We start from the raw sequence: 144,179 nt of genomic DNA, 5'->3' as shown, positions 1-144,179 counted from the left end.
CCCAGGAGGGGCAGGCCGCTAGCCTTTATCATCATCTTCAGATGTATGCTACAGAGTCTGAATATACAATCAGTGGAACGGTAGAAGAAATGGATACTTACACAAAAGCTTAGAATGGAGACGAGATTTAAAACCCAAGAAAAAATATAAAGAAAGTAGCTAAACTAGGAATAGATTGTGATTTTCCTTCATTGGTCTTAGAAAAAAAGGAAAAAAGTATCTTAAGCACAGTTCTTCAGAATTAGATAGCCATTTTACCAAAAAAGAAAAAAGATTTCAAGTACTCTGACTCTCCTAAGATAGGCTCACACAGCAGTTTATACACCAACATTTTTGTAGCAGTGAAAATTAGAATGGCTGGAGTGAATGGTGATGATGAAATAGTTTCAAACAGTCCTTATCTGGTGTAAAAGAAGAAATACCAGGAACTCAAACACCTACACATTCAGGGAAACAAAAGATGAATAAAAAGTCATTGCTATGTGTTGATATGTACACTGAGTATATTATTTCTTCTGAAAATTGAATGGTTTTGATATTAGGACTGATTTTTTACATTTAACTAGGTAAAATGAAATGTGACCATTGGCAAGATCTTTGGAATACAAATATATTATTAGCTTGAGTAAATAATGGAAGCAATAAATAATTTTAGCTTACCCACTCTTGATGAAACGCACAGTTGCATTCCCGCTCATGGTAGCTAAGTTTGAACTGCCTCTTTGTCCAGTTGGTTTCCTCTGGTTTCCTTTGCAGATATTATAGCTACCTTTAGTCACTCTACCTCTGTAGAAAAGTCATATTGTCAACTGTAGGCTTAAGTAAAAAGCTGCAGTCTCTGTTGTCATCACCAGTCCTGCTTGACATCCATATGTCATATGTTAGAGCTAATAAGCAGCACACATTTAATCAGTAAAGATATTTAAGAGTTAAACAACACATGACTAATTTGGAAAGCTAAATTAACTATCGAGTGAGAAGAGTTTTCAGATATTAATACAGATGTATTTATGTGTGTACAGATTCATTTATAGGTCTATGACTCATTTCTTTCCAGTAATATCAAATTAATTTTGGATGGCCTAGCATGGATCAATAACTTACATTTTCTAACAGTTACATCAGTGCGGAATTACATTCCAAGATCTAAACACTGTCCAACAATAAACTCTTTCTACAATTTATTTGAATGCAACTGAGACTTAGAAATCTTGAAATAAAATAGTAGGATTTTGTCTTCTCAACTAAAAAATATAGCATCAAAAATATAATACTTAGGAAGAGATTTAACAACAAGATACATAATATATCTACTGAAAACTATGAAGCATTGCTGAGGGAAATAAAGATTTAAATGACTGGAGAAAAATATTCACATTCATGGACCATAAACCAATAGTCCAGATGTTTATTGTCCTGAAGTTGATCTATAGACCCAATGTATTGCATTGTATAATTTTGTGAGCAGATTCTAAAATTCATATGGAAATGAAAAGGATCTAGAATAGCAAAATCTGTCTTGAAAGAGATGAACACAATTGCAAGATGTAAGCTTTCTGATTTAAAATACTTACAGCTACAGTAATCAAGACAGAGTGGGTTTGGCAAGATGATAAACCAATATATCAATGAGTCAGAATAGATAGTCTAGACATAGGCCCACATATATATGGTGAATTGATTTTCAAAACAATGTCAAATCTACTAAATGGGGAAAGAAAATCTCAAAAGTAGTTTTGCAACAAGTAAGTGAGTATACAGAAAAACAATTAAGATCAAGCTCTGCCTCATACCATTCAAAAAATTCATTTAATGTGAATTAAATAGGTCTAAACTTTACAGAAAAAAACTGTAAATGTTCTCAGAGAAAACATCACAGACAATCTTCATGACCTTGGGGTAGGCAAATATTTCTTAGGGACACAAAAAGAATGAGCTACACAAGAAAAAAATGTATAAATGAGACTTCATCCAAATTTAATACTTCTATTTTTCAATAATTACTAGGAACATAACAAAAAGACAAGTCATGTTCTAGTAGGAAATAGCTATCTATTAATATCTATCGCTTTCTCTATCAATTATCTATCATCTATTTCTCTGACAAGAGACTTATAGCCAGAATTTATAAAGAATCCCCACAACTCAAAAATGAAAAGTCAAATATAGAAATAGAATATAGAGTCTATACCCAATATAGAGGCTTGTGCTTTGTAAATAATTGCCACAACGGGCCCGCTGTTTTATGAGAGATGAAATGCTAGGCAGGCAAGGAGCCAGGTGAAAAACTAGAAGGCTAGTGTAGCTCTTTGAATGTCTGAAGTTATAGGTATTTTTCCTCAATTATTTTTAAAGTGTGAGTGATGTCCCCAAGGATGTTAGGAGCATTACAGAGCAAATAGTTAGAAAACGAACCACACTTCCTTCAAACAAATTTCCAAATTAGCCAGGAATGAAACAGTAGAAAGATCTCTGAGTGGAAAGCAGAGACACCCTCTTGTTCCAGTACCAGCAGTGCTACTGCTGTACATTGGAGCAAAATAGAGTTCACTAGGCCTCAGTTTCCTTTTGTAAAACATAGAACCTGAACAAAAGAACACCTCCTATTCTTTTCAAATCAAAACTATTATTTATCCATACATTTATTCATGGCATGTATTGACAATTTATTGGTATCTACCATCTATATTTGCTAAGCACCTTTGATAAAGAGATGTAAAAATAATCAATATACTTAATTGAACTCAGTACAGCTGAAGAGACACATATAAACAGCTAGAGATATTTTAAAACTGCTAAGAATTCAGATCCAAGTATTGCCCAAGCAAGAGTGCTAAGTACTTGGCATATTCCGGGTTAGCAAATAGTCTCATATGGAAGCACTGCGGTGTGTGCCAATCCATAGAGTGGTGGAGGGTGAATGGAAGGAACGAGTGGCCTGGAAGTCTGTGTGCTATGCCAAAGAGCTTAGACTTTATTCTCTAAATGAGAATTATCAAAATTGCTTTTCTTCTTCTTTTTAAAAGTTGTTTTAGAAAGATTGCCTAGAAATAGAATGGATTGATTATAAATCATTTGGTATTTTCTTGACCAATTCATTCTTTAACATATTTTCTCAATTTTCCATAATGAATCTACCTCATTTTGAGATACTTGGTTTCTACCCTGGAAATATTTTTTTCTGTTCTTTTAAATCTACACAGTGTCACTCAAACAACATTGACACATCGTTAGAAATACCAAGTTTTTCCAGGCAGTTTGACTAAAGCACATTAGAAGAGTTTACTTGTCTAACTAAAAGAAAAAATAAATATGGTTTCCCTGCTGAAAATAGCTACCACTCTCATTTCCTTCCTCTTTTGCAATGCAGAAGAGTATGGAATTCAAGTAAGATAGAAATAAATTTATAATAATAATGTTTTGAAAAGGCATAAACATATGGTTGGCTCTGTGATGATTTTCACACAACTAAACCTCTTCTTCTATTCCCATTTATGTTGGCAAAGTCACAGTAAGTTAAACTGGCAGAAAATTCAGCAGCGTAACATTTTGGAACACCAGCATAATAAATATGAGTTGGCTGAGTGTTTGAGCGGTCCAATTAAATCTATTCTGTTTTGATTATAGCTGAACCACTTGAGCTATATTTCACAACATATGGTATATTTACATATACAGTCAGCCCTCTGTATCCAAAGATTCTGCATCCATGGATTCAACCAACCACTGATTGAAAATATTAAAAAAATAAAACTGTATTGAACATACATGGACTTTTTTTTCTTGCCATTATTTTCTTAACAATATAGTGTAACTACTATTTACATAGCATTTATACGGCATTACCTATTATAAGTATATAGAGATGATTTAAAGTATACAAGATGATGTTCATAGATTATATGCAAATACTATACATTTTATATAAACAATTCAAGCATCCTTAGATTTTAGTACCCATGGGGGTGTCTTGGAACCAGTCTTCCACGGATACAGAGGGACTCCATTTATGGGCTGTCTTTGTATTTTAAGAGAATGCTGCAGATAAACACTTATTTAGGCATGTATTTTGAAATATCTTATAGGCATATATTTTCACTGTTCACATCACACAACCTTACAAAGTAGCCAAATACAGAAATAAAGATGCAGTCTAGATACCAATCAGGATTTGGTCAGAAAACCAGCTACCACCCTGGGTATTTTAAGCAGGAAAGGGTGTAACACAGAAAAGCAGTCTTAGACAATTACTGCAAGGTCAGGAAAGCTGAAAAGCGTACCAAAAAATAAGAAAGTAGGAGGATCCTAATAAGCTTCCACCAATGATTTATGCTGCCTACAGCCTTGCAAGAGGATACCTGAAAGCCACAGGCGGAACCCCCCGTCAGCCATCTGCAGATGCCCAGCTGCTCCTGGAGAATAATGGCCTCTCTATATCTTCCACTTCCAAGCCTCACACAAATGCCTTTCACTGGCAGAATTTAAACCAGATTCCCTACTGGCTAGTAAATCTGTTTAATGTAGCTTCCAAACTGTCAAGCCCCATGTAACAAGACAGAGTTTAAAAGAGCAGGGATCATATTACATATCAAGACACAATATCTAGTTTAGCTCTCCATACTCATATATTTAAATTTCCAAACAATAATAATATTATACTTTTAACTAACATGTGAGAACTATCCCTTAGTCTAATAAAGTTGTGCTCAATCTCTCCTTCAAAAGGCAAGACACAATAATCCTAATGCCACTGTATTCATTTCTGGATATTCATTCTTTTTCTGTCTTGGTCACAATCCGTACCCAATGTCCTACAATTTTGCAGACAGAGACATACGTTTAATGACTAACAATACTCCTTATATAAAGTAGTAGAAAAAGAACTTGCTAAGATAAATACATTATATATATATATATATATATATATATATATAAAATATGAAGAAAGAATATAAGCATAGTTACTAAAGTCCTTCCTTCTGTAACTGATCATAAAGTTTACTTCTATTACCCATTTCATATTTATTTTATCCTTAGTCAGCATGTCAGGTGGATGTACACTATTGCCTGGCAGAGAAATCCAAAGCTTCATTTCTGAGTGTTCCAAGCCATTATTAGTCTTGCCTCTATTGGGTAACTGTGAGTTTCATTAACAGTGTTAGAAATCATATGAGGCACACCCAGACGATCCTCCAGCATTTTTGGTATACTTCTCTTTCCCTGATGGCATTAGCCCTATTTCCTCTTGATAAGTAGGATTAGCTACCCCAGTCAGTACAGTAACCCTCTTCTTTGTTATTTCAATGGCATTGGAAGTTTAAGGTGGCCAGGTTGCAATCTGATCTTCACATTCAATGTGCCCTCTGGTAGAATCTTTTCTTTCTTAGGAACCAAGATCTCAGAGTCTGTAGAGACCAACGCTAGGGAAGAGGAAGCATAATTTTGAGGGTCATTTTTTAAGTGAAAATATTGAGAAGAGTTATGCCCACTTCCACTCCTTGTTTCTCGGAGCTGTGATTTCCTATTATAGGAGAAAGAGCACTATATCATATTCATAAGCATAGGTATTTGGTTTAGCTTCTGCAAGGTATTGTCTCCAAGCCAAAATAAAACTGTCTTCAATAGGCTATTCCATTTTCCTGTCAGCCTAGCTTCTATTATTGTGGAATTAATTCCTTATTCATGGGTAATGAATTCATTATCATCATGATTGTGAATAAAGTATCATTAATTCTACAGATAAGGGTCCAGGTAGAAGCACTGACAGAAGGGAAGGTTAATCCATATCAAGAGGAAACATCTATTCCAGTGAGGAGAAACAACTGTCTCCTCCATTATAAAAAGTTCCAACACAATCAACCTAGTATCAGATGTTGGTTAGTTCTTCTGGAAAATAGCACCATGTTAGGGGTTCATAGTGTTGGCTTCTGCTGGTGGTGTGTCGAACACTCAGCAGTGATCACAGCCAAATCATCTTTGATTGGATGAAGCCTATGCTTTTGATCCCAGTGATAACCTCAATCCTATTACCATGACTATTTAGTTCCTGGGGCTGTAAAGCAAGCACTGAGGTGGCTACGAAAAGATGATTGACATTTGTAGTGAGTGACCTTTGATTAGCATTCCCAAGGAAAATAAACATTTTCATAATCTCTTTGCATTCTGAGAGCTCCATTCTTATACCTTCTTGTCATCTATCCTCTAGAATAATTTCTTCCAAAATTGACCATCTGGCCAAACTGTTAGACACTGCCCATAAATTAGTATAGAAATTTATCTCTGGTCATTCTCCTGTTATGCACAATGAAAAACAAGATGCTGGGAGTTCTTTCCCCTAAAAGTATTTCTCCTTCCTCCTGGTGTGCAGGGCATGTGCTGAGAGAGCTGTGAAGCTGTAACCATTCAAATGTGAAGAGTGCCAGCGAATCCTGTGGAACCAACTTAAAGCAAGAGCAATCATTTTTCTCCCTCATTCAATGGTCAGAGGAAACTCTCTGTGAAGACAGAGTGTGTTTAGTGAGAATGGCAGTCCATTAGGAATAGGTTTCATGAGAGTGTGAGTCATCTGTACACTAAATTTACTTAAGCCTTTGGAACCTACTTAAGTCTGATCTTGTAGGTAGACTTCTACTTGAAGAAAACTGCTTCTATACTGGCCCATCACTATGACTTGATATATCAGATACACCTTTTATGGTCATGTTTTCATGTAATGTCCCATGATCAGGTGATTAATTCTTAGCAGGGCCCAGTACAGTATCAGGAGTTGTTTCTGAAAAGGAAAAAGTTATGTGCAGAAGAGGGCACAGCTTTGCTTTAAAGTCTTCAGAGTGCATCTCTCATGGGAACTTGTCAGTGACTCCGTATAGCATTCCCGTATGCACCATAGACAATTCAAGCTCCATTTAGATTTGTGGTCATAAGATGCAGTTGACAGAGAGGCCTGGGCAAGCTGGCAGCCTTAAGAAAAAATGATTTCATATTGTATTTTAAACTGTGTAAAGTAAAAAACAAAGTCATTCATGAAAAAAGAAAAAAAAAGAAAGAAATGCTTAGTATATGGGTCAGAGCGGCACACTTAAATATAGTATAGGTTGTCTTTAAAATTCAAAGAAGCTTCCAAGTATTTCATTTCTTTCTTAGGACTTGGGAGTAAAAGGTGAATAAAATTGTCTTTCACATTAAAATGTGATGTCTCAAAGTTCTGAGGCCATAATGCCACTAGAAAGTTCAGGGAGGCTTTTAATAGAATGATTGCCCTGTATCTTTCCTCAGTAAGGCATCCAGAGTATTTTCTACATCTGCTTATCAGGTATTATCTGCATGATGTTATCAACCCAGTGACAACCTTAACATTTTGTGAGTCAGTGAAGCAGTCAAGGTTTTGTGGATTAGATTATGAAAGATACCAGAAAATTAACACAGCTCTGAGATAAATCAGTTAATCTGTTTTGCTCTTCCTATAGAGTGAAAGAAAATTGCCTTTAATTTTCTTTATTAATTAGTATATATGAGAAGCCATTCTCTGGGTCAGTAGTTGAATACCAGGTGCCAGAAGTTACTGCAATTAGAGTGAATATCTGCTAAAGTTTACAATGATCCACTCACTCTCCAAGATCTATCAGTCTTTTCCCTAGGTCAATTGGATAAACTAAATGAGGATGGAATAGTACTCATTTCCCTGGTATTTTTCAATGCTTTTATGGTGATATTAATTTCTGCAATTCTTCCAGGAATGTGTTATTAACTTTTGTTTACTTTCTGGTAGTGGTTGTAGGACTTTCTCTTGTCACTTTCTTGCATAGTATCCCCGACTCTGTGTGGAAATTCTGCTAGTTGCTAACTTTGTCTAAATGAAGTATGCATTCAGAAACAGAGAATATAACCACTATGGTTTTGCAGATCCACTGCAATAGATATGGATTTGCAAAACCATATCTATGCAAGAGACAGACTTGGACCAAAACCCCATTGATTTCTGTAAGTCTTCTCTCTGACTGGTGGGAGAGCATTGCCTTTCGATTTTCATTTCAGCTCAAGGCAACTGTCCAAAAAAATCAGCAAGGGTCCTAATAAGTCAGTTCCTCCAGTTGAAGTCACAGTCATGTGAAAAAGCCAATTGTCTTGTTGGGAAGGTGAGAGTACAGATTTACTATAAATGTGCATGTCAGTCCCTCAAGGTTTCTCTCAAGGAAACATAGCCTTCCTTCAATCAAAGCATTCTTTTTTTAGTTTAATTAAGTCCCATCTATTTATATTTGTTTTTGTTGCATTTGCTTTTAGGTTCTTGGTTATGAAGTCTTTACCTAAGCCAATGTCTAAAAGGGTTTTTCCAATGTTATCTTCTAGAATTTTCATGGTTTCAGGTCATATATTTAAGTCTTTGATCTATCTTGAGTTGATTTTTGTGTAAGGTGGGAGAAGAGGAACCACTTTCATTCTACCTGTGGCTTGCCTATTATCCTAGCACCATTTGTTGAACAGGGTGTCCTTCTCCCATTTTATGTTTTCATTTGCTTTGTCAAAGATCAGTTGGCTATAAGCATTTGGCTTTATTTCTGGATTCTCTATTCTGTTCCATTGTTCTAATGTGCCTATTTTTATACCAGTAACATGCTGTTTTGGTGACTATGGACTTACAGTATAGTTTGAAGTTGGGTAATGTGATGCCTTCAGATTTGTTCTTTTTGTTTAGTCTTGCTTTGAATATGTGGACTCTTTTTTTGGTTCCATATGAATTTTAGGATTTTTTTCTAGTTCTGTGAAGAATAATGGTGGTATTTTGATGGAAGTTGTATTGAGTTTGTAGATTGCTTTTGACAGTATGGTCATTTTCACAATATTGATTCTACCCATCCATAAGCATGGGATGTAATTTGTCTGTGTTGTCTATGACTTGTTTCAGCAGTGTTTTGTAGTTTTCCTTGTAGAGATCTTTCACCTCCTTAGTTAGGTATATTCCTATTTTATTTTATTTTATTTTATTTTATTTTATTGCAGCTATTATAAAAGGGGTTGAGTTCTTGATTTGATTCTCAGCTTGGTCGCTGGTGTATAGCAGAGCTACAGATTTGTATAAATTAATTTTGTATCCTGAAACTTTGCTGAATTCATCTACCAGCTCTAGGAGCTTTTTGGATAAGTCTTTAGGGTTTTCTAAGTACACAATCATATCATCAGCAAACAGTGACAGTTTGACTTATTCTTTACCAATTTGAATGTCCTTGATTTCTCTCTCTTGTCTGATTGCTCTGGCTAGGACTTCCAGTACTATGTTGAATAGAAGTGGTGAGAGTGGGAATTCTTGTCTTGTCCCAGCTCTCAGGGGGAATGTTTTCAATTTTACCCTGTTCAGTATATTGTCTGCGGGTTTGTTGTAGATGGCTTTTATTACCTTAAGGTATGTCCCTTCTATGCCATTTATGCTGAGGATTTAAATCATAAAGAGACACTGGATTTTGTCAAATCCTTTTTCTGAATTTATTGAGAAGATCATGTGATTTTTGCTTTTAATTCTGTTTATATGGTGTATCACATTTATTGATTTGTGAATGTTAAACCATCCCTGCATCTCTGGTATGAAACCCACTTGATCATGGTGGATGATCTTTTTGATAAGCTGTTGGCTTCAGTTACCTAGTCTTTTGTTGAGGATTTTTGCAGCTATATTAATCAGGGATATTTTTCTGTAGTTTTCTTTTTTGTTATGTTCCTTCCTGGTTTTGGTATTAGGATGATACTGGCTTCACAGTATGATTTAGGGAGGATTCTCTCTTTCTCTATCCTGTGGAATAGTGTCAATAGGATTGGTGCCAATCCTTCTTTGAGTGTCTGATAGAATTCAGCAGTGAATCCATCTGGTCCTGTACTTTTTTTTGTTGGCAATTTTTAAATTACCATTTCAATCTCGCTGCTTGTGGGTGGGAACGTGGGTGAGGGTAGAAGACTTTGCATTGGGTACAGGGTACACCACTTGAGTGATGGGTGCACCAACAGATGGGTGAGTTCAGAGTTTTTATATCTTCCTGGTTTAATTTAGGAATGTTGTATATTTTCAGGAATTTATCCTCCTTTAGGTCTCCTGGTTCATGCTTGTAAAGGTGTTCATAGTAGTCTTGAATAATTTTTTATTTCTGTGGTAGCAGTAGTAATAGCTCCCCTTTTGTTTCTGATTGAACTTGTTTGGACCTTCTCTCTCTTTTTCTTGGTTAATCTTGCTAATGGTCAAAAAACATAACCAGCAGAGTTAATAGACAACCCACAGAGTGGGAGAAAATCTTCACAGTCTATACATCCAATGAAGGACTAGTATCCAGAATCTACAAAAAACTCAAACACATCAGCAAGAAACAAAAAACAAACAATCCCATTGAAAAGTGGGCTAAGAACATGAATAGACAATTCTCAAAAGAAGATATACAAATGGCCAACAAGCATATGGAAAAAATGTTCAACATCACTAATTGTCAGGGAAATGCAAATCAATCAACAAGTGGATAAAGAAAATGTGTTATGTATATACCACGGGATACAACTCAGCCACAAAAAGGAATGAATTAATGGCATTCACAGCAACCTGGGTGGAAATGGAGACTATTATTCTAAGTAAAGTAACTCAGGAATGGAAAACCAAACATTGCTTGTTCTCCCTCATAATTAGGAGCTAAGTTATGAGGACGCAAAGGCATAAGAATGATACAATGAACTCTGGGGACTTGGGGGAATGGGTAGAATGTGGGTGAGGGATAAAAGACTTTGCACTGGGTACAGGACATACCACTTGAGTGATGGATGCACCAAAATCTCAGAAATCATCACAGAAGAACTTATGTAACCAAGCACCACCTGTTTCTGAAAAACCTGTTGAAATAAAAAATAATTTTTTTAAAAAAGCACTCTTGCTTCTTCCATTGTTTCATGTCTGGGAATTAAGTGGAAGGTGAGATATCCCTATCCATTGTGTTGAATTAAAATCTAGACATTTTTGGATTATATATTTTAAGTAATACTTGATCAAGCTTCCCACCTTTTTCAACTTTAAAGGCACCATCATCAATTAACCACTGCTCCAAATATCTTCCAATGAAACCATCTGGTTACCACTCCAACTCTGCTGCCCATTTCTATAACCATGCCCACTTGTTCCTGGTGTTTAAGTGGTGTCAGTGGCTTCTATATTCTGGGATGTCCTTATTCCTTTTTAAAGTATAGGAACTCAATTCCTTGAAGTATCTCCCACCATCATCCCTGACCTATAGACAGCAGTCACTACAACACCTATAAGGATGCTTTTGTTCCCCTCATCAGTATATTTTCTCAAAGTCTTTGAAAAGGGGTAGGCTCTAGATTCCTGTGATCTTCCACAGACACATGGTAAGAGAAATAATGAATTGATTGCACATAATCAATGTATTCCAATATACCTATTTCTTTTAGCCTTTGGATTCCTTCCTCTCTGTTGTGCTAAGGAAATTCTTATATCTCAGCTTCATTTATTCAAGGAAATCCCTGAGTCCACGTTTCAATTAGCCAACCAATAAAATTGTAAGAGTTTCTCTCAGATGTTTCAGCCACAGATTAAATCCAGAAGCTCTAGTGTTAGCAGGGATATCAACACATTTAACCTATTTCAATGTTAGTGTCTTATACGTTGGTCTTTGTTGCTTAGAATCTGTTCCTCACACACATTCCCTGAGTTCTCCTTAATATAAATGAGCAAAAAATGCACAGATCTTTGGTATGTATGCTATCTCCTATTGGGTCTGAATTTGGGCTAATTATGGGCAAGCAGCCAGGAGAGATATTGGGAGTGGGATAGAAGGAGAATCAGTATCTCTATGCAAGAGATGGTCTCAGGGTAAGTCACTGGAGAATCGTTAGGCAAGGTTGAGGGGAATGATGGAGGAATTGGCTCAGCAGTGGCTGCTTCTTCTGGAAAGGAAGGCTCAATGAAAGGAGGGGATCAAAATACTCAGTCACTGGGATACATCCAAAAGTTACCATTCCAGTTCTCCAGATCCCAGTCTTGTCTAATCCTTAATTTTCACATAAGAGACCTGATGAAAAAGAAATCAATTAGTGTTTAAATTCTACAACCTATAGGATCAAACCTGGAGTCTGGGTTTTGGATCCCTTGGCTGTGTAAGTACTAAGAGATATATTTTTAGGATCATTATAGAGCTCTCTGCTTCTCTGAACCATAAACTTGCCATTATCTGACTCAAAGCTCTCTATTGCAATATGAAGCTGTCAAATAATTCCAAAGTCTGTATAATAATCATTTCCCCTATAACATTGTATTGGAATAGCCACTTGGCCTTCCAGCGTCTTTCTTTTCAGTAGTCACACAGTTGCAAGAGTGTTATTTTAAGCAAAAGCTTTGTCTCTGCATGCTGTGAACTACCAATAGCTCATATTTTATTGGTCATGAGATCATTTACTGCCTTCAAATCTAACACAGTCAGATAACCAATTTAAGCTTACCATCTAGGAGGTTCTGTATCTATATCCAATTTTGGCATCAAATTCTGTATCTGAGAGGTTCAGTAAGGAAACTAGAAACCACCATTGCTATTTCTGGGCATCAGAAGCTTCCACAGCTTCTAACCGGAAAGGTCAGAGAAGTGAAAATCACAGAAGCCTCCTACTAGCAGTAGGATCTCAGAAGTGCTGGAATCCTAGAAAACCATCACTGAATGAGCTCATATTTTTATAGCACTGCATAGATAGTTCTAAGAGGTCATCAAAAAGCCACTGGCAACATATATAGCCATTTGCCACTGTAGAATAGAAACTTCTATTTTGCCTCTCAAATTTCACTAAGAACCTCTCATTGGAAGAATCTAAATGGGACTCTAATGGCAGGGAAGTCTGGTGCTTTCAGTCCATGCAATATGGAGAAGTGCTTGCAAGAAAGGAATGGTGCTGAGTTCCAGCATAGAGTGTTTGACCCAATGACAGTGGGGAGAAAATAAAATATCAAGAACTGGGCTTTTCGGAATGTCTCAAATCAAATGAACTAACCATAATTAAATGTAAATTGGATTTTATCAATTCTAGCTGGGTGAATTGGGGGAAGATTCTTCATCTCTTTAAATCATTTCCTCTTCTATAATTTGAGTTAATTATAATGCACTTTCTTAATTTTGTTAAGAAGGCTTAATATGCATATAATGAGTCTGAAACAAAAGTAAGCAATCATTATGGAATGATGTTATAAACTAATATTTGTCTTGTCTATATGAATGTGTTACTTATAAATGCATTTCTCTGCATATTATTCTTTGTATATTAATGAAAAGACAATTTTAGAGTTAGGAATAATTTTAAGTGATTTCAGCATAAAAGCTAATCTAGAAACAAGGAAACTCTAGGTACAGTGAGATTAAATATCACATATATTACCATGTAGCTAAGCTCAGGCCATCTCCCTTACGTTACCTTATTTTATTTACAAGTAAAGATTCATGATCATATCAGCATTGTATTTTGTGCCTAGTTTGTATCTATGCTGACTAAAGTGAAATCACTAATTTTGAATGCTTTACCTTGGAAAAAATGATACCATATGGATCATGAAAATATGATTTATGCTAGTTTTACAGCCAGAAATTAAATAGACATTAACTTTGATAATATTAATTCAAGTTATAATATTTATTCCAATTCAAATCTCCTAAAAGATTCATTCTAATGGGCAAATCACTAAGTATCCTCAGGCTGTGTTATTAAAATCAAAATTGATAGGTAAAATTTTAAAATTTTTTGCCTTTGTAAGAAGGCTTTATCTGATGTTAAATGGTTTGTTTTATTGGGAAACTCCCCATTTTATTACCCATCTGATCATCTAGTTAGTTATCATTGAGTTGTAAGCAGATCTACATGTTTTATAGCTTTGTTATTCTTTCTGTGTTTAAAGTTTTTTTAAAAAAATTATAGTAGTAGTCTAGAATTTAAAAGGGCAAACAAGTGCATGTAGCTAATTGCATAATAAACTTTTAGAGTCAGCTATGCAATTATTCCATTTTCCTATTTCAAGCTTATTATCTCTATTACATGCTCCAAAAGTTGATTAGAGTAACCACTTTTCAGTGTAATGATATTTTTTAGAGGCAACAAAGTACAAAAGATATTTATAGTTTCCTGAAGGTGACAGGTTTGAGTGAAGGAGATGTTACTGATTCATGTATAAATTGCCCTTATTATTCTATTTCACATGGGTTCTTGTTGAGATATGTGTGTGTGTGTGTGTGTGTGTGTGTGTATGTAAGTTTGAAATGCAAGATCAAACTGTACAAATAAAAAGATATAACTTTATAATTGATTGTCCCAGGATCTACTATAATGTCTAAAATGTATGTCGTCAATAACTTGTAAAAAAGTGCAATGCTAATGACTGACACACAAAACTCTTTAAGATAAAAGTCATCCCTAAATGATCAGAATCTCTGTCCTTACACAAAAAATATGGATAATTAACCATATGGATGTGTCCTAACATAAGGAAAGGGTCCTGTAGGATTGGTAATGATTATTTTTAGATTCTAAGGTAAGAGTGTTTTGTTTCTCCAATTAGACCATACACTTAGCAGTTTTAGATACTTTTTTTTAACTCCTTGGTATAGCCTAAAATCAGACTTATACTTGAGACAAAGTAGAGACCACTGGGATAAAATACATTGTGTTTATGTCCAGCCCCTTGTTTCTATGAGTTGAAAACTAATAAAAGAGTCATCTTCCAAGTTGAGAAATGGGATAATTCTTACTAAAAGGCCTTCTGAAGAGGTATCTCAAAGTCGGGAGTGGCAATTCTATCCCATCACCTCAGTAATGACAGAAATCTAGGACTTGTATTTGTACAGGTAATCCACCTCAATTGCCACAATAGACAAGTTTAAGGAACTTAATACATGAAAGGTTTAGTTCCTGCCTACATAAAGTCTAATACAGGACCACAGGCCGCCCTCTTTCATCCTGTCCCTATGCCATTTCGATCCTTCTAAGTCACAGTGGCAAGGCAGGAAACAGCTGGATAATCTTGAGGAGTGTATTCATGAGCCAGGCTTAGATGTGACTTCCATTACTTCTGCCTGTATTCCAATGGTCAGAACTAAATCTGACTGAAAGGGAGACTGAGAAACTGAGGGAACACTGAGCTATTCTGTGACCTCTGAAAAAAACACAGCAGATGTTAATAATCAATTTCCCAATTCCTCGTGTCTATGAATGAATATTGTTACTCGTGTGACCTTCCTTCCTTCCCTCCTTCCTTCCTACCTACCTTCTTCCTTCCTTCCTTCTTTCCTTTCCTTCCTTCCTTCCTTCTCTTCTTTCCTTCCTTCCTTTCTCTCTCTCTCTTTCCTTCCTTTTTCTTTCTTTCTCTTTCTTTCTTTCTTTCTTTCTTTTTCTTTCTTTCTTTCCTTCTCTTTCTTCTTTCTTCTCTCTCTCTCTCTCTCTCTCCCTCCTCCTCTGGTATAAGATACTATAAAGATATTTTAACTTTGAATTCTCCCTTGGGAACTTTCATATCCACTAAGCCCTTTTCTCCCACTCACGGGAGGTAGTTGGGTGGAATTCCTGTGGTATCTCACAAACCTCAATTGGCTACTATGTGGAATTATGAAGAGTTTTCAATTAATCTACATACTTGACACTGCTGTCACCCAAAATGTCCTTGTGCCATCATATTCCTAGCATAGCAATAATGCCACTAGCTCACCACTGCTGCTGGCATGACTTATTTAGCTTCTTTTCTCTGTAGCTACTAAAAGGCTGCCATTTCTTCAAGGCATCTCTGGGTCAGGGCATGAAACTGAGCTACAGGAAACTACTTTTTCTATTGGCAGTGGTGCAAGAACATGTCTGACCTTGGCTGTAGGCCATTTTGATGGCTGTTTACTTTCAGATCCCAAACTGGGCAAGGATACATTCATTCCTCTTTCTCTTTCTTCTCTATGATGTGAGAGGTATGACATTCCCTCTCTCTCAGCCTTCTAAGCCAAACCTCTCTGCTGTCTTCCCAGCCTCGTAAGTCAATTCAACTACTCTAGAGAACTCAGTTTTTCTCATGTTCACTTACTGTCAACTACTTCTTAAAGATTTGATGGCAAACTTATCTCAAGTTTTGTGGGTTTTTCCTAGGAAGTTGTTATAATGGCTGTAAAAATTAAGTGCTTACTAAATTTATAGCATAACTTAGTATTTTATTTTATATTTTCTTAAAAGTGTTAATTTCTGTAATATTAGGAGGAGGCTTTCCATAAAAGAAACTCTTGATAATGCTTAAAATGTTATCCATTTCCTTTATCTTAGCATTTTTAGCTGTATGCAGGCTAATTACCAGGTGAGAGTATAATAAAAGGAGTGTAATTTGGGGACATTTGTTTTACAAAAACTTCACATGAAGGACAACATGGAGTTCTTAGTTTATCTCCATAATCTTGGAATTGGTCAATTACTTTCACTAGACGGCAAAATCCTTAAGGATAAGAACTATATCTTCTTTATCTCCATATGATGCAAGAGAACTTAAAGAACGCTTCATGCAAGTAATGAAAACTAGATAAAAATCATAGAAGTAATTAGAAAAATAATTTCCCAACTGTTGGCTATCTTCATTCCTTTTGCATTCAAAAGGAGACCTAGTAGCATTAAATGTGACAGAGAACAAGTGTTTCTGACATTGAAAGTAGAGGTCTTGTCTGTATTATTTACTTAATGATAATGAATGAGTATTATTATTAATAATAATAGTTATTACACAAGTGACTGACATATGGTAAACTCTTAACAGTTTGATAAACAAATAAAAGACAAAGATTTGTTATTGAATAAAAGTGTGAATGAAAACCATTTTCTTCAGGTAAAAGCTAGACGTATTCCCCTTGAGAACTGTAACAAGACAAGGATGCTTACTCTCACCACTCCTATTCAATATAGTACCGGAAGTCCTAACCAGAGCAGTCAGGCAAGACAAAGAAATAAAAGGCATCCGAATAGGAAAAGAAGAAGTCACACTATCTCTCTTCACTAACAATGTGATTCTATATCTAGAAAACTGTAAAGACTCCTCTTAAAGGCTCCTGGAACTGATAAACGACTTCTGTAAAGTTTCAGGATACAAAATCAATGTACAAAAATGAGTAACCTTTCCATAATAACGTTCAAGTTGAAAACCAAGTCAAGAACACAATGCCATTTACAATAGACACACACACAAGTAAAATGCCTAGGAATACATCTAACCAAGGACGTGCAAGCTGTCTACAAGAAGAACTACAAAACACTGCTGAAAGAGATCATAGATGATCCAGACAAATGGAAAACCATTCCATGATCATAGATAGGAAGAATCAATGTTGTTAAAATGGCCACATTGCCCAAAGCAATCTACAGATTCAATGCTATTTTAATGAAATGAATAATATCATTTTTCACAGAATTAGTAAAAAGCTTTACTAAAATTTATATGGAACCAAAAAAGGAAACTGAACAGCCAAAGCAATCCTAAGCAAAAAGAACAAAGCTGGAGGCATCACATTACGTGACTTCAAACTACACTATATGGTGACAGTAACCAAAACAATATGGTACTGGTACAAGCAGATAATAGAACAATGGAACAAAATAGATTGCAAATAAATTCTGCAAATAAAGCCATACATCTACATCCATCTGATCTTTGATAAAGTCGACAAAAATCAGCAACGGAGAAAGGACTCCCCTATTTAATAAATGGTGCTGGAAAAGCTGACTAGACATATTGCAGAAGAATAAAACTTGCCTCCTACTTTTAATCATATACAAAAATTAACTCAACATGGGTTAAAAATTTAAATGTAAGACCTCAAATTATAAGACTACTAGAAGAAAACCTAGGATACACCATTCAGAACATTGGCCTTGGGAAAGAATTTATGGCTGAATCCTCACAAGTAATTGCAATAGAAAGAAAAACTGAAAAGTGAGACCTAATTAAACTAAAGATCTTCTGCATAGCTAAAGAAACTATCAACAGCATAAACAGACTGCTTCCTACAGAATGGGAGAAAATATTTGCAAACTATGCATCTGACAACGGTCTAATATCCAGAACCTACAAGGAACGTGAACAATTCAACAAGCAAAAAACAAACAACCCCATTAAAAAGTGGGCCAAAGGCATGAACAGACACCTCTAAAAAGAAAACATACAAACAGCTAAGAAACATGAAAAAATGCTCAATATCACTAATCATCAGAGAAATGCAAATCAAAACCACAATGAGATACTGTCTCATTCAATTCAGAATGACTATTACTAAAAGGTGAAAAAACAACAGATGTTGGTGGGGCGGCAGAGAAATGGGAACACTTACACACTGTTGATCAGAATGTAAATTAGTCCAGCCAGTGTGGAAAGCAGTTTGGAGATTTCTCAACAAACTTAGAACACAACTACTATTTCACCCAGCAATCCCATTACTGGGTATATATCCAAAGGAATATATATCATTCTACCAAAAAGACACATTCTCTCACATGTTCATCACAGCACTATTCACAGTAGTAAAGACATGGAATAAACCTAGGTGCTCATCAATGACAGATTGGATAAAGAAAATATGGTCCATATACCCCATGGAATATCATGCAGCCATAAAAATAATAAAATTGGCTGGACGTGGTGGCTCATGCCTGTAATCCCAGCACTTCGGGAAGCCAAGGTGGGTGGATCATGAGGTCAAGAGATTGAGACTATCCCGGCCAACATCCTGGCCAATAGAGTTGGTGAAATCCCAACTCTACTAAAAACACAAAAATTAGCTGGGCATGGTGGTGCACACCTGTAGTCCCAGCTACTCAGGAGGCTGAGGCAGGAGAATTGCTTGAACCCAGGAGGCGGAGGTTGCAGTGAGCCGAGTTTGCGCCACTGCACTCCAGCCTAGCGACAGAGCAAGACTCCATCCCAAAATAATAATAATAACAATAATAACAGTGAAGTTATGTCCTTTGCAGCAACACGAATGTGACTGGAGGTCGTTATCTTAAGTGCATTAATGCAGGAACAGAAAATCAAATACCACATATTCTCTCTTATAAGTGGGAGCTAAACATTGGGAACTTACGGGCATAAAGATGGCAACAATAGATATCAATAGGGTACTACTAAAGTAGAGATGCAGGAGTGAGGCAAGGACTGAAACTATCAGGTACTCTGCTCAGTACCTGGATAACAGGATCAATCATACCCCAGACTTCAGCATCAAGCACTATACCCATGTAACAAACCTGCACACATACCCCTTGAATCAAAAATAAAAGCTGAAATTATAAAAAATAAAAATAAAGTTATTTTGTTTTAGTAGAGGATGTACTAATATTGCATCGTTTGCATTTCTTTGACTTGTGCTTTACATTGTATTCCTGATCAATATTTATTTAAAAGAAGAAAAATGATGTGCAAGTTTAAAGATTGTATAATTACTCTAAATATATTTTTAGGAAACATCACCATTGATATATGATGTTTCTTTCTGCTTCGTTTTTGATTTATATTAAAGGAGAAACTACTTCTGAATTTGTTTGTTTATTTTAGACCTAAAGACACCAGGATGTAAAGCAAAGGTCTTGAGCTTAGTCATCCATTAACAAGAGTAAGAAATCACCCAGTCCTCCTTGCTAGAGTGATAGGGAAAGTTTCCAGGAATCTAATTTAGCAGTCTTTCACAAAGCAGATCTTTCACTTTCAAATCTAGTGTGCCAAATCAAATATCACACACTGTTTTAATCCATTTACATGTGCAAAAAACTAGAGCACAAAAATTTCTGTAACTCAGGCTCTGTTTCCAGGTTTTCAGACTCATTTTGTAACTCTGTCCTGGCAATTCCATACACAAATCATTTGGTCACCTGTTCTGTCTAGCTCAGGAGCTCCCGCTGGGCCCTGCATTTTCAGCAGCCTCTAATTGGCATAGGCCTGGTAGAGCCCAGCACCCAGCCAGAGCATCACGTGGCATAGAAACTCAATAAATGGATTTTACTGGATTGAATTAAGCTGTTATGATTAGATCATTAATAATTCAAAGTAAATTATATTTTCATTCTTTTTCCTTTTGCCCACACATTACACAAGAAAGAATCAAGGAAGGTCTTTTTATTCTATCCAGACAAATATATATGTGCAAGGATCATATTTTTTTGAAAAAAAAATAGTGAAAGGGGAATTAGTTCCTCTTTCATTATTCAGAGTTTTTAAAAAGTATAATGTTTCATATTATAATGAATAACAGAATTGATCCCAAGTGGGATTAAAATGGTTTAGATTTCAAGGAGACAAAATAGTTCTCAAGTTATTTTTCTTCTAGCTCTGTCAATCAACTGAAGTCTAATTTATCCCTCCGTGGTTAATTTTTAAAAGCAGGATGATAAGGAAGTGTAGATCCAGGAGTTATCTTAAACTTCTCCCTCTCCCTAACCCTGTTATCTAATCAGTCCCCAAGTCCTGTAAATCCTACTCCTTAATATCTCTTAAGCCCTTTCCACTGCCACTACCTTATTTCAGAACCTTATCACATCTCAGTTGCTTTCCAACTCTTCTCCCTGAATCCAGTTTCATTTCTGTACAATTCAGCCTCAACTGTGTTTCCAGAATGATTTTTCTACAATCAGAATCAATCACATTAGCCTTCTGGTTAAAATTTTCCAATATGTCCAGTGAAACTGTACAATACATCACCTCGAGAGATGTTATATCAGATGAGATTCCAAGCCTGTAGAATGCCATAAACTGAATAGGGGAGCTGGTTAAAGCTTTCTGGGCAAGAAATGAAAGCCCAAAGCCAGAATAAGTATCCCTGCAAAGACGAACTGCTGGCCCTTCCCACATGGAAAGTACCCAGTGTGGTTGACTTGCTATCAAGTAACTGGTTGTTCACTTGAAAAACAGGGCCATCAGGTCTTACCATTGTTCTTTGTTGCTGATAGGTTGGAGGGCCAGTGGCAGTAGGAGGTAGATCAGCCCTGGTAATTGGGAATCCAGGCTGTTAGGCCCATGTATAGCCTCCATCGCTGACCTCATGGCACCTCTATTAATTTTTCTCACATTAGTTCTGGTATGGCTGTTGACAAGGATTGGCAAACATCAACCAACCTAGTCATTTTGCCTTCCTGGGTTGTTCAGACACTCTCATGGAGGATGTTCTCTGATGGACCATAATGGGTGTGGTAAACTCTTTTTTGGTGTGTCCGCTCACTCCCGTGTATCCACTACTTGCCTTTACTCCAGACCTCCTGATCTCATATTCTAAGCCTTCTGCTTTCAGGAAGAAAGCAAGCATTTTTTTCTTACCTTCTGGCTATCTAAACCAAGATTTAGTTCTTCCAAAAACAGTTTTATGATTATCTCCCCACAAAGTTGACATTCATTCTCCACCTTTTGGCTGCCATAGGATCTGTACTTCCCTAAGTGATAACATCTACTGCCCTTTACTATAGTAGTAGGTTTCCTTGATTTATCCATTTCTCTGAGTGGGGATGTACCAACACACACACATACACACACGTGTGCACACACAAACACACAACCTCAGCGCACGCATGCGCACACACACACCCTCACATACCTCCTAACATGGTGCTAGAAGGGATGTCCAATAATGTTTGTAGATTGATTATATTTTGCACTATCAAAGCTTCATTAATTATTTATGGGACATACTTGTGAGTTACTTTAGGTTTTCTGCAAGAATTTAATGAGGTGACCCTGAAATATAATGTACTTTGCTTCACAAGATTTTTAATATCAAATATTTTGATAATTCAACTGAAGAAGTAGAGAGAAATTACCTCACAGGTATTTCTTAACTTGAACAGAGTTGGAAGTCAATGCATATTTGTTAATTGCTTGTTCATAGAGAAACATATTTTCATTTATATAGAATTCTACCTAATCCTAATTTGACTATTCATACTTTACTAAATGATAATACAGTAATCATTACTAATATATCCATTGTATTAAAGCCATAGGAAATAACTGTCAAAAATTTTAAGAATTAGATTTAAAAGACTCAATCTCATTGATGTCATGAGTTCCAATTCTGTCATGATTATTCTGATTCTTTATAATGTTTTAATTGACACTTCATGTATTTGTAATTGAACTCATTAGACAATGTGTTAATCAGTCCTGGCTGCCATAACAAAATACAATAGACTGGTAGGCTTAAAACAACAAACATGTGTTTCTCATAGTTCTGGAGGCTGGAAGTCCATGATCAAGATGCTGGAGGACTCTGTGTCTGGTGAGGACCCCTTTTCTGGTTCATAGATACCATCTTCTCACCGCATTCTCACATGGTGGAAAGAAGGTGAGAAAGCTCTCTGGGGTCCCGTTTATATGAGCACTGATTCCATTCATGAGGGCTCCACCTTCAGGACCTAATTACTTCCCAAAGGCCCCACCTACAAAGGCCATGACATTGGAGGTTTGGATTTCAACATATGAATTTTGGGTGACACAAACATTCAATCTATTGTAACAATCTAAAGAAAAGTTTTTATTTTCCCGGGTGACTCAATGCTCAGTGATAAAAAACATTATAGTTTATATCACTATGTTTATAATATATTATTATGATATTTCCCAAACAGTAAATCAATGTACAAATAGGGTTTCTGTGTGTCTGTGGAATTTTTAGATGATAAGCAGTACCATCTATGAATGAAAGAATAAAATTAATTTGAGTAGAGTTTTAGTATTAATATCCCACTCACCCTTTGAAGCTCACTTAAACACCAGCTTCTCCACAAAACTTTCCTGAACTCCCCATAATCTCTTCCTTCTCTAAACCAAAGGTCTCTATAATGGGCTATCTGCCCCCTCCCTGGGGGTACTTTACACACCCAAAGGTGGTGTTAAGGGAATTATTTTTCAGATTCACCTTAAAATTCTTGGGAATGCTCTAAGGATGCATCCCCCATGGGGGTACAGTTTCACCTTTTTTTGTTTTGTTTTGTTTTGTTTTGTTTTGTTTTGTTTTGTTTTGAGACGTAGTTTCACTCTTGTTACCCAGGCTGGATTGCAATGGCGCGATCTTGGCTCACCACAACATCCCCCTCCTGGGCTCAAGCGATTCTCCTGCCTCAGCCTCCTGAGTAGCTGGGATTACAGGCATGCACCACCACACCAGGCTAATTTTGTATTTTTGGTAGAGACGGGGTTTCTCCATGTTGGTCAGGCTGATATCAAACTCCTGACCTCAGGTGATCAGCCTGCCTCGGCCTACCAAAGTGCTGAGATTACAGGCGTGAGCCACCACGCCTGGCGGGTTTACCTGTTTTACTTCCCACTTCGTGATTTACTGTCTCTCACTTTACTAAAGCAGGTACACACCTTAATAAGGAGCTCTGTGCAGATGGTAAAATCCTGGGGTGCCCTAAACAAAGGATTCATTCAAAACAGTGGCGTAGGAGTTCTTTGAGTGGTAGATGGGTTTCCAAGTTAGAAGGAATTCAAGAATTGACAGGCAAGACAATAATAAAAATACTCTATTTACTCATGACAACCGTTTTTCATACTTTGCATCTATCTGATTTGTAAAAAAGAGTAGAGCTGATGCTACATTTTGTCTCATTTTTTTATCCATGGATCCATTAACTAATTTTTAAAAAGCATTTTCACCTAACTCATCAAAAGATGCATTTCCAGCAAAATTTTACTTCTCAAGTTTTAAAGTTGTTTCGCAAAATTTGTAATATATTTATGTTATGTTGTTAAATTGTAAACTGAAATTGAAAATAAAATTGAAACTCTTAATGGTTTCAGTGATAATCTGGAAGATATTCTATTAACTTTGGGTACAGCCACAAGAAATAAAAGCATTCTAGATTTTATATTTATATCTATAATTTTGTTGCAGAGTAGCAGGACAGGGTGACCAAATTCCGAACATAAAATATATTATACTAGAAGGAAATTCTGTGAGAAAGTAAAATGATAATGCAAGTTGAAGAAAGAAAAAACATAAAGACTTTAAGGTTTTCCAAGAATAATTTGTTCATATTTTGTTGAAATGGATGATGTGGGTATCAAATCAATAGATAGTTTAAATTCTTTTAGATACACTTAAAAGAGTGAAATATTTGTTTCTATTTAAAATGTCAATATTTATAATGCATTGGAAATAATATCTTTCGCTAGTAATCATTTGACTGAATTTTTTAGCTTTCATTGTAAACTATATGTCAGGGGTAAAGTGTTTTACAAAGTTATTTGGGGGATATTGAAATAAAAATATTTCCCCAAAAACCTGTTGATATAACGACTAAAAAATAAAAGAGAAGAAAATTAGAAAGGTGAAAGAGCTGCTTCATTCAAGTTTCCTAACAATAACTGGCAATGAGCAGATAGAAAAATGGAGAGCAAGACAGATAAATCCAAAAAGCACTACTTTTAAGGGGCTACTTGGAACAGAAATGTTTTTAAAAAGAAAGAAAACGGTTTAAAATTCCTGCTCTAACATTCTATGACATATATTGCTGACACGTACTCTGGATTTCAAATGTCTTGAATTGTCCTGGAAGGCAGGATAGCTTTGCGTCTCCACTGGGGAGCCCTGGTCCGGGAGTTGGCTGGCGGTGGAGTAGTGCAGGGATCTGTGTTTTTAGGGGAATCCAAATGCAGGCTGTGGGTCGAGAGAGCTGCCCGAATAAGCCTCCCTTGGTGCTGCATCCTCGCTGGGCCTGTGTGTCTTCCTCTTCTCCTTACGTCTGGTGTCTCCTCCAACTTCCAGGTATACCCTGGGATTTTCATTGCCTGCTCCTCTCTGCTTCCTAGTATTTAAGTCCTTTCAATATCTTTTTCATCCCTCATCCTCTACTGGGTGAATTCATAACATCCCTACCATCATTCTTACTCAGAGGACATCACTAGTCAATGACAAAAACCTTCCCCATACACTCAGGCACAGCCTTAGAATCTATTTTGTCATGTGTTCCGTTCAGCCACTGTCTAATGATAATGATGGAAGTTACCCCTTGAGTTGAAGCTCGTTTGCCTTTCCAGGTTGCACCTTGTGCCTATTCCCCACCCTATAACCCCAGAATTGCTCCATTTCTATATTATTCTATTTCTCTATCTGATTTGGTCGTACTTATGAGTATTCATTGCAAGCATTGTAATAAGCTATTTCCAGCTGGACATATGGCCCTCATTAAGCTTAGAATATTTGGATCTTCTCTTATTTTTAGTGAAGTTTTCTGTTCTGCAAGTTGAAGTATATGATCACTACAGTAATATAGGATAAAATATTTTAATCTTCTGAATCACTATGTCCTTCAAAAGAATGCAACTTTTCAAGCCTAACTACAGGACAAATGGCATTTGCCTCTGAACTGCTAAAGAGACTCAAAAGACAAAAAGCAGGAGAACAACATGGGACAATAGAAACAATTATTTTTCTATTTTATTTAAAATACCTCATGCCTTAAAGATATAAAGTATATAATGTATATTACTTTTTTAATTGGCAGTAAGGCAGATACATATTAATGGAAAAACAATATTAGAGACTTCATTTTAGAGAAGAAAATTTTCAATATTTTGGAGAATAAACAGTCACTGAAACTAAAGGACCATTTAGCAAAGATGTTTAGGTGACTTACTTCAGTGATAAGAATGATACAAAAAACAGACATTTTTCCTCTTTTGAGACAGTCTTGCTCTGTCACCCAGGCTGGAGTGCAGTGGCATGATCTTGGCTCAATGCAGCCTCTACCTCCTGGGTTCAAGAGATTCTCCTGTCTCAGCCTCCTGAGTAGCTGGGATTACAGGCACACGCCACCACACCTGGCTAATTTTTGTATTTTTTTAAAATAGAGACAGAGTTTCACCATGTTGACCAAGCTGCGCTCAAATTCCTGACCTTGGGTGACCCGCCTATTTCGGCTTCCCAAGGTACTGGGATCACAGGCACGTTTTTGTACTTCTAAGCATTGGAGAATACTCAAAATGTTCCTCAAATGCAGTTATAATTCTGTATAAAATTTTGTGGATACCAAAAAAAATTCTTAGAAAACTCTTTGAGTGTGGTACAAAGGCAGATGTCATTTTAAATTATCAATGGTTAGTAACATAATCATGTCAGAATTAAAGTTCTTTTTCTGAATGTGTAATGGCAACAATTGTCTTTATTAAGGGTATAGAGAGACTGAATACCAGAGCTTGTTATTATTAAAATTCTACCTTGATTTGGACACTTGAAAAAAATATGATAAAATGTTTTCTATTGTTTTTTTCCATTTGAATCTTAATAGTTGAATATAGAGAAATTTCATTTAGTGCAGCAATGCTGTGAGAGCTGAAGTGTGATTCCTGGAACTATTGAAGCCTAAACCTGCTGAGTATCTGCTATGGGGCGACTTCCTGAACATTTTTTATAATTGGTCATGGCAGTGATGATTCCCATCTAAAAATGTTGTGAGGATTAAATTAGATGATGCACACAAAGAGCCCAGTGCATTCCAAAATTATCATGACACATGAAACATCAAAACTAAAAACTTGCAGTGCACCAAAATAGAGACTTAGTTAAATAGATTGGCTACTTCTCAAAGATGGGATATTATGCTGACATCAAATGTTATACTGAAGATGAATATTTAATAATCTATGAAAATATTCACAGTATTGTTTTATGAGAAAAAAACAGGTTTTTACTTCAGATTATTTTATAATTGAATTTATAGGCATGATACTCCACAACTTTGTAATGGGCTAGGGGTTTTTGGAAAAGAAGAAAGCTAAAATTTCTGAATTGAGTAATGGGTTCATTGGAGGTACTGTTTTGCTGAGAAAGGAAAGAAAAGAAGAGCAAGTTTCTAAGGAAAGCATTAAGTTGTGTTACAGAACCAGTAACCCTTCCTTCAGTTCTTCAAAGTAAGTCATGGAGGAGACACAGCTACGATGTTTTCCTTGAAAGCAAGCCTTCAAGGCTGAAGCCACTACCACCTTTCAGCTACGGAAGCTGGGGAGAGCTCAGGCAGCCCAGACACAGCTGGCTGGGTCCCTGCGACATGTGCTTGTTCAAGCCCCAGCTCTGTCACTTATCTTCCTGACCTTGGACTGCTTCATTAGCTAATCTGCACCTCATTGTCCTCATCTGGAGGATGCAGGTGATAGTAACAGCACCTACTCAGAGACCTGCCATTGCAATGCACTTAGACCAGTGATTCACAACCGGACTGATTATCCCTCTGGTGTAATCATTTGGCAATGTCTGGATACATTTTTGGTCATCGCAACGGGGGCAGGGATGCTACTGGAATTGAGGGAGTGGAGGCCAAGGATGCTACTAGACATCCTACAGTGCACAGGAAAGCCTCCCCTCACCCACTAATGTCAATGGTTGGGAAATCCTGCGTAGAACCTGTCATAGACTAAGCTCAAAGAAAGTTAACTACTATTATGTTATCAGCTTGTGTACCTCTGGATATTCGTTTCCTTGCTGACATTAACACAATTCTTTTCTGAGCACTCTGAAACAGTATCCATTTTTGGTTAGCAAATAATTTCACTCTTCTTCCCACACATAAAGTACGCTCACCATCGCCCTCTAGAGAGAAAACACAAAATCCCACCATGTCACGGTGTGCAGCTATGGTTCAGGATCTATGGGTAGGGCTGTGTTCTACTCATCAGTCCTACCCAGATGTGGCACTAATCTGGTTCCTGAGGACTAAAGAGACAAATCATCTGCTTCCCCTCACCATAAGCCCCAAGGCAGGAACCCCGGTGTTTCTTAAGGTGTGAGGAAGGACTTGCTTTACTTGGCTGTTAGTTTTTTTTCCCACTCTAATCCATCATGGACTAATATTTTTAAATAATTAACAAAAATGGAAAACTGGAAAAAATAAAATAAAGCAATATACAAAATACAAGTCTGATCTTTGATTATTAAATTCAATAGTCACAAAATTACGTTTCCATAGGCATAATGATAACAAACCTAGCACAAACAAACCAAAAAACTTACAAAATTGCTTATTGAGAATGTATTTTGGGAAGATTAATATAGAGAATTACTATGACACTCGTTATGAGTAAAACAGCGGTTCCTGAATAAAACACCTTTATGCTTGAATAAACATTGTGCATGTCAATAAAGTTTTCCACGTGAAAAATAAACTTGTCTCTGGTTTGTTCATTTACATAATCTAGACTGGATTGGTGACAGCCTTTCTCAAGGGCTAATGTGTATCTAAACTGTTCTTATGTTTTGTGCTAATGATTCTCAATCATAGGGACATTGCAGTCACAGAGGTATCTTTATGTAAGCAGGAGAAGAAATCATAAAGTATTTTCAGCAAGCTCAAAATACTCATTTTTAACTTTTATGTAAAGTGAAATAAGTAACATATTCTCAAAATTCAACTTCAATTCTTCATCAGTAGTCAGTTTCAATAATTCATCTGGTAAAGATACAGTAAAATTTAAATTATTTTTAGTAAAAGAAAGGGATTTTCTATTACATATCATCATGCGCCATATAACAATTTTTTGGTCAACTACAGACAAGGTATACAATGGTACCATAACATTATAATAGAGCTGGCCGGGCGCAGTGGCTCACGCCTGTAATCCCAGCACTTTGGGAGGCCGAGGCAGGCAGATCACAAGGTCGGGAGATGGAGACCATCCTGGCTAACATGGTGAAACCCCGTCTCTACTAAAAATACAAAAAATTAGCCGGGCCTGGTGGTGGGTGCCTGTAGTCCCGGCTACTCAGGAGGCTGAGGCAGGAGAATGGTGTGAACCCGGGAGGCAGAGCTTGCAATGAGCGGAGATTGCGCCACTGCTCTCCAGCCTGGGTGACAGAATGAGACTCCCTCTCAAAAAAAAAAAATTATAATAGAGCTGCCGTATACAGGTATACCATTTTTTATCTTTTATACCTTATTTTGTCTGTACTTTTATATTTAAATATGTTTAGATATGCAGATACTTACCATTGTGTTATAGTTGCCTACAATATTCAATACAGTAACACGCTCTATAGGTGTGGAGCCTGGGAGCAATAAGCCACACATTGTAGTCTGGGTGGGTAGTAGGCTATGCCATCTACATTTGTGTAAGTACACTCCTTGATGTCCACACAATGACAAAATCACCTATATTAACATATGCCTATTGTTAAATGATGTGTGACTGTATTTTCTTTTGATAGAAAGCAAAACTCAAAATGTTCCATCACTCATGCTACTTTCAACACATGGCCTTCAAAGTCACTGAGAACAGAGAAAAAGAGAGGGATTGTGTGTGGAAGGATCATGGGCTAGATCTGCAATGCTGCATATCAATGACCCACATTTTGGGGTGAGAAGGAACTACGCAGGTCCACCTGGCTAAGCACTATTAGAAACTCAAGTGTTCAGGCCCACTGTTATGTGCAGTCTATGATAGAGAAAGATCTAGATTCCCTGGGGTTGCCTCCAGGGACCACGAAACCAAATCAAAATGAGAAGTCAGGGAAGGCTTCCTGAAGGAATTGGTTGCTGATTGTTATGAACTAACATTCATGTCCCCCCCATCTCCAAATTCATATACCCTAACCCTCAATGAATGGTAATTAGGAGGTAGAGTCTTCGGGAGGTGATTAGGTTTGCAGGAGGTCATGAGGGTGGAGCCCCATGGTGGGTAGGATTAGTGTCCTTGTAAGAAGAGGAAGAGCCATATGATCTCTGTCTCTACCCTGTGAGGACACAGCAAGAAGGTGGCCATCTGCAAGCTGGGAAGAGAGCTCTCACCACTAACTTAATCTGCTAGCTCCTCAGTCTTGGACTTCTAGCCTCCAGAACCATGAAGAATAAATACCTATCGTGTAAGCCATTTGGTGTACGGTATTTTGTTACAGCAGCCTGAGCTGACTAAGACACTGATCAGGTAAAGGAAATGGGGTGGGGGAGGAGGGGCAATGTGGGGTGTTGCGTGTAAATTATCCCCAGTGACCCTGAGCAAGTGATGTAATCTCCGAAATTCTGTTTCCGTAACCACTCGTGTCCTCTGAGAACCAAATGAGAAAATGTATTCGATAATTCTCAGGAAGTAGAAGGCATAAAAAGGCTTGGATTATTAAGAGGATGATGTGACCTGTATTATTCCACTTACAATCCACATTTTGACACTCGTACCACAAAGCAAACTGTATTTTTTTTCCCTGCAGAATAAAGGTGACTGGCAGCTGCAAAACTGAAAAACCAGTTTTAGAATAAAACCAACTTTTATTTTAAAGTTCAGTACATTACCCTTGCAAAATAGTCACACATTTAGGTCAGATGTTATTAAGCCAGTGTCCTAATTGGGGGAGCCTAAATCTGCAGAAAGAATTAAAGCTCTTGCCTTTTATCTAAGATGTTTCTCTAACTTTGCAGGTGCAAATCTTTAAGCTGCCTCTGGTAAGCAGCCCAGTGTTTATTGGGTTATTTGGCAGTTTTTCCTCAAGGAGGTAAGAGCTACACATTAACTATATCAAGATAAATTCTGCACCTGTCAACCCTTTTGAAACTTAGTGAGCAATTTCAATAAGTCTAAACTTTATTTGACATTTGTTGCTTTTTCATTTCATTTGAAGTTTCTATTGGCTTTCTCTTCTAACACTATTTCCAACTCTAGAAACCACTTTCTGTTAAGTGAATTTGTAAGAAGAATGATAAAACGCTGCAAGACTGATTTAAACTAGATATAGAGAACCTCATAAATGTTTGAAATAAAAGGTTATTTTGCTCAAATTTTAGAGTTTTCTGGAAGTGATAAAATTTTGGTCACTACGTTAAAATTATGTTTACCACAAAGTGAATAACAAGTTGCAAATTTCCTAAACAACTGACTTCTCAATACTGCATAGACTCAATATTAGGTTTTTTAGTTAAAAGAGAAAGATGTATTTATCTACATATAGATGGTGGAAACGTTTTATGTTTACGATTTAGGCTTAACTTGTTATTCCCAGTAAGTCATTCACTTTAGACTTGAATCCCCCCCCCCCCCCCCCCCCCCCCCCAAAAAAAAAAAAAAAAAAACTGTATTCGATTGAATTTAGACATTAGGTACTTACCACATTCTGATTATGTTTCAGATGTGTTGATGAACCTACATATCAAATATAGCTTTCAAGGAGATAAGTCTGAAAGACAATGTTCATGTTGTTTTATTTCCCATTATAAACATAAGAATCTTAATTCTAAGAGATAGAGTCTGCATAGACCAGGAATATTTATAATAATGATGCCAGTTAGGTTGCCTAAACCTAGCTTTGAGCTTGTAAAACCAGGGCCAGCTTTTCTTGAGTCCCCTGCTTGGTGCAGCAGCTCCCCTTCTGCGAGCGGCAGTGCAGATGCCTACCCATCTGAGTGAAAGAAGCAGACTGTGAGGAAATACCAGCAATCAGCAATGCTTCGTGAACATTTTGAAGTGTCAGCATGCCTTGAAACCGTATTTTTACTAAACTGGTTGTAGTTTCCACAGAAGATGAATGATGCCAGATAGGCTAACTAAACCTAGAACTTCATTTGAAGTTCATTGAAGAACTTCATTCTCTCAGGCAGGTAGGCATCCGCACCACTGCCCACAGAAGGGGAGCTGCAGCACCAAGCAGGGGACTCAAGAAAAGCTGGCCTTGATTTTACGAGCTCAAAGCTCAGAGAAAAGGCACAAACAATAGACTTGGGAGAATGTCTATTAAGGAACAGCATATCTGCTGTATGCTCCTCCTTTACTACAATTAGGAAAAATTCTTCCTAGTCCTTGGGGATAGGAGAGAACCAGAAAGATGGCCATGAGATGCTAGAGGATCTCCAGGGAGGAACATAGACTCTGCCGTGTCCCTCCTTGTCCTACTCATCCACAGCAGAGAAGATCACATGGTCTTTTCCAGAGGGCTCTGAGGAGGTGGCAAGACCCCGCAGTAATAATGCTACAAGCACATGTAAGTAGATGGGGCCCTAGGCAAAGTCAGTGTGGCCATGGCCCTGGGTTGAGCATGATCAATGGAAAAATTCCCAAGGGGCCCTGGAGATAGCTGCAGAGGCTGTCTGATGGGGTAGCATGCTAAGGAATGGCCCTGGAATCATAGAAGAACTGAGATGGGGAACCTTGTGTTAAGCCTGGGGAGTGAGGCCAGCAGTAACCTTGGATGGCCCTCCAATGACCAGAAAGGATGACAAAACAGGACAGCCAGATGGGTGGAAAACCAGTTTCTTCCCCCTAGCCTAGTGAAGAGCACAATACAGTCTCCTGAGCATGTAGACATAGATTTGGAGAAAACGAGGTAGAGGTGGAGACATAAACTTGAGCTGTCTGAGATTAAATTTCTACTGCCTGATGGCACAGAGGCTCCAAACAGAATTACATTCTTTTAAAAAATAGAAGTTATAGAGCACTTGCGTTTGCGATTTGAGATTCCTATGTACCTACTTAAGAATACATTTTAAATGACGTGATATCAGTCCACAGTCCCTCCTCATGAGGGAGCATAGAATAGCTTTCACTGGGGCTAAAGATGTGATGTTGGTTGAGTCTGGACCCTGTTCAAGGTGTCCTGGGCTGTTCCCATCAAACATGAGATGGTATGAGATGGCCATCTCCAGCTTTGAGCCTGTGTGATGAAATCTTTGTAAACATATCCCAATATATGCACTCAAAGTCCATCATTTATGGACTGAACCTTTACCAATTGATTTCAACGGAAGGCTTTGCTTTCATCCAAAATTCTCTGCAAACTCCTGGCACTGGCTGTGTTTCCTCATTGCATTTCTCTCTGATCTCAGGGCTCTGTGTCTGCCAGCTGCTTCATTCAGTCTCTTTGTGAGAAGCGGTGCTCACTTGCTCTGACAGCTGTGTTCTCTCTGTAGGATCATCAGTCTGCTGCAGGCTGTGGTGATAGGATAGATTTTTAAACTCTTTTGGCAGAAGAAGTCATTTCCTGCTTGGAGAGAAAGATAAAAGTGAACCCCACATTGTGCAGAAACATGGACACCATGACACTTCCCGCACAGCACTTCAGCCACCCCCAACTCCCACAGTGACTCAGAACCTAACTGCCTCAGCCCTTCTTGACCTGGACCGTGTGAGTTACATCCTCCTCTAAGCCGATGTCACATCCACTCACATCTGGACTTAAAGACTAGGTCCAGATACTTGGATACTCAGCTTCATGGCCTTGAAAGTTCAGATTAGTTACTGCATTTCCCACCGTTATCTGCAGAGATTTTAATACAGGATATCATCAGTAATTGAAATGTGTGCACCATACATTAAAAAAAAAACCTGCCCTAAAATCGCAAGTGAAAATCATTCCCTCCAGCTGTATTATAGAAAAAGGTGGTAAGTTACAGTCACTGATTATTGGAATGCAAAGATCATGCAGGTCTTGATTCCTTTCTGTGGCTTGACTTTAAGTCATGACAAGTTATAGAGACATTTCAGAATTTGTTACTTGTCTCCACAGGTAGAAAAGAGCCATGGGAGATTCTTTGGCATATTTTGAATAATCCAGGGAAACAGCTTGTAGCTATGGAAAGAGTCCTAGGGAGAAATAAGGCTACCTAAGCCTCCTATAGTCACTCATGTAGACCTTTCCTTCTTTCCTGTACGCCCACTGTCCTTGGGCGTTTGGGAGTTATTACTAGATATTTTCACTTTTTTTGGTGACTTTATCCCATTCCTCTCTCTCCCCATTGCTCCAAGTTGCCACAATGCCTGGTATATTGGAAGAGTTCAGTAGGCACTTAGAAATACAATTGAACTGGAGATGGAGCTCTTGGTAGAGCCTGTGTCTCTCTAGACACGAGTGATGCAACCTTGACCAGTGGATGTGATGCATCTCTCTGATGGTGAGAACATCGCCTGCTCTTGAACAGCAGACCCTCCACCTGTCAGGTAGCTCACCAGGCTCTGACCCTCATTCTTTAGTGGGACCCCGTGACGATTTAGGAGGGCCAGGAAGACAGATTCATGCTCCATATAGAAGATCATGGAAGAGCACAAACAGCTGGTTTCCACTGAAGGCAGTTCCTCCATTTAGAATCAGTTCATTTCTGAAGCTCCCAGCTTTGGTCAGACTCTAAGATGGGCTGGAAGGATGTCAGCAAAGTCAGAGGCAGAAGAAACCAGGAAGGCAGGTGCTAGAACCATAAACCTAAAGGAAATGTAGCCACATAGAGGAAGTAACTCCTACCAAGCCTGTCTCAGAGCACTTGAGGTTAAACAAAATCTTTGCTAGTCCTCCACTGTAGCTTTGGCTCACTTCAGAGCTTTTGTCTTGTGGTGTGTGAACCAGGCATAGCTGGAACCGAAGCATAGGAAAGATACTGGGTGCAGCTATGGTTATTCTCCTTCTCCCGTGGGGGGTTTGGCCTCTACTAAAGTGGAACCATTTGTTCTTTGCTTAAGTTCTGTTAAAAAGTCCCAAGTTATTAACCTACTGTGGTCAGCCCACCTGGGGCACCCAGGATGGTCATGGCCATCCCTGCTATGACCTCATGGATGTTATCTGTGTTTGTAGTTTCTACATGTTGTTTATAATGAGTTTGGCTTTTTAAACATTAATTTTAATTTTTAAGAAAGATTGCATCAAAATGTTGTTTCTGTTGATTACAGGGTTTTTTGGCACTCTCATATTTTGTACCTATATTAGCTTCTAAGGGCTGCCATGACAAGTTATCACAAACAACTAGGTGGGTTAAAATATTAGAAATTTATTCTCTCATGGTTCTGGGGGGCCGGACATTTGAAATTGTGGTGCTGGCAGGGCCACACTCCCTCTGAAGCCTCCAGGAGAGGATATTTCCTTGCTTCCTGCAGTTTTTGGTGGCTCTTGGTGTTCATTGGCTTGTGGTGGCATCAGGCCAATCTCTGCCTTCATTTTAATCAAATGGCCATCCTCCCTGCATCTCTGTGTGTCAGCCTGCCCTCTGCCTTCCTCTGGTAGGACACCTGACATTGGATTTAGGGCCCAGTCTTAATCCAGGATGATGTCATCTGGAGATGCTTAATTCCATTTGCAAAGACTTCGACCAAATAAGGTTACATTCTCAGGTTCCAGGGGTTAGGACTTGGACGGGCTTCTTGGGGACCACCATTCAACCCACTACAGCACAAAGACCAGCAACCTCACTCTCCTCACCTTAGTCTTAGCCATGCCCCAGGGATGTGTGTCCCTTGTGGATTCTGTCTCATGACTAGAGAGCCACAGCTGGTCCTTGTAGGTAGTGTGGAATGAGTGGATGGGACAATAGAAAACAGTGAACAACACACACAAAAACAATAGGGACTTTCTGTAGCCCTTTCCACCCCTACAGAGAGAGTATGGCAAGGAGGGAAGGGTGATGGTTTTCTACACTGAAGTTTCCCTTCAAGGTTTTCAAAGTAAGTTGTGCAAAAGTTACCAAAGTTCTGTCATTACATAACGCACCTTTGGGTTTTGTTTGACATAATTTTATCTGTCCCTTGACTTGTTTTCTTTCAATATCTGCCTTCTTTATACACATACACACACACACACACACACACACACACACACACACACCCCCAACTATTGATTTTTTTAAACCACAGCTGCATGGCTATTATAAACTGAAATTCTTAAAGCATGATCTTCTTCCTATGATCGTGGGAAAGAGCAAACTACTTTAAAAACACACACATGCACAGCTTCTTGAAGCCATATGGAGATTTTATTCATGCAAATAGAGGCTTGGTTTTCTCCTAGTTTCCCACAAGGCACTCGGCAGCATTGGGAAGATCTTCGCCCCTCAATGGGACCTATCAGGATGGTCTGCTGCTCGCCTTGGCTTTGAGGTATGTTCTCCCTGATTTCTAGCACAATGGCAGCAAGGTGCTATACAATGTGAATAAGGACTACAATCAGTTCTGTTGAGAACCTGCATTTTTTAACTTAAAATAAAACATCAGATGAATCTGGATGTAAATTCCCACAATATTAGACAAACTGTGTTATCTCAAAAAAAGAGATACAATTTCAGAATGAAGTCGTATATAAATACAGAAATACTATTTCGAATAAATCTGTAGGTGAATTTCCATGACATTAAACAAGTTACGTTATCTCAAAAAAAGTGTACAGATTCATGTGTTTGGGTAAACCTCTCATATTTAGTATGTTTAAAAATTGGCATCGTGTGAGAAAATTGTTTGCAGATTGCTAGACAGAGTGAGTAATCTGACACCATATGGAGACTATTTATGAACCACAGCAACTTCCACACTGTTGATCATGTGTAATATAAACAATGTAACCAAAGTGAATTATTACTTTTCCATTATTTTCTTTTTCTATTACATTTAATGTTTAATTTGAGAGAAACCGTTTTTGAGATATTCTTTTATACACATCTTACTATTCATTAGCTAAGGAGAAATTGTGTTTGCCATTTTTTTACTTTAACACAAAACATGCTTTCCTCTTCCTAAGTATCGACTGATATTTCATAGAGAAGAGGATTAACTATCAGAACATTAAATGAATATGACTTTAACTCATGTAATGTAAGTCTTAGAGAATTCATTCTGAGGGAAGAAGATGTTCAATAGAGACTGTGTAGGAATGGGTTCAGAGATGGACAAGAGTCAGAGAATATGAGGATCCTGTTTTGGCATGCAGATGCTTCTACCAAGCCACACACTCACAAGTTGTCTGAATCGGGGGAGAAAGTATCGAAGAAAACTGAAAGAGCCTTTAGGGTACAACATGGCAAGTGCTAGGTTTTGAGCCTCTTAAATAGGTTTTGAATCTATCCTCTCTTCTTCAGTTTCAATGCCACATTAAAGCCTGAATTTAATTGTTTGAATAGCATATTAGCTGCTCCCTGCTCTGTGTGAACCCCCTCAAACTCAGCTTTCACACACCACCAGAATTATCTTTCCAAAAGGCAAATCTGATCGTGCCATGCCACTGATCAACATTTTCAATAGCTCCCTACAGAATAAAATCCTAAATCCATAGCATGATCCACAGAGTCATTTATGCGCTAACTCAGCCTACATTTCCAGTCTGTGTCCGACTCCTGTGGGCAAATCGAATCATCAAAAATTTGGCAGTAAAGAGTAGAGACATAATAGTTTGGAAGTGGCGATGAGAAGTGAGAAGAAACAGCCTTCTTCCCAACCCTGAGGCACCTGGAGTGCAGGAGAATGAGCAACATTTACATAAATGCTTCAGGAGAGTTGCAGGGGAGAGGAGAGGGCAGTCCAGTAGGACCAGGACCTCAACCAAATCTGGAAGGTTTTTTTTTCTCAGCATTTTGTTTTCAGAGAAGGGGTTACTCTAAGTAATTCAATCTACCATTATTAAAAATATAATTCTATCTTTCTTTTTTCTTTTTTTTTAAATTTAACTCTTATTTGAAGTTCAGGGGTACATGTGCAGGTTTGTTATTTAGGTAAACTTGTGTCATGGGGGTTTGCTCTACAGATTATTTCATCCCCCATGTATTAAGCCTAGTACCCATTAGTTATTTTTCCTAATCCTCTCCCTCCTCCTACCCCCCACCCTCCAATAGGCCCCACAGTCTGTTGTTCCCCTCTTTGTGTCCATGTACTGTCATTATTTAACTCCCCCTTATAAGTGAGAACATGCTGTGTTTGATTTTCTGCTCCTGCATAAGTTTGTTAAGGATAATGGCATCCAGCTCTATCCATGTTCCTGCAAAGGACATGATCTTGTTTTTTTTTGTTTGTTTGTTTGTTTGTTTTCTGGCTGCATTGTATTCCATGGCAGATAAGTACACATTTTCTTTATCTAGTCTATCATTGATGGGCATTTGGGCTGATTCCATGTCTTTACTATTGTGAATAGTACTGCAATGAACATACATATGCATGTGTCTTTATAAGAAAATGATTTATATTCCTTTGGGTATATACCCATTAATGGAATTGCTGGGTCAAATGGTATCTCTGTTTTTAGGTCTTTGAGGAATCATCACACTGTCTTCCACATGGATGAGCTAATTTACCCTCCCACCAACAGTGTATAGGTGTTCGTTTTTCTCCACAGCCTCACCAGCATCTATTATGTTTTGACTTTTTAGTAATAACCATTCTGATTGGTTTGAGATGGTATCTCATTGTGGTTTTGCAAATCTGGAGTTTTTAATAACACATACTTAACCCTTCAGAGATTTATCTCAAACTTTATTGCCATGCAAACTTTTTTTTTTTTTTTTTTGCTTTTTTTACAGATATATTTGAAAAATATAACAGATGTTAAACTCCTCTCCCCATGGGGGAAAAATTTACAGGAGCTGATTGATTAAGCTCCTGTGAATTGCAGAGACTGGTATAAGACTTAAGAACTCAAAGATGAGTTCAGACATAGCCCCTACACTTAAGGAGTTCACGGGACCTTTACAAGCTTTGGAGTTTTCAATGAGAAATTCACTTACTGCCGGAAATCATAGCTCAATATCTCCTGTCAGTTTCATATAACCGAAATCCTGGACAAGAGGAGAGAGAGGTTGGATATGATGAAAAGAAACATGTTCTGAGAGAAAGTATAATGAATGAGGTTTGGAAAGCAGAGGGCAGGCAAGGCTGGGTTTCCGGAATATGGATGAATGACAGAATGGAGCAGGCAATTAGTGGAGATCTCAGTATGCAGGCACAGGCAGGCAGCATGCACTGTCACTTTTACCTCTCTGAATCCTTCTCCACATCAATTTCCACTTAGAGTAAGAGACAGTTTTTAGCATTTAATTGGCCCTACATCTCTGAAACCCTTACAGTAAGACTATTAGTCCCTTGAACTGTTATAAGAAAGTATCATAAACTGAATAACTTACAAAAAAAACAGAAATGTATTTCTCATAGTTCTAGAGGCTTTAAAATCTGGATGCCACCATGGTTAGGTTCTGGCAAGGGGTCTCTTGCAGGTTGCAGGATGCCAACTTCTCCCTGTGTTCTCACATGGTAGAAAGAGCAAGGGAGGTCTCTGGGGTCACTTATTTAAGGTCATTAACCCCATTCATGAGGGCTTTCCATCGTGATCTAATCACCTTCTGAAAATGCCACCTCCTAATGCCATCATCTTGGAAGTTTAGATTCCAACATACGAATGTTGGGGGAACACAAGCATTCAAACCATAGCTTGATGCTCACTGTATCTGCCCTGAGTCTGCATGAGATAAAAGACTACTTAAAAACTATCACTGGGGGCTTCTGGTTCTCCATGCATGTTCTTAAGCAGATATTTTTCGTATATGTAGTGCAATAAGAAGAAGCCAGGTGTGATAGTCAGTTGTCAATGAATGCCCTGTAACAATCCACCCCCACAAACTCAATGGCTTATAACAGAGCATTTACTTTTGTCAACTACAGGTCTGAGGACTGGCTGAAGTGACCTTGGTTTGGGTTGAAGTTGAGCTGTGTTTGGCCTTAGCTTAGGCTCGCGTCTGTCCCAATTGTCTTATCCTGAGAACCAGGCTGAAGAATCAGTAGCTAGCAGGGACAAGCTCTTCTTTTATTTATTTATTTATTTATTTATTTATTTATTTATTTATTTGCGATGGAGTCTCACTCTGTTGCTCAGGCTGGAGTGCAGTGGTGCAATCTGGGCTCACCACAAGCTCTGCCTCCTGGGTTCATGCCATTCTCCTGCCTCAGCGTCCCGAGTAGCTGGGACTACAGGCGTCCACCACTACGCGCAGCTAATTTTTGTATTTTTAGTAGAGGCGGGGTTTCACCGTGTTAGCCAGGATGGTCTTGATCTCCTGACCTCGTGATCTGCCCACCTCGGCCTCCTAAAGTGCTGGAATTACAGGCGTGAGCCACTGCACCCAGCCCTGGGACAAGCTCTTCTCATAGTAATCTTGGGGGTGCAGATGTGAGTTATACTGCACAATTTATTTAATACCTATCTTAGTCTATTTCCTGTCGCTATGACAAAATAGAACGGACTGGGTAATTTTTAAAGGAAAGGTCATTTATTTTGGTTCATAGTCCTGGAGGCTGGGAAGTCCAAGAGCATGACATCTGCATCTACTTGGCTTCTGGTGAGGGCCTTCTTACTGCTTCATAATGTGGCAGAAGGCATCACATGGTGAGAGGGAACAAGCATGTATATCAGCTCAGCTCTCCCTTCTTCTTCTTCTTATAAAGCTAGTCCCATCATGGAGATCCCATCCTTGTGACTAATTCTAATTACCTAATTATCTAATTGTAATTACCTCCTAAAGGCCCCACCTCCAGTCAACACATGATTTTAGAAATTAAGTTTTCAACACATAAAATTTGAGGACACATTCAAACTATAGAAATATCTCTGTTTACCTCTCATTTGCTCAGTTTCCATTGGCCAAAGCAAGACATGTGGCCAAGTCCAAAGTCAGTGGGGATGGGAAATATGCTTCATCCCAGTGGGAGTTAGTGAAAGGATATGGAACAATGCCATTCTGTCATACCAAGTGTGACTGCAAACTTTGCAATTACTACAGCTGCCATAGTGCCTCAATGCCACAGCCACTTGATCTTCCAATGTCCCACCCCACATGTATATTTCACTCTGTGCTACCACAGGTAATAATTTGAATTATTACCATGGAACTGCGTGCCATGGATTACTGGTGTCCTATTTCCCCCCAAAACAAGGTTATTCGAGTCCTCACCCGATATTATGAGCAACTCAATCTCAGAAACACATTTTGAGGACTGTTTTCTGAAGCTACTCCTGGCACCAACATCAGTCAGACAAAGAAAATAATGCTTTACATGGTATCTATTTATAATATTCTATGAATGACCAAACAGAATATCCATATTTTATACATCCTAGCTAAAGGAGACAATTAATTTCTTTTAAAGAAATGCACTCAAACTCTCTATGAATTCTGCTGCTCAAAAATACATAAAAATACTTGGCATCGTTCCCCTTTCAGGATCTTTATAGCAAATATTGAATATCTTCAGAATTGTCAAGAGTTTAAAGACACAGGCTCATACAAACTCTATACAAACTCTGCAGATTTAGTGCTGTGTATAAAGCATGTCCACAGAAAACTGAAATGGAATGTAATATAAAAGCAAAGTAATAATCGAGAAAACTAGTCTATTAATGTCAGTCATAGTGGTCAGTCACAAATCTCCCAGCAAATATTATCACTATGTCATCTTTATGAAAAGAAACAATAGAAGATGCAGGGACTTTCCTGGTGAGACTAAAGATTTAGAATAGAGATATGAATGCTGGGCGCAGTGGCTCATGCCTGTAATTCCAGCACTTTGGGAGGCCGAGGTGGGCGGATCACGAGGTCAGGAGATCAAGACCATCCTGGCTAACACAGTGAAACCTCATCTCTAAAAAATTAGCTGGGCGCGGTCATGGGCACCTGTAGTTGCAGCTACTCAGGAGCCTGAGGCAGGAGAATGGTGTGAACCCAGGAGGCAGAGCTTGTAGTGAGCCAAGATCGCACCACTGCACTCCAGCCTGGGTGGCAGAGCGAGACTCCATCAAAAACACTAATGGAGATTCTAATTCCTCCTGGTATTAGAATAAAAAGAATAAACTCTAGATTTTAAAAAATCCTTTGGATTTTCAACAAGTTAGTTTATTTTATATCACATCTTGGATTTAAAAATATATATTGGTGCAAAATACAAGTGTCTCACATCTACAAACCGCAAGCATGAAAGTCCCTGAAAAGGATTTTTATATCAAATAACTACTAATCACGAGTATTTGTTTCTTACCCAAAGAAGTGTACTGGGAGTGACAACTGAGATGATTTGCTAATGAAATCATGAAATTGTATTAAGCACACACCTGTGTTCACCGTTAACCCGCCATCTGCTCATTCTTACAGACTGGACATTTTAAAAGTCTTAAACATCCATACATGCAAATGAAAGATGTTATGTTTTTGTCTGTATGGTGATAAACTCAGTGTTTATACCCGATGATGAAATACCTCTCCTTAAGGAAAAGAATTTAGGAGGATTTGTAGCATGATTCTGGTGCTAGCCAGTGCTAACCAGCAAGGAGAACCATTTCTGCCTGATACAACTACACTCCCTATATGGCTGGAAGGGTATGCAGACTCCTCAATGGTCCTGATCTGACCTAACTCTACCTCAGAAGCATTTGTATAACCTAGAGACTACAGAGCTAGAGTGAGAAAGGAGTGGGATGACGCCACACTCAGGCATGGTGGATATAAAGATATTATCTGGCAAGGGAATAGGACTACAGACCATTGCTGGGATGATCAAGTGTGATTATTGTGATTAATGTGATCAAATGTGATATTGGCACATTTGCAACTTCCTCAACATCTTCTCCCAACAAATATTTCCCAGTAAGGATTAGTAATGAAATCCTTACAAAGGGAAGGATTGCATGGCAGGTATGCTTGCAGTTCAGAACTTTATTTTCCACACATCAACTTAATTTCCATTTTGGACCTCCCTTAGCAGGATAGCAGAAACAAATTTATCTTCTTTCAGGTTAGTCCTGGGATGATCCTAAGTCCTGGTTTGCCTGGGACAGTCCTGGCTTACCCTAGCATAATTATATGGATTAGTCCATTTTCATACTGCTATTAAGAAATACCCAAGACTGGGTAATTTATAAAGAAAAAGAGGTTTAATGGACTCACAGTTCCACATGACTGGGGAGGCCTCACAATCATGGCGGAAGGTGAAGGAGGAGCAAAGGCACGTCTTACCTGGTGGCAGGCGAGAGAGCATGTGCGGGGAACTACCCTTTATGAAACCACCAGATCTCCTGAGACTTATTAACCATGGCGAGAACAGCACAGGAAAAACCCGCCCCCATTATTCGATTAACTCCCACCAGGTCCCTCCCATGACACATGGGGATTACGGAAGCTAAAATTCAAGATGAGATTTGGGTGGGAACACAGCCAAACCATATCATTATAAGTACTCTCAAATGTGTCCTGGTGTCCACATTTGGTCACCCTAGTGAATCACTTCCCCAGTCCTCATGCCATCTCAAAGTTCCAAGAGGTTGACATATTTTCGGAGGAAGGGAGAAGGGTCTAATTATTAAGTCACTCAGGTGTTTTCTGAAATATCCATAATTTTGGCTTGTGTGGGCAATCAGGCCTGGGGACTGGGACTTTGGGTCCTATACTTGGGTAGTGGCATCTTTCCAAGTTTGTTTATGTCCTGATGCAGAGAGGCTGTGTGGGATCTACTGCTTCCCTGATACAATGCCAAGAAATTAAACCCTAGTCCACGTGGGAGGCAGTCTGGTATCCATGCTCTCCTTGACTGTGGAAAGGATCTGCTGATACTTCTAATAGACATGATATAGCAAAAGTGATGGGCTGTCACTTCTGACATTGGGTTATGGAAAATGCTGGCTTCCACCTTGTTCTCCCTCTCTTGCTCTCTTGCTTGCTCACTGATGGAAACCAGCAGCTATGTTGTGAGCTGACCTAGGGAAAGACCCACATGGCAAGAAAGGAACCCTCAATCCAACAGCTCAGCGGAGCTGAACCCTTCTAGTGACCACACGAATGAGCTTGGCGGCAGATCATCCCCCAGCCAAGATGCGAAATGACTGCAGCCATGACCAACATCTTGATAGAGGCTTTGTAAGAGGCCCTGAACAAAGGATCCAGTTAAAGCAAATTTAGATCCTGACCCACTAAAACTGTGATATCATAAACCTTTGTTGGTTTGAGCTGCTAAGTCTTGGGGTAATTTTTGACACAGCAATACATAACTAATGCAGCTCTTTCTGCTCTGGGGCCTTGCATATCTGTCTTGGGTCTTACTGATATAAAAAATTAGAGAGAAAAACCCTTCTTGAAATAACAGTGGCTTTTATTTTTTGTATCTGATGCTGTCATATCTGGGGTCCTGCTAGCCCTGCTCCTCCCAGGGTTAGCCAATGCCTACAGACAGTAAGCAACTTGCCCATAGGTATGCTTTGTGAAATACAAATAAACCAATAAGGAGCCCATACCCCAACCACCTTTTTTATTGGACTGGCCTCTTATACTCTGGGCCACTATCCACTGGTCCTAGTCACCCCAGAGCCAAGTGCCGGACCACCAGGGACAGTCCTTATGCCCCAGAGCCTGCTAAAATTATTCAGACCAGCCATCCTAAATCAGTTGACTCTGCTTAGCCTGTTTCTTCATTAGAAACCATGATAAAACCTCTTGCCCCATTTCCCCCCATCTCTCTGCCCCCAATCAACCCTGCCCTGTTTGGGCCCCCTACTTCCCTTTGGGAAAAACTATGAATAACGAACTGTCTTTTCAACAAAAATCATCTCCTGATCTGTTGCCAGTATTAGACCTCAAATTTTCTATTAATTCACTATATTTTAAAAGTCTCCCCTTTTCTTCTTTCTTCCAATCAGGAACATCTTTTGTAGTTTTGTAAGTTCAGAGGGAAGCTTCATTTTCCCTCCTGCTTCTGGTCAAATATTTTGTCTTAACCACTAAATGTCAGAGATCAGAGGTCTTTCCTGCTCTTGGTCCTGTCTGTGAGCCTTCTTTAATGTAAAAGGGGAAAAAGGAAATATTGGGTAGAAAATGCAGACGTAAACACCACAAGATATTCTGCCATAGCTGTGCATCTGCCTTCAAGAATGAATGTGAAGCTTCTCCAAAGACAGTCGTGAAAAAGAGGACCCCAGAAAATAACTGAACAGGAAATAGACACAGAATGAATCTTTACGAAGCAGGCTGGGCCTGAAGACGACCTTAAGCATTTACATGGCAAAGAGGACCATCAGAAGTTCAGTAAACTGATCAAAAATGCACAAACAATGGGGATTCTACATGTAGACTTTATTTTTTAAAGAACTGGTTTCTTCTGTGCTCCAACACTAGGAATAAGCCTGTGACTAAAATAAGTTCTGCCAAATAATGTTGACTTTTGAATACCAAAAAGTTTTGAAAAAATGCCCTTGGATATAAAATTAGAAGAAAGAAAACACACAAAGGCCCATTCTAAGTGCGCATGTATTTTTCCGTTTCCTCCCACCCCCTGCAGTAAACTTATATTGAGTAGTTCATTTAATAGAAGACTTCTTGAAAACCACAGACCATGTGGTAAGGTTTGTTTTACATGGGTCACTAATGTGGAAGGCTTTGATACCTTGTGTTGAAAGTCGAGCAGTCAATTAATTCCATGAGTGTGAACTTGGCATAGTATCCAATTTACCCTTAGGGGAAAACTGCCAGGATCCAAACACTGGTTTCTAAATAAAATAAAATACTCAGCTCTCTGACTTGAAGCAAAAGCATGTTGCTTTAATTCATGAAGCATGAACTGAAAATTCTGTCTTTTCTCTGTTCTCTTGTTTTCCTTAAAGGAATCCTGGGCATAACTTGACTGCAGAAGGATAGGAATTCTGCTTCCTCATTCTCTGTAGAAAAATGCATGCTCATTTTGCTCGCATTCTGTATTAGTCAGTATATTATGGGTTATGCTTCAGTAACAAACAATTCCAAAATCTTAGTGGCTTGAAGCAGAAATTTATTTCTCCCTCACACTGTATAAATGACAGAGGTTGGTAGTCATTTTTGATTCTGTATAATGGCTTGTGATCCGTGCTGATGGAACAGCCACATTTCAAATGTTGCTTATGTCCATGCCAGAAAGGAAAAAAGTAAATAAACATTCTGGAGGATCCAAAACCTGCAAATAAATGCTTGAGTTCTCACCCCATTGGCCAGTACTAGTATTATGGCCCCACTAAAGCATAACAGGGCCCCAAATTCAATCTGTATAAGCTCAGAAGGAGAGGATAACTGGATTTAGGGGAGTTGTCCCAGCAACTACCACCGGGACATTTCAGAAAACCAGCTTGAAGCACACAAATAGACACCAGGCTCTGCTGCCTTGCTCGTTGTCATGCTAGACCCCTGTTGACTTCGGTAGGGATGGTACCACATTCTAGAGGCTGAAGAAGAGACCTGGAGCCAGCAAAGAAGACATAGGGTTCATTGAGGAGACTTACATACAGGGCAGTTCAGTGGCAGCAGGCTGGACAGGAGAACCACAACCACTTGTAAAAAGCATGTGATTTATACAGCATTTTCACTTAGCATCCTCCCCCTAGCAACCTCCACCTGGCCACTTTCATTTAACCCAAAACAACAGGCCTAGACCCCTGTACAGCCTGCATTTCACAAGATGAGCTAGAGATTCAGATGTTCCTCACAGATAAGGAATGAAACGCTGGGTTGGCCACTCCCGGATTCCTTAGCTGGGAACTCTGAGCACACATTCTTCTTAGACCACAGGGCCACTCTCAGAGTATGCTTCAGTTAAGTTATTGCTGTCAGGTGTGTCTGCTTCATGCCTATGGAGAATTCTACTACTCTGCAAATGCTCCAGGCACTTTTTTTTTTATCTCCATCAATTAATCCTTATTTCCTCTTTTGCTTGTTTTAGAATCCTCTTTTTAAGCACTAAACAAGTGGTCCTTACACATGGGTGCACATTATAATCACCTGGGGAAGTTTTAAAACATAGTAACCCTCAGACCCCACCCAAAACCAATTAAATCAGAATCATTTGGGTATGGGAGCAGCACCCAGTCATCAGCACTTTTTACATCTTCCCAGGTGAATCAAATGTGTGACAGAGTTGAAAAGCACTATTTTAATGCCTTAAATTAATAACCTGATTATGGCCTTCATTTCACTATTAACCCTTTGGGGGAGGCCTCAAGGGGAAGACACCAAGTCCCTAGACTCAGGCCTCACATGATTGAGCGAGAGGAACTCTGCTGTCAGACCCTACAATGCACTCTTCAGTGGAGGAGGATCACACATTCCAAACATACTCCATCAGGTGACGGCCCTTGCTTTTCTTCCCACTACGATACCAAACTGCCAGAAAATGTCATTTCTAGAGGGGAAAGAAGGAATAGAGTCAATTACTTGACTTTAGAAACAGAGAGTCATCCTATTCCAGTTCATTATTGTTACATAAGAAGCATCTCTGTAATTTAAAAGCTGAAAATATCAATTACTTATTTTCATGACAAATATGGAGACAACAGTGCCCTATGCAGCATTATCCAGGTGGCTCACCTGGCGCTGAATGACTTCACGTAAATAGCTCACTCACCTGGCTGGCAAGTTGGTGCTGTGAGTTCCTCTCCATATGGGCCTCTCCATGGGGCACCCTTACACCTCCTTACAATACAATGCCTGAGCTCCAAAAGAGAGAATTCCAAGGGAGAGACTCTCAAGAGAATCAGACTGAAGATGTATTTTTTATGACCTAGAAATCACATACTGTCGCTTTTGCTGTCAATCGCAAGTCTGCCCATATACAAGTGGAGGGAACAGAGATACCATCTCTCAATGGGAGGAGTTTCCAAAACACGTAAGCAGAGCAAATGGATGGGAAATAGTATTGTGGCCATTTATCAAAATGCATTCTGTCACATATTAAAAGTTATCCTTTAAATGAGAGGTAAAATTCTACTGTGATTTACAACATTAGCTCTAGGATAAAACTTACAGGTTCTCCTTACTGGATGCAGAAACTTGGCTGAGTTTCTTACCCTTTGCTCTCAACCCTGCCCATGGCTTAATTTTCAGTTGTAAAATGGATATTCTTATTAGCTAATAAGAACAGTACCCAGCTCACATACAATGTGATCATAGAGCTTTCTTTCCCTGCATTCACTATATACCTATTATCCTGACAACCATACACATTAGCATTTGCCCTGTGTGTGTATGTGTGTTTATAGATATGTATGTATATATAGATGATGTATGTATATAGATATATAGTGTATATATGTGTGTATATATATGTGTATATATACACAAAGATGTGTATATTTGTATACGTATGTGTATATATACACATATGCATATATATGCACACACACATATATGTATATATATAAAATACATTTTAATTAAAATATAAAAACTTAGGGCAAATGCTAATGTGTATGAGTGTCAGGATAATAGGTATATAGTGAATGCAGGGAAAGAAAGATCTATGATAACAATGTATGTGAGCTGGGTACTATTCTTATTAGCTAATAGGAATATCCATTTTACAACTGAAAATTAAGCCATGGGCAGGGTTGAGAGCAAAGGGTAAGAAACTCAACCAAGTTTCTGCATCCAGGATGTGCTAAGTAGACATTGATTTCATACTTTCAACTTCTTCTATGGTCTTTTCTAGTATTATATATGAGATTCACATATGTAATGGATAGAGTATATACTGTAATATGTCTTTAAATCTATGAAATGACCACTGATATCCCATCTTTTTTGCTAATCTTCTCCTATAACCAATACATTTCTTTCAAATACAGAATATAGAATAGAATAATGGCCTCCCAAAGATGTGCATGTCCTAATTCCCAGAACTGGGGAATAGGTCACAATATATAGCAAAGAGGAATTAGGGTTGCAGATATAATTAAGGTTGCTAATCAGCTGAACTTGAAATACAGCCCTTAAAATACGGGCCTCTCCATGGGGCAGCCTTGCATTTCCTCACAATACAATGGCTGTATCATCCGCTAGGGTAATTTGGGCAGGCCAAGTGTAATAACAAATTACTGGGAGGGCTTAGTGTAATCAGTCATAATGACTGAACTAACCACTATTGGCTTTGAAAATGGAAAGAGCCGTTAGCCAAAGAATATGGGCAGCCTCTAGAAGCTGGAAAACACAAGGAAATGAATTCTTAAGAGCCTGTGTTGGGCATCTCACCTCCAGAACTCTAAGATAATAGATTTTTGTTTTTTTAAGCCACTAAGTTTGTGGTAATTTGTTACAATAGCAATAAAAAACTAGTACAGTCATTTATGCTTTTTAAAGCAGGTTTATTGAGATATAATTAATATGTAAAAAACTGCATATATTTAATGTGTACTGTTTGATGAGTTTGGACTGCCCACCTAAATAACAAACAGAGATAGATTCTTCAAGATAATGAGCTTACTCAGAAGTGCACAGGGGATTTGCAAATCCGGGACATGTGGGTTATGGGAACCATAGACATATCCAAAGAAATTGAGGGAAGGAAAAACTTCAGCAAAAGTTTCTGTTATGGGCTTATGTGTACAAGAGTCTTCCAGAGAGGCTTTGTACTAATTCTTATCATAGGCATATGTGTGTGAGGGCCCTCCCTTCTTAAACTCCTGCTTTCACTTATTTTTTTGTTAGGATTTGATGCAAGTGACACCATTTCCATCCTGAAAACTTACACAGGTCATATATACATACCTGTATCATCACCACAATCAAGGTAGTAGACATATTCAACCCAACACCCTCCAATGCTTCCTTGCCTCTCTTTGTTTATGTTTTTGCATGTGTGTGTCGGGGGGGTGGAGTGGGATAAGAATTTTATTTATTTATTTATTTATTTTTGAGACAGAGTCTCACTCTGTCACCCAGGCTGGAGTGCAGTGGCGTGATCTCGGCTCACTGCAAGCTCCACCTCCCAGGTTCACACCATTCTCCCATCTCAGCCTCCTGAGTAGCTGGGACTATAGGCACCCACCACCACACCCAGCTAATCTTTTGTATTTTAGTAGAGACGGGTTTCACCATGTTAGCCAAGATGTTATTGATCTCCTGACCTGATGAACTGCCTGGCTCAGCCTCCCAGAGTGCTGGGATTACAGGCGTGAGCCACTGTGTCCAGCTTGTGTGTGGTAAGAATTTGAAATGTGAGCTCTACCATCCTGATAAAGTTTGAAGTGCACAATACTGTATTGTAAACTATAGGCACGATGTTCTACAGCAGATCTTTAGAACTTATTCTAGAACTTGTGTAACTATAACTTCATACTCTTCAAATGAGCAACAACTTCTCATTTTCCCCACCTACCTGCCCCTGGCAACCACTATGGTATTCTCTGTTTCTATAAGTTTTATTATCATAGATACCTCATATTAAGTGGACTTGTACAGGATTTGTCCTTCTGTGACTAGCTTATTTCACTCAGCATAATGTTCCATAGGTTCATCTATATTGTTGCATATAGCAGGATTTCTTTCTTAAGGTTGAATAATATTTCACTGTATTTATGTATCACATTTTCTTTATCCATTGGGTTTTATCCAACATTATTATCCATTTGGGTTTTCTTTTTGGCTATTGATTTGTAGAAGTTATTTCTATATTTTAGAAATTAATCCCATGTCAGATATATGATTTGCAAATGTTTTTCTCTCATTCCATAGGTTGTATTTGCATTTTGCTTATTTTTTTTCTGTGCAAGCTTTTTGGCTTGATATAATCTCATTTGCTTATTTTTACTTTTGTTGCCTATGTTTTGGTGCCATATTAAAAAAATCATTGTCAAGACCAATGTCAAGATAAGAAGATATATATCTTCCAATATATAAACATAGAATGCCTTTCCATTATTTGTGTCTCTCTTAATTGCTTGTGTTAATGTTTTATAGTATTTACTGTACAAGTCCAACTTCCTTGGTTATGTTTACTCCACAGTACTTAATTCTTTTTGATGCTATTCTAAATGGAATCGTTTTCTCACTTATTTTTCTAGATGCTATTCTAAATGGAATTGTTTTCTTAATTTTTTTTTCTAAACGGAATTGTTTTCTTAATATTTTCTAGTGGTTTATTATTAGTGTATAGAAACTTATTTTTGTGTGTTCATTTTGTGGCCTATGATTTTACTGAATTTATTAGTTCTAAAACTTTTTGGTGGAGTCTTTAAGGTTTCCTACAAATAGGATCATGTTATCTGCAAACAGATAATTTTATTTCTTCCTTTCTGATTTAGATGCCTTTTATTTCATTTTCTTTTCTAAATGCTCTGGTTAGAACTTCCAGTACTATGTTGACTAGAAGTGGCATGAGTGAATATCCTTGTCTTGCTTCTCATCTTACAAGAAAAGCTTTCAGCTTTTTACCAGTTATTATATATTAGCTTTAAGCTTAATATATATTGCCTTTATTATATTGAGATAAATTGCTTCTATACCTATTTTCTTGAGCATTTTTATCCAAAAAGTGTATTAAATTTTGTTAAATATTTTTTCTGGATCTATTGAGATAATCAAGTGATTTTTATCCCTTATTCTGTTAATGTGGTATATCACATTTCTTAATTTGTGTATATTAAACCATCCTTACATTACAGTGATAAATCCCCCATTATTGTGGTATGTGATCCTTGTGTGTGTTGTTGAATTTGGTTTGCTAGAATTTTCTTGAAAACGTTTGCACTTATGTTTATCAAGAGTGTTGGCCTGTAACTTTCTTTTCCTGCTGTGTCTGTCTGGCTTTGGTGTCAAGGTAATGCTGGTCTCATAAAATCAGTTTGAAAGAGTTCCTTCCCTTCAACTTTTTAGAAGATATGTGTTAATTCTGCTTTAAATGTTTGGTTGAATTTATAAATGAAACCATCTGTTCCAGGGCTTTTCTTTGTTGGAAAATTATTGATTATCAACTCAATATCTTTACTCATTGTTGATCTGTTTGGATTTTCTATTTCCTTATGATTCAGTGTTGGTAGGTTGTATATTCCTAGGTACTTATCATTTTCATTGAGATTATCAAATTTGTTGCATATATAATTGTTTATACAAGTCTTATATGACCTTTTCATTTCTGCAGCATCAATTATAATGTCTTCTCTTTCATTTCTGATTTTATTTAATTGAGTTGTCTCCTTTTTTATCAGCCTAGCTAAAGGTGTGTCAATTTTATCTTTTAAAAAAATCTCCTGGTTTTGTTGATTTTTTTCTATTTTTCTGGTCTTTTTTTATTTATTATTGCTCTAATCTTTGTTATTTTCTTCCTTTTACTAATGTTAGATTTATTTTATTATTCTTCCTGTTTTTCTTTTTCCAGTTCCTTGAGGTAAAAGTTAAATTGTTTATTTCATATTGTTATTTTTTCTTAAAGAAGTTATTTATTACTATAAACCACCTTAAAACTACTTTTGCTGCATCCCATAAGTTTTAGTACCATTTGTTTTTAGTTTTATTTGTCTCAAGATATTTTCTGATTTCACTTTTTATCCCTTTTTGACCTATTTCATAAGTATGTTGACCCATTTCATAAGCATGTTGTGTAAATTCCATATATTTGTAAATTTTCTAATTTTCCTTCTGTTATTGATTTCTAGTTTGACATTACGGTTAGAAAAGATGCTTAGTTTATTTTAATCTTCTTAAATTTGTTAAGAGTTATTTTGTGGTCTATCATGTGATCTGTCCTGGAAAAATTCCTGTGTGCACCTGAGAAGAATATATAGTGTGCTGCTGATGGAATGTTTTGTATATGTCTGTAAGATCCGTTTGGCCTATAGTGTTATTCAAGTCTCCCACTTCCTAATTGATTTTCTGTTGGGATGTTCTATTTGTTATTAAAGTGTTATATTGAAGTTTTCTACTATTCTTATATTGCTATCAATTTCTCTCTTCGGTTCTGTCAATATTTACTTTATCTATAGGTACTCTAATGTTGGGTACATATATTTTTACAAATGTTATATTTTCCTGGTGAATTGATGTTATCATTATATTATGTCTTTTTTGTCTCTATGATGGTTTGACTCAATGTTTCTTTAGTCTGATATAAGTACAGCTACCCTGCTTTCTTTTGGTTACCATTTTCATGGAATATCTTTTTCTAACTCTTCATTTTCAGCCTTTGTGTGTCCTTACATATAAAGAGAGTCTCTTATAAATAGCCTATAGTTGGGTCCTGTTTATTATTCATTCAGCCATTCTATGTTTTTGATTGAGAAGTTTAATCCATTTAAAGTGGTTGATATAAAAAGGCTTACTATTGCCATTTTATTCATTGTTTCCTCTATATATTGTAATTATTTTCCTCTCTTGTTATCTTCCTTTGTGTTTTATTGATTTATTGTAATGCTGTTGACTTTTTTTCTTATTCTGATGTGTATATTTGTATGTATATTTTTGATTACTCAAAAGCTTACATAAAACATCTTATTATTATAATAGTGTATTTTAAGCTGATTAGTAATTATAATTTCTTCTTATTTTTAAATTTAGTGACCATATACTGTTAATTGGAATTAGTGTGGTACATACATAATTCATAATTGCATCTAAATAAGCTATGATATTTTATCACTCAAAATGGAAGCTGCAGCTGCCAAAAGGTATAAATATTTTACATATTACAGTTAGAATGACTAAACTACTATGATATTTCCTCTGTGCTCAAAAACTTCAATTCTTTTTTTCTTCCTAATTTCAAACTCCTCTGTCGCCTGGACCAACATTCTGCCTCTCAATTCCCTGGTTTTTAACCTTCCGACTTAGGATGCATCACAATCACCTGCCATGTTTGTAAAAAATGTCCATTCCTGGGCCCTACCCCTGAACTGCTGAATTACGCTTCTAATTCGGTAAGTCTGAGCTGGAACACAGGAATTTGCATTTTGGTAGGCTCTCTGGATGATCCTGATACAGTTTTATTATTCAAGGACAAGGCATCACAGTTTGAGGAATACAACTTTAGTTTCCCATCTTCTCCCCATTTCACGTGGCTACTACAGTGATTCTTTCAAAATCCAAGTGACATTTCACTGCTGTTGGATTGAGTCCAAAGTTTTTTTTTTTTCTTTTTATTATTATTATTATTATTATACTTTAAGTTCTAGGGTACATGTGCATAACGTGCAGGTTTGTTACATATGTATACTTGTGCCATGTTGCTGTGCTGCACCCATCAACTCGTCAGCACCCATCAACTCATCATTTACATCAGGTATAACTCCCAATGCAATCCCTCCCCCCTCCTCCCTCCCCCCTCCCCATGATAGGCCCCAGTGTGTGATGTTCCCCTTCCCGAGTCCAAGTGATCTCATTGTTCAGTTCCCACCTATGAGTAAGAACATGCGGTGTTTGGTTTTCTGTTCTTATGATAGTTTGCTAAGAATGATGGTTTCCAGCTGCATCTATGTCCCTACAAAGGACACAAACTCATCCTTTTTTATGGCTGCATAGTATTCCATGGTGTATATGTGCCACATTTTCTTAATCCAGTCTGTCACTGATGGACATTTGGGTTGATTCCAAGTCTTTGCATGCACACGTATGTTTATTGCGGCACTATTCACAATAGCAGAGTCCAAAGTTTTTAGTGGTGCATAGAAGAATCTTCAATGAAGGGGCCAATGACTGGCTCCCTCCCCTCTACCCTGCACCCCTGTATTCAGGATGCATCTGCCAAGGATGCATCTGCCAAGGATGTGTGGCATGGTGGCATGAGCTGCTTTGATCTCTGCTGTGCATGCATACGGCCTGCAGAATCCACCATAGGGCAGAGCTTAGCAAGCCTTTAAAGCTCTCTTACATCCGAGAAATATCTGCTAACTCTCTGCCTGTTCTTCTGAATACTGCTTGCCCCACATGGGTTCACAATCTCATGCAAACAGAGCTGCTGGTCCTTCCTGTTCACTTACCACCAAGTTGCCCATTTAACTGGTAATGCTCCAAATTAAATGAACCTCTTTGCCAGTAAGTGGACTCTTAGGGCCCTGAACCAGGAAGGGTGCCGTCACAAGGCACTGAATCTGTCAGTGCCTCATCCTTGATCTTCTCAGCCTCCAGAAATAAATTTCTGTTGTTTATAACCCTCCTAGCCTATTACAGCAGCCAGAAAGGATGAAGACACCCTTTCTGCAGGAACGGTTAAGCTGGAGGGTTTTATATGAATGCCCTGCCTGCCCTGGTTGAGCTACTACACTGACAGAGTTGGGAGGCTAGAAATAGCCCCTGGGAATAGAGTCACCGGTTCATTCGGTTCTTAACCAAGATCCAGTAGTTCTCATGAATAAGCCCTTCTCAGCAAGTTGCATGCTTTTGATCAGATTCTAGAGTGCTGCGAAATGGTTGTGTTTGACCATTTTGTCCACTGTTAGAGTTGCTTTTGGGGGAAAGGATTTGAATTTCCCTAGTAGAACCACTCCCATAGCAGATCTTAAAGTCCCATGAACTCTTCAGAACAGCTTTTATGGGTGTGCACGCATGCACACACACATGCGCACATTTGCACACGCATACACACACCCTGTATTCCCTTGGGCATGGCTATATAATACTATTAATCACCAGTGAAGCATGTGTTTGAAATTAATGTTTCCCCAGTAGTGGGGAGGACCACACAGAAATATTCACCCTCTTCTCATCCTTGTGACCGCCACAATTCATTTGCATGGTGACTGTTCAAGACAAGAAGCATTGTCTATCCTTTCAGTACAAAATTCAAAGATCCCTCGCCCCTTCACCTCATTATAATTAGCAGCACATTCCAAATGCCTGAGCTAAAGAGTGCCTCCAGCTCACATGAGTTTAAGGGTACTAAAATTGTACCGGCTCAAAGTGTAACAGACCCTCTGCAATACTGCTAGAGCTTCCAGGGTGCTTTGAAATATTTTCCCTTCAAAAAAATTCACGAGCTCACACTGAAAACATTCTGAGAAAGTTTCAACAAAATAAGGATAAAGGATTGTTTAAATATAAAACACTCAAATCTTTTTCATGTATTGTCTAAGCTGATCTGATTAGCTCATGAGAATAACTCCAAGCTCTTGCCAGAACATAACAGGTTTTCTACATAGGTCTAGTTGGAAAGAGAAAGAAAAACTATATACAGCTGTTCCAAGGCTGGGAAATGCTGTGCAGATCTGACAGCAGCTGTTTGCATGCCAAATAGTTCCAGCAATTTCTAATTAAATCCAGCTCAGGAGAAATTTTATGATCTGTATCACATGATTTCTGTCTGTATCTGGGATGCTTTTTCTCCCCCTATTTAAAAGCCCCTCCAGTGAAGTCTGCCTATTTTCTTAATCTTAAAGGGCTAACTAATCTAGAGGCAAAAATATTGTTTTATTCGCTGACATTAGCACATGCACAGGAGTCCACTGCCGAAGTTCTGCAGGCAGGGGATCTTCAACCTCTTAACTCTAAACACTGAGCAATTGTGGATGAGTGGGGTGAGAGTTGCTCCCTTCTAATAGCTCCTCCACGATGTCTCTATTCAAAAAGTGAATGGCATGCACATTTGTGCTTTTCCAGCTTTGGTTCAAGACTCCTAACTAATAATCCTAAATTAACCATAAGAATAGGCTGGTATAACATTTTGCCAAACACATTCATGTATATTAACTTATTTACAATTTAAAGCAATCACGTGAAGGAAACTGGCCGGATATTATTATCCCCATTTTACAAATCAGAACACTGATTTTCTCAAACACTAAGTTATTCCTGATAAATATTAAGGTCACATAATAGTAGTTGTCAGGTAAGAACTTGGCAGCAGACTTTTCAGTCCCAAGGCCATTGCTGATTCCACATGGCCCACTCCCTCCCTCACCTCATCAGCTGGACAGACATATCCATCGGTTCCTACATTCAAACGGTGTCATTTAAATGTAGGAACCAATGGAACCAGTGTCCTCAAGAGTGTCTATTTATTCCGCAGGAAAATTACCCATATATTTGAATACCTCTGTGACTCAAATTACATTTTTCTATCACTCAACAGAAATGTAATGTAGCTTAGTTCTATGTGGGGCTGATACGGATTGATATGGAGGCACGAGACAGATCTGAGAAAGCACTAGTAGTAAATACTAAGTAGCCATAAATACTTAAAATTAAGTATTCTTGCCTGAATTGCACAAGATTCTTGTTTCTCTGGGACAGAAGTCCCAGAACTCAGCCTATAATGTACATTTTTAAAAGCCCTGAGGCCAATGGACTAAAAGAATCTAAGCCACACTAAAATAAAAATCTGTCTGTGAATAAGATTTTCATTAAGGTAAACAAAATAACAACCCATCACCCTTTGACATGTTTATTCAGACTATTAATGCTTGTTTCCATGTGATACCACATTCCTAGACTATTGGTAAGTGTATGAGGGGCCTGTGGACACTTTTGCCCCATTATTAATGAGATCAACCAATATAAAAATATTTAATGGGACAAAATTTAATGAAAGTACTTGACTGCCAGCTTATTTGATTGTTTTCTGAGTTTATTACTCAGGATAATTAATGCTAGTTGTTGCAACAGATGAACCCACAAACCAGTGACATAATACCAAAAAAAAGTCCAGTTTTTATTCTCACAAAATGTAATGAAGTTTGGGCAGCTCTGGGTGGGTAATTCAGGGATTCAAACTGCTCCCATGGGATGTTTTAAAGCACCAAATATGGAAGTAGCAAACATCACTTACATGCACATGACAGTGGCCAGTTTCATTGCCCCAACTACACAGCAAGAGATTTAGGAGAATGTGGTCTTCCTATATTCCCAGGAAAAGGAAGCAGTATGGGATACACAGAGCATTCTATGCAACAGGGCTTTCTCTGTAACCACATCATTCCAGAAGCACCAAATACTCTATTTTGGACAAATATCATAACCTAAGGAGAGGAACTTTGTAACCTTGTCAACAGGAAGGGTCACAAACCTTAGAAGGGCTTCTCTGTTAAAGAGTTACTCTCGAAGCCTTAGACTCCTGCTTATGAAGACTGGGAAGAGACAAGGCCAGGCACGGTGGCTCATGCCTGTAATCTCAGTACTTTGGGAGGCGGGTGGATCACTTGAGGTCGGGGGTTTGAGACCAGCCTGATCAACATGGGGAAACCCGACCTCTACTAAAAATACAAAATTAGCCTGTTGTGGTGGCACATGCCTGTAATCCCAGCTACTTGGGAGGCTGAGGCAGGAGAATCACTTGAACCTGGGAGGCAGAGGTTGCGGTGAACCAAGATGGTGCCTTTGCACTCCAGCCTAGGCAACGATGAGGCTGGGTAGGCTTAGCTATCCAGACCTGTCATTTTATTTAATAATCCAATAAAGATTTTCTGCCAAAGATCTTTATATATGTATATACTTAATTATTGTTGAACTGACCAGGGGAAGCTTTTTCTGGATAGTTTGAATAAGCATCTTGGAATCTTAATTGTCCATGGAATTTGGGATTTTCACAAAGGACTACTCATGTTCAACAACGTCCAAAGGCATTGAATGAGCCAAATAACTCTCTCCCTTATAGCACTATTTATTCTTTTTGTGTAAAATAGTGACAGTGGATGTACTCCTGTTCTTATGTCACAAGCAGTTGTTCATTTTTAACAGTTTTTCTCAGAACTGACGAAGAAAAGATATCAATGTGATACTGCCTGATTATACTTATCCCTTGGTCCATGTAGATGCTGTTTCTTATCTATGTAGTCGTCATAGACATTAGAATCATGATCTTCCTGAATTCAATTTTTTTCAAGGCTTAGGAAACCAAGCTGTCTAGGTCAGTTCCAGAGCCTATGCAGTCAAAATGTTTTGTTTTCTAAATTTCTTCTTGCAGAGAGGACACATCCATATCCTGCCCTCTGTTATCCCCATTTCCATGACAAAAAAGTGAGACCTAAAATAATTTTACCAACCTTCCAGAATACATCGAAGAGTGAAGTATGAATAAAATATGGAATGCTAATTCCAGTCATACATATTAATCTGTTTTGCAGCTTAGCTGCTCAACTTTTACAATGTGGATGTCTCAGGCTCTTTAGAAATATAGTATGCCTTTGGATTTTAAAACAAATTAAATAAGACCTGTCAGTTCTCAACAGCTCTTATCATATGTTTACTATACATATTTCTTTCCCCAACGGTGGAACAATGTATGTAAACCTAATAGAAACTGGATTTCAGTTTCTTATAAAGCACAGTCCATATCATGTTGACATAGACAATATCAAATTTTCTCTCATCTCGAAAACATTTCAGATTCTATGGCATATAAGCATGTCAAGAGACAATTTTCTGCCAATACCAGAGAGCTGAATGTTTCATGTTCAAAGTAGAATTTATTGTATCTGAAGACAATGCAGTGTAGCCTTGGGAATTTTGAATGTATTACAGACAAAATGAAAATGGTCAATAACGTGGATAACTGTATCTATTTCTCCACTTTCCAAGGTGCATAGTGTCCTTTTTGGCTTAGAAAATTATACATTAGAAACCAAAGAACATTGTTAGGTCATTTAACTACTTTGCGCACATTTCGTATACTTTAAAGTTCACTGTATATTATTTAAAAATAAAGAAAAACCTTACAAGTATCAGAAAGAAAGTGACGTCCAAATTTCTTTTAGTTTTATTTCTTTTTCATGATACATTCAATTTGATTTAGAATATATTAAGAATTAGCACAACTATATAAGTATAGGGCAGGGCAACATTTTGTAAGCCTTTTGTATGGAACACTTAATACCACTAGAAATAGATCCCATGGTCAGAAATATTGAGTGTGCTTGGATAAATAAAACTGAAAAGATTTATTTTATTGAAGGATTTTTCAGACCTCCTAATAAACTAATATATATCAAGGCTCAAATGTCTAGTCCCAAAATGCTGTATTTCCTAAACTTACTTGGCCACCATAAACTTTTTTTTGGCAGACTTCTTTAACATGTTGACTCACACTAGTGTTCTATAGAAGAGAGACTGAAAAAGTTGCAATGGGGACTAAAAAATTCTCTTGAATTTCCTAGAAAATACATCCTTACTGTATCCGCACAGTGCTGAAGGACTTTAGCAGATAAGTGGAAAAAATCAGAACAAATTAGTTCAATGTGGAAGAGCTGTGTAGACATACCAAAAATTTATTGAGTTACTACAATGAAGTACCAACGCTATGTATTTAAAATAAAAACCTAATAAAGAAAATAATCTAATTGAGGCAAAATTCAAACTTTAAAAAGTAAAGTAACAAAATAGTTATATGCAAACTAAAATACGTATCTCACACATAACTCCCATTTCTTCCTTTTAAAAATGATTAGGGATCCCTCTGTGTAGTCTAGACTTTGAGCTAGTCACCAAGGGCACAGCAGTGAGTGCACACCTGCAGTTTCCTCTTGCACAAAGCTTTTGAAGGTCCCTGGTAGTGCCATCCAGCCATTATTTATATCTTTGCTCCTGGCAATATATGTCATCAGTCTTACTTTAGGTTTACCACAATTATACTTACCTACAGGAAGATAAATGAATACTTCTCTTATTCCACATTCTACAATAAGAGAAAGCAACATTTTTTACTAAAGAATTATACACATAATTCAGCATGTAATGATTAAGTATTTTCTTCTGAAACCTTTTAAAAATACACATGTGGTACTCTCTAAGCAATTATTGCAGTTAGAGCCAAAAATGACATTTTTTATCTTAAGTTTCTGTTGAGTTTACAAAACAACTTTTTGCAAGTTTCCTTTAGACATTTACCATCCAAGAAACCACGAAGCTACTATGCTTAGGAAATGTCACAATATCCCCCCACACCATAAAGGAACTGCATTACTATACTATCTCCAGGCAGAGTCATACATTTTCCAAACAAAACATGAGCTAATCTAGAAGTTTTTTTTTTTTTTTCAATATGTAAACTTCCATTTTTTCCATGCTTGCCAGGTTAGAGATGGAGCCAAGGAGACTATAATATTAGTGGAATGCAACTTACTCTTGTAATATAGGAAAATGCCATCCTTTCCAACAGGTTTAAGGTCAGGAAAAGGTGGGAAAGGGGATGAAATTGGATTGAAAGCTCCTCTGGAGCAGAGGAGAAGTGAAGAATCCCAGTGGTAATGGAGGAAGATGCTTGGATGTGTTTGGAGTGGTCAGGGGAGGAGCACATGCAAGAATGGCTGAGCATACACGTGTCAGTGCAAGGTGGGGATTAAAATATGAAAGCTGTTATTGGCTTTCTTATTATTTTTATTGATGTCTTCCTTCACAGCAACCATTAAACCCACCTTTAAAGCAACAATGAGTGAGATAGTTCATAGTCTCCTGATCTCTGACAGTGTGCCCCCTCTGTGTATTTGCCTTACTAGTTCAGAGACCTATGCTTTCTTGACCAAGGTGACAGGATGTCTGCTTCCTGCTTCATGGTCTCTATCTTCTCCAACACTGCATTCTCTCTTCTCTTGGTAGAAGTTACAAGCTAGTGGTCCATGGGCCAAGTCTAGCATGCAGGTGGGTTTTGTTGGGCTTGGCTTTTTGTTCCCTTTAAATGAGAACCCAAATAAAACCAGGATATTTCACATAAAATCCAAGCTTTTGGCTTCTTTTGAAAAACTGGAATGTCTCACAACTTTGGCCTCAATATTCTTACAAGGTACAACCAGCTAGGACTGAGGAGCCTCAGTGCTCTAATTCTACCCAAGCCCTACCACTCACATAATGTCTGCAGATGCACTCAGGCAGGCCAACTCCATTCATAGAAGCCATCTGCTTGACCCCATTAGGCAATAACCACCCATCTCCAGGAAAACTGAAACTCAACACACAGAGATGACCTCATCAAGATAATTTCTCCATCCCTGCTAACTTAGGTCCTCTTCAAAGCTCACCCAGCAGTAAATGCTCCAGTCCTCATGTCTTCAACAGTCTCCTGAACCTCAACCCAAGTATTTTTTCTTTCCTGTTTCTTCACCATTTTCCTTTTTCACGGATTCTCTCTTATCCACATAGAAAACAGTTTTTACGATCTTAGAGGAAAAACAATGCTCTTTCTTTGACACTTCATCTCCCTCAGGCTATCTACCTTCTCTTTCAGCACCAATATTCCTGAAAGAATAATTGTGTCTTGCTCTTTGCAATTCTTTACCCTCCATCCAGCTTCAAACCACTGGCCCCAGAAGACATTAGAAACTACTTTCATTAAAGGCAAAAAACGGCCTTCTATCCCTCAACCCAACAGACAATTTTTATTCCTCACTATATCAGCCTTGCTGCAATATCTGGCACAGATGACTACTGACTTCTATTTTGAAATTATTTTATTTCCTAGCTTCCAAGGCAGGACTGTCTCCCTGTTTTTATTCTCATCTTTAAACTCCAATTTTATTGGAGATCGAAAATATCTTTAAATATTTTAATATAAAATACTACATGTTTTCTAGACTTAAACATCATTTCTCTAATTCTTTCCACACGCCTTTGAGTCAGACCTAATAACAATATGCTCATTTTTTAAAAGATAAAATATCCTTAAAGAGGTTGAATAAGTTTTACAAGGTAATCATTCAGAAGAGGCAGAGTTGGGACTCACATCTTGGTCTTTCCTGAAACAACACCCAGCTGTTAAATACCACTCTGTCCTGCCTCCCCTTTCTCAAGCTTGTTGGTGACTTCTAGGTAGACCTCAGTACTTTCCTCTTCTCATCTTACATGTTTCCCTGTGCAATATCAACAATGCCCATTGGTTCATCAATTGCCTCTATGTTGATGTTCTTAACCCAATGAACTTCCATTCTAGGTGTTCCTTTTAAGAACCAAATTAATGTACTACCCCTCATGTTCTTTATTTACCTTTATCTTAACATTTACATGGTTTCATTTAGCTTGCAGGAGTATATGGCTATTGTCCAGTAGAACAATAAAATCCTTGAGGAAACTCTATTCTATCATCTTACATCATCTCTGCCCAGCCTAGTGCTTGACCCATAGATATTTAATGAATATTGAATGAGTGAATTACAGGATATCTAATGGCTGTCTGTACATCGCTACTTAGATCCTCCAAAGCCCCATCTCCTACCTTGTCTATATCTCAAACTCAGGTTGCTTCAAACTTTACTCTCAATCATTTAAGCCACCCTGACTCTGTCCTCTAAATTCCTTATCTCAGAGAATAATAATATCCAGTCAAAAATCTGAGTCTCAATCATTAATATACTTTTGCAAACACAAGGTTACAAAGTAGGTGTTGAGAAGGCTTACAAGAAAGATAATAATTGTCAGGGGTGGAAAATTGAGCACATAAGGAAAATTGCTAATTAACCCAATATTTTGAAAGCCTATGGAAGAATAAGGTGAGACTTAATTAAAAGTGGAAGATAAGCTCTATTAGAGCACAGGCCTTCTTTGCTTTGTTTTTGCCTCTATTGCTTGCACCTAGAACAACTCCATAAATGTAGAGGATATTCCATAAATGTTAATTAAATGAAACAATTACTAAAGGAACGGCAAATAACCATATAGAATATAGTTTTCGTACGACTAAGAAAAAAATCATCGTCCTAACACATAAAATATTTTAGGCTAGTTATACAGGAAGGCATTTACGACAGTGAGCAATTACACATATTGACCATGAGAAAACTGCAAAAGGGTCAGAGAGAAAGGGAGATTAATCACAAAGGAATTTAACAGGCAGTAGATTGCTCAACACTAACAATGGAAGATTGACCGTGGTGAATTGATATCTCTAAAATGCTGTGGGAAAATAGCCATTAACTTAACTATCATTCAAGAATGAAGACCAAAAAACAGATCTTTTCAAACAAGAAACAAAAACAAGAGAATATGCCATAACATACAATGCACTTTTTAAAAAGTGCATTATAAACAAATGAAATGATTCCAACAGGGAGGGTGGAGATCCACTAAAGAGGAGGAGCAAAGAAAATGGTCAACACATGGTTATATCTAAACAAATACTATTTCAAACAATAATAATACTTGTTCTTAGAGCTCTATTGAAATAGTGCACTAGCTAGCAATAACACTTAAGAGGGACTGGTTAGTTTTAAGCTATTCTAAGGTCCTTACGTTATGTGAAAAGAGAATAAAGATAATGATTAGGCTGTGTTAATCAATTACTAATGTTAACAATTTAAGGGTAGCCACTAACATGATAGAAATACAATGTGTAAACTCCAGGAAAATAAAGAGAAAATTTGAATTTAAAAATACTAATCAATTGAAATGGCAGGAGAAGGGAAAAACAAATTCCAGGTTTATATGTTATAACAGACAAGGAATTAAAATACAGGCAAGTTGGAGTCAAGGCATGGGGAACAGATATACCAGGCAAAACCAATCAAAATAAACCTAGTGTGGCTATTTAGTAACAGACAAATAGGCTTTATGCCCTAAAGCATTCTTAGTGATAAAGATTTACCATGAAGATATATATATATATATATTCTTTTTATCTGTGTGTACATGTATGTACATATCTGAGATACTATTATGGTCACTTAATGGCATAAGATCCCCATATGCACATCAAAAATTGAGACTCACAGAGAAAAAATAAGATTCACAAACAAAAAATAACACCAACCCAGTGGAAAAAGAGAGGTTACAAACAAACAGTTCAAATAAAAGAGCAGCAAAGAGGCACACAGTTATTTAGCATCTACCAAATTGATAATTCCATGTAAAAGCCCAATTTCATAATCGATTTAAAAATATAAATTTAGCCATAATGTTTCCCACCCTTCAGTCTTCATCTTTACTAATAAATTAAATATATGCCTTATTTTAAAATGCAATGTATATTTACTTTTATAATTTCTGTTTTTAATATAGAAACTACAGATTTTATATTCTCTTCCTGTTTAGCAATTTTGATTTTGTTATGGTACTTTCCTTTCGTTTTTAACTGTACCTTATGTACCTTGTCTTCTTGGTTTCTAATATTCTGACTTCTTGATACCTGGCATGAGTTATTTTCCTGATGCTAGGCAGTATTTTGTTAATGTTAGAGTCAGGTTACCTGCCTTAGACATAATGGGTATTTCCTGTAGATTGTGCTATTTAAAAAAAAAAAAAATTATAGTTAAAAAAAGAGAAAACATTTTGAATGTTTATTGACCTTAAATATTTGATAAAATATACACATTTTTGAGAAAATATAACTTATCAAAGCCGAATCAACAAAAACAAAACTCTTAGTATCTTTGTAACCTTTAAGTAAATCAAATCAATAGAAATATAGCTTTCAAAATACCACCAGGTCCAGAAGCAAGCAAGTTCTATCAAATATTCCAAAAAGAAATTATTTCAGTCAGTCTTATAAAAACTCTCCCAGAGAACAGAAAATTAGAGAATGCTTCTCAATTTATTTAATGAAATCTGTATTACTTTGATTCCAAAACAAGATAGAAAAGTCTTATCTACAGAATTTTGTAGCTAAACTACAAAATTACAGACTAAAAGTCAAAATCATTAACAAAATACTGGAAGCTGTATCCAACCATGTAATACAAATAAATCTCGTTACTTGATAGCCCAGATAATCCAGGGGGTAGACAGTGAGGGTTTTCAGTGGTGCTTGGGCTATGTGGAGTGGAGAGGCCAAGTGAGTAGAGCTCAGACATTCCAAAGTCCCTTCTGTGTGTTTTCTCTCAGACCACCTTCATGATGGGTTTCCTCCCTCTCACTTTAAAGTTGAGAAAACCGAGACCCAGCCTTGGGAAATGATCTTCCCAAATTAGAGAACTAGTATATAGTAGAGCTGGGATTCAAATTTCAGCCTTCTGATTCCATGTTTGGTTGCTTCCTTTACACAGCCACATACTAGTAAAGGTTGAATAGCCAGTTCCTCTAGGAAAAGTGCCCTCACTTGTAGCATTTGCTGATTTCTGTAGTATGAATGCTCTCATAGCTGACTTCAGGTTACCATATGATGTCACTGAACACAGAGTTGAGAAGAGATGCACAGAGTTGGCTCCAGGAGCCAGGGCACACTGGCTCCGGCACAGCACTGCCTGTCAGACTTAGTCCTGGTGCCTTTACAGTCTTTATTGATTCATTCTTGCTTGTTCACTGGAGATGGCTGACTTGCTTCTTTAGCAAGTAATAACCCACAGGCATCATTTATTTCATAGATACTTATCAATTATCTATAATATGTCAGTCAGTCATTTTTTTAGAACTAAGAGCAGTAAAAACAAAAACAAAAGCAAAATCTTGCCCTTGGGGGCGCATACCTTGTATTGTAGAGAGAAACAGAAACTAAAATAAAAAGTAAATTACATAATATATCAGAAGGAGATAATTGCTATGGAGAAAATCAAGTGAGAAAGTGGGATAAGAGTGACTGAATACAGTGCTTCGATTTTAACAAGCAGGGAAAGTCTTATTGGGAAGGTAATAAAGAACCCAGGCATGTGGGTATCTGATGAGGGGCCTTCTAGGCAGAAAGTGGAGCAGATGCAAAGACCTTGGGCATTATTGTACCCTGATGTATTCAGTGACAGCAAGGAAGACAAGCATGGCCAGTGAAGATTGAGTGCTGCCAAGAATAAATAGGAGATGAAGTCACAGAGGCAATGGACACATGTGTCACCTTGGGCTCTGAGGCAATTGAAGGTCTTCAGATTTTATTTGGAATTTCCATGTAAATTCTTCTTTATCAATTTTTTGCTTATATACCACATGTCATTTCAATATACAGTTTATTCCTTCCTTCCTTTGGGGAAAAGTTTTCTGTAAACTTATTTCTGTTCCATTAGTACAGTTCCCTAATTAAAGGAAACCAATTATTCCTATGTTGTATCATTTCTGCCTTCCATCTTTTTCATCGACTCTATGATTATTCCTTGTCTCTTTTTTTTCTGAATCCAGAGTAATTATCTCAAGGATTTTCTCTTTGCCATTATTACATTCCTTTCCCTTTATGGTTAACTTGGTAACTCTGTAATGTTTTGTCTGGTTCTCAATATTATCTCTTTATTTCACTTTCCATGTTAACATTATTCTCCCTTTTTAAAAAAAATTCATAGGCCTGTTTTATTGAATGAATCTTATTCAATTTTTTCTTTTGACACTAGTGGGAAATCTGCTTCTTTTTCTTGGTCTGTGTTTTCTTTCAAACTGAGTCCATTTTGTTATGCCTGCTGCATCTTTTTTTCCTTCCCTTCATCCTTCCTTCCTTTCTCCCCTTTTTCCCATTTAAAACATTTTGCTTTAATACATTTGCATATCTGTCATGACTTTTTTTTCACCTTGCTTATGCAAAATATGCAGAACTTATGAGCTCTAATATGGTATAAGTGAATTATCTTCCATTTCCTTCTCTTCTTATATGGGATTGATTTGTCTTTTCCTACTCAAGCTATAATTTGAGGTCTAGGAGCTGCTGTCTGTTTACTTTTTTGAAGTTTCAGTGTACAAATTGGTGAGTGTAAGGGCCTAGTTGGTTGACTCATCAAAAGGGACATGAACTCTGATTTCCTTTCCAAAATTCCATTAAAAATCCTGCACAGGGACTCATTCCACCCACCATGGATGTAGACTCCTTCCATTCTCCCAGTTCAGCAAGAGACCAGAAAACTGCAAACCCTCACTGTCCTCTCTGCCTTTGCTCTGGTCTTATAGTGACATGTAGGTGTTTCATACTTGAATATTTTTCTAATTTCCCAATATTTCCTACTCATTTCATTGACTCACATCTCTCCACATTAAAGAATAGTGATACATATTCATAAGATTTTATTAATTATCATTCTTTCATTGGTATTGCTTCTGGCTGATGATCTCACTATTGCTTAAACCCACGTAGAAACATTTTGAGATTTTTCCTTGGCTTCACCTTTAGAAATATTTGTCATAAAATTCAGTATTTTTCCTGGTTTGATTGCTACTAGTAAATTTTTGGCTGCTTTTTTTTTGGTTAACTTTTTAAATTTTATTTTGTTAAATATTGGAAAAATGTGTGTGACCCTGAATTACTTGCTGCCTTTAACCAGATATTTATTACCTTTTACTGAAAGTATTTAGACAAGAAATTATAATATTATTCTATATAATAACTGCTGTATGTATCACCAGGTAACCAGTGATTATTAGAGATGGTGGCTGCACAATTACTTTTATTACCAGTATAGAAGAATTTGAGAGATAAGTAATAAAGGCATTACCCCAAGTGCCTTGCATTCATAAGATAAATACATTCTGGGACTCTAATGTACAGTATGATGACTATACTTAATAATGCTATAGTGTATATTTGACATTTGTAAGAGACTAGATCTTCTGTTCTCACTACAAAATAAAAAAGGTTATTATGTGACATGATTGATGTGTTCATTAACTTGATTGTGGTAAATATTTCATAATGTATATGCATATAAAATCATCATGTTGTACACCCTAAATATGTACATTTTTGTCAATTATACCTCAATAAAGCTGCTTAAAAAAAAAAAAAGGAATAGTATTTGCCCACAGATCTTTCTTTTTTCTTCATGTTTGAGAAGAATCTGTTGTGCTCAGGACTGGGAATGTGGATATACTGGGCCCTATAATTGACAAAAGGGATAGATAACTGCTCAGCAACAGCTCCCCTTTCTCCTCCCCCTCAATCACAGTATTTCAAAACAGTCCAAAGGACATTTCTCATTACACTGACCCTCCTCATTTCCAAGTAGTGTAATAATACAGCAGATATTGCCTATCTATCTAAGCTAGCTGACGGCCTCTAAGGCTCATGGTCTAGTGTATTGGTCTGCTCAACTTCTCAGCAATTTCTCTTAACAGCTTATGAGAAAGGACAAAGAAAATAAGAGTGTGTAACTAGGCTGCACCATGGAAAAGGAACTGTTTATTGAATTCAACTTATTAAATAAATTTTCTCAATATTACTACAAAACTTTGAGGGCTTTTCCATGGGGTGTGGAGTGAATCTCCATTTGTCAGCCTTCCTGGTTTTAATAAGTGGTCTCTAGGTGTCTGGTTCTGAGCACATTCATCTTGAATATGAGTCAATTAAACTTACATTGTTTGGTGATTGGTGAATATCTATTTAGTACTCTTGGCATTATTAGGCATCTTTCTGAAATGAGAGTTGCAAAATGGGCAATTTCCTAATCGGAAACATACTGCAATAACTCCAGTTCTCCTATCATTTCAGGTCATACGCTAAATGACAGGGCTGAGACCTCTCCACAGCACATCTGATATTGGGATCGATGAAGATCAGATGTGCAAATCACAATGGGCTCCGGAAAGCCCTAGACTGTGTCATTCAAGGTAGGAGGATTTGCTTCTCTGGTAAGCTGTGGAAATATCCTCTGTGGATTAAGACCTTTCGTTTCTCTTAAAGGATGAATGGATATTATATGTCCCAAGGATTCAATAAAACCTTTATAGCCTTAGTATAGCAGAGTGTCCGTCAGCCAATTCTGTGATTTTACTGTGTTTGTCTTTAGCAAAAATCCATGTGAAACCTCAAATGTTCCTTTTACAAGTTCTTTTGTTACACACACATGTTTTTGGTTAAATTAGTGGTGGTTCAATCTGGAAAAGATAGCTGTAATTAGAGTCTTATTTTTGAAGTTTAAAAGGGGTGGGGGGAAGCACATATTCTATCAACTTTTCCTCACAGAAAAACTTACTCTATCTTCAAAAGCTGTGACCCAACACAGCAGTTTTTAGGATCCTCCAGAAGGAAAATTTTCACTTACTGCCATATTGTCAGAAAAACAGGAGGCTTCTAAAAGTTTTAAAGGGTTTTCTTTCTCTCCTCAAAACTCAAGTACGTGCTTGTTAAATAATAATTCATGTAATTTGTAAAGTGTGTTAGCTTTCAAAACCCACATGTTACTAAATCTGATCCTCAAACCAGTAGTTTCACTTATGTAGGACAGGTATTATTATCATCATCATCATCATCATTTTTTTAAATAAAGAGAGAGGAGTAGAAAACACATGTGCCCTGCCTTTTGTTGAACTAAAAGAGATAAGGTGAAAACCTCCTAATGTAGAAAACTAATTCCTATTTCTTTTTCTTGTGGATCCAACCATCAAAAGATATAATATGACAATGTCTCAACAGGCAGATGGCAGAAATATCACAACTTTAGCATTCCCTGAAATACTACCGGACTACAGAATCACACAGTCTACATAAAGAATCAGGCTACTTTACAGGCTGTGCCACATTCTTAGCAACTGAGAAGGAAGATGCTAGAAAAGGGGAACGCAGGGATGAATTCTTTTTCTACTTTAAACAAGTCTTGCCACAGCTTTTTCTCCAGTTCCCAACATAACCATTCTGCCACTACTTCCCTAATACCATAGCTTGCCTAAGATGGATGAAGCAGAAAATGGGTATCTTATGTCTTAAGGAAACGAAAAGAGTATTATTCTCTCTGTTCTCTATGTCTCTGTTTTCTATGTCTTTATCTGTAGCAGGCTCTTTCATGCCCTTTACATTTAATTCTTCAGTGGCAAAATAATACATAATAAAAAACTAAATATACCCATAACATTTTATTCTATGATCACATTTATAAAACTTAAACACATTTGAAAACATTGAAACTACTTTTTAAAAACATATGCAAGGTTGGCATCTGTTTGTCATTTTTATAAAACATTAAACCAAATTTTTTTTTTTTTTTTTTTTTGAGACAGACTCTCACTCTGTCACCCAGGCTGGAGTGCAGTGGCCGGATCTCAGCTCACTGCAAGCTCTGCCTCCCGGGTTTATGCCATTCTCCTGCCTCAGCCTCCCAAGTAGCTGGGACTACAGGTGCCTACCACCTCACCTGGCTAGTTTTTTGTATTTTTTAGTAGAGAGGGTGTTTCACCAGGTTAGCCAGGATGGTCTTGATCTCTTGACCTCGTGATCCGCCCATCTCAGCCTCCCAAAGTGCTGGGATTACAGGCTTGAGCCGCTGCGCCTAGCCATAAACCAAATTTTTAAAGCAGGAGAAATATTCCTCTATTGAACTTATAAGTTGAGATGAGCTATGAGGTTAATAAAGTTCACACCATGATGGGAAAAAAGCTCTATAAAAACTCTCAAATAAATTTCTAATTTCAGAAATCCCTCAAATAACAGAGTTGCATTTCTCAAAAAATGCTGAACCCTATTTAAGTGATATTTATTTTAAAATTCTGGTTATTATTATTAGTACAAGACTATATTGGACCATAAAGGTATTTTTGTGGATAATATTTTTTGTGTTTAAAGCAGGATTTCTCAACCTCATCACCATTAACATTTGGGTCAGATAATTTTTTGTTTCAGGGAACTATCCTGTGCCTTGTAGAATGTTGAGCAGCATCCCTGAACTCTACTCTCTAAATACCATGGAACCCTAAACATACACAATTGTGAAAAACATCTCCAGATATTACCAAATGCTCCCTTAGGGGCAAAATCATCTCCCATCAAGAATAACTGGCTTAAAGTATACAAGAATGCAATAGTTCTAATATTCACTGAGTCTAATAATCTAACATGGAGCTACATACTCAATTCACCAAATATTAAGTAAACCTCTGGCATATTGAAGGCACTGTGGATGTTTGCAATGGTGAGTATAACAATGTCTCCTGCTCAGTAGTATATAATCCAAGAGGCAGGAAGAGTCAAGTACAATAGCCCCCCTTACCTGTGGTTTCACTTTCTGCAGTTTGTTACTCATGATCAACCCTGGTCCAAAAATATTAAATGTAAAATTCCAGAAATAAACATTTCATAAATTTTAAACTGCCATTGTTCTGAGTAACATGATGAAATTTCATGTTGTTCTGCTTCATCCCACTTGGGATGTGAATCATCCCTTTGTCTAGTATTTTCATAAGGTATATACTACCTACTCATTAGTCACCTAGGAGCCCTCTCAATTATCAGATTAAAAAAAAACAGTATATATAGGGTTTGATGATATCTGCAGTTTCAGGCATCCACTGGAGGTATTGGAATGTTTCACCCATAGATAAGGAGAAACTACAGTATACAAAAAACAAGAACGAAAGCAAAATATGGTAAATGACATAAACACATGCAACTTCATGAAATTGAGTAGCTGTTCATGCCTAGAAAGAGAATTGTTCACATAAAAATTGTTTAGTAATAGTAGGAATGAGATAGTTATAATAAGTGGTAAATAAGAAAGAGTTTTTAAAGAGTTACTTCCCAGATACAAGGGAATACAGGCATTGGATAAATGCCCTCAGTTCAAATGGGAGAAAGTGGCCAAAACAAAGGGACTACAGGCCCCATGCAAGTCTCAAACCTAGCAGGCCAGTCATTAAATCCTGAAACTCCAAAATAATCTCCTTTGACTCTATGTCTCATGTCCAGGGAATGCTGATGCAAGAAGAGGGCTCCTAAGACTTTGGGAAGCTCTGCCCCTGTGGCTCTGAGGGGCACAGTCCCCATGACTGCTTTAATGGACTGGCATTGAGTGTCTGCAGCTTTTCCAGGTGCCTGGTGCAAGCTGTTCATAGATCTACCATTCTGGGGTCTGGAGAATTATGCCCCTAGATCCACTAGGCAGCTCCCCAGTGGGGACTCTGTGTGGGGGTTTCAACTCCACATTTCCCCTCCACACTGCCCTAGTAGAGGTTCCATCCTTGCTCCATAAGGGCTCCATCCTTTTCCCAGAGTTCTGCCTAGACATCCAAGTGTCTCCATACATCCTCTGAAATCTAGATGGAGGTTCCCAAATCTCAACTCTTGCCTTCTACACACCTGCAGGCCCATCACCACATGGAAGCTGCCGAGGCTTGGGGCTTGCACCTTCTAAAGCAATGGCCCAAGCTGTACCTTGGTCCCTTTTATCCACTGCTGGAGCTGGAGTGGCTGGGACACAGGGTGCCATGTCCTGAGGCTGCACAGAGCAAGTGGGTCCTAGGCCTGGCCCAGGAAACCATTTTTTTCCTCTGAGCCCTCTGGGCCTGTGATAAGAGAGGCTGCTGTGAAGGTCTCTGAAATTCCCTAGAGAAAATTTCCCCCATTGTCTTGGCTATTAACATTTGGTACCGCTTTGCTGACGCAAATTTCTGCAGCAGGCTTGAATTTCTCCCCGAAAAAAGGTTTGTCTTTTCTGCCACGTGGCTGGGCTGCAAATTTTGCAAACTTTTATGGTCTTCTTCCCTTTTAAATATAAGTTCCAGTTTCAGAAAATCGCCTTGTGCACACATGAGTGCACACTTTTAAAAACAGCCAGGTCACATCTTGAATGTTTTATTGGTTAGAAATTTCTTCTGCCAGATACCCTAAATCATCTCTCTCAAGTTCAAAGATCTCTAGGGCAGGGACAAAATGCTGCCAGTCTCTTTGCTAAAGCATAGGAAGAGTGATCTTTATTCTAGTATCCAATAAGTTTCTCATCTTCATCTGAGACCACCTCACCTTGGACTTCATCATCCATATCACTATCAGCATTTTGGGCAAAATCATTGAACAAGTTTCTAGGAAGTTCCAAAGTTTCCCACATCTTCCTGTCTTCTTCTGAGCCCTCCAAACTCTTCCAACCTCTGCCCATTACTCAGTTCCAAAGGCACTTCCACATTTTCAGTTATCTTTATAGCAGCACCCCACTCTCAGTACCAATTCTCTGCATTAGTCCAAGTAGCATTAGGTAGTGCTATAAAACACTGCCTAAGACTGGGTAATTTATGAAGAAAAGAGGTTTAATTGACTCACAGTTCTGCAGGCTCAGCAGGAAGCATGACTGGAAGGCTTCATGAAACTGACAATTACGGCAGAAGATGAAGGGGAAGCAAGGACCTTCTTCACATGGCAGCAGGAGAGAGAGAGCAGACGGAAGCACTACATACTTTTAAATGATCAGATTTTGTGAGAACTCACTCACTGTCATGAGTACAGCAAGGGGGAAATCCACCCTCATGACCCAATCGCCTCCAACCGGGTCCCTTCCCCAATTTGACCTGAGATTTGGGTGGGGACACAAATCCAAACTATATTACCAGTATAACAGATAAAATCCAGGTTGGTGGACATAGCTTTAGGTCTGCTGACCAAGTGGACAGGTTTTCCTCCACACATTTCATCCTCTACAGAGGGGAAGCAGAAGAAAACTCCTCCTCTCTGTGAAGACAGCTCTCAAAACAAAGAAGGGTGAAGCTAAGCTTAGAATGCGCACCAGCTATTATTCTGATATTTATCTATCAGGTAATTTATTCCATATTCTCAGTTAGAGAAAGTAAAGACATTGAAAGAAACCAAGAAAATCTCCCTTCATAGAAATCAGGAGTGAGGGAAAGACATACCTCTCTAACCATCATAAAGTGAACTTGTTCTGTTTTCTGATTCTTAAATGGATGTGAACCATCAGATTTATTCCTGATCAACTTTTACGGACAGTGAACAAAAATGTATTTTTATAAAATACTATGATCTGCAAAGTCATTTCATATACTTTTTTTCTATTTAACTCTCACAAATTCATCAGGTGGTTTATTATTAAATCTATTTACATGTCCTATCCATGGTCATATAATAAACAGGTAAGCGAGGAATTATGCCAGATCAATGGATTTTAAATCCAGGGAAACTATAAATATATAAAACTATAATTTGTCTATATATAGTAAACAAATCTAGGCTTCCTTGAGCTGCAGAGGGAATGTACTGAGCACCTTCTATACTCTTGTAACAGAGGTATGGACCAATCCCTTTGGAATTAACAAAGATTGAGGGAAGGCATCAACAGGATATACATTCTATCTGCACTTTTGAATAAGTAGTATTTAATTAGGTCTTTCCAAGTAGAAGAACTGACAAGAAATCACAAAAATTCTTGACTGGTGCCAAGGAAGACCCTGTAGAAGATGAAGCTGGCCAACTAGACTGGAGCCAGAGCTTGAAAGTTCTTATACTACAAGCTAAAAGTTTGCACTTTATTTTAGGATTTGGAGTAATTGAAAGCCACTCTAGAATGTTTAGAGGATGTTTGGAAGAAAAAGAAACTAGGAATAGAGGGCCTAGGCAAGAGACTATTTGAACATGCTGGTGACAGGTGGTGAGTGGATAAGGGAAAAGAGACTGGACAGCTATTTCAGAAGAAGATCTGACAGTGGATTTGGGGGTGACTGGATATGGAGAATGAGAATGTTGAGGCAACACAATTCCATTATGTGGGGCAATTTACACAGCAGGAGACACAGGTTTGGACAGGAAAGGTGAAAGGAGTAACATATTAGTTAGAATCTATTAATATAAAGTCCCTAAAAGATGAGCAAGTTGAGATTTGCATGGAGAAAATGGAAACATAGGTCTTGAGCTCAGAGGAGGGCCCACATCTGGAAAGAGTGCCTGGGGAATAACATCTCGACAGTTATTGAGTCAAGAAGGTAACTGAGAAGGAGCAGGTGGAAAACTATAAAATTACATGTAAGAAAGTCAGTGCGGGTGAGGATGACTGGGAGAAGGCTACCAGAAATAGTTAGGGACAAGATTGTGGAAAAATGCAGAAATGCCAGGTAAGGTGGGCTCTGGGAATAAGCCGTCAGATGATTGCTTTTCACTCTCTTTCTTCTAAGCTTTGCCAAAGTGATCTAAGATTCTCCATAAACTTATGTCATTTATCTGCAATACCATGGCTGGTTTTCTAAGTCAAAGTCCAAGGCCTGACATTTTCTTCATTCTGCAGAAGCTTCTTTTTTCTTTATTTAATAAATTAAAGAGCCATTTTCTCCTTAAATTGACATCAGTGGATAGGCAATTGTTCAAAATTCAAAACTATTTAAAACTAGTTACTTCCTAAGATGAATTCACCTATGTTAAAGGGAAATAAAAACAATTTTTAAAAAAATCTCTTTACTGTTTTTTTTTTTTCTAGAAATGAATGTGTAGGTGAAAGTGAAAGCAAAAGGCAGACTATAGTGGATTGAGAGTGAGTAGAGGATGATGAAGTAGAGAGTTCTGAGGAAGTTTTTGGGTGAAAGGAAGAAGCAATGATACAAGCCAGTAGCTATAGAGCATGGCAAACGACACTGAGGTACATGCTTCTTTAGACAAGGAGAAAAAGTGGCTGAATGATATAAATGGTCATGACAAAAAAGAGCTTTCTGATAAACAAAAGTCCAGAGTTCAGAATGTCCCTCTGTAAGACCATGTTCACAACTCTGGCCCCGTTCCTATTTAACTTGACTATATTTGCTATTCTACTTAGACACTTTTCTTTAATCTTGTAATTCATCCGTTAACAAAAAGACCAGTCACCTTCTATTCTCAATCACTTAGCATTAATAAAATAAAATACTGTGTTTAAGGAATTTTCTCTGGTGTAAAGAACTATATTTAAACCTTTCAGATTGAGTTCTATGCAGTAGAAATATAATAAAGTCCCTAAGGTCACTCATTACACTAAAAAGAGTTGTTGCTTTTCCTAGAATAAGTCAATTAGGTGGTTTCTTTACAAGATGAATTTTAACAACCTTCTCCAAAGAGCTGGAGATGATCATTTGCCAAGTTATGAACATAACGGTGTTGAAGAATTAAGTCATTTTGGCTTATACAATTTTTAAAAAATGCCTTTTTGGGGAAATTTGGGTCTAAAATTGGAAGAAATATATAGATCAGACAAATCCACTGAGAATGGCAGGGGCTGATATCCTCTGCTTACTTATTCATAGATTCCCTAGCTTGCTTACTTTTTTGTTTTTCATTTAAATTTGGGATCTAGCTACCTAAAAGTTTCCACGAAACACATTACTGATGTTTCTGTGTGTGAGAAAGAGATATTTTTCCCTTCTGTTGTACCATCAACTTGGCTCCACGTCTTGAAATTCAAAACCTCATCTACCCATTGTTGCTATGTTTTTCTAGTCCTATAATATAGCAGATTAAAGACTAAACCTGTGGGAAATGTGAAAATTAATCTTACTTGAAAAACAGTGAATTAAAAAGCACTCTGCTGAGCATTTCTAAAGCACAAAAACCTGTCTAGAATAATGAAACAAAAGCAGAAAGAATTGAACTCTTGAGAGATGTGGGTAATGTAATGAAAATAGCTGAAAATAGATGGAGGATGGAAACAGAAGAATCATACAGAGCTTAACCTTCTGTCAAAACATTCTGAATTTAATATGTCCCAACAACAAGCATACGAGACAGCAGTTTACGGCCTGCTGCCTTTTAACGTTTTATTGTGTTGAATTAATTCAACAAGCATCAGTTGAATACCCACCAAACATACTCCAGTTGCACTGGGGAATTCAAAATAAGAATTTGTTTTTGGCCTTCAAAAATCTTCCAAGCTAGTTGCACATGCTTTAGGATTAATTTGTATTTTCATTTCACTCTTGATTTGCTGTGTTAATTTTTCTGGTATTAAATGTGTACTTCAAACCCTTTTATTATTTTATATATATAAAATGACAAAACATTTATCAGCAAACATACTGCACATTGGGTTCCTCAAAAGCCCAATGGTCTAGGATGGCCTTTATTCTATCAAAGGGAACAGAGTGATAGGCATGCTTGAGGAAAACATGAAAAAGAAAGAAAGAATGAATGAATGAACAACTGAAGAGAACTCAATTCAAAATTAATGTTAGAAAATCTAAGACAAGCTAAACACTTAAACATTGTTTATTGCCAGTGGAAAAAAAACTTCAATCGACTTGGTACATAAAATCCTACTTCTAACAAACTTTCCAGAAACTAAAAAATATGTATTTAACAAACAGCTTTGCATTCTTCTTCCCATATTACATTATGTAACCAGAGGTTTCCAAGATCCCCTTCAAACACATTTTCTTGTGTGAATAAATTTTCAGAATTGCAAAGTCAGCAGAGCCATGAATGTGTTTGAAATATAGCTAACTGAAGCTGTGGTTTCTAGAAATCACTGCAGTGGTATATGACATTATTCTGAAAATCATTCTGAAAATAATGTATTAACAACTTACACAAATGAAGCCAAAGAGAAACCACCTTCTCTCTGCCTCCAAGAAACCATTCATCTTCACGTGAGGTGACCATCTTACCTTCCATTCTCCAGTTTTCATAACTCTTCCTGGGCACTGGAAGTAATTAAGAAATCTCCCCTTTCCTCTCGGGCAGGATTTCTTTCTCCATTTGGCCCTTATTAACTGCCCCAGGTTGCAACACTGAGAAAACTCACTCCAAGTTAACCGTGTATAAACAAGAGCTGAAGGTATTACTTAACTATAAAAAAAGATTTCCTGTCATGATTTTGTGTGAGTTCATCTAGCTCTATTTATTGCATTTCAGTGATATATTCTTAAGACAGATTTGAGTCTTACAAATGGATAGATAGATGTACAAGTGGACATATAGGTATTCTAAAATCTTTTCAAAGGCTTGATTGAGTAGTTTAATTTAAATAAATTTAATTATTCATTATTATTTAAATACATCGAATGTACCATTCTACTGTATTGAGCTGTGGGGCTTTGCTTACTGTGGTCTGAATTTTCTGCAGGAGACAGACTCCTGGATAGAAGTATTGAAAGCTTGTTTCTGATATTTATTGACTTTCAGACTTCACTTCTGACTTCACTTCTAGACTTCACATCCCAATCTCATACCTCAAGCAAAACTCTTAGGTCGGCCTCCTGCTCCTTCACCCTTCCCACCAGCAAACACATGATCTCACGAGAACAAGAAAACCACAGGTATCAAAATAGTACTATGGCTGAGAACATAGCTGGGTCAGCAGGAGCTGGGAGCAGCCTCTCCCCATGCTGAGCAGTGAGGAAAGACATCAAAGTCCATGCAACATCCAAGTAAAATTTCCCACTAGGGGGTTTCCTGCACATAACCTTCTTAGTTTAAAATAACTCACCTGGGGCCTGTAAAACAGCATTGGCTTTCCTACACTGCTTCCCTGAATATGAAGAGCAAAACACTGAGCTTCAAAGAAAGAAAGAAGAAAAATTCTCAGGGTGCTTGGATCTGAGTATTAGGAGAAAACTACAAAGATTTATTAATTAAAGATAAATTTTCTTTAACAGAAACTACAATCAACAGAGCTTGGGAATCTTGTTATAAAAACTTTTTGGGGAAGCAAATATGTGTTTGGATTACAAGTCTTCCTCATTCCCAACCCCAGGAATCTGCCTGGAGAGGGGAGATGGGAAAGACTGAATCTACCAATACTCGAACATGTTTGCTCATGCTACTATGGAAAATTCACTTTTTAGTCTTCTGATGTCCCTGGGTTTCAAGACACTAGTAGACTTTCAAAGCAGTTTCATTTTTACAAATGTTGCCTTTTTCAAACCTCATAGTTTAGGATGTAAGATTTAACGAAAGAAGTAGTTATAATCGTGCATGAAACACTCCCTACTAAAGGTCACTGACTTCCCTTTACAAAATGGAATAGACAGACTTACTGATTTTAGCAAGGAAATCGATGTTTATTTTTCCACTCTGATGTGTTTCCTGTATGTTTAGCTATTGCAGTTATGACTGTGTTCATCAGCGAAAATGGCTTGTTCTCCGTGATAGTAAAATAATTTTTCAAGAGGTGGGTGGGGTTAATACAGCTCGTCCTGAAACTGACACCCCCAACGCTTTCTATCTGCCAACATCAGCATGTGTTCAGGGCTCCTTTCAAACAAAGAGATTTCTGATTATAATCCTGAATTGTTATTGCCATGACTGACGCAAACGGACATTTATTTTTATCCATGTGGTAGTTTTTTAAAAAAAGATTTCCAATGAAAATTCTGTTTGTGATTCAGAATGTACCTCACTGTGACAAATATATAGCACTTTGAAATTTCAATTTTACAAGCTTATTAAAAATAAAGAAATTACTTGGTATACTTCCTTCATTCTTTATTCTATCTACTTCTTCCTTATCTGAGAAAATAAGCATTAGTGAGAAGAAAAAAATCATATTTCAATTAGAAGGGTGTCAAAGCAAGATCATACCCATTTATATTTACACATAGTACCTCCTTGTTTGTTTAATGAGCATATTTATCAATTGTTTCATTTAGTAGGCAGTTCTTATGCCAATTTGTGTGATTCTTTACTTTCTTTAAGTTACATAGGGGTTAGTATAAGAACATAATTAGAATTTAAGTAATCCTTTATCTTAAGTGAAACAACAGATACGGAAAGATAAATACTACATGTTCTCATAAGTGGGAGCAAAATAATGTGTAGACATGGACATAGAGTGTGGAATGAGAAAGAAACACTGGAGACTCAGAAGAGATGTATGTGGGAGGGAGGGTGGGAGGAGTGGATGATGAGAAATTACTTAATGGGTACAAGGTATGTTCTGCCTGTGATGAATACCTTAAAAACCCTGACTTCACCACTACATAATGTATGCATGTTTGTACCCCATAACTTTATACAAATTTAAAAGAATTTAAATAATCTTATCATCATTTGTCTAGACTGTTCCACATGTAATAAGCCTTCCTCTTCTTCCTTAAACATGAGCAGTCATCATTTGATGGTCCCACTACATGGGTGGCACCTATAAAATAGTGGGAAAAAATTCCTTAAATCATACAAGAAAATAGTTCCTTGACTTCATTGAAATGACGCATTCTTACTAAGTACCCTAGAAAAATAGAAGATAGATTGAGAAATATATAAACAATTTTTTAAATTTACTTATCAATTTTTGAATAAACCACTCTATGGGTGTCAGTTTTTGCAAAATCTGCAAATGCAAGTGGGAGAGACCAACTGTCCAAACACAAGAGAAACGTAAGGCATATAACAATTATAATCAGTGGTTATCATTTCTAATGAACCTGTGTCCACAGTCATTTTACGAGCTCTAGCGATAGAAGCTATTCTGTATTAAGGGAGCTTCAAGGTCAAGAGCTTAATTGCTTAAATGTTCTATTATTTAACAACACACAATGTTTTCTTCCCTTTCTGACATTCTTCAGCAGACTTATGACATTCTCAGTTCCCTGTCACAAAAGCAAACTTAATTAGTGTTTATCCTCTCTCCTGAGTTTACTCTCCAGCATCAGAGGTGAGTAAAAGATTTCGGAACCTAACAATTTCTAGTAAATTGACATGAAAGGAAATTGGTCATTAAAAGCCAATATTTTGGGGCAGAGGTCTCTGCTGAAACAGCTTCCCTTTTTGGGTCACCTCAATTAAAAGTTAATTCCTCTGCAATACACCTAGTAAGCAGTAATCCACTCTGGTTTATAAATTGACGTAAATCTGAACTGATGGTCCTACTTCCTGTGTTTAGAGAAAGGTCAGGGGGACAATTACAATGTCAGCCAACTTTGTCTAATCTTCGCATTTTTAACAGGAAGTCTGCAGGAAATGTTAATTGGGAAAATATAATGCCTGACAAAGAAAGTCTTCTTCAGACTATTTGCCCTTGCCCTTCCAGTTCTCAGAGGTTCCTATGGAAATACATAGTAACAATTCAAAATAGGAATTTCAGTGTCCCACTGATGTGCTGAGCATCCATTTTAGTTCCTAGACCAGCTGAGAGTTCACTTAGAAAAGAACATCATTTTTCAGATACCACATGTTTTGGTCCAAGTTTCCACTGTATTAAAAAAAAAAAAAAAAAGAGGGAGGGTGATATTAGCAAGATGGCAAACGAGGAACTTCCAGGCCATTGTTCCTTCATGAAAACATTAAGCAAATAACTAGAAATTGATTAAAATAATTTTATAGGAGCTCTGGAAATTTAGTCAAAGATCTATGGCAACCAAGCAAATGCTCAATCAAGAAAAAGCCACTTCAAAATGCTAGGACATTTTGTGGTATTCTACTTGTCCTTGTTCCACCTCTTAGCTGGCACGGCACAGCACAGTTCGGGGGGAAGTGGTGGCTTGATCTCCAGTTACCTTCCACCAGCAAGAGCAGAACTGAGCAAATTTGCAATGTTCTAACCTGTCTATAAGCTAACTGAGAGATTTGTGTCTATGTCACCTCACTTGGAGTTCAGCCACTCAAAATTGGCTGGGATGTCAAGCTACGGAAAGTCATGTTAAGCAGAAGACAAAGCTTATGAAAACTACAAACAAAGGAAAAAAAAAAAAAAAAAAAAAAACTACAGACCCTTAGATGCCTGAAGTAATAGATTGCTGATTGAAGGATTAAACAGAACAGCTAAGGCTCCAAGAAGAAGCACAGGTGAGACTCTTAAGGAAATTACAACATTTAAAAGCAGCCATGTATAGAGAGGAACTGGAAAAAGCACAAACACAAGTTCAGGGACATAAGCCTGAAAAGGGCTAAGAAGACTTTAAGTTTTTGTTGGAATGATTTGTGAAAGGTTTCCCCTGCACAGAGCTAGCGTGCAAAGATTGGAATAGGTGGCTGTTTTTAACAAATGCCTCCTTTTCAACAAAAGCTCAAAGGTATGCAGCAAAACAAAAAAGGGCACATTTTATGAAACAAAATAAATCTACAGAAGCCATCCCTGAAGAAACACAGGCATTAGATTTACTTGAAAAAGACATTTAAATACTTATCTTAAATATGCTCAAAGAGCTAAAGGAAAATGTGGACAAAGAATTAAAGGAAATGATGAAATGATTTATAAAAAAAGAGTATATCAGCAAAGAAAAATTATAAAGAACCAAATAGAAATTCTACAGCTGGAAAATATAATAACTGAATTTTAAAAGTCACTAGAGGTGTTCAACAGCAGACTCTAACAGGCAGAAGAAAGAAGCAATTATCTTGAAGACAGTTTATTTGAAATTATTTAGTCTGAGAAATAAAAGGAAAACAAATTTTAAAAAGTGATGGGAGCCTAAAGAATTTATGGGACACCATCAAATGGATCTAGTCCATGTTGTAGGGATCAAAAAAAAGAGAGAAAAAGAGAAGCAGATAATTTATTTGAAGCAATAATGATGAATAACTTCTAAATGTGAAGAAATACAAGGATATTCAAATACAAGAAGCTCAGCAAACCCCAAGGAAGGCAAACCCTATCCTAAGGCACATCATAATCAAACTATTGAATGCCAAAGAAAAGACAGAATTATGAAAGCAGGAAGAGAAAAGCAACAAAACAAAGGATCTTCGATGACCTCAGCAGTTGATATTTCAGCAGAAATCTTGCAGACAAGAAGGCAGTAAAATGATATAAAATGCTGAAAGAAAAAAAAATCTGTCAACTGAGAATTCCATATCTGGTAAAACTGTTGTTCAAAAATGTGAGACAAAGATATCCCAGATAAACAAACATTGAGGGAGTTCATTACAATTGTAACTGTCTTACAAGAAATATCAAAGAGAGTCCTTCAAGTTGAAATTAAGGGACATTAGAGAGCAATTCAAAGCGATATGAATGTATAAAGTTCTTGTAAAGATTAATACACGGACAAATGTTAAACCAGTATTAACATAATCTTGGTTAATAACTCTACTCTTTATGCTTCTGCAAGATTTAAAAAGCAAAGGCATAAAAATATTTATAAATCTATGTTAATAAGTTCAGTATATACATAATCAGTGACAACGTAAAGGGAAGCATGAAGCTATGAAGGAGTACTTTTTGTATGTGATTGAAGTTAAGTTGGTATCAGCTTAAAATAGATTTGTATAACTTTCTGATGTTACTTGTAATGTCCATGGTTACCACAAAGAAAATATCTATAAAATATATGCAAAAGAAAATGAGAAGGAAATCAAAAGTGTCATTATAAAAATCAACTAAACACAAAGGAAGGCAGTACAAGAAGAAATGAAGGACTAAAAAGCTATAAGACATGCAGGAAACAAATAATAAAATGGCAATAGTCAGTTCTTCCCTATCATAATTACTTTAAATGTAAATAAATTAAGCTCTCCAATCAAGAGACATAGATGGACAGAATGGATTTTTTTAAAATTCAACTATATTCTGTCTGCAAGACACTCCCTTAAGAGATAAGGACAAGCATGTGTTGAAAGTGAAAGGATATAAAAAGATATTTTGTGCAAATACAAACCAAAGACAACAGGAGTGGCTATACTAATATCAGGTAAAATAGACTTTAAGTAAATAATTGTAATCAGTCAGATATGGTGGCTCATGCCTGTAATCCCAACACTTTGGGAGGCTGGGGTGGGCAGATCACTTGAGCCCAGGAGTTCAAGAGCAGCCTGGGCAACATGGTGAAACCCCATCTTTACAAAAAATACAAAAATTAGCCGGGCATGGTGGCATGCACCTATAGTCCCAGCTACTCAGGAGGCTAAGGTGGGAGAATCCCCTGAACCTGGGAAGTCAAGGTTGCAGTGAGCTGTGATGGTGCCACTGAACTCCAGCCTGGCTGGGTGACAGATGAGACTCTGTCTCAAAAAAAAAAAAAAAAAAAGATAAAAAAGAAAAGGAAAAGAAAAAGAAAAAAAATGTTACCAAACCCAATAGACAAATAGAAAACTAAAGAAAATCAATGAAACAAAAAATTAGGTTCTTTGAAAAGATTGACAAAATTGACAAATCTTTAGCTAATTGGCTAAGAAAAAAAAAGAGCAGTCTTAGATTACTAAAATTCAAAATAAACGTTGAAACATAAGAGAGTATTATGAGACTAAGATATTGAATGACTTGGATGAAATGGACAAATTTCTAGAAACACACAATCTACCAAGACTGAATCATGAAGAAATAAAAGTCTGAATAAACATAATTAGTAAGAAGATTAAATTAATTAATTAATCTTCAAACAAAGAAAAGCCCATGACCAAATGGCTTTTCTAGTGAATTCTACCAAATATTTAAAGCAGAATTAACACCAATTCTTCTTAAACTCTTGCAAAAATATTAGAGGAGGGAACATTTCTGACTCGTTATATGAGGGCAGAGTTATCCTGATACCAAAAAGCAGAAAGAAAACTACAGACCAGTATCCTTAATAAATATTGATACAAAATTACTCAACAAAATACTAGCAAACCAAGTACTTTAGTACAGTAAAAAGATTATACTGTGACCAACTGGGTTTTATCCTTGGAATACAAGGAGGCTTTTTACCATATGAAAATCAATCAAGTAACACACCGCATTAACAGAATACAGGGAAAAAAACATGTGATCATCTCAATTGATACACGAAAAAGCATCTGATGAAGTTCTCTACCCTTTCATAGTTAAAAAAAATACTCAACAAACAGAATATAAGAAAACTACCTCAATGTTATAAAGGTTACATATGAAAATCCCACAGCTACCCTCATAAACATTGGTGAAAGTCTGAAACTTTTCCCTAAGATCAGAAACAAGGCAACATGCCCAATTCTACCACTTCTGTTCAACACACTATTGGAAATTCTTTTTTTTTTTTTTTTTTTTTTTTTCTTTTTTTTGAGACAGCGTCTCACTCTGTCGCCCGGGCTGGAGTGCATTGGCGCGATCTCGACTCACTGCAAGCTCCGCCTCTCGGGTTCACGCCATTCTCCTGCCTCAGCCTCCCGAGTAGCTGGGACTACAGGCGCCCGCCACCACGCCCGGCTAGTTTTTTGTATTTTTTTTAGTAGAGACGGGGTTTCACCGTGTTAGCCAGGATGGTCTTGATCTCCTGACCTCGTGATCCGCCCGTCTCGGCCTCCCAAAGTGCTGAGATTACAGGCTTGAGCCACTGCGCCCGGCCTACTATTGGAAATTCTAGCCAGAGTAACTTGACCAAAAAAAGAAATAAAAGGCATCCAAATTGAAAATGAATAAATAAAATAATCCCTGTTCACAGATAACATCATCTTATAAGTGAAAAACCCTAAAGACTTCACAACACAACTGTTAGAGCTAATAAATAAAATCAGGAAAGTTCCAAGGTATAAAACACACAAAAATCAGTTGCATTTTTATACACCAACAACAAACAATTCAAACAAATTTAAAAAGCAATTTCATTACAATAGCATCAAAAGATGATGAAACATTTAGGACTAAAATTATTTAAGGAGACAAAAGATTTCTACATTTAAAACTGTAAAATACTGCTGAAAAATGTAAAGAACACACAAATAAATGGGAAGACATTCGTGTTTATGAATTGGAAGACTTAATATTGTTAAGGTGGCAATACTACTCAAATAATTCTACACATTTAATGCAATACCTATCAAAACTCCAATTATATTTTTGCAGAAATAGGAAAACCTATTCTAAAATTTATACGAAAACTCAAGGTACCTCAAATAACCAAAATAATCTTGACAAAAAGGAGCAAAAGTGGAGATCTTACACTTCCTGATTTCACAACTTACAACATAGCTACAGTAATCAAAACTGCGTGGTACTGTCATAAAGACATATAAACCAATGGAATACAATAGAAAGCCTACACATAAACCCTCATGAATGCGGCCAAATGGTTTTCAGCAAGGGTGCTTCCCCATTCAACAGTCTTTTCAACTAATGGCTGTGGGAAAATTGGATATCCATAAACAAAATAATGAAGTATTATTTTTACATAACACCTTACATAAAAATTAACTCAAAATGGATTAAATACTTTAATGTAAGACCTGAAACTATACAGCTTACAAAGGAAAACATAGGGCAATGATTTCTTGAATCTGATATCCAAAAGCACAGGCAACAAAACAAAAAAGAAATAAACCAGACTTATCAAAATTAAAATTTTCATGCACCAAAGCACACGATGATCAGAGTAAAAAGACAAGCCACAGAATAGAAGGAAATATTTGCAAATTATATATCTCATAAAGAGTTAATATCCAGAATATATAGAAAACTTATACAATTCAGCAACAAAAAACAATTCACTTTGAAAATGGACCAAAGAGGTGAACAGACATTTCTCCAAAGAAGATATGTAAAGAGCCAATGAAAAGATGCTCAACGTTGCTATTTATAAGAGAAATATAAATCAAAACCACAATGAAATACTACTTCACACCTGTTAAGATGGCTATTAATAAAAATAAAATGAGAGAATAGTGTTAGCTAAGATATGGAGAACTTGGAACCCTCACGCACTGTTGGTGAAAATGTGCAATGGCACAGCCACTATGGAAAACAGTTGAGTGGTTCCTCAAAAAACTTAAAATAGAATTACCATATAATCTAGCAATTCCACTTGTGGGTATATACCCAAAAGAATTGGAAGTAGGGTCTCAAAGAAATATCTGTACACGTGTTCGTAGCAGCATTATTCACAATAGCTGAAAGGTGGAAGCAACCCAGGTGTTCATCAATGGATTGACAGTTAAACAAAGTGTGATATATACAAACAATGGAATATTATTCCGGTATAACAAATGAAGTTCTGATATATGCTGCGACATGGATGAACTCTGAGAATATTATGCTGAGTAAAATAGGCCAAACAAAAAAGGGCAAATACTATCATGATTCCGCTTATAGGAGTATTTAGAATATGTAAACTCATAAAGACAGAAAATAAACAGATATTACCAGGAGCCAGGGGAAAGGAGAATGGGAATGATTGCTTAATGGTTAAAGGGTTCCTGTTTGGGGTAATAAAAGTTTTGGAAATAAATAGTAGTGATGGTTTCACAACATTATGAATGTAATTAATGCCACATAAATTACATGTTTAAAAATTATTAAAATGGTAAATGTATGTTAATATATTTTACCATGATTAAACATAACCCCCCAAAAAATCCACCAAAATGTCCCCACTAGTTCTGGCTAAGCGTTGGGCAGCATGCGTGCGCTCAACTCTGTGAGAATTACTGGAGCATGGCTGCTACAAGGTCAAAAGAGAAAGATACTGAAGATGACCACTACTGGAAGACATTTGAATTTTCAGCCCAGCCAGCGTGGAAAGATCTGTTTACCCCATAATTAATTTAAAAATCATCTGTCTGATGGATTGAAGTTGTACGATCATAGCTCACTGCCGCCTCCAACTCCTGGGCTCAAGAGATCCTCCCAACTCAGCTTCCCACGTAGCTGGGACTAAAGTCACCACATCCTGCTAATTTTTTGCTTATTTGTTTGTTGCTTTGTTTCTTTGTTTGTTTCTTTGTTTTTTTGTGGAGACAAGGTCTCACTATGTTACCCAGGCTTTTCTCGAACTTCCAACCTCAAGCAATCTGCCTACCTCAGCTTCCCAATGTTCTGAGATTACAGCCATGAGCCACTGCGCGAGGTCCCAGTTCTATTTTTTTTAACAGGGAAAAACTCTCCTTTTGTAGGGCCATGAATAGCTTTTACAATTCCATCTACTCAATGATGGAGTCTATTCAACAGGTTTATTGAATGCCTAATAGGAGCCAGGCACTGTGCTCAGCAATGACAATACCATCGTCACAAGACAGGCATGATCCCTGTGTCCATGGAGCTTATGGTCTGGTGCCGAAATCAAGCCTACGCAGGTAGTTTTAAATGTGGTGAATGTAATGAGAGGGGACGTTCAAGCTGCTGTGATGGGGCACTCACCTGCCTTGCCGGATGAACATTAAAGCCAAGGTTTGAAAGATAAATGTGAGTTCACCGGATTAAATCTCAGGGTAGAGAAAAGTCTTCAGAACTTAAAGAACAACAAATACAAACAGCCTGAGGCAAAAGCATTGGAACCCAAAAGAAGACCAGTATGGGTCTTCTGGAATGAGACAAAACATGAAACAGACATAAAGACAGAAGTTACGCAGAGTGGCAGAGCAATCCTTATAATAAAATTTCATACTTTCACTTATCTGCTGATTTAATGATTGTTTTCTCTGAACCAGTTGAAATTTCACCCCAGATAGAATGAATATAGAGATGTTAGGATTCAAATTGATAGAGTGCCCTAGGATTACCCATTGGAGCAATTCTTCTTGTTTTGAAGGACATTAGAGTGAATGAGATGGAAGTGTCAGTCTTCACATGGGGACACCCCTTCTCAGATTTCTCAGCACTGAAAGTTTCTGCAGTGGTTGCTAGACCACAAACAAGCCTCCACACTCTTCTAAGCTGTGGGGAATATTGTGGATGAAGTACCAAATGTCAACCCCCTTGGCAATGGATACAATCAGTATCACTAGCTGCTTTAACAATTTATGTGAATTGAGGATTACTCAAGTGGAAAACAATCCAACAATGATTACACTTAAGCCTCTTTCCTTAAGATTTATTTGTTCCAATTTTCTTTTCTTCATTTAAATTCAATTTTACCATGCTTCATTGAATACTTGAACTAGGAATACTTGTCTAGGAATACTTGAACTCTGATTGTACTGTATTGCCTTTTGTCACCATTGTATCACCATTTCTTTATTCTTTTAAAATAACTTTTTCATACGTATAGTATGTGGTATGTGTTTGGACAACATAGACTATGTCAGGATGGATATACAAGAAACTAGGCACAGCCGTGCCTTTGAGGAAAAGAGCAGGGCAGCCACTTTGGTGCATAATGCTTTTGTGAGGTAGAGATAAAAAGGACTCTTTTTCTCGGAGACATGAGTTCTGGCTTAGGCAGCAGTGCTCTGGCTAGATTACAACCACCACTCACTGCCTTAGCCAGGTGCCGTTGTGCAGCAAATGACTTGAACAATCTTACATGGCAGCCTTGGAAATGAGGAACTGAGGAACAAGGATGTGAGGGAGGCTTACGTTTCATTACTGAATAGGCTTTTGTATGATTGCATGTGCATTTCAAATTAGAAACCAAAAAGTAATATGTGCAAAATTATGGCTAGATAAGAGAAATAAGTTCTGGTGTTCTATATCACTGTAGGATAACTGTTGTTAACAATAATATATAGGTCCAAATAGCTAAAAGGATAATACTGAATATCCCCAACATAAAGAAATAATAAATGTTTGAGATAACAGATAAGCTAATCATCCTGACCTGATTGTTATACATTATATGTGTTGAAACATCCCTATGTACCCCACAAATATGTATAATTATCATGTGTCAATTATAAAAATAAATAAAATAGTTTTAAAATTATCCAGTTGAGACAAGGAAAGGACCATCCTCAGGAAGGAGGACCATGTCCCAGAGGATGTCAACTTTAAATCCACTCTAACGAAGCCTAACATCAAACCCTAACATAATCTGCAAAGAAAGAGTTTGAAGGTTGAATCCAACCAACCTAGAGGGCCTTGGAAAATACTTCTGTCTTGTTATAGATCTTCTCTAATAACACATAATGCTAAGCCTACGCAAGTTCAAATTTAGTCAATCACTAACTGATCCATGCAACAGAACTAACATCAGTGCAAAAAGGACAAATGGACTCTGATGTCCTACAAAGTAGCATCCAAAGTCTACTATACAATAAAAAAACTTGATATGCAAAAAGAGAGGATTAAGTGTTAACCCTAGTGAAGAAAAAAATCAGTCATTAGAAGCAAACCTAGAAAATGGACCAGATATTGAACTTTGCAGTAAAAACTTGGAAGCACCTATTTTAAGCATACTTAAAGAATTAAAGGAAAATATGCTTGAAAATTTGAAGAAAATATGGTCTTAAATGAGTCAGCAAATTAAAAATCTCAACAAAAAACAGGATTTTTTTAAAAATGGTAATTCTAAAACACAGAAAGTAAAAGGAATAAAAATTTTAAATTTACAACATTGCCTCAACAGCAGATTGTAGATAGCACAAGAGCCAATGAACTCAAGAACAAATACACAGAAACAATGCAAGATTAAAGAAAAGGAACAGCCTGTATTTCCAGCTTCTTGGGAGGCTGAGGCAGGAGAATCACTTGAACATGGGAGGTGGAGGCTGCAGTGAGCCAAGATCACGCCACTGCAGTCCAACCTGAGTGACAAAGTGAGAGACTTTGTCTAAGAAAGAAAAGAAAAGAAAGAAAGAAAGAAAGAAAGAAAGAAAGAAAGAAAGAAAGAAAGAAAGAAAGAAAGAAAGAAAGAAAGAAGAAAGAAAAGGAACAGTATCTTGGGACCCATGAGACAATATCTGTAATAGACACAAAGATGCACTGCCCAGTTCCCCTTTCAAGGAAGGACTTCAACTATAGCTGCAGGAAATAGGATTGCCACACAGCCTCCAGCTATCAGTTCCTTCAAGACCTGCCTTATCTATAGAGAGCTGCTTTGCCTAATTCTGTTTTAAGCAGCTTGCATCTGGTGACTGAATAAGGCAGAGGTACAAAGTCCCAATTATTTCAGCCCTGCTGGGCAATATTAACTCCAGAGTTCCCTGCTATTTGGGCCAATGTTTTGTCTGCCTGGATCTTGGTTCAACTTCTTCCTCTACCCTATTGAACTTCTTCCCCCTTATTTTCCTGTGGATTAATTCCTATTAAATATTTTGTATCACACACTCTGTCTCAACATCTGCTTTCAGAGAGCTCGACCTCAAAGAGTTAGTACTGACAGTGTTCTGAAAAAGCAGGTGATAAGATGAAGTTTTGGAGATGAATCATTCATTGCTCAGATGACAATGAGAATCCTAAGCTGGTTTTGCTGGAAGACCACGTGCCTTGGGCATGTGGAAGTGGATCAAATGTTGAACCTTCACCAGTAATAAATGAGAATGGTCTGCTATTGGAAGGCAATGGATGAGAGGATGCAATGGATCAGGATTTTCAGACTCATGGATAAAACAGTAGATATAAACATAACAAGATAGGAGGACTATTGCTAAGTGGCATTAATGCCCTACTGGAATACAACTAACAACTGACTTATCATAATGGGCAATGAAAACCTATTACAAAGAAGCTTTCATCTCCTGCAGCAGCAGAGCAGAAGATTATCAAGCCCAGAAATTAAGAACCCAAAAGGCTGAACTTCAAAGAATTTTAAATGCTCAACTAAGGTAGATCTGATAAGCCTAGATCTGAAACCCTGTTTGCAAAAATCTTGGATCCTGACACATGGGATGGGCACATCTGTTTGATGTTCCAAAGATTTTGACTCTCTACACTCACTTGAATCGTCTGAGTATGCATAAATTATCCACTCTTCTCTAGTAAGAGTTAGCACTCCATCCCATGCTGGAAGACAATGCAGAGTCCTCCCCCTCACAGCAGGTGCTCCACTCAAAATCTTCCTCCACCTCAAATTTGGGCCATTAAGTTGTCTATAGGGGTAAATCACAGCATAGCTTAGCTGTGGATGAGCTGATTCTGCTAAAGGAGGAAATGGGCTATACTTTAAGGGAGCTGAAAGATTTAGCCAGCATGTACTGGCAAGATTTAGGAGGCATGTGTGTGGAAATAGACTCTGAGAATGTTAGATTAAGATATTCAGAATATGAAACTGGGTAGGAAAGAGTGTGCTGACATGGGAGTGTTCTCCTGAGATGCTATGCTTTAAAATCAGGCAAAGACCAAGGGAGATAGTGCAAACTTGTAGGAAAGTTGACTCGTAGAATTCTGAAAGAAGCCATCACCCTCTGATGAAGTTTAAATGCCATAATTGTCATGGAAGATGGTAGAAAGGGATTAAAAGGCTTAGGAAAGTAAGTGTGCTGGGATGGATACATACAAATAATGGGAAAATCCACCAGATGATTAAGCTCCATGGAAAAGATCAGAGGATACACTATTCCCCAGGACCATAAGGAATGCACTGGTGAGAGAGTCACCAGTATGAATTTTTAAAAGTTTGGCAGCCACTCTCCTTTGTAGACCAGGATTCATGGTAAGAGGCACAGTTATGGAAGAACTCTACCCACTGATAGTAAAGGGGAAAACAAGACCTGGTAATAATAGAGGCCAGGTGGTGACATTTAATCACCCAGAAGTCATGAGGTCACATTTATTGCAATAGCAGGCAAAGCCAGAGTGGCAGCCATAGACAGTTGAGGAGATCATTAATAGAATATGACATTCTGAGGGACAAAAATCAATGGACATCTGTCCAGGGCATTACTCAATGAAAAAAAAAAAACAAAGGATGGGCCAGGCGCGGTGGCTCACACCTGTGATCCCAGCACTCTGGGGCCAAGGTGGGCCGATCACGACGTCAGGAGATCAAGACCATCCTGGCTAACACAGTGAAACCCTGTCTCTACTAAAAATACAAAAAAAATTATCCAGGCAAGGTGACAGGTGCCTGTAGTCCCAGCTACTCAGGAGGCTGAGGCAGGAGAATGGTGTGAACCCAGGAGGCGGAGCTTGCAGTGAGCTGAGATTACACCACTGCACTCCAGCCTGAGCGACAGAGAGAGACTCCATCTCAAAAAAAAAAAAAAAGGATGAATGATTAGCAGACTAATGGTAGGGTAGTGACCCCAATAAAATACTATGAGCCCTTGCCCAGTGCTCCGGCCTGTCAGCACTTTCAGTCTCAAAACCCACTGGCTAAATAGGTGCTCAGGTGTCCAGAATGAAGGACCCTGAAAATTCATGGAAATATACATGGTAATTGATTCCCCGGTCCTTCCCCCAAAGGGACCTATAGCCATTTTTAAGTAATTGGGCAATAGAGAAATGATTGTAAATTGAAAAATACAGTAGCCTCAACCTAAGAAAGGAACAGTGACTAGCTACTTTAAGGGCAATTAGTATAAATGTGAATTTTATTGAGGATTTCTTAGGATTAAACAAGAGGTAAGTTATTTTGTACTTTACCCAAAAAAAACTTTATAAAAATCTGTTTGAATATGTCTTTCACCACGTTGTTGCTGGTCTCACCCCCTATCTCCTTGTATTTACTCCTCCTTGCTTTCTGGGCAGGGTCTATGGGTGGCTAGCAAAACAGTTTCAATAAGATGAAACCCCCAGATGTAGGCAAACCCTGAGAACTTAGTGCCCCTCCCTTAGGTTTCTAGGAGGTGGATAGGAAAGCATTGATTCTTAATTTCTTTTTTTAAATTGTTGTTGATAAATATAATATTCATGTATTAATGTATGTATTAATATAACAGATTTGATTTTTGACCTTGCATTTTGTGACCTTGCTCAATTAGCTAGGATTTTTTGTTGTTTGTTTGTTTTAAAATTCCCTAGGAGTTTTAAATCCATGGGATTCAGGTATCACCAGGAAGGATGTAAATGTAGGCAAGCCAGCTCTTTCAACAGCAGCAGAGCCTCCGGGCGCTGACTGCTGGAGGCCACCTGGTGACCCCATTCCCTACAGCTAGAAGCAAATCCTTCTTTGAAGGGGCACATTTCTATGCCTGCCACAGTCCAGCCCTTGTGCAGGTTGGATCCAGTGCTCCATATACATTTGGGGAGCAGCTACTCAAGTATTCTGATGGGCCCCTCTCCCTGAGAATAAATTTAGGAGAAGGTTAGTGAAAAAGAATTATTGTTCCCTCCACTGCAGTCATTCTTAGGGCCTCCATTGACATTCATCATCTCCTTCTTCCACTTTTAATAATAGAATGCCATCAAAGAATGCTGACCTCAGTGGTGGCTATTCCTTATTCCATGTAAGAGAATCAACAAAGCAAGTCCTAGGAAATACAAACCCTGGCCTGAAGAGGTAGATGAACACTGAGATGAGAAGTCAGAAGCTTGAAGACTGTATCCCAGAAGTCAGAAGACTGTATCCCAGTCTTACCTTTTCATTACAGCTGTGTAGGGTTTCCATTCAAGGAATCAGAGCTCTGCCCATGTGTGGGTTGGGATGTCCTTCCTTACTCTGACCACATTATCCAGTGTCCTCTGGAAGAAGCACCTGAATGATCTGAGCAAGAATTCCCCATGTCTTATCACTTGGTACCTGGAGCACCCTTCTGCTGCCTCTTTTCATGGTTTTCATTCCCCAAAGTTTATTAAGGCTGCAGTGGAGACAGGATTCTGCCTGACTAACCTTCCTTTTGAAAAATCAGCACCTGTTATAGACTGAATTGTGTCTCTCCCTTACACCACCAAGTTCACATTTGACATGTTGGAGCTCTAAAGTCCAATGTGACTGTATGTGGAGATGGGGTCTTGAGAGGGGTAATTAAAGTGAAATGAAGCCATAAAGGAGACCTGATTCAATAGGACTGGTGTCCTTACAAGAGGAGAAAGAGACACCAGAGAAATAGCCATGTGAGGACACAGCAAGAAGGTGGACATCTGTAAGCAAGGAGAGAGGCCTCAGGAGAAGCCAAACCTGCAAACACCTTGATCTTGGACTTCTAGGCTCCAGGACTGAACAAAACAGATTTGCATTTTTCAAGCCTCTCAATCTATGATATCTGATTTTAGCAGTCCTAGCAAACTGTAATATAATACCCAGTCTCCTCCTATGGTGCAGGTGCTAATAATCCTCATTTTAATGCTGCAGTTCCAATTGTGGGCATGTGATCATTGCTCATTGCATCACAAAATTCCATCCTGGGCCACAGAGAGTGGTTCAGGATTGAGTATTCAACCCAAGCCAGGCCAATCAGAACAGTCCTGGGTTTTGCCCTAGGACACTGGGAAAGGGGCACTCCATTTTCCTCTTAGATTGCTTAGCCGATGGACCATAAGCCTGCAGCTGCTGGGATTTGTCTTTTCCACCATGAAGGAAGGGTCTGTCTGAGAATAAAGCCAAGACAGAATGCACAGAGCCAGAAGACAGGGAGAGACAGGTTCCAGACATTGCTGTGGACGCACCTGGCTCCGTCCTCACCTCCTGTTACCTACTCTAGACTTGATGTTGTGTGAGCCAACAAACTCCCTCCATGCCTCAGACACTGAGTTTCTTTCTCTCACAACTAAAAAAAATCCTGACTAAAGCAGGTGCCTGCATCTTGTCCTACAGTGTGAGTGTTTGCATATGATTTGCTATTCTCTAGATAAATGCCAATATGTTATTTAAATATTTGTAGCAATTACCAGCCTCTAAGTAAAAAAAAAAAATCTTAAAAAATATTGCAAACTTAGTTTATCTTCATCCCTCATAAACTACTAAGCTTTTGCATAAACCCACAGGATATAACCATTCTATTCAGAAAAACATGCCACATTCCAATGGTGAGATGTCCAATTTCCCTCAAACTCCTCTGATCACAAGTGAGGGTTCATCTGCCTCCAATACCAGCTCTGTTGCAGCTGCTTCGTCAGTGAGGTATGTGAAAGGTTGCAGACACTCCATTTTCTGAAAGGAAATGTCAAAGATGAGCTAAGCCTGCAAAGTAAAACCATCATCATTTATCTCTTACTATTGACTTAACCAGCCAGATGTACTTCATAGTAAAATCATGATCCCCTTTTTTTCCCTCATTTTAAGAAAGATTTCACTTTGGATTGACTTGAAACAAAGTTGGGACACATTTTCAGTAAAGTGCTTCAGGATGGCAATTAGGTTCTTTTTCTCCTGCTTCCCATGGTAGAATGAACACATTTCTTGAATAAGGTAAATCTTAGTAAACAACTTTAAATATATTTTTTAACCTGAAACATTATAAGGAATGCTCCTTGGGTACAGGATCACTCCATCTGAAAGAAAGCCTATAGAAGTATAGACTTTTTTTCAAACAAAAATAAAAATAAAATTTTCTTTATACCAGCATATGTCACTCTTAAATACATCAAGGATACTGACATGACCACAAAATGCATTTAACAATTAAAGGTTGAATCCCATAGGGCCTAAGTATATACAATTATATTTAAATTCTCTTATATAACCCCAAACCAAACTCCAAACACAACCAAGTTATAACCATGCCATTAGGCAAAAGAAAAACTTGAATAAAATAACGGAGCATATCCAATTCATTTATATACAAAACCTATTAAATAATTCCATTTGTATGTCTAACATCCATTTCAAACTTAATATGTCAAAAATTGTACTCCTGATTCAACCCAGCCAAGAACAAAAGAAATAGAAAGAAAATTAAAAACAGAAAACAAAAATAATCCTGCATTCTTACATTCTTTCTCATCTCAGTAAATGAAAAAACAAAAATTCTATTTTACCAGTTGTTTAGACTGAAAAAATGGGTTGGCATCTACTTCAACTCCTCTATCTCACCGACCATAACCAAGCCAACCCACTCAACAGACCTATGTAGAACACACGAGGAAACCAGATCCCAAATCTGATAGTTTCTCTTCAGTTTCACCACACCCAGCCTTAGCTAAGCTGCCATGATGTGACATCTTGTTTGTTTTTCCCAGCTGCCCATCAGGTCTTCTTGCCTTAACCTGCTCTCTTACAGTCTACCCTTAACATAGAGCCATAATAAAGTTTCTTTTGAAACTTTTGTTGGATTACACCACTACTACACTCAAAATTCCACAGTGATTTTCCATCTGAGAGTAAAATCCAAATTTTTTATCTCAGCTGCATGATCATACATAATCTGTACCCACTTCAACTCTCTGATCTTTTTTTCTGCACCTCCTGCATATCTCTGATCTCATTTTTTGCTACTGCCTCTATGAAAGTCACCATATGGTGGCCTTCACGTGGGTTGTATAACACCATGGGGTGGCAGCCCTGCTGTTCACTTCATTCCAGCTACACTAACCTCTTGGTGGTTCCCCAAACATACCAAGTGATGCCCTGCCCACAGCCTTTTCATGTGCTGTTCCCTGCACCTCACATAATTTCCCCTAGATAGGTGCATGGATTACTCATCACCATATGCAGATAGACTCTCAAATATCACCTTTGCAGAGAGATTGTCCATGACCATCCTAAAAAAAAAAAAAAAAAAAATAGCAGCTCCCTGTCTCAGCACTCTGTAATCTCCAAGTTCTTCTCATCAACATTTATCTTATATATCATATCAAATGAAGCAGAGAGTATCTGTATTTTTTACTGCCCTATCAGGCATACTGAAGACCATTCTCAGCCCTTAGTGGATGCTCCATATTTTCTGTTGAATTAGTAAATATAAAGAAGCTTCCACAAAATTATTATTAAAATATTTAAAACTCAAAATACATATGCTAGTGGCCCTAATATATACTTCCACTTTATCGGAGACTGCATTTCATTCATTCGTAACCCAGAAGGTGTGGCCATGTAAGGATAATTAGGTTTTCAGAATGCAGAATTATACATGGGATGTCTATGGCCCAAGACTGATTTCCCTCCCTCCCTTCCTTCATTCCTGCCTTCCTTCCTTCCTTCTTTCCTTCTTTCCCTTCTCTACTTACTTCCTCTATGTTCTTTTTTGCTTATAATAAATCAGTACATATTTATTATAGAAAATGTAAGTAAATATTTCAAAGGTTGAATTGTTGGACTTGTATGCTTTTAATTTTCTTGATACTATAGCTAAATTGCTTTCCAATTTATGTTCCACTTTACACTCTCACCAGCAATACTTGAGGGTCTTTTTTTCTGCACTCAATACAGCCCAGACAATCATTTATTTTACTTTGTTATCTTGATGACCAAAAGTTGAAATGACATGGATTTTAAATTTTTATTTTCTTGATTGCCAGTGGGGCACAATTTTCTTGTTAAGAGGGTCAGGAGACAAACTGCTCTCTCTCCTCTTGGAATTCTGTTTTATGGTTCACAGGGTGTTAGAACTGGAAAGGGCAATTCCTTTATTTTACAGATGAGAAGACAAAGCCAGCAAAGCAAAGTGTCTTTCTTCTAAGTCATTCACCTAATTTGTAGCAGGACCGAGACCAGAATGACGAATAACTTGACTCTAAACTAACTCTGCCCATTTGCACCCATTAAAAAGAGGTTATTATTTTCAAGCTTCTATAATGAGGGAAGAATTTAGAAAATACTTAAAGTGACAGTCAGGGTTCTTACAAATTGCAGCTGTTTGAGAAATTGAACAAATCTGATGGGTCCTTTCAGTAATAGCACCAGGAACTCAAGGACAGAATATCAAGAATAGACTGAGTTGAAGGACGTGGTCTTTTCAACATGCACAATAATAGAAGACTTTTCTATCCTGTGAACCCACAGAAGGCAAACAGTTCACCCAGTTCTGCCACTTGGCCATGTGCCCCAGGACTGTGTGATTAGCAGTGCACTTGGACTGTGTCTAAGCAATCACAGCAATGGAACTTCAGTTTTCAAAATCAGCTCCCGGGCCTTTGTCATTTCCTCTCCATTACCATTTCTTTCAGTCTCCCAGACAGAGGAAGGAATTCTCCACCCAAAGATATCTTCCTGGCTGACTTGGTCTCTGCTGTTTAAATGCATTCTCTCACCGATTCTTGTTGGTCTTGAGCAAAGAATGGTTTATCACGGCCACCTCTACAGCATGTAACACAGATACAATCTCTATCTGGAAGACATTAAGATCTAAGTAAAATGGGCTAAAGAGTTTCTTCACAGAGAGGATCTCTATGAGAGTGATATTTCACAGGGGATTCTGGAGGGAGATTGTGTCAGTATGCCCTACAAGAGGGACCTGGGCATACGACACTGTATAGAGACCTGAAGAGAGTGAAACTGCTGAGGTTCATTATTTCCCAAGATTTGTCAATAACCTTTATTACTTGGCATTCTGGAATCATGCAAAGGGAGAGGAGAGTAAAGGTATTTCAAAGTCATTTACTTCAGCCAAAACAGGTGATCCATGGTCTGCTGTACTACTTTTCTGCAGGAGACAAGAGACCCCAACTGTCTCATACTTTTTGCTGCCTAAAAGATCAGCCCTCTGTGAAGGGAGACTTGCAGCCATCTCCCAGGCTGTCCTGGCACACAACAGAAGCTTGCAGTCATTAAGGCCTTGGACCCAGACCTCTTAGGTTAAATTGATTATCTGCCTACTCTCAAGGTCTCTGGACCGACCCAACCCTGATGTCATCTGTCAGAGAAGCCTAAACCTCCCAGGTCATCCCTAGCCTCTGTACTCCCCTGAACCTGACCCATCTTTTCAATCCTCTTCACTTTTGGCCCTTGAGCCATGCCTGGTGCTCTGTTACCTGAAAATTTCTATGTATCCTCAACCTCTCTGAAAATTTCATTCATCTTCTGTCCTATCCTCTGGCAATACTAAAATTCCTTTGCTGTCCTATTTAGTGGATGCTGTTCAGTGACTGTTCATGTCTTTCAACATGGACTTTTGGACATGGCTATTCATGTCTTTCATGGAGTTGGGATAAGTTGCTTCATGCTATTCACTGCTGTTTCCAAGTCATCTTATTTCTCTTTATTTCAAACCTTGCTCTACCTGGGGAGTTTATGTCATTTGACTTTGCCACTCAGCAAACCTTCTGTCATCATCTATCAACATCCCAACCACATCTCTTATTCTTTGATAATGACTCCAGTAACACTGTATTCAATTTCACTGCTAATTCTTTCCAAAAAAAAATAAAATCCACTAAGCATATAACCTTTCTGTATCCATGTTTATCTGCATAGCTTTATGTCTTTTTTTACCCAATTTAAATTACATGGTCCATCATTATAATCTTTTCACGAACACTCTTAACTCCTTGACTCCACTTCTTCCATTCATAATCAAAAGGTAGAAAAAGAACTCCCCCAATTCCTTCCCTGAAGTGGAGTGGCTGTTACTGGATAAAGCTATAAAACTATGCTGTATGGTCGCACTTTAAATTTATGATCATATTTCAGAGGACAATTTACCACGACTCATCATTCCTACTGGACTTGCCTAATATATTTCCTTTCTCACTTTCCAAATGGCTATTTCTTATTTTCTTCTTCTTTCAAAACACTCTTTGCCACTTCTCCCTACACATACCTCTCAGCTGATGAACATAATTCATATTGCATAAACTATTAAAAAATGAACTTTCTCTTTTCTACTTCTGAATTAACTAATCTTCCATGGTATGTACCTGACATGTAGTCTTCTCTCTTATTACATTTAAAAGAATGTCTCCACTCTAAAGCCAGTTCCTCCACCAGTGCTGTGGATACCATCATCTCTCACCTTCTCAAGGACTTTAATCCTATGGCAATTTAGTCTTCTACCCTATCGATTTCTCCTTTGTTTTTGAGTAAGTCACACTAGTATACAAATAAGCCTTGGCATATATAATTTAAAAAACAAATCCCTTCTTTGCCCTTTCATCTCTTTCCACCTACCTCCCCATTTATTTCTTCCCTTTCAAACAAAATTTCATGGAAGGATCCGTACATTGTCACCGTCTCTAATTCTTCGTCTTGTGTTAACCCCTCAATGCACTACAATAACCTACCATCTGCACTACTCCAGTGACATTGCTCTTACCAGTGTCAGCAATAACTTCAATGCTGCAAATCCAAGAGTTGCTTATGTGTTCCTATTTTACTTTTTTTAACTGATTTTTTTTTATCTGAATAGTTTTGGGGGTACAGGTAGTGTTTGGTTATATGGATAAGTGCTTTAGTAATGATTTCTGAGACTTTGATGCTCCCATCATGCAAGCAATGTACACCATACCCAATGCATATTCTTTTATTCCTCACCTCCCTTCCAGACTTCCCCTCAAGTTCCCAAAGTCCACTGTATCATTCTTAAGCCTTTGCATCCTCATAGCTTAGCTCCCACTTATAAGTGAGAATAAACTATGTTTGGTTCTCCATTCCTGAGTTACTTTACTTAGAATAATTGTCTCCAATTCCATCCAGGTTGCTGCAAATGCCATTATTTCATTTCTTTTTACAGCTGAGTAGTATTCTATGTGGTATACTCCAATGTGGTATATATTCACTACATTTTCTCATTTATTTTGCTATTATCTTTATTGTTTCATTCCTTCTGCTAGCTTTGAGCTTAATTTTTTCTTTTACTAATTCCTTGAGGTGTAGCATTAGGTTATTTATTTGGGATCTTTTTTCTTTTTTAATGTAGATGTTTATTGCTATGAAATTTCCTAGAACTGCTTTTGCTACATCCTGTAAGTTTTGTTATGTGGTGCTCATTTTCATTTGTCTCAAGTCATTTTTACATTTCTCATTTAATTTATTCTTTGGCCCATTGGTTGCTCAGGAGCATATTAATTTCCATGAATGCATAAATTTTCTGAGATTCTTCCTGTTAATGACCTCTAGTCTCATACCACTGTGATCAGAAAATATTTATGTTATAATTTTAATCTTCTTAAATTTGCTAAAACTTGTTTTGTGGCCTAATATATGACCTATCCTGAAGAATGTTCTGTGTGCATTTGAAAATAATGTGTTTTCTACTGCTGCTAGATGGAATTCTCTGTATGTATCTATTAGGTCCATTTGGTCTAAAGTGTAGTTTAAGTCCATTGTTTTCTTACTGATTTTCTGTCTCAATGATCTGTCTATTGTCAAAATTAATGGATTGAAGTCTCCTAGAGTTATTGTATTGCAGTCTATGTCTTCTTCCAGGTCTATTAATATTTGCTTCATATATTTAGATGCTTTGGTGTTAGGTACATATATATTTATAATTGTTATATCTTCTTGATGAATTGACCTCTTTATCATTGTATAATTATCTTCTTTGTCTCATTTTACCATTTTTTATTAAAGTCTGTTTTATCTAAGTGTAGCTTCCCTTACCATCTTTTGGATTTATTTGCATGAATTTTTTGTGTCCTTTCACTTTCAATGTGTATGCATCCTTAAAGATAAATGAGTCTTTTGTAAGCAGCATAGAGTTGGGTTTTGTTTTTCCTTCTTTTTTATTTAATCCATTCAGCCACTCTGCTTCTTGATATGAGATATTGGTTCATTTACTTTAAAGGTAATTATTAGTAAACAAGGACTTACTACTGCTATTTTGTTCATTGTTTTCAGGTTGTGTTGGAGATCTTTTATTTCTTTTTTTCTGTTTCTATATTTCTTTGTGACTAGATAGTTTTCTCTAGTGGTATGCTTTGATTACTTACTTCTTATCTTTTGGGTATCTACTATAGGCTTTTGCTTTGTGGTTACCATGAAGCTTACATAAAACATCTTCTAGTTATAACAAGCTATTTTAGCTGATAACACCTTAACTTGGATCACATAAAAATATCTAACAACTTTACTCCATCCCCTCACACACATTTTGTGTTTTAGTGCCACAATTTATGTCTTTTTGTATCGTTTATCCATTACATTATTGTGGTATTATTACTTTAAATACTTTTGTCTTTTAACTTTCATACTAAAAAAAAAGTGATTTACTTAACATCTCAGCAACATTCATCATAGTTAACCACTTCGTTGGTCTTAAATGCTTTCTTCTTTTAGCTTCATGACATCACACTCCCTAATATCCTGGTTTTCCTTGTACCAAAGAAACTTTCCTCTTTTTAGGTCTTCTTTTATGAGTTCTCATACTCTGAAAGATCTGGATATTCTGGAATGACTGAGGAACTGATTCTGAGAACTCTTTTCTTGCGATCTACTTCTTTCTCCTTTTAATGATTTAAAAATGCTATCTACGTGTTAGGGACTCACAAACTAAGCATTATATATTACATACATTTAAAACAGGCTTACTTGGTCATAAACGAATGCACAAGTTTCAAATATGTACAGGAGTGCTGTGAACCTGGAGAGAAATAATGCCATCACCCGGGAATGTCTTTTTCTCACTTCTCAGGAATACCAAATGGAATAATAAGAACAATTCACTATCTAGTGCACATATTTTCTACCAACTTAGGGTTTTTATTCCGTGAAATCTCTGATACTATATGTGATAAAGTATATAAAGTTGTGTACATGCATGTGTTTATATGCGTATATGTGTGTCTGTGTCTGTGCATTTCCTCAGAGAGTGTTCATAGTTTTTACCAGATTCTCTTGGGAATTTGGTGTGGGTTTGTTTTCTGAAGCAGATAGTTTAAGATTTTACTGATCTGAGCTAATGCCATTGTGAATTTATCTTTCTGGCCACTGTCTATCCCAAGCAAACACTTCCAGAGTTAAATTCATCAGGTGTAAATTTTACTGTGTGCGGGATAGTGCCTATATTTCATTTTTGTATGTCTATGTTTACTAATTATTACTTATATAAGTTGAATAAAAGACAAATAGTGTTATTACTGCTTTGCTAATACCATTCCACTAAATTTAAAACCACTGATCATTGATTTTGCATATTGATCTTATATCCAGACACCTTAAAAATTATTTTATCTGTTCTTATACATTTTCAACAATAGAAAATTATTATTTTAACAAAAAAAGTTTCTTGATGATATTTTTGCCCATACTAATTTTTACACTTTAAATAAACTTGTTAAAACACTTGCAAGAATATTTTCAAACTAAAATCAGGAAAATGGAAATTAAAACAATAAGATCATTTTTGCTGATAACTTGCATTTATTTTTAAGTTCAATAATAGCTAATGTTGGCAATGGTGTAAACAACTAGCTTTATATAGCAAATTGGCCTAAACTTTTGTGAGGCAATATGGCAGAGCGAATATATATTTAAGTGCCAAACATGTTTGCCCAAAGAGTTATACCTTGAGGTGTATATAATATAGAATTTCTGGGAGATATACATGAAATGATATACAGATCTTCATGGAGGAGATGATACTTGAGCTGAGACTGGAAGGAAGACTAATAACATTTTGTATGAGAAGAAGGTCAAAATAAATTTTAAAATAAATGTTGTTTTGCTTTGTTTTTTGTTAAAAATCAACCTGGGCAAAAGCAGGAATTGGTTGACTCACATCACTGGAAAAGATCAGATAGGGCTGCAGAAAGCTGAAATCAGGGGCTTGAGGTTACAGGGTGTCTCAGAGCTGGTTTCTGCTTCATACCAGCTGTCAGCTTCATTATCTACTGCAGCACGTGAGCTTTCTCCTTAAGACTGGGAGCAGCTCCTAGACACATATCTTCCTGGTTTGCCACCTAACAGTAAAGACCACTCTTCTCCAAGTTACAAGTGGAAAATTCTAAGGGAAAGACTGATCAGCCTGGTTTGTGTTTTGTTACCTCTGTCAGGTCTCTGGCAGAAGATAGGTAAATTGGCAGAGTATTATCACTGGTCAAGGAATAAGCAGTTCCTTGAAAAGAGCTGAGTCATCCTCAAAAAGAAAGGGGTGTTAGACAATCCAACAACAAGTGCATACTTCAAAAGGAAAAAGCCAGGAGAGGTACCTTAGTCATATGGCACTTCTTCAGTCTCACTTACAGAGGAGATACCATAATCTGCTTCCACAAAATTCCTTGTAAGTGCTTTGGGACTTTGTATTTGAAGGTTTCCCCTTTGCTGCTTCTTATCCTAGAGGCGTGCCAGAGGACTTTCAAAAGTGAGCTAAGCATTTTTTGCTACAAATGGATCTTTTCATTGAAAACAAAATATTTGCATAGAGCATAGCATATAATAATAGCAGAGCAGCATTGGAACTTATGGGTGGCAAAGAGCTTGGCAGCTGTTTGTGTCTGCTATGGCATTAATTAAATATTGTAGCTCTGGTGTTTATTAGTATGTGGACAGTGTTTCAAACCTTGCAGAGTTTGAACCACCAATTTTTGCTGTAATATGCTCTTAATGTCATGAGAATTGTATCTGGTCTCTTTTGCTCTTGTACCAGACTCATGCAGATTCCATTCTAAGGTACCATAAGGGCTGGAAAGGTGAAGGCCACAGGGACAGAGAGCCCACTCCCCACTGCAGGAGACTCCTTTTGCTTTTCAAAGTTAAAAAAAAAAAAAGCTTTATTGTTTTGATCATAAATAAGATCTCTCTTCTATAATGTTCCCTGAGGCACACATCTTCCTAAAAACATATCTCCTTTATAGTGAAGCCATTTGAGAAATTATTCTCTTTCAAGAAAATTTCAGCTTCCTTAGGATATTTTTTGTCCCTCTGGAAAGTAATTCAGAATTATGTATTAAACTTTCTATTTACCTTATATTTAAATAACAGTTAAATCAAATTAAAAATGACTAGATTTTGTATGTAGTACCATACAATGATTACTACTGCAAAATAAGGATCTTGGCCAGGCGCAGTGGCTCACGCCTGTAATCCTAGCACTTTGGGAGGCTGAGGTGGGTGGATCACTTGAGGTCAGGAGTTCAAGACCAGCCTGGCCAACACAGTGAAACCCCATTTCTACTAAAAATACGAAAGGTAGCTGGGCATGGCTGCAGGCACCTGTAATCCCAGCTCCTCAGGAGGCTGAAGCAGGAGAAGCTCTTGAACCCAGAACGCAGTGGTTGCAGTTAGCTGAGATCACACCATTGCACTCCAACCTGGGCAACAGAGTGAGACTCTGTCTCAAAAAAATAAAAGATCTTAAGAAATCACAAGATCCTGGTGGACTATCAGAAACTAACTAAAACCATGCTGATTTTGCTCAATGTATGCATTGTCAATACATAATCTTTAAACAACCAAAATATTGGCTTATCAGGATATACTAATTTTAATATTCTACATAAGAGAATGTTTTCTATGATTTTTTTTAAATACAATGAACACTATTTTTTGTCATGAGTATTACACTGACAATTCATGAAATATTACTTCATGACAACAAGTGAGTGGCTTGTCAAGGACCAAAATTGGTAGAAACATTAGCAAAGAGCATAGGGTGCACAATCTGCTCAACAGACTTTGTTGGCCAATGCTAAGTGAGGTGCACATTTGATCCTACAGCAAAGGTAGATTTCACAGGCACCATTCAAGTACTTGAGAACACCTGTTTAGCATAAGGCAATGTGGGATTGTATTTCATTTACCAAAGTTAATTCAATGCCATCCATCAGCCATTTCTTGAATATCTGCTATGTGTTCTGAAGTCATTTCCTTTTCGTTTTATTGAATCATCCATTCTTTTTATGTTGACTTGTTCATGCCAATTTTTCTCAGAGGGATGTCTCTGTTTCTTCATCAGGCGATTGTGTCTGTATAGACTCAGCCAGAGCTCAGCTCTCAGTAGCCACTCTCCTATTCAGGAGCTCATGTGTAAACCAAAGGAAAGACTCAAGTAGCTAGAATCAATTTGATAAGAAGCCCCGCATACTTTGTCTGAGGTTTATAATCTTTTTGAATCACCACTAAAGTATGTCCTTGGAAAAATAAGGAAAAGACACCAATCAGGCAAAATTGTTCCAATCATCCATTTTACATTAGCTTTGGAGGTTTGGTCATGGTGGTTATGATGGCCTTCTTCTTCTGTATCATGGGATACAATTTCTGTCCCAGCCAAAGAGCCTACTTTCCTTTTTTTAATTTTTATTTTGGACACCTGTTTCATTTCCCAGCCAGTGTCAGTACTCCACAATGGGCTCACTTCTCCAGCATCCTCCCTCCAAGCACATGACTCCACGTCAGGTGGTATTTAAAAATCTCTGCCTCTTCTGACGTTTAGCATTTCCCCAGCACTACCTCTGATTACTTTCCCTGCCAATGTGTCTATTTGTTCTCTAAAGGAATGTAAGTAGTGACACAATTCTAGTTATTTTCAGATTATCTTTAATGATGTCATTTTATTTTGGTACATAACAAAGAATAAAAGTGAACTACATGAATCATGTAACCCTACTTGAAATAAGGACTCAATGTGAATTAACTCCTAAATTCTTTTAACAACTAATTATATGTTGTATTTATTGCTGTTTTTTATAGTATAAACTTCCTAGTATGTCACTCCCCCAAATGAGACATTTTTAATAGTAGTAGAGATACATTTGACTTGGTCAAAAGTTATCTGGAAATGAACCATTCAACAATATGTCATGTAATAATAGATATTTCAGGTACCGAGATCTTGTCTCTTGAAGACATTAGCATCCTATGGAATTCAACCATCTCCCATTCATAATGAGTTTCCTCTTAAAGAAGTGATTGGCCTTGGAATTATGGTTTTGAGAACAAACGACAGCCCTTTATTCAACAAACCTAATCAAAAACAGTAAATTGAGGTATTGCATCACTAATAGTTTAGATTTCATCAGACTTATGCCACTTGCTATAAAAGTTTTTCTTTTAACTATCATTATTATTTAACATTGTCTGTGTGTTTAGCCAATGTGCTAAAGCAAGGCAAGATAAGTATTACTCTTAGAAAATAATTATTATTTTAAAAAAATATAATTTCCCTATCTAGAAAACTCAGAAAAAAAAAAACAGGAAAAACTTTTGGAACCCATAAAATATATTCAGTATTATGGGGTTAAATATGACATTAATTTAACAAATTAATAGCTTTGTTTTATATTAGCAATAATCAGATAGTATAACAAAATTAAACCCATTTATAATAGCATCAGTTATTATAAAATGTACAGAAATTTACTTTATGAAAAATGTGCAAGCTTGATATAAAGAAAAAATTTAAACATTATAGAAAGTCATCAAAGAAGAATTGAAAAGGTAGGAAATTATATCATGTTCCAACACAGATAATCTCAATAATATAGATCTGCCACCTCATCTAAAATGCATTCTGTAAATGTAATACAATTGCAATCAAAGTTCCAAAGGATTTGTTCCATTGGCAAATTAATCTTGAAGTTCATCAGAAAGATTTAATCTCAGATTCAATGGTAATTATAAGTGAATTAGTCTGAAAGCATGATGACAAGATTATTAGATTTTAACTATTCCATGCAGCCATTTATGTGATAATTATGTAAGGAAAAACTTAAATATTTTAATGAAACAGATGGGGGTATAAGGAGAACAAATGTTGAAATCTTACGCTATCTTTATCTCTTCTCAACTTTCCTCTTCTGTTCCTTTCAGTGATCAATGAATCATCTTGGGTGACATCTTCTAGTTTTGATGCTCCTAACCTCATCTGTGCATTGCTGAACCAATTTCTTTAAAATTTTCCACATCTCCATTCTCTCCATGCTTCAAAACATTCAAAAGACTGCTTTCTTAACCTTGCACAAGTGCTTCAAAATTTGCAAAATTTTCAATGAAATTTAAATGACCACATACATAGTTTTTAGGTGTTACATCATGAAGTTAGACATACTTCACACTAACAAACAATGAAATCTTAGGTGTATTTTTAAAATCTCACTAAGCCTCAGTTTCCTTAATGAGCTTTATAATATTGTCTCATAGAGTTGTTGTGCCAATTATAAAATAATCTATTGAATATCAGTTAAAGCTTTTGTATTTATAGATGTAGAACACTGAACGGAATGAAAGATAGCTCTTCTCTCTTATCCTGAGAAGCTGGATGGACATTGTGTTATGAATTCTGCATCTCTTCCCTTGGTAGTTTAGATCTTTGAAGTGAAAAGAGAACTTTTCAAGCACCCCTAACACCCAGGATGTCTCAGCATCTCAGTGGGCAGAAATAGATGAGCATAGAAGATTTTGAGAATCCTTCCTTAGGGTTAGTGTATTAGTCTGTTGTCACACTTCTATAAAGATATTGCCTGAGACCGGGTAATTTATAAACAAAAGAGGTTTAATTGACTCATAGTTCTACATGGTTGGGGAGGCCCTGGAAACTTACAATCATGGTGGAAGGCTAAGGGGAAGCAAAGCACGTCTTACATGCAGGCAGGAGAGAGAGAGAAAGCGCAGCAGATACCGCCGCTTATAAAACCATCAGATATCGTGAGAACTCACGCACTACCTTAAGAACAGCATGGGGGAAACCACCCCCATGATCCAATCACCTCCCACTAAGTCCCTCCCTTGACACAAGGGGATTACAATTTGAGATGAGATTTGGGTGGGGACACAGAGTCAAACCATATCAGGTGGTGGATGGGACATTTCAGGTCCACGAATAGTGGGAGCAGTACCTGGTTTCCACAAGGAAACCTTCAGAACCTTAAATGGGAAAAGCCACAAAGTACTTTTTCCTTGACAAAGATTCTTATGCCGGTGCTTGACACAGAATATCAGAGTTACTTGTCTTCAAGGAGCCCCGTGAGCTTGGAAATTGAGCAGCAAAGTGAACTCAAGGCCAGCAGACTCATCTCTAGATGTTCTGTTCTGGGACTCAGGCGTGGTCTGAGAAAGGGGAAGAGTTCCCATAAAACACAACCAAGAGAGAATTTTCCATCACCTGAGCGAGTAGGATTGGGGAGTAGATTTAAATTATATTAAAAAATTGCTTACACCTGAAAGTCATGGAATAAAGTTTCATGCATACTACATAAAACATAATGAAAATAAGGCATTCAGCAGTAGCAGCCATAAATAAATGCCCACTCCATGGACATGATAGTAGCAGAAACATATAAATGCCCACTCCATGTCAGCAATTATTATCATTTTTTATTATTTATATTTCATTCATGACACATCTTTAACCAATACCATGCAAGCCACACATGTTCCCCATTGTGGCACCTCTACTCCAGGCAATATGGTACATCTATTCCAGGTAGGCTGTTCCTTTGTAGCTCTCACAGCTATTTACTTACTATCATCTTTGTCCTTGTTTTCACTATCTGCATTCCCAGTGCTAGGCCTTTCTGTCTCTGACATTCTGTTTGTATCCATTCTTTATAGCCACATTCAAAGTAAAGTTCCCCCAAGAAAACTTTCTTGAATAACCCTTGATAGTCTCCACAGTCCGTAGGGTTTATTTATAGAACACGTGGCATCAGCAGATGCTGACCAAGCCCACTCATGTCCCTTCACTCCTCACCATTTCTACAGGAAGCTGTGACTCGGCCTGAAGGATTTCTGTGGTCAATGGAACGTGCCCAGCTCATGTGTAGAGCAGGAGGAAGTGCTCCTGCTCCAGAATTCCCCAGAAACAAAGCAACTTTCAAGCAATGACATCTGAAAGTTGAAGGACAGATACTTCAGCTCCGTCAGTATGTTGTATGGGATAACTCAGTCCCTACATAGTCTAAGGGGTCCAGCATGACTCATCTCCTACAGCAATAAATAACCTGCTAATAGACGCACTCTGATTGGCATCCTTCCTTTCTCTCCCTCGCATTCCCACATCCCTAAAGGTACTTTCTGGTAGATACTTTCTAGCATCTTCCCACGCACTCTCTCCACCCAAATTCTTGTTTATAGGTCTGCTTGTTGGGGACAGAACAGAAACAACATCACCTCCCACTTTCTTACTTGCTGCCTTAAAAATAATGATTTCCCTTCCTTAATTATTATCTTCCCAACAAGATTATAAGCTCCCCTGGTGCAGAGCATACTGCTGGTCTGTGAGCTATTTGTTGGTCTGTGAGCCATTTGTCACTGCAATGAGATAAGTACATAAATCAAGAGTAAGTGTTTAGAAATTCTTATAGCAATTTTCCATCTCCAGAACATCCAACCATGTGATCAGTGGGCTTACCCAGTGAACAGGCAGGGACCAGTTAGATGAGTCCCATGATACATGTTGTCTGCTAGTCATGTGCAGGATAACCATGTAGCAGACATGAAGAGGTGCGAAACTTTATAAAAGGGTCCTTCCCCACAGATAACTTCAAAATCACCGCTCTAAAGCATCTCTAACAGTTCTGGGCACCAACTGACGTGCACAGTAATTTAACATTTTGTTTTTGTGGACACCTTAGGATAAATATATAGTCACCTCAGTAGATAGGTTTATTTTTATTTGCCATCGATTCTTACACAGATTTATCCCAGGATGGACCATTTTCATATTTGTCACGATCATGCACCAGGCTTTCCAAGTGTAAGCTTTACATGGTGGGAACTAAAACAGAAACTGACAAAATTCTGAAGTGCTAAAAGAATCTGGAAACTGGCCGGGCGCGGTGGCTCAAGCCTGTAATCCCAGCACTTTGGGAGGCCGAGACGGGCGGATCACGAGGTCAGGAGATCGAGACCATCCTGGCTGACACGGTGAAACCCCGTCTCTACTAAAAAATACAAAAAAACTAGCCGGGCGAGGTGGCGGGTGCCTGTAGTCCCAGCTACTCAGGAGGCTGAGGCAGGAGAATGGCATGAACCCAGGAGGCGGAGCTTGCAGTGAGCCAAGATCACGCCACTGCACTCCAGCCTGGGCGGCAGAGTGAGACTCTGTCTCAAAAAAAAAAAAAAAGAATCTGGAAACCCTGACAATTTCCCCCACATCTTCCATTCTCATTTAAACTATTGATACTAAGGTAGTCTTATTCACATTAGTGTTTGATCTCAGGGTAGGTTTCAAAACAATGCTCCTGCCATTTGCCCTCCTCCTTCACTACCAAGTCTCAGAAAGATATGAAGCATTTGAAAGCCAATCAGCTTTCACAGTTGTATCTCTAGGGCAAGTGTGAGGACAAATGGAAACAAAGCCAAACGAGGAATCACCACATTCGTTTTTCAAGTCATATATGGCCTGGCACAGTGGCTCATACCTGTAATTCTAGCACTTTGGGAAGCCAAGATGGGAGGATTACTTGAGGCCAGGAATTTGAGGCTACAATAAACTGTGATCATGCCATTGCACTCCAGCCTGAGTGACAGTGAGACGCTTTCTCTATTAAAAATAATGATAGGCTGCTCTGTCTATGGAGTAGCCATTCTTTTATTCCTTTACTTTCTTAATAAACTTGCTTTCACTTTGCACTGTGGACTCGCCCTGAATTCTTTCTTGTGTGAGATCCAAGAACACTTTCTTGGGGTTTGGATTGGGACCCCTTTCCTGTAACGTATTTCTGGCAACCGCAGAAGGGACTATGGTGCAGAAACCCTGACCCAATGGCTACCTTTGGGTAAGCGTTGGTGTCCTGTAACTTTATTCTGGTGAACACGGAAGCGACTATAGTGTGGAAACCCCCGACCCAAAGGCTAACTTTGGGTAAGTGGTGGGTTCCAGTAACATCTTTCTCACAAACCACAAAAGGGACAATACTGAGAAGACCCCTCTGACCCAAAGGAAATAGACTGCAGCACTGATTGGATGACTTTGGGTAAGTGGTGGGGTACCCGGGTAAAGAATGAGATTGGGTTAGAGACCCAACTTAGGGGAGTTAGAGTCTCTCTTACCACCGAGTGGGTTAGAGGCCCCTCTTAATAAAAGGCGAGGGGCCCAGCGTGGTGACTCACACCTGTAATCTCAGCACTTTGGGAGGCCAAGGCGGGCAGATCACAAGGTCAGGAGATCAAGACCATCCTGGCTAACACGGTGAAACCCCGTCTCTACTAAAAATACAAAAATTATCCGGGCATGGTGGCGGGCCCCTATAGTCCCAGCTACTCGGGAGGCTGAGGCTGGAGAATGGCGGGAACCCGGGAGGCGGAGCTTGCAGTGAGCAGAGATCCGGCCACTGCACTCCAGCCTGGGCAACAGAGCGAGACTGCGTCTCAAAAAAAAAAAAAAAAAAAAAAAAAAAAGGCGAGGACGCTTGACGGATCTTGGGTTAGAGGTCCTACATAGGAGGGTTAGGATCCCTTCTAAGATTTAGGAGGTTAGAGGCCCCTCTCGGTAAAGTCCCTCTGGGCTAAGACAGGTTTGGCATTATGGGATGTCAACTGCTATTCTTTTTGGAGTAATCTGTCTTGTACGCTTTGCTGATGGCTGTGGGTGACTGGGGTAGGCATGTACAGGATCGTGGTACATGGGGAGCTTTTTCCTCCCTAAAAGGAGAAACATGAGAACTGATGGGACTGCTGGGAAAAAATCCCTTCACAACAGCAGCCTCAGTCACCTGAAATTTTCAGTGTCACCGCAATGGCTGGGTCTTTCTCTGTCCTCCCTAGGCATTTCACCTTCCCCACCCTGCCACAGACAATGCTTTTCTCTCTCTCCTTTTCCTTTCTTTTCTCTTAGGGTAACCACCTTGCCCAGAGACCACGTGTTGAAACTCCAAGTCAGAGGTTGGATTAAAGATGAAGGGGCCTATCTGGGGGCAAATTTAGGCCTTGCCAGTTTGATATTAGGTGCTAAGCAGAGTAGCTAATGTCTATGTTTTATCACATGTATTTTGCTCTGGCCAGAACGAAAAAATAATAATATTCCTTATGGTGTGGCTTGGTCCCCAGGGCGATGGTGCCGCAAGTCGGCAAGCGGGATCACTAGGGCTGCTCAGGGAAAGAGGACCCAGAAGCCTGGCATGCTGGCAAAAGGATAAGAATTTCTCAGCAGTCAGATTTCTGGCTTCTCTCTCTCTCTGTGCAAACAGTTGAATGAATGCAAAAAAAAAAAAATCAGTGTGTATCTCCTCTGTAAAGTTTTGATTAATGTGAAAAAGAATTCTAAGGCTAGCCTTAAACTGGTGTATTTTGTGCTATGAATTCGTTTTTCCATGTCGAGGGGTACTTCAGGATAAAAAACGGGCTTAGAATGCTGTAAGCCCACTTTTCAAGATGACCCCAGAAAGGTGGTCAGTAACAAACTTAGCTACACGTCCCTGGAACAAACAGAAAAACTGAATGAAGTGTCCACATTGTTTTATTCCCATGGGAGCTTCACCTTTTAACCAGGTGGCAGTACTTTCTTTTGGTCTCTGCCTACAGGGAACAAGAATTTTAGGGTTCATGTCATAGTTAGCTCTAAAAATTATATTAAATAGTTAAAAGCCTTTGCAAGCTCAAAATTAACTACTCTGACTCATGCTGGGAAAAGAAGTGGAGACTGCCCCTTGCTATAGCTCACTAGCTAAGGTTTTGCATTTTCAAGGTGGCTGTCCAGGCTCCATTCCCCACCTAGGAAGTAAGTAGTTATTGGCTTAATAACTGCATGACCTTGTCTAGTCTCTTCTCTGTGGACTGTCTTAAATTTTCCTTTCTCTAAGCACCTAGGAGGCGACCTTTGGTGAAGTTCAAAAGCCAGAAATATTGGCCATTTGGCATATTAAATTCTAAAAGGACTTTATTAAAGAGTGTTATGGTTAAAATCAGCTTAATTAAAAGTGGATAAACAAGCTATCGATACATTTTAAAGGCCTTTATGTTTTTCTCTTCTTGGAACTTGTCTTTTTGGAAAAAGGTTTTTTCTTCTCAGTCGACTGAATTATTTTTCTCCATTTTTTTTGTCTTACCACTCTTATTGCACAAATAAGAGGCCCTAAGGTAACTTCTCGTAGCCTGGGAGTCCTTGGGAAAACAGAGGAGGTGCCACAGACCCCGTTTAGGGGAAAAAACAACAATGAAACAAGCTGTTTTCTTCATGAAACCCCGGGAATTAAAAGCAGATAGATCCCTCTCAAAATCAAAGGCTCCGTTCTGTTTTGCATTGAGTTATCTGATGGTTTTGAGTTTTGGGGGTATCAGAAATTACTTCACATTATGAGAGAGCTTTTGTGTGTAATAACTGACTAAGGAGGAAATATATTTTAAGGGATGGCTAATAGTAGTTATGAAGGGATACTTAACTCTTTGCATACTTGGATCAGAGAAACATGCTTTTGGCCACCTGGAAGATAAGGAAACATTCCCATCCCCCACTGGGAGACGAGACTCCCATGAGGGATGGCTGATACAAAATGGGCTGATTTGGGTTGCCCTGTATTGAAATGCAGAGTAGAAGCGTTGCACTGTCTTCTCCCGTATTATTTCCCTCCTTTTGGGAATTCAGGAACCAGTCTAAAATGGCATCCTTAATTTTGGGGATCTGTCTTTGCCTTCAGCTGCTTATTTGCTGCTTATTTAGCCCTAGAAATGCATGTTTTCCTGGCCCTGTTTTTCCAAGGGCTCCACCCTGAAGTCTATAATCCAATTAAGAAACTGGCAAATGAAAAATCTTACAAGTGCTGAATCTTCTGACTGTATATGTGTTGTATGTTTATATATCAAAGAGCTCTCATTAATTGGCTTAGAAAAATAAGCACTTACACCAAATATTTTGTCAGAACAATAGAAACTTTAATGCTTTCTGTTCACATAACTTTAGTAATCTTTTGGAAATAAAGACCGTTTTAATGATTATTGGTAAATAAAATGTCTTGAAAATGTAGACATTTGGTCTAAATTAAGGTCAGATATCAGATTTGTTAAATGTTTTAAGGTCAAACTGTTTGTTTGACTTTTGAAAATTGTTCAATTTACCTACCTTAAAGCCATTAGATTCTAGATAAGGCCTGGGGACATGTGGAGTTAGCCACACCCCCTAGCTATGCTGGAGAGTCAACTCTTATCTGCACTTCTGCTTGGTGTGTCCTAGGCTAGGCTCCACACCTAGTGAATAATTAAAATTTCAAATTTACTAAGGTTTCTACCAAAAATAAAAGTTTCTAAGAGTTAACATTATAACATGTAATTAAAACTAGTAAAGAAACAATTTTGCATGGAAGGTGTGTAAAGAAAGTAAAATGTGTTTTGGTGAAAGATGATAAGAAGTCATGGGAATGTGGACTTTTTTTCTGCCTAGATTAAGGTGTTAAAGGATTGTTTTAAGTAAGAAAATAATCTAAATATTTAAACAAGTTATGGAAGGTTCATAAAAATTAATTGTAAGAGATTTTGTGTGTGAACATGTTGGCTAAAGTTAAAGAGGGTATTATTCAGTTTTTCCATAAATTAAACATTGGAATAAAAGCACAACAGGTTTTTTTGATCAGCTCTTTCCAAAAAAAAAATAATAACAATGTAAAGGGTTATACAAGATTTATAAGACTCTTACCTTATGGTTACACATTAGAATTGGGTAAATATGTCTATAAGGTTTTATTAAATATTGAGTTTAACATTAGTAGTACATAAATGTGAAAGTGAAATTTGGTTTATTTGGTGTAAAAGTCACACAGGAAGCATTATCAAATGTGAAATTATCAAATTTCTTGGAACTATATTTGCATAAATGTGTTATTGGTATATGTTCCAAAGTTATGGGAAACTCCTGTAATTCTAATATGACTTAGTGTATGTTGTTAATAATTATAATTATATAAAATTTTGTGTGCCACAGAAGTTACCACATTTCCTTATCAATTGTGGCTTTAATAGTGACTGTCCTAAAACATTTTGTCATCCACAGACAATTGTCTTGTTTTAATCCTCTTTAGAAGGTGGTTTATAATGAACTATAGAAGTCTAGCAGGTGTTCTTAAATGCAGGTTTCTAATTGAAAATTATAACACCAGAATAGAGGAAACAACTTTCAGAACTCTCATGAAGAGCTAGAATGTTCACAAATATCAAACAGAACAGGAATTAACTGAATTAACTGAACCAATAGAAAACTGAAGTAATCTTTTTAACTTTGCTTAAAACATTGCTAACCCTTTATTTTGTTTCTCAGAGTCAAGGAAACTTTTTTGGAGCTATTTACAGCTTTCAGCAATTGAGTAAAGTATACTCCTGTGAACAAAATTTAGAGCATATTTGTTTCTCTATACCTGATTTCTCTGGAATTTGGAAACTAGTTGTGAGTACCCTTTTAACCTACGGCAATATAGTTATTAGCATAGGTGCAACAAGAATCTGTTTTCTTTTGTAACGGGACGCAATTTGGAGAAATTGGTTGTTTTACCAAGGTTTTGACTGGAATGGTGTGTTTTCCTTCAAGGAATCAAACTTGACTTGTAGAGCCAATAAGAGTTCCCCAGTTCCTTGGGGAACTGGCCTCATACCTTGCCTACACAGTCCCTATATGGGGCTTCTGACCTGTGATAAGTATACAATGTCACTTTCTACCAGGTCCAGGAGCCCCAAGTTATCTTAGGCCCTCAAATGAGAGAAATTTACCCAACTCATAGGTATTTGAAGGTACAAACCCATGGCAGAACTCAGCTTTAAAAAAGTCTTATCTGAGATTCCTTATGAAACAGAGCTCCTTCAAAGCCAATTAAAAAGCCTATGTGAAAAATAATTATTCTTGCTGCACTTTATACAAATAATCAGACCAAATATAATAAAGCAAGTCAGCCTTACCATTATTTGTCTTTAGTTAAAATGGGAAACTGGAGTCAGAAATATTATGTTCAAGAACTGTGGTACACTCGTTATTAAATTCTAGTCTCATTAGTTGTTTTTAAGTTTGTTTCTGCAATTTAGGATAACCCTGCTTATTCCTGTGAACCAATCAGTGATCTCTGACTGCTACTCAGAAGAAACAAGAGGGATGGGCAATGTAAAAATCTGGATCAGTATTCTAATTCTGGGCACATTACAATCAGTTAACAACCCCATATAAGCTTAGTTCCAACAGTTGCCCAGTTCATAAGAAGCCTTCTAATTTAGTTTACTTGGAATAACTTTACTTATTTTGCTTTACTTCTGTGGAATATATTGCTGTTTTACTCTTTGTGTAGGAATACAGAAAAAGCTTACTGAATGTTTTCTTAAACTAAACACTTATTAATCTTCCAGATATCACCTCTTGTCAAAACTCAAGAGTCACGAATGGCCCTCGCCATATTGATGCTTTCTGAATGAGCTCCTCTCTATTCTGACTGCAAGAGACCCTCATAAGTAGGTGGGAATATCATCGCCCCTATTCAGCCTGAAGAAGTTACAGAAGATGGATCTTTGTCTTTCTGCAACCCTTAGGATTAAGACTTTCTTATAAAAGAAAGGGGGGAAATGTCAGAGGTATGCAAACCAAAGCAACTCCATCTTCAATAGGAGCCGAGTAAAATGAGGCTGAAACCTGGGCTGCACTCCCAGACAGTTAAGGCATTCCAAGTCACAGGATAAGATAGACATTCAGCACAAAATACAGGTCATAAAGACCTTGCTGATAAAACAGTTTGCAGTAAAGGAGCTGGCCCTAAAACCCGCCAAAACCAAAATGGCAACGAGAGTGACCTCTGGTCTTCCTCACTGCTAAACTCCACCAGTGCCATGACGGTTTACAAATGCCATGGCAACATCAGAAAGTTATCCTATATGGTCTAAAAAGGGGAGGTATGAATAATCCACCCCTTGTTTAGCATATCATCAAGAAATAATCATAAAAATGGGCAACCGGCAGCCCTCGGGGCTGCTCTGTCTATGGAGTAGTCACTCTTTTATTACTTTAATTTCTTAATAAACTTGCTTTCACTTTGCAAAAAGAAAAATGATAATAAGATAAAGGCATACATGAGGACTCCAACCTAGTTATGACACAGGAATTCTATGTAATAGAATAAGAGTCATTCATCAACAGACTCAAAGTTAAGCTATCCTAAAATCCCAGAGGGTTTATGACAATAACGTAGTAACATTGCTAACTGCTAAGTGATATTCACTTTTGCTTTTTTTCCTCAATGACAGAACTCCTATGTGGAGGTTGGGTTGCAATGTGCCCAGCTATCAAACTTATGCTTCTCATTTTTATTTGGAAATAGGCATAGCTAAGGATATAAGGGAAACATTGGGTGGTGTTCTTAAGCAAGCTCCTTTAATAGAGGCCACCTTTTCACGTGGAAGGCTCCTTTTGCCTTTCTCCTCTTCCTCCAGTCTGGAATACAAATGTAATGGTTAGCACTCCAGCAGCCTCTTTGTGAATATCAGGATACAGCTGATACTTTTGGAATGGCAGAGCAGTGAACTGGAAGGGCCTTGAGCCCTGATGAACTACAATATTTTACCAAGACTGATTGCATAACAAACCACTCCTAAAACTTGGATTAAAACAAACTCACTTGTTTAGCTCCACTTCTGCATTTTGGCAGTTTGGGTTGGGCTAAACTAGATGATTGTTTCCAACCTGGGATAGTGTTGATTGATCTTGGCTGCATTCACTCATAGGTCTTTAGTCAACTAGTAAGTCAGCTGGAGTTAGCAAGTTTTTGATGGCCTCAGTTGGGATAGCTAGGACAATAGAAGCCTCTCTACTTATAGTCTCTTTCCAGCAAGCAGCAGAAAGAAACAGCTTTCATGTATTAGTCCATTCTTACGTTGCTATGAAGAAATACCCAAGACTGGGTAATTTATAAAGGAAAGAGGTTTAATTGACTCAGTTCCGCATGGCTGGGGAGGCCTCAGGAAACTTACAATCAGAAGGCACCTCTTCACAGTGTAGCAGGAGAGAGAATGAGTGCTGAATGAAGGGTAAAGCCCTTATAAAACCATCAGATCTCATGAGAACTAACTCACTGTAATAAGAATAGCATGGGGGAAACCACCCCCATGATTCAATTATGTCCACCTGGTCCTGCCCTTGACATGTAGGGATTATTACAATTCCAGGTGAGAGCTGGGTGGGGACACAGAGCCAAACCATATCCCTTCTCTACCAGCTTTAGGTTTGAAGAGATGAAGGGAGCTGGCAGCTACCAGAACCCAAAAGCAGGTAGAAGTCTGGGTGGAGAGAACTTTCTTTTAGGAGATGCAGCCAACCCATAGTGACCCTGCAGACAAGTTTCTGGGCAAATCAGTGCCCTTATCACCCTCTTGTCTCTCTCCCATCACCTGCTGGTGCTCCCTGATAGCCAACGCAATAGAAGTCAGAGGGCAGACAAGCCGATTGGTGTGGTCTATATAGGTCAGCGTCTGAGGGCAAGAACAGGATGGAGACGCAGAGAGAGATTTTGGAAAAACAATCAGAAGACATCCAGCGGGTAAAAAAAGAGACACCACCTCTTAATGGAAGGAGCTGCAAAAAAAGTGTAGCCATTATTGCAAACAACCAGTGGGCCTCATATTGAAATAACTACTATATCCTATGTTTTTGTTAACGTTTTATCACTACTTATATTAGTTAGCTAGGGCTGCCACAACAAAATACCACAGACTGGATGACTCAAACAAAATGTACTGTTGCACAGTTCTGGAGGTGGAAAGTCCCCAGTCAAGGTGTCAGCAGAGTTGGCTTCTGAGGCCTCTCTCCCTGTCTTGCAGATGACTGCCTTCTTGCTGTGCCCTCACATGGTCTTTCCTCTGTAGCCACATCCCTGGTGTTTCTTTCCCTTCTTATAAGGACACCACTGCTGTTGGATTACGATATCACCCTAATGACCTCGTTTAACTTCACCAGTTTAAAGGGCCTATCCCTAAATACAGTCACATTGGGGTGAGAGCTTCAACCTATAAATGTTGGAGGACACCATTCAGTCCGTAACATTGCTCTATGTCCTCGATTTCTGGTTCAATCTGAGCAAAAGGGTTCCTCTCTGAAGCTTGTAAACTGTAAGCTGTCCCAAACTGCTGTGGCTGGTAAATGCAATTCTGAGAAGATAAGAAGAGGCTGTTTATGAAGGAGCAAGAAAGGTATGAAATTCCAAATAGTAAATTCATTTCAAACATCCTGTCAAAGTTGAAACCCAAAAATCTTTTAAGAATAAAATTCTGCTTGGCATTTGGTACCAGGAAAATTTCCTCGCTAGGATGTCTTGGAAGTTCCCTTAGAACTCTGTGGGCTTGAATGACTTAATGTTATCTCCTTTGGAATGGGACCACTACACACACACACATGCATGCATGTACACACACACACACATGCACACACACACACTCCACCTCAAAGCATTGCATGGTAATTAAATGCTGTTTTCAAACTAGCATCTGTAACTCTAAAAGCATAGAAAATCAGATTTTTTTGCTTAACACAAGAGACCCAAATTCTCTCTCTTCTTCCTGTGGATAAAGGAAAATATGATAAATGGAAGACAATGTTAGATTACTTATCTTAAAATATTGAGTATAAAAGATTTTGTATCTTCCCTTGCAGATGTGTGACATGGACAAAAAGCTCCCCATGGTGGAAAGAGGAGTCAGAAAACACCTAGACAATGAGAGCAAGATGGGGGACCCAAAACGGTGCCCTGGCATAGGCAGGTGGTGAAACCAGCCATCTGGCCCTGTGCCCTGTCCTCAGAAGTGCCCCTGCCACCCCAGCAGGTACATTTGCGGGTGAAGATTTTTCTTTCATTTTAGTGTCCTGGAAACCAAGTATTTTCTGTTGGTGGTGTCTCTCTTGCACCAGCTGAATATTTGCCTGGCTTACCTGAGACTTAGACCATCCTAATTTCAACCTCCACTGACACAAACTAGGTTGGTTCACAACAGGCTGCCATAAAATTTCTCATTTTTTTCTGTGTTTGAAATGTGTAACTTTTGATTTACTTCCTAAGTAAGACTTCCTGAGTTGGAAGCTCTGAAAAGTTCCATTAAAAAATAATGGAATTGTCAAACTTTTGAGCAAAGTATCAATGTCAGTTCTAAATCTTTGAATTTAATTTCTTCTTTTAGGGGACTCTTGGAAAGGGAAAATATGATCTTACTACATTGACCATGCAAATTCTGAGGTTCATACTGAATCTAAAGTCATTAGAAAATGTAAATCTCAATAAAATCCCTAATACTAAATACTCATAGATATGTATATATTGCCCATAGACATGTAGTATGTATTCATGTATCATATATGTATAGGTATATATATGTTCATATGTCATATATTAAAACATATATGAATTTATAAGACAAAGCTAGACATTACTGAAACATGTTATAACTAAATAAAGAAAATCTTTGACAACCTAAACTATGCCAATATAAACTCTCAGAATTTCTGGAAAAGTTAAATTTTCATTAACCCTGTCTCCTCTCATAGCCAAACTGTGGTGATCTTCATGGATCTTACAGATAAGGAATTTGTTCCAAAGAAGGTTGTTATTTAAACTTACAAATTGGCATAAATATATTCATTACATTAGTAATCAAAGTACCCAATGAAAAATGATTTTCTACTTGGAAACTGTCCCTTCCAAATGGAAAAATTAAAGAACTCAATTGAAGGATAAAATATTTATTTAAAAAGCAAATATTGCAAATGCATGAAGTTGCCAAATATACTAACCATAGTTTTGATGAGCTGGAAATCTTCAGCAAATAAAAGTTTGGGTTTCTCCCCACATAAAATATTAATGGCTAGATTGTTGAGACTTTTGTTATTACCTAAGGCCCTCCAGTGGCAGGACACTTGTGTGTTGCCTAATGTTGGTTTATGATTATTTTAAGCATTATTGAAGTATACCAAGGACCACGTTCACTCCTTCCATTAATTCATTCATTTAAAAGATATTTGTTGCACACCAACTACATAAACGTTCCTTGAGTTTCAGCACTGTAAAAAAAACAATGATCCTTGCCCTTTTGGATCTTATCATCAAGACACAATTTTAAAAACACAAAATATATAATTAAATGATATAGTACATTAAATGATAATGAGAACTATGGAAAAGAGAAAAAGGAATGCAGCATTGGAGGCCTCTGGAGTGTGAAGGGGGTGGAGATATGCTACAATTTTAAATAAAGAACCATTACAAAGTGATACTTAAGCAAAAACTTGAAGGAGTTAAGACAGTCATGTGGATGTCTGTGAGATAAGCATTTACAGAGTTTGTCAAAGAAAGATGTCACTTGAACCCCACAGCCAGAGACCTTACCTAAATCCACTGATCTATAGTACTAATGTCCTCAACTGTCAAGGCCGTCCATTCTGAGTCCAGGCTCCCTGCTGTGGAATCATCATCCACAGCCATTTAACAACAACTTAGCTCTCAGATCCAAGAGATAATAATCCACTGTTGTGCCAGTTTTCAGAAACTCCTTATAGACCCCAAACTACACAAACCTAGTTGAAATACCTTAAACTTCACCTGGAGTTTGTAGACAGTCAACTCTAAGCCCAAGTTCAAGAGTTATCCATCAACGTCCTTGACTATTCTAAGGGGACTTTTGCCACTTAGGTGATATAGAAAATAATTTCCAAAGGATCAGTCCTCCACCTGGCTTATGTTAATGAGAAAACTTTATAACTTTGTTTTATTTGTATCTAGGTTTGAATTTGTCTTAGGTTGATCATTGTTCTCTTAAAATAATTTTCAGTTGGCCAGGCATGGTGGCTCACACCTGGAATCTCAGCACTTTGGGAGGCCAAGGCAGGTGGATCACATCATGTCAAAAGTTTGAGACCAGCCTGGCCAACATGATGAAACCTCGTCTCTACTAAAAATACAAAAATTAGCCAGGTGTGGTGGTGGGTGCCTGTAGTCCCAGCTACTTGAGAGGCTGAGGCAGGAGAATCTCTTGAACCCAGGAGGTGGAGGTTGCAGTGAGCCGAGATTGTGCCATTGCACTCCAGCCTGGGCAACAGAGCAGAAACTCCAACTCAAAACAAACAAACAAACAAACAAACAAAGTGATTTTCAGTTTTAGCCACCTTTAAAGAAAATCGAGGAACAACAAATTTGGAAACAGAATGAATGTAGCAATAATCCATTATCTAAAGGAGCTGATCTAATCACTTTTCTCAATGGATAATCCATCACTACTCCTGGCCTGCCACATCGCCCGTTGCCATCCTTTGTCAAAGGGCCCTTGCTAGTTGTCTTTCATCCATTGAAGAAAGTTGATTGTTCGCAATGTGTGGAGCTGTGAGCAAATGCACCAGCAGAAGAACAACAATTCTCCATTCCTCCTCATCTCTCTGGAGTGGTCCGAAGTCTCAGTTGCAGGGTGAAGAAGATCCACTGTCATGGACTTATTAAAAATGATTCCTGCTGAAAATTAGGGGCCCATATTTTTTCTGCTACCACATTTTGTCCATTAGAGCTCAAGGACCTAAGAAGGACATAGTTCTTCATTCCTCATCTCATGATACAGAGTGATATATAGGTTTCTACATGCTAATCTTCTTTCATGTGCCAACCAATGCTGAAGGGACACTATTTCACCTGAATTGAAACGAATAAAAATTAAGCCCCAAGGGGTAAAAAGTCTCCCTAGTAGTTCTTCAATATTGCAATAACCTTACCTGATGCACTATTATTTTCCCACACCACTGTGGGAAACACGTAGAGTTATCCATCCTTCAATAAGCAACTCCCTAGATTGTTATGTTTTGCCAACAATGATACTGGTATCTTAGAAACTAATTGTGTCTTGGGTTGTACTTAGAAAGTAACATTTGCAAGGTGTTTGGGGAAAAGAAAAATATAGCTGTACAAAAGAAGTTTTGATAGGTATGGTACCTGGTGTTAAACCAAGAGACATACGTTACTTAAAGTATTGTGCTAATACTGAGAATAAAAAACTTGTTGGGTATACGAGCAATGTTGATAAGTGATATTAAACTTATACATACAAAAAATTGCAGATACCTCTCATAAGATGGTAAACAAAATGTATGAATGTGTATTTAGAAGAAAAGATGTAAAAATCATAAAGTATATACTTCAGAACCAACTTTGAAATAACATCATACCAAAAAAGGCATCAAAAGGGATAACTATATAAAAACACGAAATCTTCTTACTATTTTCTTAAAGACATTAATTCCTAAATTATTTTAAGTGATAAGTTCCTTTAACCCTGTATTTCCAATTCCATTTTTAATCAAATGAAATCTTATATATAGCCATGAATATGCAAGACTTCGTAGTTAGCCATACTATTATAGAGAATTCTAAAAATATGAGGTGAGGTGTTTAAATAGGCACAAGAAAGGGACAGAATTCCAAAGAGTAACAATATTAAGAAGAAATTTGTTAAAGTTGAAGACTGGAAATATTCACAAGCATTAAATTCTTTTCAGAGTTTGACGACCAAGCAAGCATTCTTTTCAGGCGGTCTAAAAAATTTCCCTTGAATTCAGATGGATTTCAAAGGTTCATTATTATTTCCCATGGAATATAAAAATATTACATGCTAATTGACTGTCATTAGAATTGGTATCTGTGACTTCGAGAAGTTTTGATTGGCAGAAACGCCCAGACACATTTCATCTCTTCTTTATGTGGCCACAGGAAAAGTGAACAAATGAATGACCCTTGAAGATAATGTGTAGACAATTTGTATCACCAATTCCAAACCAGAATCACTCTTCATGCAGTAACAAGGCTAGCTAATACTCCATAATTATGCCTCAGGTAAGGCAACAGCTAGACTTTTGTGGTCTTATCTTTAAAATGAACTTCATCACACTTCATATGCCTGAAGGCACAGGATGGGGTCAGGACTTCCCCTAAGATGCTATAAAGCTCCAGGAATTTTGATTCCACACTTTAAAAACTTCAAAATACTCCCATTGACCAGAAAAGTCAAAAAAACTGCTGTGCCTGGAAAGCAATATTCCTGATTACCTGGCTACCCACTGAAACACCCCTCAGCTGATTCATTCTCTCATTACCTCCCAGTGTGAGACTCTAACCCAGTAGAAAGCTTCCTCATTGCAATGAAAGCATACTCATTTTTTTATGATCTAAAAGGTGCTTCCTCTCTAGCTATCCTAATTCTATCCAGATATGATCATCAGAATAAGGACCCCAATTTCTGGAGCCTGTGACTATGTCACCAGACAGCAAAAGGACCTTTTCAGATATGGTTGTTAACTATCTTGAGATGGGGAGGTTATCCTGGATTAACTGGGTGGGCCCCATGTAATCACAATGATCCCTATTAGTGAAAGAAGGAAGCAGGAGAAGCAGTCAGAGAAGGACATTTACAGACGGAAGCAGAGGACAAAGCTATGTGATTGCTGACTTTGAGGTTAGGAAGATGAACCAGGAATACTGCAGCCTCCAGAAGGAACCAGATCCTCCCCTAGAGCCTCAGGAGAAATGCAGCCCTGCTGACACCTTGATGTGAGCTGATTTGGGGCTTCTGACTCCCAGAACTTTAAGAATAAATCTGCGTTTTAAACCACTAAGTTCGTGGTAATTTGTTACGGCAGCAATAGGAAACTGATAAACCAGCCTTCAAGGTTCAAGTCTCACTTCCTTGGAAGTTTGACCAAAGCACTCTAACTCACTCTGCTTTTCCTTAAAAATTACCTTGAATATCTATTTGAGTGTTACCATTACACCTCCAATGTAATATGTCCCGTAGCAGTAAAATTGCATTTTGTTATATAAGTGAGAAGCTTGTGCTGAAGATCCACATAATGCTGGGAACAGGCAAGCCATTAAAATGGATAAAAGCACTTACAGTTTGTAACATAAATAGGAAAAAAGACATGTCTGTCTCTTTTTACCCTGTTTAGGAATACTTTGCCTACTCTAAAGTCAAAATGATATTCTGCTATGTTTTCTTCTAGACAATTTTTGTTTTACTTTGTAATTAATTTTAATTAATTTTATATATTACATGAGGCAGGAATTGAAGCTTATTATTTTTCCTTACAGATATCCACTGCTCCAGAGCTTTTTGTTGAAAGGTTCCTTTTCCACATTGAATTAATTTGGTGTCTTTATCAAAAAAGAAATTTATATATGGATCAATCTATTTCTGAAGTCTCTATTAATTAATCTACATGCCTATCTTTAGACCAAGATCACACTGTCTTGATTATTATATCCTCATAGTAAGTGTTAAATCAGGTAGGGTAAGTCCTCCAAATTTGTTCTTTGTTTTCATTCTTCCTGGTTTTTTTGTGTGTGTATATGTGTTTCTAAACATACTTTAGAAACAGTTTCTTAAAAAAGACAAACACCCTGCCAGTATTTTTAATAGGATTACATTGCATCTATAGATCAATTAAGGATAATTATATTTTTATAATATTGTACATAATCATGTCTCTACAGTTTTTTTTCCCAACAGTATATTTTAAAATATTTGAAATAGGCCAGGCATAGTGGCTCATGCCTGTAATCCCAGCACTTTGGCAGGCCAAGGCAGATGGATTGCCTGAGCTCAGAAATTCAAGACCAGCCCGGGCAACATGGTAAAACCCCGTTTCCCAAAAAGATACAAAAAATTAGCTAGGTATGGTGGCATGCAACTGTGGTCCCAGGTACTTGGGAGGCTGGATGGGAGGATCGCTTGAGCCTGGGAGGCAGAGATTTCAGTGAGCTGAGATTCCATCACTGCGCTCCAACCTGGGTGACAGAGTGAAAAAATAAATAAATAAATCCATCTCAAAAAATTAAAAATAAAATAAAGAGTAAAAATAAAAATATTTAAAATATACAGAAAAATTAAAAGAATTCTTTTCAATCATTAATGTGTGCTGAGTTTTGTCATACTTTCATTGCACATATAAACATGGTTATGTTTTCCTTTCCTTTTATGATTAGTGTGGCAAATTCCATTGAAAGATTTTTGACATGTTAAGCCAACCTTGCATTCCTGGGATAAACCCCACTTAGCCATGATGAATTATTCATTTATTTGTATTCTTGGATTTAATTTGTAAATTTTTGAGAATTGTTGAATCTAAGTTCAAGAGAGATAATGGTCTATAAGTTCCTTTCCCTGTAATGCCATTTTTAGGTTTTGGTATCAAGGATACATGTCCTCATGAAAGGAATTGAGGAGTGTTTTGTTTGAAGGAATTAATCTGTGAAGCCTATGGGCCAGGCAATTTTTTGAAAGAGAATTTTTAACTAAAAATTCAAATTTATAAATAGACACAGGTATATAGATTTTTAATTTCTTCTTGTGCTTGTTGTGGAAATTTTTCCATCACATCTAAATTGTTGAACTTATTGGCACAAAATTATTCATGATACTCCTCTGTCATCTGTATTGCTTGCAGGATTGGTAGTGAAGTGTTATCTTTCATTCCTGATATTAGTAGTTTGTGTTTTTTCTCTCTTTGTGTTTTGTTTTGTTTTGTTTTCCTTGCAGGGGAGAACAAATTTAGATAGGGTATTCTTACTTTTATTATTTTTATATCAAATTTATTGATTTATTCATGTTTTACTCTTTTATTTATCTCTACTCATATTTATTACTTCTTATTTTTGTAATTCTGTGTTTAATTTTTTATTTTTAATTTTTGTTTCTTTTTTATGGTTTATTTTTATAGCTTCTTACTCTACATATTTATAGCCATAATTTTGCCTTTAAGTAGTGCTCTGGCTGCATCTTATAAATTTTGATATATTGTGTCTTCATATTATTTAATTCATACTTAATGAATGTTTATTTCATACTTAATGAATTATTTAATTCATACTTAAAGAATGGTTGCTTGTTTCCCAATATTTTGTTATTTTGTAGATTTATTTATTAATTGCTAATTTAATTTTCTTATGTTCAGAATACTATATTGTGTATTTCAATTCTTACATATTTATCAAAACATGTTTTATGACCTGTCATGTATTCTGTCTTGATGAATGTTCCACATGTATTAGAAAAGAATGTGTACTCTATGTTATTGAGTACAATGTTCTAGATGGTTTTGTTGTTGGTCATTATAGTTGTTCATCAATCTGAATGCTTTGATTTTCATATATGTCTTCTAATTATTATTGACAGTGGAGTGCTAAAATCTCCAACTATTATGGTGAACTCTTCTGTTTCTCTTTAAGTTCTGCCTTTTTTTATGTCATAGTGTCTCTGTTATGTGTATACATTTCATGTTTTTATGTTCCTGATGAATTGATCCTTTTATCACTCTGAAATCACCCTCATTACCTCTAGTAAAGCACATTTCCTTGAAGTCTAGTTTGTGCAATAATGTGTGAATTTGCCTGGTGTATTGTATTTTATACTTCTCCATTGGCTTTGTTTTATATTTATTGGGACTCTCTCATAAACAACATATACTTATGTGTTGTTTTTCTTACCTAGTCTGACAACCTACCTTCTACATAAAGTTTTTAGCCTATTTAAATTGAACACAATTATTAATGGAATCTTGTTTAATTCTATCAGCTTGCTATGTTCTCTTGTTATTCCTTCTGGGTTTTTTTTAATTCTTTTAGTCCTCACCACTACTTTCTTTTGGATTAATCAAATACTTTTTTAGTATTCTATTCTATCTCCTCTACTGGTTTTTTATTGGCTATATATGTATTAAGGGATCACATTATACATCTTTAACTTATCATAGTAAGTCTTAAATTAACATTATATCACTTCACTATAACAGAGTCTTACAACCATCTATTTCCATTTGCAGCCTCTTTCATCTTTGGCTACTATTGTTGTTTTCTTTCTACATATATCACAAACCCTTCAGTACACTGTTAAGGCTTTTGCTATAAAAAGTCAATTCGCTTTCAAAGTTAATTGAGTACTTCAGAGTTCACTTTAATGAGTACTTAAGTTGTTTGGTATTTAAAGCACTGTAGTAAATGTATTAGAATAAAACAAATAATCTTTTGTTAAGTTAGAATTTTAAGTCAAAATGTTTTCTCTTTTAGGAAGTACAGTCATACTTGAGAATATTATAGAGGTAAGACGGGGAATTATACCAAAAATCACCTGGCTATAGATTCATATGTCTTATCTTTTCACCCATTGGTCTGTTGCAGCACAAGTTGTTCCTGAGGATATCATTTTCACTGTAGAGTATAAAGTTTATACAAATTTTAGAGAGATGTTCTATTCCTAAATATAATTTAATGTAGTTTATTATTTTTCCACAGAATGTTTATCATATTATTTAATGAATACCTTATAAAATTATTCTATAAGATACAGAAATTGTAAATGATTTTTCCAGAAGATTTAAATCAAATCCTTTAAGGAAAGACACTGGACTTGCCTTGTCTTCTAGGAAGCTTATTGGCCCCATCTCAATGCATCCTGTGCGCACAAGGGGGCAGAGTTAAACTAGTGGTGAGAGCACAGATCTTGAGCTTTCTGGTTTGCGAATAATTCAGATTTCATATTTGATTTTCCAACAATCATTTTCTAGGTAGAGTGTTTTACCTTTCCATTGAAATGTATTTGCCTATCAGAGACAGTCTAGTTAACGAGATGACAACTGTATGTCAGAAACAAATGGTCCATATTTATATGGTCATTCTTAAATGTTTCTTGTTTACATATTATATAACTCTCACTCACCATTCTTTGTCTCTGAGAAGAGTGAGCATGTAAATAAAACTTAATGACATATTCAATGAAATAAGCAACTAAAGAGGATACAGATCGTGGTTCTCTTCCATTTCAGTACCTGGGTTACAAAATCATCTGTACAACAAACCCCCAAGACACAAGTTTACCTATATAACAAACCTGCACATGTACCCCTGAACTGAAAATAAAAGTTTAAAAAGTAATGAATAAAATAAAAAGCTTTGTTTATCATCTTTTAAAAAAAGATAAAATTCAAGAGAACAAGATCTGAAAGTAAGCTTGAGAGTTTCAATCAGAACTAAATATGCTCATTTCTCAAAAAAAATCCCAAAGATTTCTCAAATATGCCTCTGTTTCTCAAAGGCAAAATTCTTCATGTATCTCCTCTCTTTATCCCACCAGCATTTTGAATAGGAGTGCTCACTATGATGCTGGTCATCATTACCCATTTTAAGCATTAAATGCATGATCATGGAGTCTCTAAGGGAGACTTGATTTTCTGCTTAAAAATATGCTTCCTTTACCTATTAAGGATGTAAATGTAGATTACAAAGAAGAAAGTATTTTCTTCAATATTTGTTGCTAAGACTTCAAATGTAAGTAACCATGGGAAAAATAATTCACTGGCTTCAATTCACACAGAGTAAAATGTACTGAAATCAAAGCCCTTCTTTAGTCCATGTTTTGATAAAACTGAGAGGGAAGACAGGCTGAGAGGAAAGAAGTTCCTACCTGCCAAAGGAGAATTGAGGCAGAGACCAAGAAAATGGGAAACAAGCCCAGAAATAGAAACAAGCAGATGCCAAGACCTACTTATATCACAGTTTTGCCTTGGGAACAACCTACCGAGCAGCCTGCTTTATCCCTCATTCATTACAGGCCTCCTTTTAGGAGGAGATATTTCATTGGAAATCAGTATGGAAATCTGATATGTCTGATTTTTGACATGATAGAAAGAACTAGTATTTACTCCTCTTAACTCAAACTTTTATGTGAAATTTTTCATTAGGCACCAGTAACCTGAGTGATAAAGTGACTCATTTTTAAAACTGTGAAGAAAATTACACATAAAAATGTAATGAATATGTCACTAAAAAGTAAGACTATAAATATATAAAAGTATGCCATACTCCACCACCCTGTGTTTTGTAATTTTAATCATGTTTCCTTTGTTCAATTAAAATAGTATTTTCACAAGGGTAACTATCTCAAACAATAGTTAATATTCTGTTACTAACTCAGGGGAGCTTTTATAATGCAAGCCTCATAATTCAGTGTCATGAGCAGAAGAGCTAAAAATCAACAGTACCTTCAAAGATGAAATAAATGAAGCATAAATGAAGAAAGTGCCTACAGAAAATTCAAATGGAACTCATAAACAAGCATCACGGCTTCTGATTCTTAATTATCCACTGGTTAATAAAAATTATTTTCTGCCCCATTTTCATATTCCAAAAGGTATTCATACGGAAAAGTTTCACAATTACCATACTCTTTCAGTAATTTTAACATTTTATAAATCCCATCCAACTGCTTTAAAAAGCAAGCTAATTAGACTTGTCACTGTGCCAGGAAAACTAGATTAATGTGTACTTTTCACTAATTACTTTAGGAAGATCTCATTTGATATAAAATAATTTATTAGATTACATTCTTTAAACTTCTAATATTTGGTCTTTAATAGCATCCTGTATCTTTTTCTTCAATATCAAAACAAGCTGCTCTCTTAATTCTTCCAACTAATATAGTAATAATCATGTCAACACTATGACTAAAAACATATTCAGACAAGGTATTTACAAAGAGAATATCACACACAGGGCATGGAAATAAGAATTATTAAAATGATATTCTCCCTTTCAGGACCCTTGTTCTTACCATTGTCATTTTTGTCCTCATGCTTGACATCACCATAAGATCAGCAGGCAAACTACTATGATGCCATTGTACAGCACGAAACGGAAGCTCAGAAACATTCAGTTATGCATCTGAAATTACAGGGCTAGTGGAAGAGCTAGGGCATCAGCCTAGGTTCTCTGTTATTTGAAAATACTACTAATAATAACTAGCATTAACTAAGCTCTTACTATGTGTCAAGCATTATTTAAATGTTTTGTGGATCTCACTATATTCAATCCTCGAAACAACCCAGTTATCTTTATCTCCATCTTACAGAAGAGGAAATGAAGGCATAAGGAATGGAGATGTCCTAGTAAGTGAATGATGAAGATAGGGTTTGCTTCCTATGCTTTGGCTATGGTGCTCCTTAAAACACTTTTTAGTCCCAAATACTGCAGAAAATTTGCCTTTTTCATTTCTTTCCTGATTTTCTGTTCTCCTCTAAATCTATACTATAATGAAATGTTTAAGGGTGCCAGTCAAATGCATTAATTTACCTTCTTCTTTTCTTTGTTCTGTCATATGGGGATGGAGCCCTAGCACTTGACATCAGAAGGCTGGAATTCCAGTCCCAGCTGGCCTGTACCCAGACTCCTCTAGGCCTCAGTTTCCTCCAGTGTAAAGCTCTACTTAGCTCTGAACTGAAGCAGTTAAAATCAGTGATTTATAAAGTCTCTTTCCATTCTAATGTTCTAGGAGTTATGCTTCTAGAATTTATTTCTTCCTTTTTGGAAGACAAGTGCTTTTGTTGTTGCTGTTAATTTAATCATGCTGTGGTGGTGTGCAACTTTTAAATTACACAATTACTGTACTAAGCAGGAAAGTGAAATGTATTTGATTCAACAAAATTTCATAGAAAACATAGCATCTGAAATTACAGGGCTAGTGGAAGAGCTAGGGCATCAGCCTAGGTTCTCTGTTATTTGAAAATACTACTACTAACAACTAGCATTAACTAAGCTCTTACTGTGTGCCAAAACTGTGTTAGAATCACAGCTGCATAAGACAATATACAATAAACCAACCATAAGCTATCCATTCCCAAAATGGGAATGAGAAGAACATCAATAAGATACCATCAGATAAGATTTTCAGAGCATAACTTCATTTTAATGAAATCCAGAATTAGGTTTGGAACTGATGAAGTTTACTTAGATTGTCTCAAATGCAAACTCATTTCTGATGTAAATATATGGATAAATGTGACAATTTAGGCTATTATACTAGGTCAGAGAAAAAAATCATGTGTCCATAAAATGACTAAAATTTCAATTTATTTTTAGTTATTACATCTTTTAATCAGGAACAGTAAGAAAGAGAATAGGTTAGAATCCATCTGTACTGATCAAACTTTTCCTATTACAGAAAGGTTTATAAAAAAGACACTGCATTATTAAAAACAAGAAAGAAATTGGAAGCCAAAGAACTAATTTGAAATCCTGGGGTCTTCCTAATTGCTCTCCTTTAAGCAAATTCTTTAAATTTTCTAAATCTGTTTTCTTGTTTGTAATATACAATAACTGTCCTGTCCACCTTACAGAGTTCAATTCTGGCTCACTTTTATTTTCTTTATATATTTGGCACCTGAGACATCTTTCTGAGTATCATGCTTTTAAATGCCATCTATACACTAACTTGAAGCTTTATTTCCCAGCTGTACTTCTCACTGTCTTCCAAATACTTATAGCTGATTCTATGGCCGACATCTCCATTTGATATCTACTGGACATCTCAGACTTAACGAATTTCCAAATCAAATCCTTTGCCTTTCCTGTAATATTCCTTATTTTTAGATTACAAATATTTTTAGTAAATATTAATTTAATATTTACTAAAGTAATATTTACTAAAGTAATTTAATATTTACTAAAGTAATATTAATATTTTTAGTAAATATTAACTCCATTTGCTCAGACCAAAAACCTTTGAATCATCCTTGACTCCTGTCTTCTCACACCTCAAATCCATTGGCAGATCTTTTTGTTTCTACCTTCAAAACATATATGAAATCTGACAACTTCTCACCAACTTCATTTCTAAAGTTGGTTTTGTTACTAAGAAAAAAAGAAGTCTCAATCTAGGCCTCAAGAGAGGTTTCTTGGATCTTAGGCAGGAAGGAATTTAAGGCAAGTTACAAAGTGCTGTGAGAAGAGATAGTTTACTGAAAGCTACTCCATTACAGCTTAGGGTGTCCACAGAAAGCAAAAGAAGGAGTGCACCGTTTTAAGTTTTTCTTATAAAGACAAAACTAAGCTGTCCCTACGTGCACATGGGCTGACAGCATGTCAAAATTTATTATTCTATTGATTTAAAGAAAATGATCCTTGGCATTCTACCGTTTGAATACATCAAAGCATAACTACAGTTATCTTGAAAGCATATATTGTTACGGGTATTGGGACATCTGGACTTTTTGCTTTTGTAGAAGTGTGTTTTTGTAGGTATCTTAGGCTGTTTCCTCAGCTATAAACATCTTATGACCATGGGTCATGATTGGCAAGGAATGTGCCTTGTTAGATTTTTTTTCCTTTTTTTTTTTTTTTTTTTTTTCTTTTTTTTTGAGATGGAGGTTTGCTCTTGTTGCCCAGGCTGGAATGCAATAGTGCGATCTCAGCTCACTGCAACCTGTGCCTCCCAGGTTCAAGTGATTCTCCTGCTTCAGTCTCCCCAATAGCTGGGATTACAGGTACACACCACCATGCCTGGCTAATTTTTTATGTTTTTAGTAGAGACAGGGTTTCTTTCACCATAGTGGCCAGGCTGGTCTTGAACTCCTGACCTCAGATGATCCACCTGCCTTGGCCTCCCATTGGTATTTTGATAGGGATTGCATTGAATCTGTAGATTGCTTTGGGTAGTATGGACATTTTAACAATATTGATTCTTCCAATTCATGAACATGGAATATCTTTCCATGTTTTTGTGTTTTCTTTGATTTCTTGCCTCGATGTTTTCTAGTTTCCATTATGAAGATCTTTCACTTCTTTGGTCAAGTGAATTTCTAAGTATTTTATTTTGTTTTCAGCTATTGTAAATGTGATTACTATCTTGATTTCTTTTTCAGATTGTTTACTGTTATTATATAGGAATGCTAATGATATTTATAAGTTGATTTTGTATACTGAAACTTTACTAAATTTATCAGTTCTAATAGTTTTTGGTGGAATCTTAAGGTTTTTGCAAATATAAGATTATATCATTGCAAACAAGGATAATTTGACTTCTCCTTCTCCAATTTGGATGCACTTTATTTATTTCTCTTATCTGATTTCTCTAACTAGGACTCCCAGTACAATGTTGAATAACAGTGGCGAAAGTAGGCATCTTTGCATGTTCCAGATATTAGAGAAAAGACTTTCAGTATTTTCCAATTTAGTATGATACTAGCTATGGGTCTGCCATATATAGCTTTGATTATGTTGAGGTATGTTCCTTTTATATTCAGTTTTTTTAGGGTTTTTATCATGAAGGGAAGTTAAATTTTATCATTCTTTTTCAGTATTAATTGAAATGTGCATATAAATTTTGTCCTTCATTCTGTTGGTATGATGTATTACATTGGTTGATTTGCATATGTTGAACCATCCTTACATACCAGGTATAAATCCCACTTGGAGATGATGAATGACCTTTTTAATGTGTTGTCAAATTTGGGTTGTTAGTATTTTGTTGAGGATTTTTGCATCAATATTCATCAGTTATATTAGTCTGTAGTTTTCTTTTTTTATGTGTCTTTGTCTAGTTTTGGTATCAGGGTAATATTGTCTTTGGAGAATGAGTTTGAAAGTATTCCTGCTTCCTCTGTCTCTTTTTGGAATAGTTTGAGTAGAATTGACATCAGTTTTTCTTTAAATGGTTGGTAGGATTCAGCAGGGAAGCCATCAAATACTGGGCTTTTCCTTGGGCCTTTTTTTTTTTTTTTTTTTTTTTTTTTTGCTGAAAGACTTTATTACAGTTTCAATGTTGTTACTTGTTATTGATCTATTTAGGTTTAAATCTTGGTAGGTTTTGTCTAGGATATCCGTTTCTTCTAGATTTTCCAATTTATTTACATATAGTTGCTCAAAGTAGCCACTAATGATGCTTTGAATTTCTGCAATATCAGTTGTCATGTCTTTTTTTCATCTCTGATTTCACTTATTTAGGTCTTCTCTCTTTTTTTCCTTAGTCTGACAAAAGGTTTGCCAATTTTGTTTATCTTTTCAAAAAACCAACTTTTTGTTTCATTGATCTTTGCGTTGTTTTCTTCATTTCAATTTCATTTATCTCTGCTCTAATCTTTATTATTTCTTCTAATTTTGGGTTTGGTTTGCACTCACTTTCTTAGATCTTAATTGACATATGTTTGTATAGTTTTCACAGTTTCTCTTGTTATTGATTTCCAGTTTTATTCCATTGTAGTCAGAGAAGGTGCTTGACATTAATTCAAATTTTTGAATGTTTTAAGATTGGTTTTTTGATATAACATATAGTTTATCCTTGAGAATGATCCACGTGCTGAGGAGAAGAATGTGTATGCTACATCCATTAAATGAAATGTTCTATAAATATCTGTTGGGTCCATTTGGTCTATAGTGCAAATTAATTTCAATATTTCTTTGTTGATTTTCTATCTGGAAAATCTGTCCAATGCTGAAAGTAGGGTGGTAAAATCTCCAGCTATTATTGTTTGGAGTCTATCACTCTCTTTAACTCTAATAATATTTGCTTCATATTAGGGTGCTCTTATTATTTTATAGTGACAATCTTTGTCCCTTCTTATAGTTTTTGTCTTGAAATCTATTCTGTCTGATGTAAGTATAGCTGTTCCAGCTGTTTTTTGCTTTCCATTGGCATGGAATATCCTTTTCCATCCCTTTATTTTCAGTCTATGTGTATCTTTTAGGTGAAGTGTGTTTCTTATAAGTAACAGGTCATTGGGTCTTGTTTCTTTTTCATCCATTCAGCCAATCTACGTCTTTCAGTTGGAAAGTTTAGTCTATTTACATTCAGTGTTATTCTTGATAAGTTAGTGTTTACTTCTGCCATTTTGTTATTTGTTTTCTGGTTGTTTTGTGGTCTTCTCTTCCTTTATTTCTTTCTTCCTATTTTCCTTTTAGGGAAGGTGATTTTCTCTGGTGGTATGATTTAATTTCTTGCTTTTTTAATTTTGTGTACCTCTTGTATGTTTTTTTATTTGAGGTCACCGTGAGACTTTCAAATGCTATCTTATAACCCATTATTTTAAGCTGATAAAAACTTAACACTGCTTGCATAAACAAACTAACAAGAAAAAATAAAACTAACAAAATTGTACACTTTAATTAATACCTCTGCTTTTTAACTTTTTGTTGTTTCTATTTATGTCTTCTTGGACAGTCTATATCTTGAAAAGTAGTTGTAGTTACTGTTTTTGATTGGTTCATTATTTAGTTTTTCTACTTAAAAGTATTTTACACATCACAGTTATAGTGTTATAATATTCTGTGGTTTTCTGTGTACTTACTACTGCCAGTGAGTTTTGTAGCTACAGATGATGTCTTATTGCCTATTCATGTTCTTTTTTTTCTGATTGAAGTACTCACTTTAGCATTTCTTGTAGGACGACAGGTCTGGTGTTGATGATATCCCTCAGCTTTCGTTTGTCTGGGAAAGTCTTTATTTCTTCTTCATGTTCAAAGGATATTTTCACTGACTATATTATTCTAGGGTAAAAGTTTTTTTCCTTCAGCTCTTTAAATATGTCATATCAGTCTCTCTTGGCCTGTAAGGTTTCCACTGAAAAGTCTGCTACCAGAAATGTTGGAGCTTCATTATACATTGCTTCTTCTCTTTTGCTGCTTTTAGGATCCTTTCTTTATCTTTGACCTTTGGGAGTTTGACTATTAAATGCCTTGGAGGTTGTCTTCTTTGTGAAGACAAAAGATGCTTGATATTGGTGTTCTTGGTGTTCTATAACTTCTTGTACTTGGAAATTGATACCTTTTCTAAGTTTGGGAAGTTGTCTATTATTATCCCTTTGAATAAACTTTCTATCCCTATTTTTTCTCTACCATCTCTTTAAGGCCAATGCCTCTTATATTTGCCCTTTAGAGGCTATTTTCTAAATCCTGTAAGCATGCTTCATCGATATTTTTTCCTTTGTCTCCTCTGACTGTGTATGTTTGAATAGCTTATCTTCAAGCTCACTAATTCTTCTGCTTGATCAGTTCTGCAAGTAGGAGATTCTGATGCATTCTTCAGTATTTCAGTTGCGTTTTTCAACTCCAGAATTTTTGTTTGATTCTTTTTAATTATTTCAATCTGTTAAATTTATCAGATAGAATTCTGAATTCCTTCCCTGTGTTATCTTGAATTTCTTTGAGTTTCCTTAACACAGCTATTTTGAATTCTCTGTCTGAAAGTTCACATATCTGTTTCTCCAGAATTGGTCCCTGGTGCCTTAGTTAGTTTGTTTTGTGAGATCATGTTTTTTCTGGATGGCAATGATGTTTGATGTTTATCAGTGTCCAGGCATCAAAGAGTTGGGTATTTACTGTAGTTTCACAGTCTGGGCTTGTTTGTACCCATCCTTCTTGGCAAGGCTTTTCAGGTATTTGAAAGGAATTGGGTGTTGTGATGTAAGTTGTATCTGCATTAGTGGGTATCCTATACCCAGTAATGCTGTGGTTCTTGCAGACTTGTAGAGGTACCACCTTGGAAGTCTTGCATAAGTTCCAGAATAACCATCTGTATTTCCAGGCAGAGGCTGATTCTTTTCAAAACCGGGAAAAGAACAAAGACAGTTATTTTCCCTAGCTTTCTCCCAAAGAAATGGGGTCGGTCTGTGCTGAGCCTCTTTGGGCTTGAGATGGGGTGACACAATAACCTTGTTTCCACCACTGAGACTGTGCTACATCAGAACTGAAGCCAGCATAGCACTGCCTCACCCAAGGCCTGCTATTACCACTATCCCACTACCTGATTACTGCCTATGTTCGCTCAAGGTCCTGGCACTCTGCAATCAGCAGGTGGCAAAGCCAGCCAGGCTTATGTCCTTCCCTACAAAGTGATGAGTTCCCCCAGGCCCTAGGCAGATCCAGAGATGTCTTGGAGCTACACACTGGAGTCAAAACCTTAGAAGTGTACCTGACATTCTAGTCTACTATGGCTGAGCTGTCCCTCAAACCATGAGATACAGTTCTTCCCCCTCTTCCCTCCCGTTTCCACAGGAAGAGGAGCCTCACTCCGTGGCCACCTCCACCACAGGTCTACCAGGAGTACTGCCAGGCTACCGCTGATACTCATTTAAGGCACAAGGGCTCTTCAGTCAGCTCGTGGTGAATGCTGCCAGGCCTGAAACATACCCTTCAGTGCAGTGGGCTCCCCTTTGGGCCTAGGGAAGGTACAGAAATGCCATTCAGTATCCAAGGCCTGGGATTGGGGACCCTAAAAGTCTGCCTAGTGCTCTACCCTCTATGGTCAAGCTGGAACCTGAAAACAGCACATCTGAGCCTCACTCAAGGCCAACCATGTACTACCTGGTAATTACCACTGGTTATTCAGGGCCCAAGGGCTCTTCAGTCAGCAGGTGATGGATCCTACCAAGACAGGATCTTCCCTTCAAGGCCATGGGTTCCCTTCTGGCCCACAGTGTGTCTAGAAATGTTGGTTCTGTAACTAAGGCCTAGAATAGGGGCCTAACGACTCTGACCTCTGCCCTATCCTACTATGGCTGAGCTGATATCCAAGATGTAAGACAAAAGTCTCTTTACCCTTTCCTCTCCCCTCCTCAAATGGAAGGAGGGGGTCTTTTTTGGAGCTGTGAGCTATGTTACCCTGGGTTGGGGGAAGGGTGGTACCAGCACTCCCTTAGCTGCTCCAGCTGGTGTGTCAGTAAGTCTCATTCTCCCCAAATCCGCTAGCTCTGAACCCAGCTCAGCACTAGGACTGGTAGCCCTTGTGGCTTAGAGTGCCTTTCAAGTTTATTTAGAGCCCCAGAGCACTTTATCCTGTAGTGGTGAGACTTGCCAGAACTCACATTCTGACCACTGGGATGTGTGATTCCCCTCTGGCTAGGGTTGGTCAGAATGCTCCCTCCATGAGTGGGCATCTGCTGAGTTCAGCCCAGTTTTGCTTTCTGCTGTAACAAGGCAGCACTGAGTTCAATGCAAAGCCTCAAAATCACTGTTCTCTCCCTCTCTCAAAAGCACAGATTATCTTTCTCCTGCTGTATGGGAATGAGAAAGAGTGGCATCAGTGATTCAAGACTATCTTTCCTACTCCCTTCAGTGCTTATTTCAGTGATATGAAGTGAAACCAGCTACTGTGAGTGCTCGCCTGATTTTTGGCTCTTATGAAGATACTTTTTTTGTGTAGATACTTGTTGAATTTGGTGTTCCCATAGAATGGATGATTGGTAGGGCCTTCTAGCCCACCATTTGCTCCACTTCTCTCCTCTAAGGGTATCTCCTTTAATTACTTTTCATCAGTAATGGAAATGGGACCTCTTTTAATGATCAACCACTTACTCTCTCTCTCTCTCTCTTTCGCCTGTGTTCTCTTTTGCTGCCTCCTTTCTCCCTTCCTCCCTCCTTCTCTTCCTTCTTCTTTCTTTTTCTATTTCTCTTTCTTGCTCTTTCCTTCCTTCTACTTCTTGCCTACTAGAGGAATCCAAGTCCCATGACACTGTCCAGTTGAAGTATTCAGAGCTCCAGTTTGAAACAGCTGAGTCCTCTAAAGTTTTGAGATTGGGTGTCATAGAGATTTCTTGGAAAGGATGCCACAGCCATTATTTTCCATTTTAGCTTTGGAAGTTTTGGCTGCACAATGTCACTGAACACCAAGTTTAACCTTTCAGTGATATTTGATATCAGGATAAACGAAATGGTCTATACAGCTTAGGCTTCCCTAAAATAAACACGTTAAATAAATCTACCTAATATGTTAGATCTATTCAAGAAGTTTCATGGCTAGCATAATGGGTTGGACGCAAAGTGTTCAATGTTCCAACCACACAATTTACTGTTATGATACAGTTGTTAAATAGGAGGATAGAATAAATCTGGCTAAATTGTGGTCAGAACAAGCTTTAAGTGGCTTTAAATTGACCTGTGACCTAAAGTGAACCAGCATAACTTAGCCTGTGAACTCTTACACTTCACCAACTCAAGTGTCACTCCTCTTCTAGGAGCCTTATTGACCTCAGCTCATTCCCTCCTAGGCATGAGTTTGGGTCTCCTGTAAGAGTTACCTGCCCACCATGCTCATCGTGTTGTGTATTGAAATGTTCTGTTCTTTGGTCTGTCTTCCCTAAAGCTCTTCAACTTTCAAGAAATGGATGTGTCCACATGTTTACATCCCTCATGCCTAACCCAGTATCACTGTGTGTCTTTCTTACAGGTGTGTTTTTTACGCACCTCCTAAACTTATGCACCTCCTAAACTCCATTGACTGGACCTGACATCCACGTAACCATAGTAGAGCACTCTTTGAAATGAATAAAAAGGCCCAATGGTGTGCACCAAATGCTTTCACAATCCTTCTCCACTTGGAGAGGATGAAATAGAAAAAGTGAAGATTGGAGAAAAAGAAAAATGAAAACAAAGGTCAGAGTAAACAACCTGAAGAGCAATGACTTTTAAGACCTCCTGAACTTGCATTTAATGCTGACTCCGACCAATGATCCTTTTGGCTTTGAAAATGCCACAGGGTCTTTTCTTCCCGAGACCAGAGTGTTCTGAAATATTCTGCTGCTCACCACAGACAGGAGCACTAGAGTTGCTGCTTTGAACCCAAACTGAAATCTAAGTTAGAGAAGCCCCAGTAAATGAGCTGACCCTGAGAATGCCTTTCCATAGGAAGTCTGATTTTTCAGAAAAGAAAGTGCTAAATATACCAAGTTACTAGAGTTCTCTGCCATCATAACAAACTAAAAGTTTCTTCTCTCTCTCCTTTTTCCTGTCTCTCTCTTGTTCGTGTGTGTGTGTGTGTGTGTGTGTGTGTGTGTGTGTGTTGAAACTCCAATTGGACACTCAATAGTTGTTGTATTAATCAGGGTTCTCTAGAGAAACAAAAGCAATAGTATATAGGGTGGAGGGCACATATTGGCATATTTTGAAAGACTGGCTCACAGGATTATGGAGCTGGCAAGTCTGGCCAGGAGTCTGGAGGCTCAGGTAAGAGTTGATGTTGCAGTCTTGATTCTAAATTGCCATCTTCTGTTCAGCTGGAGTAGGTGCTTGTTTGCTCTTTTGTCTTTTTTTTCTCTCTGGCTCTGAGCTCACCCTTCTCTATCCAACAGTTTTCCATTTGCCTCCATCCAGTTACCCAAGGCTCTGTCCCATTAGGCCATTATTGCTCCTGACCCTGAGCCAGTGAAAGTTGGCCACATCCTGCGGATGAGACAGAGTCTGCCTCTTCCTCATTCCCTAAGAAATGGGTCTGGGGCAGAAAATGGGCACAGCTTTCACCTCCCTTTCATATGCTGTAAAGCAGCAAGGCCGGTCATAGCCACCCAGCTCACACAGAGCACTTTTATTTTCTTTGAACAAACAGGAATGGAACACACAGTCTTCTTGCCCATTTCTTCATCTGGACCTCTGCCTTGTTGGTTCTATGCTCCTGTGTCAGTTATATTTAGCTCAGCTTCAGTTCAAGACATCTCCAACTTGATTTTCTTTTTTTTTTCTTTCTTTCTTTTTTCTTTTTGAGACAGGGTCTCACTCTGTCAGCCAGGCTGCAGTACAGTGGCACGATCTCAGCTCATTGCACCTTCTGCCTCCAAAGTTCAAGTGATTCTCATGCCTCAGCCTCCTGAGTAGCTGGGACCACAAGTGTGTGCCACCACTGCTGGCTAATTTTTGTATTTGTAATAGAGAAGTGGTTTTCCCATGTTGGGCAAGCTAGTCTCGAACTCCTGACCTCATGTGATCTGCCCCCTTCTGCCTCCCAAATACAACTTTATTTTCATTATGGCCATGACTTTAAATTTTTTCTCTTTGTAAATTTTATATATATATATATATATATAATATATAAAATTTTTTAAAATTTATTATTGGTTTGGTTTGAAGAAGAGGAAGGGGTCTCAAAATATATACCTACTGTACCACCTTGACTAATCAGCTCATGAAAAGTTTATTAAAATGCCCATTTGGTCATTGTTTATTGTCCATCAGAGTTGGTTTGATTAATATCTTCCACTTATTAAGAAACAGAAGCCAGGTGCAGTGGCACATGCCTATAGCCCTAGACACTTGGGAGTCTTAGGTGGGAGGACCACTTAAGCCCAGGAGTTAGAGACCAGCCTAGGCAATATAGCCAGACCATGTCAAAAGGAAAGAGAGAGAGGGAGAAAGAGACAGAGAGAGAGAGTGACAGAGAGAGAAGGGAGGGAGGGAGGAAGGAAAGAAGGAAAGAAGGAAGGAAGGAAGGAAGGAAGGAAGGAAGGAAGGAAGGAAGGAAGGGAGGGAGGGAGGGAGGGAGGGAGGGAGGGAGGGAGGGAGGGAGGGAGGGAAGGAGGAAGAGAAACACATTTCTTGAAGTACTGAGAGTTTATTGGAATGATACATGAGTAATTTAAGATAAAAAAAAACAGATGTAGTAATCAAATAGTCTTCCTGGAGAGCTGGATGCTGTTCCTGAAACTAAGCAAGATGAGCATCCCAATGATAGCACTGTCATCCAACAGCTTTCTTCTCAGCTTCCTCCTTCCCATTTTCTCTGGCCATTCAAAATTGCCTCTCTCTGCTTGCTGCCCTACCTCATAGGTTCTGCCAATTCATAGCTTCTACTGCATCATTGCTTTCTGCTGATAGCCTCTTCTCCCTGTTTTATTCTACTATCTATTTTGGTCTTTCTTATCTTACATTTAAACTTCCCAAAAAATAAGATCTAATTGGTTTGTTAAAGTTAGCACCAAGAAGAACAGACTGCCTCTATTATACAGAGCTCCTTATGCAGGATAACATCCTAAGTCACTCAGCTTCCTTAAGTCCAGACATCATCCCCAAACCCATCAGTAGTAGCTAAATCTACAGGGTTTTATGACCCATCTCTTAGAAATCTAGATGCAAAAAACTTTTTAAAAAATTTTTTTCTAAGAAGTGGAGAATGGATGTGGCAGGCACTTGGAAAAGAATAAGCTATGCAGTGCAGAGCTGGTGTTAGTTCTTTCTGTCCCTAGCCCCAAGCATCTACAATTATGTTCATGGTAATTGATAGTTCTTCTCAAATGTCATTATAGGATTCCTTTTATCTATTAGTAAATCCTAATTTTGTGGGTAGTATTTTTTCTTGTGAAATTATACCCTTGGGAACTGCTGTGTGTTTCTTAAGACTGCAAAACATACATAAGCGTTTCTCAAAATCATGAATACTTACTCCAGAGTGAGATGTAAGATTTGGAGAAAAATTGAGGGGGAAATTAAGGTAAAATTGTGCCTGGATATTTCTTCAAATACTCTGAACACTGATATTTTAAAGCAAATCTCATTTTCTTTATGCTATTTCACATTATCATCTCATTTTCTTATCTACTGAAAACTGCTTCTAGTCTTAAACTTAATAAAGCC

General features: G+C 37.5%; 1 long non-coding RNA gene across 1 annotated transcript; it reads left to right on the top strand.

The window, feature by feature from the left end:
- The first annotated feature begins 46,705 nt into the window (after positions 1–46,705).
- LOC112627144 lies at positions 46,706–121,464 on the top strand. The gene is made up of 3 exons (XR_003120021.1): positions 46,706–46,831; positions 68,708–68,826; positions 120,653–121,464. It is a non-coding gene; the product is annotated as an uncharacterized LOC112627144 (long non-coding RNA).
- Positions 121,465–144,179: the final 22,715 nt, after the last annotated feature.

This window comes from Theropithecus gelada, chromosome 6 (genome assembly GCF_003255815.1).
Source record: "Theropithecus gelada isolate Dixy chromosome 6, Tgel_1.0, whole genome shotgun sequence".
Taxonomy (NCBI): domain Eukaryota; kingdom Metazoa; phylum Chordata; class Mammalia; order Primates; family Cercopithecidae; genus Theropithecus; species Theropithecus gelada.
Note: the sequence above shows the minus strand (reverse complement) of the source record. Positions and strands in the feature narration are given on the sequence as shown.